The sequence below is a fragment of the Dreissena polymorpha genome, chromosome 9, assembly GCF_020536995.1.
Source record: "Dreissena polymorpha isolate Duluth1 chromosome 9, UMN_Dpol_1.0, whole genome shotgun sequence".
Classification (NCBI taxonomy): domain Eukaryota; kingdom Metazoa; phylum Mollusca; class Bivalvia; order Myida; family Dreissenidae; genus Dreissena; species Dreissena polymorpha.
The window spans coordinates 7,918,793-8,051,788 of record NC_068363.1 but is presented as its reverse complement, the minus strand read 5'-3'; the positions used below and the strand labels follow the sequence as shown (position 1 = coordinate 8,051,788).

The 132,996-nt window shown below is 36.6% G+C and overlaps 5 protein-coding genes and 2 long non-coding RNA genes across 12 annotated transcripts; 3 read left to right on the top strand and 4 right to left on the bottom strand.

The window, feature by feature from the left end:
* Window positions 1-19,826: 19,826 nt before the first annotated feature.
* On the bottom strand, window positions 19,827-20,736 carry LOC127843592 (heat shock 70 kDa protein 12A-like). Its single transcript, XM_052373273.1, has 2 exons — window positions 20,607-20,736; window positions 19,827-19,978 (listed from the first exon to the last, which is right to left on the bottom strand). The coding sequence occupies exons 1-2, from the start codon at window positions 20,727-20,729 to the stop codon at window positions 19,841-19,843; spliced, it is 261 nt and encodes an 86-aa protein (XP_052229233.1). The 5' UTR covers window positions 20,730-20,736; the 3' UTR covers window positions 19,827-19,840.
* An 11-nt stretch (window positions 20,737-20,747) lies between these two features.
* On the bottom strand, window positions 20,748-24,909 carry LOC127843591 (uncharacterized). Its single transcript, XR_008032223.1, has 4 exons — window positions 24,776-24,909; window positions 21,571-21,717; window positions 21,113-21,264; window positions 20,748-20,831 (listed from the first exon to the last, which is right to left on the bottom strand). It is a non-coding gene; the product is annotated as an uncharacterized LOC127843591 (long non-coding RNA).
* An 8,931-nt stretch (window positions 24,910-33,840) lies between these two features.
* LOC127844745 (uncharacterized) lies at window positions 33,841-34,581 on the bottom strand. The gene has a single exon (XM_052375206.1). The coding sequence runs from the start codon at window positions 34,579-34,581 to the stop codon at window positions 33,841-33,843; it is 741 nt and encodes a 246-aa protein (XP_052231166.1).
* An 801-nt stretch (window positions 34,582-35,382) lies between these two features.
* On the top strand, window positions 35,383-47,824 carry LOC127844963 (CKLF-like MARVEL transmembrane domain-containing protein 3). Its single transcript, XM_052375554.1, has 5 exons — window positions 35,383-35,466; window positions 38,220-38,394; window positions 39,974-40,135; window positions 41,608-41,706; window positions 44,129-47,824. Exons 2-5 carry the CDS (start codon window positions 38,224-38,226, stop codon window positions 44,282-44,284), a joined length of 588 nt encoding a protein of 195 aa, XP_052231514.1. The 5' UTR covers window positions 35,383-35,466; window positions 38,220-38,223; the 3' UTR covers window positions 44,285-47,824.
* A 5,096-nt stretch (window positions 47,825-52,920) lies between these two features.
* LOC127845529 (uncharacterized) lies at window positions 52,921-54,204 on the top strand. The gene is made up of 2 exons (XR_008033249.1): window positions 52,921-53,316; window positions 53,940-54,204. It is a non-coding gene; the product is annotated as an uncharacterized LOC127845529 (long non-coding RNA).
* LOC127845516 (zinc finger protein ZFAT-like) lies at window positions 53,940-122,551 on the bottom strand. Of its 6 annotated transcripts, none has more exons than XM_052376505.1 (26): window positions 122,426-122,551; window positions 114,169-114,410; window positions 112,195-112,289; window positions 111,586-111,706; window positions 107,938-108,036; window positions 106,080-106,214; window positions 105,198-105,389; window positions 90,223-90,353; window positions 89,442-89,629; window positions 88,935-89,083; window positions 87,914-88,120; window positions 86,776-87,010; window positions 85,953-86,175; window positions 83,111-83,210; window positions 79,790-80,119; window positions 77,066-77,308; window positions 73,179-73,392; window positions 71,527-71,630; window positions 70,620-70,774; window positions 69,527-69,654; window positions 66,064-66,198; window positions 65,164-65,368; window positions 59,861-59,942; window positions 58,438-58,601; window positions 57,732-57,869; window positions 53,940-54,661 (listed from the first exon to the last, which is right to left on the bottom strand). In XM_052376505.1, exons 2-26 carry the CDS (start codon window positions 114,386-114,388, stop codon window positions 54,500-54,502), a joined length of 4,155 nt encoding a protein of 1,384 aa, XP_052232465.1. In that variant the 5' UTR covers window positions 114,389-114,410; window positions 122,426-122,551; the 3' UTR covers window positions 53,940-54,499. The 6 variants fall into 6 exon arrangements, with proteins under 6 accessions (XP_052232465.1, XP_052232466.1, XP_052232464.1 ...); XM_052376506.1 differs by lacking the exon at window positions 122,426-122,551 and adding an exon at window positions 122,377-122,397; XM_052376504.1 differs by lacking the exon at window positions 122,426-122,551 and adding an exon at window positions 116,558-116,595.
* Window positions 121,575-126,135, top strand: LOC127845517 (linear primary-alkylsulfatase-like). Its single transcript, XM_052376509.1, has 4 exons — window positions 121,575-121,880; window positions 123,539-123,745; window positions 124,119-124,374; window positions 124,578-126,135. The coding sequence occupies exons 1-4, from the start codon at window positions 121,701-121,703 to the stop codon at window positions 125,699-125,701; spliced, it is 1,767 nt and encodes a 588-aa protein (XP_052232469.1). The 5' UTR covers window positions 121,575-121,700; the 3' UTR covers window positions 125,702-126,135.
* Window positions 126,136-132,996: the final 6,861 nt, after the last annotated feature.

Here is a 132,996-nt window from a genome sequence, read left to right as displayed (position 1 = left end):
GGCCAAAATCGCTCATCTTATGAGTACTTTTGCAATATTGAAGATAGCAACTTGATATTTGGCATGCATGTGTTTCTCATGGAGCTGCACATTTAAAGTGGTGAAAGGTCAAGGTCAAGGTCATCTTTTAAGGTCAGAGGTCAAATATATGTGGCCAAAATCGCTTATTTTATGAATACTTTTGCAATATTGAAGATAGCAACTTGATATTTGGCATGCATGTGTATCTCACGGAGCTGCTCATTTTGAGTGGTGAAAGGTCAAGGTCAAGGTCATCCTTCAAGGTCAAATATATGGGTCAAAATTGCACATGTAATGTCACTTCTGCAATAATGAAGCTAGCAATTGTATATTTGAAATGCATGTGTATCTCATGGAGCTGCACATTTTGAGTGGTGAAGGGTCAAGGTCAAGGTCATCCTTCAAGGTCAAAGGTCATATAGGGGGACATTGTGTTTCACAAACACATCTTGTTAGCATATACAGCACATGTGAATCGTATCGTATGACCGACCTTCTCGCATAATGCCCTACCTATTTATCTACCTACTCATAATGCTTTGTTTTGTTTTCTTTGCTTCCATTGCTTATTTTTCTGTTGTATTTCCTTGTAACTATCTACCCATAATCCTTTTCTTTGTTATCTTTATTTGCATTGTTTACTGTTCTGTGTTATTTCATGATGAAGGATTTGTTGATGCCCATTGGATTGTAGCAATTCGTGACAAGGAGCACTCACAGCTTGTATTGTTTAGTGATGGATACTTATAGTATTTTATCAAGATACACGTCAGTCGGATTGTTCTTTGCATCTTTAAATGTGCTAGTTCTTATGTCTATACATACAAATGAAATTGCTCTAGAGTCGTCTCTACGAAATATCAAAGGCCAATCTCAACTTTGGCGGTGTATCCGATGGCCATATACACGCGCCATAGTTGGTAAACGTTACATTTCTAACTCACTGTTCGTAATAAGATCCATTTTTGTCTTTATTACAGTCGTTTTAGTTACATGGATTTATGCTATCATGTTGCTTTCTGGGGATATCGAATTGAACCCAGGCCCTGTATCGATTAGCTCTCTTAATTCCAATATAACGGAGTACAATTCACTAAACTGCTTATTAGCAATGCCCAATAACCTTTCCTTCTCGCAATACAATGTTCAGAGTATACGGAACAAAATAGAAATTCTTACAGCAGAACTCTCAAATTTCGATATATTATCCTTTTCTGAGACGTGGCTTAACAACTCTATCGAAACTGATGAACTCCTTATTACTTCTTACCAATGTCCCGAACGCAAAGATTGAATACATGATAGCCATGGTGGGGTTATGCTTTATGTTAAAGATTGTATCCATTATAAACGCAGAGTTGACCTCGAACCGATTACGATGGAGTGCATTTGGATTGAGCTCCATTTGCTGAGTATGAAGCGTGTTTTATTTGGAATATTTTATAGACCACCAAACGCAGATGCATCATATACCAACTTAATTGACGCCTCTATTGGTTTGGCAATCAAAATTGGTATATCTGACATCATTATAACCGATGACTTCAATATGAATAATAGTCAACCAATACTAGTAAGAAAGCTTGACTCTTGGTGCCTAGAATACAATCTTGTTCAAGTTATCAATGAACCTACGCATTTTACGGAAAGATCCTCGTCAATTCTTGACCTTTTGCTATTAACAAACCCCAACAGCTTGGTATTGTCAGGTGTTGGTGATCCCTTTCTTGATCAACAACAACGCTATCATTGTCCTATATATGGTCTTTTTAAAATGCGAACGTATACGAGCGTCATATATGGAGCTATGAGGATGGTAACTACGATTTGCTACGTGACACGTTTTCTTCACTTAATTTGAATACAATTTCAAGTATGGATACTGACACATATTGTACTAATATCACCGACACTATCATTCGTAATGCCAAACTTTGTATCCCAAACAGGGTAATAAAAATCAAACCGCGTGATGCTCCATGGCTAAATACACAGATACGTCGAATGATTAGAAAACGCAAACGGGCTTACCGTATTGCAAAAACTAAAAAAAGTAATCATCATTGGTCCAAGAATCGAACAATTAGAAACCAGACAATATCTTTTATTCGCCAAGCGAAAAATCAGTACTACGACAGTCTAAGCGATAAACTTAAAGAAAATAATGACACACCTAAGAACTGGTGGAAAATACTTAAGTCCTTTATCAATAAACTTTATAATAACATGACTTCTCATATTATTAATCCATTGGACAACTCCACTGTTACTGACTGTTTTGAAAAGGGGAACATTTTAAATACATTCTTTCAAAGTCATTCAATTATTAACATTGATAACGTAGGTACACCAGAGCTCACTTATGCTCCAATTACTAACTCTTTAGAAACTTTTATTATTTCATCTTCTGACGTCCATGACATCCTTAAGTCTCTTTCAGTTGACAAAGCATCAGGACCTGACGGCATAAGTAACCATATTTTAAAGGAATGTCGAGCTGAATTGTCCACTCCTTTATGTGCTTTTTTTAACTTCTCACTTAACAAATGTATAATGACAAGCTGTTGGAAAGAAGCTAATGTCACTGCAGTACTTAAAAAAGGTGATCCTAAAGAAGTGAGTAACTACCGACCAATTTCTCTTCTTAACACGATGGAAAAAGTCTTTGAAAAAATAATTTTTAAACATGTGTACAATCATCTTGTAAGTAACACAATTCTTACCCCATTCCAGTCCGGATTTCTGCCGGGGGACTCAACCACCAACCAACTCACTTATATATATGATACGTTTTGCAAAGCCCTTGACAATGGATTAGAGGTCAAAGCTGTCTTCTTCGACATAAGCAAAGCCTTTGACAAAGTCTGGCACCAGAGTCTATTACTTAAACTCCATGCCATTGGTATCCGCGGTAAGCTGCTATCTTGGATTCAAAATTTTCTTAATGGTAGACGCCAACGAGTAGTCATTCCAGGCGCCGTCTCTAACTGGGTTTTACTAGAGGCCGGGGTTCCCCAGGGCTCTATACTTGTCCCCTCCTATTTTTAATCTTCATAAACGATATTGTAAATGATATCCAAAGTAGCATCCGTCTATTCGCTGACGACACATCCCTGTACATTATTATAGACGAGCCCAACCATTCAAATGCAATATTACAAAATGATATCAATAAAATGTCTAACTGGGCTTTAAAATGGCATGTTCTATTTAATCCATCTAGGCAGGTCAAACTTCCCCAAAATGGTGGTCAACCTAGAACTAATTGCAAAAGTTTTGAAAGTTGGTTTTTCTGTTACTGTTATGTGTCTAGAAAAACCCATAAAAAGTCCTGAACTTTTGCAGTTGCGGATTTTGAAATATTGACGTCACAAAACAAGAGGTACAAGGGGTTTCTTAAATATAAACAAAAGCCGTTGATTTGCCTGAACATCCATATTTATCTAAAATATTTAGTTTGCATTCATTGTATCACAACACATTTTGTACAAAATAATAAAAAGCATGTTTTTCAATCAATTTAAATGTTTTTATCACACGATAGTACTTACGACGACTGAATTTTGAGGTAATATTACCCCACCCACTAATGTCATACATATGTCATACAAGTACTTGTAAACAAATCAAATCATCAAAATCAAACTAATTGAAACCGTTTCGAATGTTTGATTTTCTGTAAGTAGTATGTGCCTGCAAGTAATTATCGAAATTCCTCGACTTTAACAGGTGCATATTTTGAAGTATTAGCACTATAATACAAGAGATATAGCTGTGATTTCTCTTTATATACAAAATCCTGTGACGAGACTGTACACACATATGCATTAAAGAAAATGAAGTTTGTTTTGCATGCTTCACAACAAATAATAATACAGTGGTTGAAAACATGCTGTTCAATCAATCTGAACAGTTTATTGCACTGTAAACTACTAATCCATACAAGTACTATAGGGGCAAAAATGTGCAACACTCAACATATTGCTATGACAAAAGCATTTATGTTAAGACAAAACAGAAATGAGCATTAACAAAAATGTTGCACTTAAAAATAACTTTTAAATAGACAGTGTCTTTCACCAGTTGATTGTGATAAAGAATTTATGATGGACCGACAACAGTAAAACGACAGCGCTTCATGAAAGCAATGATATTCATGCCGCACAAATCAAATTCTTCAATTATTCATACTTTAATATTAAAAATAGTGGAAAATAGTGGAAAACTCTAGATCTCATCATTTTCATGTTCTAGTATGTCAGAAAATCCAAGTGAATTTGAACAACAAAGCCCTTTACACTCTTTGCACGCACTGGAGCATTCAAGGCCATGTTTACGGCAAGAACACCTTTTAGAATCACAGTTTATTTTACAGCTGCATCTCACTACTTGAAGTAGTTTTTCAGGTGCTGGCGGCAATGTCATTTTCACAGGAAGAAGAACTTTATTCACAACATACCAGCCATAATCAAGAGGGTTGAGGCTTGTGATGCCCATCCAGACTTTGGCTTGGTAAAACACCCTCAGGCTGTGAAATGATGCTGCATCCGACGTCGCTGGTAATGATTGGACTTGAACTGCACTGCAGCTGGAAATTACCTCGGCCGTGAACCGTTTGTAACGCAATTCATTCAAGTTCGTACAATCTGACCCCTCATATATTGTTGCAATCAAGGATTCTCCGTTTCTTCGTATAGATTCATGGATAGATGATGCCAGAAAATCCTCACATGTTTTACGAAAGGAGGGTGTTTTTTGGAAAAGCTTAATAACAGCAGGTTTTCCAATTCCAAACATCCTTGATGTCGTATCACAGCCCGTTAACGCATGGAGCAAAGGTAGATAGTGGCAGAGTTCATCTCCTATACTTAATCGTGTTTTCTGAATATCCCACAGCTTAACAGCTGCTGATTTTGAATCTGACCTAAAATGAATTGGATGTAAATCAGATATACGATAGCGGTGTAACAGGAGAACAAGTAGGTCGGTGTCTTCGCCTATCAGGGTGACAGGGCTTTGTTCTGCAAGCTGGACGGCCGTCTGCACTATCATGATATCTGCATCCCCTTGCGCATGAATTACGTCTATGCATTCACTGGCAAAGCATTCACCTAACATTTCAATGAACTTCTGTTTGTTCTCTTTGTTGTTTAAAAGCACATCTTTCTTCGTGCGAAGAGTAGTTTCTGACGAAAACTTGACATGTGTGGCTACTTTTCCCTTTGTTCGACGAAAATGAGTTAAGTCTTTGGTATCTGGTCCATAAGAGTATCCATCAAAAACAACTGTGATGTGGTTTTCATACTTCTGTTTAAGATAAGAATAGTAACTGCGGCAGATATCGTTGAATGTCTCTCCAGCCTTCCAAGGAATACGGTGAATGAGAGAACCCCCATCAATGACAATCATGTGTGAAGGGTCAATTTTCACAGGCAAGGATGCTTCAAACTTGCATTGTTTCCATAACGCATCGGCTAATGAAGACTTTTGAGCTTCTCTAGGCATGCCATTATTGTCGAAAAGAGAGGATGGAATACTTGCTAGCTCAAACTGAAAGATTGAAGATGTATCATCAATGTACCTATCAGCAGCAGTTGTAAGGCGCTGAAACAAAAGTTGTGTATCAATTTGCAGACCTTCATCATCTAATTTTACAAAGGACTTTTCCTTCATTGGAACTGCTTGAAGCGGACGTTTGAAGGTAAATTTGTTTTGCGGTATTCCACACATGCCTTGCAATATACTTTTTCCGATTGCCAAGGCACATTCTGGATTCGCCGACTCATCAGCAGTAACACCACTTTCAATGTTTCTAAGTTTAGTTTCTGTTGAGTCAAAGTGGTTTCTATTTTGAAAAAATGACAATATAGTCTCCATATCTTTTGAATCCCTGCAAATCCTTGCTTTGGTTGTTTCCTTGTGCTGCTTACTTGTTTTATACATACTGTTACTAAACTCCTGCATTGCTGAGTTCATTTGCAGACAAATGGGCATGGACAGTAACCATTTAGTTCTCTGAGTTTCTGACAAACCTCTCCCTCTTGTCAGGCCTCCTGATGACTTCAATGACCTCATTTATACTTGTTCTATAACAAGGTCTGTTGAGAGACCGGCCAAATTATGCTCGCTCCGTTGTATCACATGTGCTCCAGCTTTGAAAGCTTCGTGCACGTCAGGATGCGTTTCATGCAAAGACAGCATATTTTGCAAGTAGATATAGGCACTTTTCAGGTACAGATTATGACCAGATGAAGCAAAGAATGGAAGCATCTTTTGCAAACTATCTAAATGCAAAGACCAGTCACCAGTTCTTTCGGCTCTTATGAATCGTTGTAACAACGAAACCATATCCATGTACTGGAGCCATAGACATGCTGTCCGATTAGAAGACATCTTTGACCTTTCATCTTCGCACAGACGAACAATGTTTTGCAGATTTCCGTTTGTGCTTACGTCATTGGCTGATTGAAGTCCATTATCCAGATCGTCATACAACAATGCCAAGTTTTTTAAATCAGCATTTTTCTGCAGATAAAATCCTGGTACTGGTTCATCATCGGATGAATGATCTAGATCTGAACTATCTTTGGAGCATGAAGGGATATTTTGATAGTCTGCAATATCATTCGTGCGAAGGAACGCGCTTTCTATAAGTAGGACTGTAAGGGCATTGTCGATAAGCATATGACCTCGTATTGCACGTTGTACAGCTTTCCCAGACAACATATGTACCACTGAATTCGTAGCATATATTGTTTGCATAACTTCATTTAGCCCTGACCCAGACATGAGATGACCAATACACCCTAGAAAGCTCATCTCTGTGTGAAACGCCCCAAGACGAAGAACTGTTTTCCTTAGTAAGCTGTGTGGGCTTTGTGATGCAATAATATCTGTGGCCTTTTGGAACAGGGGCTGGTCGAAAGTCAGAACCGGCGTTTTGGAATATTTCCTAGCTTCGCCACATACAAAGTCGAGTGTTGTATAGATACAGTTGACATCACTTGGGTTAAGATCAATCATGGGTAAGAAAGTTATAGTGGATTTTTTCTGAATTGTTCCACAATGTTGGTCAAATGTTTGCATAAAACCAGACCAACTTGGTCTATTTGAACGTAGTGGCCATATCACTTTGTAGAAAATATCCAATGGTCTCTGCAATTGTCGCAGAACGCTTATTTCATGGAGTTCACTGAACACGGAATCATTAGAGGACTCAGAGGATGGCACGTAGTACTTCACTGGTATCTTGCTTGTTTCTACAAGTTGATCAATAGAAAGTTCGCGTCTTGGTACACATAATGTAACCTCAGATCCTGGTGTAGACGAAGCTATGATGCCCATCCCATGAAATGTGCCATGGCCATCTATGGTTCCAGTGTTGTGGTCTACATTGTCTGCTACAAATTGTAGAAATGGTTGATTGTCTGTTTCTTGACAGGGTATACGTGTAGATAAGGCTGCCGCAGCATTTGATTCATAAAGTTGGACTTCGCTGTATGAGCAACAGAATCCGAGGCTATTAAGATGATCAATCAAAAATCTTGAGCCGAAGTGATGGTGAAGTTGGACACCAAGTCCAAGCTGAAGCGGAGCAATGATATTTCTGGGGCGACATGCTTGGATAATGCTCTGACCTATTGAGGCAACCTTAATGTCGTTTGACTGACCTATAACAGCTTTCAGAAACATTTGAAGACTGTCTGGCAAAAAGGCAACATTTTTTTGCTTAGAAGATATATGATTAAAATCTGGGTAATGATCTTTTGCCATATTAATTGAATTAATATCACATTTTAGCAATTTTGCAGCAGTTTCTAATATTTTTGTTTTCTTTTCCATCTCAGTTTTCCCCTGTGAGTCTTCATAGAACGAATGAATTATGGAAGCTGCATTTGTTTTCAAAGTAATAATGTCACGTCTTCCGTCAATGCTGCTTATTACAACACCATTACCAAAATGCTCAATAACTTTCTGCTTCATATGTTTTGTGGTATACGCTTTTTCACCACACACTCTTTGCATTTCAAACCCTAAATCATTTACTGTTAAAGTTTCACACGATGTATTTTCAAGAAATGTAATGACATTTTTAAATGCCTGTTTCTGTTCACTATCTTCTGGACGACCAGGACTTTTCAATGAGGATGTGACACTATCGCCTGTTTGATATGCCTTCGGAATACCTTTTCCTGTTCTAAAATTCACATTACATTGCTGATGGTAAATCGCATCAGCAGCTTGTAGATCGATCACATGGCTCAAACGCCTTTCTACATCCTGTGCCCATTGATCACCCCTCTGCTTACAATGTTTTACTAGAGTGCTTTGAAATTCTAAGCTTCTTACAGGGTATGTATCAAACGACCTTTTTCTGTTCGATACTCCACATTTAGCCAATGTATCACAAAATAAACACCTAGATTTAAAGTCAACAGTAGGTGCTAAAGATCGCAATTGTTTCTCAGGTTTATCTTCCAAACTCTTATAAGGGCCAGGTCTTGTAAAGTCTTTTCGGCATGAAACATGGACCATGTCACCTGGAGATACTGTCACATTGGTTGCATGGTGTTTACTCGCAAGGCGAATTCCTTTGCAACCTTTCTCACTAAGTTTAGAAAACGGCCTCTCATCCCCAATTGGCTCGTGGCACAATGGACAGCTCAACGTCGTATCCATCTGGAAAATAAAATGCATGTATTTACTGTTCCGATTCATGTTTTTCATAGTATTAATATATACAAATATGCATTTTTTTAATGTCAGGTACACAGAAATGAGTAATTAATGACTACATTACATATTCCTTTTACAAAAACATCAAACATAGATGGCAATTGTGAATATGAGAGTATGTTAATTTCACCATGCAAAAGGTTTTATTTATCATATTATGACCCAAATAGGCTTCCGTAGAATCAAAAAAATTTAAAACCCTTTATTCACCTATTAAATTCAGTAGTAGTTAATAACAAATAGGAGTATTCTGCGCATATTATTTGTATTTCATGACAAAAGATTGATGTTTCAACAATAGTTTGTGTGTTTTCTGAAAACATGGTTCAAACAGAAATCGCAAACCTAAATTCAAGCACTTTTCAAGGACTTTTTAAGGCCAAATTTTCATTTTCAAGGCCAAGAACAGTACGTTAGTTTCCTTTAAAAAAATGCATTTTCAAACCAGATTAACACATTAAATGTAATTTAATTGCTCAAACTCATTAAACTTATTCCATATTAACTCATACATGTTATTTAATTACATACAAATACATGTTTTTAATATCCATCCTTAACTCAATGAGTCTCACATATGTATTTACTTTTTAAAGTTATTACAAACAAACATATTGATTCTCAATTTCATGTTTTCTTGTGGCTTTTCAAAGCGCTTTCCCCCATCCCCCCGACATCAATGGTCTTCATACATTATCGACAATGTGCTTTTCGAATGTCATTTGTTTTCTGTACCCAGGAATATTCAGTTAACCACCCTGGTTTGAAACGACACTTCCCCATCACTGCGTTTTCACTCGCGAAAATTGATCACAACGAAGAACCTCTGACGTAGTACACATAATCTGTGACGTGTACACATAACATTTCGTACTCAATAGTGTACGAAGCTTATATTTCGTACTCAACTTTTTGCGCGAAGGAATTTATGATAAATTTTCATAATATTTCCCTTAAGAACGATTTAAGTTAATAATTAAAGCGATGATAAAAGTAATTTTGAGCAGAAATAGACATTTTTAAGGCTTTTTGTACATGAAATAAGCACTTTTCAAGCACTTTTTCAAGGCCAACCTTTGTTCAAGGGCTTTTCAAGCCTAGGACTCATTTTCAAGCACTTTTCAAGCCCTGTGCGAACCCTGGAAAATAAACTTGAATAAATTTACAATGACGTAAGCGTAAATATGTTGCTGCACTGCTGTCATTTACACGTAATTATTGAAATAGCTGGACCATATTTGTGATAAATACTTTACTTAAGTTTGTTTTTAATGTTGTTAAAAACAATCAACGGCAAATACTTACGTTTAATGGTCCCTACAGGCTTCTCTGTAACATGTTGACAGATCTATACGAGTTCCCGCATGGACGCCGCCATTACATATTTTGTGACGTCACATTTTAAAGCCAGTGACATCACATTTCTGGTGGTATGGTAGCAAAGATGGGCCATACATTCAGTTTGAAAAAATCCCAACTTTAACCATTAATATCTCTTTTATTACAAAAGCAAAATTTCAGGACTTTGTAGTACAAACATATGTTAGGTGGTACATTCGCATGTTATACTTACAAATTCTTTTGCAATTAGTTCTAGGTCAAATGCTTCGTTGACTGGCCTAATCTAAATCAGAATCACATACATTCTCAAGAAAGCAACAACCTAATCAATACAACTTCACAATGCTCGCTACACAAATACCTGATGTTAGTTCCCACAAGCATCTAGGAGTCTTCCTGTCGAAGGATTGCAAATGGCACATACATCTTAAATATATAACTAATAAAGCATGGGGTAATTAATATTATGCGCAAACTAAAATTTAAGCTTGACCGAAAATCTTTAGAAATCATGTATACGTCCTTTATTCGCCCACTTATCGAATATTCAGATGTTATCTGGGATAATTGCACACAAGAAGAAAAATATGAACTGGATAAAATTCAAAACGAAGCAGCTCGAATTGCCTGTGGAGCAACCAAATTAGTGTCCCTAAATGATTTGCAAAACGAAATTAACTGGGAACCGCTGCAAGATCGACGCGATAAACATAAACTCATATTATTTTACAAAATGCAAAACTCTCTAAGTCCTCAATACTTATCCGATCTGGTACCCCAACAGGTAGTATCTATTGCGAGGTATAATCTTCGAAATGCAAATGATTTACGCACTACCGAATGTAGATCAACTCTTTATTATAATTCATTCGTTCCCGCAGTAATACGAAAGTGGAACACATTACCAGACGAGGTTAAAAATAGTGAATCGCTAAACATCTTTAAATCCAAGTTTAACAGAACCTTAGTTAAAACTCCGGCGTATTATTATGTAGGTAAACGCTATCTCCAACTAACTCACACGCGGTTAAGAACCAAATCAAGTGCGCTAAATGATCACCTTTTTGCGAAAAACATTATCTCGTCGCCTCTTTGCTCTTTGGTGCTATTGAAACCACTAACCACTTGTTTTCTAATGTCCGAAATATAACCAAATTTGCACTGAACATCATAACCGGTATAACTAGTGATGTGGAACTCGATACACTTCTCTTTTGATGTTCTCACCTCGACGAAAAGGAAAATTCCAAAATATTTATATGTGTACAACAATATATTAAAGAATCCAGGCGCTTTTCATAACAATCCGATACTGACCCAGTCACAAATTGCTGCAACCTCATGTACAATCTCTTGCATAAACAGTCCTTCATCCCTATATTTCTCTTTCAACACTTTATTTTTCAGATTCATCGCATATAGCTCTTATTTCTGGCATATCCATTGCTAACTAGTCTTATAATACACCCATGTATTGCGTAACTATTACTTCAATGAGAGAAACTATATAAGATTTATTTCTTCCTTTTCAATCCTTTTCTTATACTGATTGTATTGTAAATTACTTGATGTACACTGTGTTTGCCAAAAGAAATAAATATGTTTAAACTAATTTTCTTTCAAAATTTATCGCAAGCTTGAAATGAACAAACGCCATTCAAATTTATAAAGAGTTTGTCATAACGCACGGGTCGAGATTTGTGTGCACATTTTAGCATCCTATTTATTTCATAGAGATAACTTAGACAAAATAACAACAACATGGCCCTTTTTTGACGTTCTGAAAGCATAGAAAGTATGATAAAAATGGTAGTGTGAGCTGAATATAAAGACAATCTGCAATCACCATCATATTAAAAGAAAATTGTTGGAATATCGAAAACCTATCTCACTAAGAATATAATTTCATGATGAAAATTCCCTGTACAAAACTTTTGAGTTTTGACACCATATACAAATTCAAAATACACAATTAGATCATTAATGAAAATACATATATAAAAAATAAATCTGCGAGAAATAGTTTTACTCACGAATTAGGTAGTCATCAAGCCCTGTTGACCCGTACATTGTTGTCTATGCATTACTTGTAATCCTAGCAGTTTACACGGTGTCAACAACTCTGACCTAAATATAGGTATAGAACAATAATGCGCTTTTTGGCGTAGCTGTGTTACTCAGCTTTTCATCTTTATGACTTTTACATAACGCCAGCAGACACGCATGAATATTTTCGAATATTTCATTTTGCTGATTGGAGATAAAACCTCTGAACTTTGGCTACATCAGTGTGTCTGTGCTCGGCGCAAAGGATGTAGCACTGTACAGTGTAAGGAATTTCGGACTACTCTCCGTATGTTCAAACGACACAAATTGTGGCTCAGTTACAATTACGCGTTAAAATCGATCTCGGAGAATTTCAGTTTTGCTTTCAAGATGAGAAAACAATCATTACCGAAATAGAATAGTGTCACGATAAGAGGAAAAGCGTTAAATTATCCAACCACAATGTTCGCCGTACCTGGTCAGCACGTCTGGAAATCGTTCCTGAACGCCTGGATAGGCTGCCTTTATTTACAAGTTTGCTATTTTTAATTCAATTTTGTATCGAAAAGCATTGTGCTAAAATGTGCCATTTATAATTCGCAATGAGATTTTTAATGACCCCCTTTATGCGAAAGTGGGTCTTATTCCATATGTGCCCATCACATATATAGCCCACTCAGCCAGCGCATCACTCAGTCTGGCCAGGAGATACATAATGAGACCATAACATATTGAGTGATTTTATAGCGAACAGCATCGCCTAAGACCTGACTGCGCAAATGCACATGAATGGTTGGTTTAAGAAACGCTGGCCGAAACGAATAAGAACCATTTTCGCATAACGCGGCTATGAAATTGGGATTTAAATGTGTCGAAAGAAAACTGCGTTTAAATCAAATATTAACATACGATATATTTCGATAGTGAAAAAATAAACTCATAATAAGGCATGTGAGGACACATATAATGTGCTATCCCGTAGTGTATTTTTTATCTACTTACACTAATGTGTGGTTTGACAATGATACACACACATTTCATGCGGTGAATATGCAACTTACACGTGAAAAAACCCACAAGAGTTAAACTTTTGTTTTCATTTTATTTATTTATTTATTTAGAAAATAAATTGCAAACTTTATTTCAAAGTCAGCGTTCATGCCATCTACATTTTTTAAAGATATTTCTTGTTATATTTAGTTGTTTCATGTTTTAGCGATTATAAAGCATTTTCGAGGTTGTCTTTAGTATACCTGTAGTAATCGGTGAACTCATGCCCAACGTTTTATAAATTGAGAATTGTGAATTTAAACAAGCCTAACCTTCTACTATTGTGTCGTTAGCACCCGTAAATACAAAAGAACGCGCTATCTGTTGAGAACAAAAGAACGTTTCCCAGAAATCCCCGCTGTAGACGCATGAACGAGGTTACGAAACATATCATTCGTGATATATTTAATTGTTTGTTATATTCCGTTTTAGCAATTATGAAGCATTTGTGTTGTTGTCTATCGTATCCCTGGAGTTATTGTTGAACTCATTTACTAACCTTATACTACTGCGTTGTTTTCCCGAATCTATTAATAGCCTCAGCTTATGAATGACCTGTACTACGTCTTTAAGACGCAGCAGAAAGTGGACTATTTAAATTATTCATAAACAATCTTTTCTGCGACACGTAAAATACAATCATTGTTTATTGATTTTTTCTATATAAGCTCCGTTCGTAAATATTCCATTTAACACGATATCACATAATGTTTCGATTTGTGAATGAATATAGTTTGAGAACTCAAACCTCTTGCATAAATTTTACAACTCTTTCTCGCGCGGATACGGCATGTGTGGCGGGTAGTAGGCTTTCTGTAGATAGCAGAGAACCGACTTGAAATTTTCAGCAAAAACATTAGCTACGCTACGCGAACAACTAAAAATTGACACGGATCTGCCAAAAACTGACCGCAGCGATCATCTACACATTCCGTTTATTCACCTGTTAAGTTTGAACGTCTCACAGTTTAAGAGGAGTTGATAACACACGTATTTTGGGAACATGCATTTATTATATAGCGTAATAAAGCAAGAAAAATGCAAAACTGGTCGCCCTTAACAATTATATCCTTACGATCATCTGCCTTTGAAGATTTATCCGCTGTAAATGTTTTAGCGAAATTTTGCAAGCGATTAGAGAGAAGTTGAGTAAACAACTTATGGGGCTTATATATTTTGTAGCTGAAAACATACAAAGGGCCATAATTATGCGAACACTTTTTGAAGCCAACATTCTGTCAGTTAAGATTATGTACACATTTAAGGCATTTAGCTGTTAAACTTTGAACGAAATCAAACAAACATTTAAAGAATAGTTCTGTGCAAAACTATATATGTTACAACGGAACAACATGCAAGTGGCCATAATTCAACCAAAACTGCTCCAAGCAAAAATTCATTTCTTTACGGTTATCTACACATTTATATCATTCAGTTGTGAAAATGTAAGCAGACTTTGAGTTGCAATGAAAGACGAATGGTCTACACCCAGTTACTGAGCTCATATAATACTCTAAAGTGGAAAGAAAACAATTGGTCATAATCTTGCAAAAACTGGTCAAAGCCGAACATTCATTATTTGACGATAATTTATACATTAAATTCATTAAGCTATAAAATGTTGAGTGAGCTCCACCAATCGATATGTTCGTACGAACAGAACAGTGCAATGCATAACGCCCCCAGGGAGATTTCCCACTTCATGGCGGCATAACACGTATTATATGGCTGAATGTTTAAATGTTGACGCAATTAAAACAAGTGAACTTAAAGGTGAAATTAAATAGCCAATAATTGTTTTCTCTTCAACAAGATTTAATTCACACACCATATAAAACATGTCAATAATGGCTATTAGAGTATCAAAAGCATAACGCAACGGCTCACAACATGGGTGTTTAAGCAGCAAGCATCCATTTATTCCTCAGTATCAGTCCAAACGCTAATTGACAAAGTTTAGTTAAGTTTATAAATTAAATGGATAATGAAACTCAAAGAATCACAACCCGAGAGAAAATCTTGTTAACACACAACAGTATTTAACAATAGTTAATTGCTTCAAGAGTAAATGACTCTGCATATAACGCATGATTAAAATAATATTAATATAAGCTGAATAAGAAATACCGGTAGTCCAAACACAAAGTATAGGGTAAAATGTATACTGGAATTAATCTAAAAACAGAAAAATAACAAAACATACAGGTGTAAATCAAGACACACAGGCAAACTAACTCATTAAGTACACTGTGTGTTTTAATATAAACTTAAACCAGCAAACAACGCTATGATAGTTTCAGAAAAACTATTTACCCCCAAATTTGTTGTACGACAAAGCATACACAGAGGGGGTAATCACGTAACAAACAAGTTGCGACGTCGATGCAGAGACAGATATTTTTCGCCGTTGTATACCATTCATATCTTTTGTTTAATTTTTAAATGACGCTCAATATCCAGCCATATAAGTATGAGAGTGATTAGCGTTTATTTCTTTTTTTCAATTCGCTTTTTATCTCGACTTGACTCGATTGATTTCAGAGGAGCCGTAATACAGTCATTCCGCTTAGAATTTGCTCAGCGAGTAGTCGAGTTTAGAGCGAATAATTAAATGAAATAAGCGCTTATCACTTTCTTGGGAGCTGAAAAAAGAAATAAACGCTAATCACTCTCATACTTATATGGCTGGATATTGAGCGTCATTTAAAAAATAAACAAAAGATATAAATGGTATACAACGGCGAAAAATATCTGTCTCTGCATCGACGTCGCAACTTGTTTGTTACATGATTACCCCCTCTGTGTATGCTTTGTCGTACAACATTCTTGGGATATGGCGGGAAAGTGAGAGGCAGAGAACAAAATAATTAAATTAGTAAAAAGTATACAACGGCGAAAAATATCTGTCTCGGCATCGACGTCGCCATCTTGTTTGTCTCGTGATTACCCCCTCTGATACACGCATGTAATCATGAACTAAACATTAATAATTATACATTAATACATACAATATGTTATGTTTACATCCTAGCACATATTCATTATATAAGTTTAACTGACATGTTAATGTATCATAATCATCCATACTGATCATGTTTAAGAAAACGTGGTTATTACCCGCAAGGCCAAAAGCAACTTTATACAAGATCATTACTCTTTTAAGTGTATTAGATGTAACATTTTATTTTTTATATATTCAAAAGGAACTATACGTTCGGCATGCTGTCTAATGATTGTAGGTATACAGATGGAATTTAGTGGTTGCCCGCGGCCAGTAGATTTTGGACTCATTTAGGACTTTTGAACCTTTTGGCATTATTTTCTGTGTAGAAAGTATTAAATACATATGACATGACCCGTGTGGGCGACCAATTGTAAAACGTTGTAAAACGTTAGTTTTCCTTTTCTGATGTGTTCATTACAGTTCCAGAGCAATAACCCAAAACAAGTCAACTTGTTTTGTCCACAAAAGGGCTGTTACAGTTGCAACCAAATGAAAAACGTCAATGTCAATTTCAGACGATTTATGAAGCAACCTCAAACGGGCTATTTCCTTCGTTTGAACTCGTTTGCAAATTGATATAATAAAAATCAACCTTTAACCATGCGAATGTGGATGTAATATTTAATGTTCTTGTCAGCAGGATTAACAGGACGGTTTGAATATCACTCGTACCTGTTTTTTTAAACAATCCAACTTGAAATGTATTATTAAACTGTGACGTTTCTTTTAATAACGTAATAACTATTATTCATATGTGTATGCTATTATTTATAGATACATAGTCATGTTAACATGAAAATTACATCGCAAAGAAACAAGTATGATAATAACAGGAAATTCAATAAAAACGTTTTATTTTAAAGAAAATTATTATTCGGGAAGATCAAACGTTGCGGTCGTTTCTTCACCGGTAGTTTCCAACACAACCTTAACTTCTATTTCTGTTCCACCAAAATAAGTGCTCAAATTTCCACCAGATACATTTCCTTTTCTGTCTTTACAGTTCACTTCAAATGAACCGATTTTAAAGCATCCTTTGTCATCAACGTATGATGGATTGATATCAGTTGATGCAAACAAACGAACATCGTACATACACCCTACCGAAGGTTTTATGAAGGATTTATCATCCGCTTTGTCATCAGTAGGAATGGATTGTCCAATCTCAATAATCTTTGCAAAAACTTTCTCAACGCTGCCTTTAAATGTGCCTGTCTTAATTTGCCTTTCAGCTGAATGAACCTGTGGGTCATATAATGGACAGATTTCAAAACCATAGGTAAATCTTGCCTCCCGGGACACAATCTGACGCTTATTGTGCCCAAACATTACCGCGCCTTTCATGACGACCAGTCCGGCGTCCTGTGGTATGGCCACATGCTTTCATGGAAAAGCTTTCTTCACCGCTTCCTGCAGCAATGGCGACTCCGAAAAAGCCACCAACCAATACAAAACGATCTATAGGTTTGCCACTGTATTTTGACAGTAACGTGGACAGGTGATCAACAATACATGTACCAGGTCCATCAAATAGCGATGTTACGAGATTTGCATCACACCTGAGCTTATCTTTTACTAGCTGCACATGGCTCTTGTGTGGCGACCTTTCAATCTGTTCTTGAAATGTTTTTCCTGTAACACTTTGAACTACGTCATTCAACGTTGCTGGAAATCTCAAAACAACGCTCCCAGACGATGACGGCTTGCACTCTCTCTTTTTGATTTCAAAAGTCCTCATAACGTCTATGAAATCGTCCATGTGTTTTTCTTTCAGGACATGCATAACACTACCACCTGAAAATATAACGTATAGTTTAGCCTAGCATCCGTTCCTAACATATTTGCTTCACTGCACATACAATCATCAGTTAGTGTACGTCTGTTATCCGAACTTATTAAAATAGTGTGCGTAGTAAATCATATATCTCTATTCCAATACCTGCCAACGTATCCATGAATTTCTTACACGCATCATTGACCTTAGTGCCTCCCCGTGCACCACCGCTGGCTTTTTCGATCTCTTTCAGTTTCATGTCTCGTGTAACTTCATGGACTGTAATGTCAACAGGTCCGCCTAGAAAAAGCCCGTGTGATGTGCAACGACAAGTGATTTCATTTACAGAGTTTTATATTTAGAACAAACATGATTTTGACATTGAAATAAAGATACACAATATTATTTTTATAGGTTAAAAGTGTATATTACTAGGATACGTTTGTATTATTTACAAAATATAAATGATTGAATCGATTACAATTTTGTTGAAGTTATAGTTTTATACTGTCATATAGTAATATGTTGAAATATGTACGAAAATATTTGAATTTGTTATATATTTAACCCTGTCCCATTCTATCTGTAACCGCCTTAGTTCGAAAGAAAAGCGATCATCACAACTAAGCACAAGAGATAGTTGTCTCATACACAAGACACCAATAAAACTAAACCCGTAGTTATAATCGAACATACAATCACAATTTTTCACTCAGATATTTTCAAGTAAAAACTAGCTGAGCGAAAAAATCGTTGTTAATTTTATATCTCAAGACATTTAGAAGCACTCAGTAAACCCAAGTCAGAAATTCCAAGCACCGAAGCAAATATAAAATATAGAGCATTTATAAAACAAGAAGTCATACAGTGAGTTTAAATAAAAGTCATACGGAATATCAATACCAACGAGAACATCGAAAGAAATAGCGCGCCAACAATCACTGATATCTGTTAACTCTATCAGTATAAATAACACGGTACTTTCTATATTCATACCCGAATAAGTTTTGCAAGTGTTAAAGAACATTTAAGGAAGCTGTTAAAGGAGAAGTTATTAAGTGCGATATTCCATCTCATGTATATCAAGTACGAAACTAAATTGTTTACTCGGTACTCTATATTTAAATATTCATGCGTAAATTGTATTAAACCGATATTTTCCGGATCATAGCAAAATTTTATAGTGCATACATGTATTAAATCGACATGTTACAAAAACATATGCAAATTAAAATAGAAACTTCGTTTGTTATGTTCACACTGAGATAGCTACATCTACTTTAACTGCGATTACGTGACGAAACGAGGCAATTAGGAACACTGATAATCAACCTGATTTATGCATTGCCTACATAGAATATGAACCACATTGTCGCATTACATCGGCACAAAAAAAAGATATTTATTGCAAAGATAAAACACTGTTTATGTGCGATATTTCTTAAACATCAATTACTGTTATTCATTAAGGTAAAAAATGTATTACATATTTTTACTAGATGCATTTGACTAGAAATGTATGCCTGTTGTTGAGAAAAAATATGGACAATTGTGCGTGGGAGTAACTGGGTGTGTTTTGATTTCAGCCCAAATTACAGGAGCATCGATAATCGATATTGAGTTTTATAATTATCATATGTATTAAACCGATATACCATGTTATCTAAAACCACCTACCCCCAGCATCACGAACCACGATATTGATTTTTTTAAATAATTATCATATGTAGTAAACTGATTGACCGTGTTATATAAAATCACCTACCTCAGCATCACAAACCATAAAATTGATTTTTTATAATTATCAAATAAATTAAACAGATTAACCGTGTCATCTAAAACGGCCTACCTTCAGCATCACAAACCAGTTACCTCGAGCCTGACTTGAGTGTCGAAATGTCCGCGCTGCTGGAGCCCGCAGTTCTTGACATTTTAACATGACGACAGTAAATGGATGCTGCTTCAGGCTCAAGTGCAAGGCTTAGTTGACCCATTTTAATTCCAGCCTGTAAAAAGGTTTATTGCGATTGAAGACATGACCAAGTCTTAAAGCGGGTATATACGATTTTTTATATGTGTTTAATTATAATATATTGATAAAATATGTAACAATAACATAAAATTGGCAAGAAAAATTATACATTAAAGACGAATTTCATAAAATGCAGCAAAGACAAATTAGCGCCCCGAGCCTATTGTGACGTAAATATTTTCCTACAATAACCGAAGCATTCGTCTTTGTATTAGGATCGGAGTTAGTGTTCGTGTGTCGTATGAATAGATATCGTTGCAGGAATTCAAATAAACCGTTACACTAAGTTTAGATTTACATCTTACATGTATGGTATACATGCTGGCGAATTAGGCTGTACAGCCGTTTTCAATTTCAGAATTAAATATCTGGCTTATTTCGCATTTTTCGACACATGTTCTTCTTAACTTTTATTTTAATTTATATTGAAATATATATATAATAAGTGTTTTACACATTTAATATAAATTCATAAATATTTGACAAAATCGTATATACCCGCTTTAAGAGTAGAGAAGTTGTTGTAGTATTAATGGTATTAGCAGCTGTATCCGTAATAGTTGTAGTTGTTGAATTTGTTGTCGTTGTAGTATTAGCATTACCTCTCTGGCTGCAGTCCTTATGAACTGTTTAGCATGTTCGTTCCATATGGCTGGCACGGTAAGAACCCAGTGGATGTCATTTTTGTCGACGCCGTTCTGTATTTGCTTGTTGAGAATGTCCATCAAATCGTCAATTAGATATTTTATTGTTAACGAGAATACGGTCAATGCCTTAAGTTTTTTGCCAGTTTCGTCCTCTAGCATCGTAGATTTTCCAATGGTTCCCTAAAATTATGATTGTTTATTAAGTTGTATAATTAAAAAGTCATACTCTACGAGAAGTGCGTTTTAAGATTTTGTTGTGTTATCAGGTGTTATCATGCTTTCATAAAATGTAATGCTAGTTTTAATTGAGCTTACAGGGCTAGGGAAACATACTACCAGTGATAAAAACACCGTTTTTATTTGATTTTAATTTATATACGCATTCCTATAACTTTCCACAAATAATAACAGAACAGAAATAACGGATAACACAATGAAGCATGGTGTGCATTCATGTATACCTCTTTATTGTACAGCGTCATCTTGAATGTTTGAAAGAAGTAAAAGTCCCTGTGTAATTGATCAGTAGCGAGCTCCGCATTTTTATTTTCTGCTTCGTAGCCGAATGCTTCAAGTGTTTTCCCATCTGCATTAATTAGTACGCAGGTCGGTGCTATATGTAATAATATTCAAAATACGTTGTCAAATAAAGAAAACCATAGTCAAATAAAATACACTTGTAATTACATTAAATACGAGATTATAATTGTTTTTAGTTATGCATACATTTAATATTACACTTGATTTTATTGTATTCCACATGGAAATAATTAATATATAGTTTATTGTCACATGTAATATTGTTATTAACCCTCATTCAATAACGTTACAAAGTCTAAGTGCTGAATCTTAAAACAAAGTACGTATGTATTAATATCTACATTTTTGTGTAAAACAAATAAAGCTAAGATCCAAAAACCTTTGCATGATATAAAAGTTCCGGAATTCCAATTTTTTGCTTTAACATCTGTAGGATCCTTTTGATGATCGTATATAAAGGAATGTGCCAATCCAGAAAAGGTTGTGCCAAAATCTATACTTCCCACAACCAGAGCCATTGTATCTACTGATAAAAGAAAATGTTCGTATTCAATGTATTTTGCATTAACAGTTTCAGTATCAATTTATAGGCAGAATCAGCAAATACTTGACTATGGCCATATACTTAACAAACATATAAAAAGACAATAACGCAAAGAAAATACCAAACAAGAACAATATCACATAAAAAGATAATTAATTTAATACATAAATAACCAATAACTGAATAACTTGGTTAACATTGTTAGTGTTATCAAGGAGCAACAAAGTAGCTAACTAGCAATGTTATCATTTCTTTATAACAGAGAACAGTAAATAAATTTTAAAATATTTGTTAATTGTCTAGTATTAGTACTGGATATCAAAGATGCGAACTTGTTGACAGTGTAAAATGGTTTGTAAACTTTATACTTAATATTAAATCACGATAGCGCGTACATAAACATAAGAAGTGATATTCTGATTCAACCATGTTTCTACTACACAGTTTGCATTTCATGTTTTCTCTCGCAATGTTATTGTACTGTATCTAATAGTTTCAATTTCAATAAACATCGTCAATATGTGTGCACCTATTTGATATGTTCAATTAAGATGTTTGCTCATGTCTTACCATATTTTAACATTAAATGCACATAATGTACATCTATGTTAATGCAAATGTGAAACATCGTACAGTTGTATCACTTAAACTAGTTTCAGTGGATTCAAGTTTCGTTTAGTATTTTCGTTTCTTGATTGTTAAGCTCACCTGAGCCTAACGTGCTGTTTGTTAGCTACTAGGATACCATGATGTCTGACGTCCGTATGTCCGTGCGCCGTCAGTCCGTCAACTTATAATTAAAAAAAACCATCTCCTCTGCTGGGCAGAATTGGGCAAAACTTGACAAGTTGGTTCGTGGGGTAGTCCTTTCATTATAGTGTTTTTTAATCATTTTGTCTTAAACTTAAAAAAGCTTCAATATTTTTTTTCCAAATTTGTCCCTATGGTCAAAAGTGGACTGGCCCTACGGGTTACCATTTTGACATTTACACTTTTATCGAGGAACATTTTTATAATTGTTTTGTGTGAAACCGCAGAACCCATAACTTTCATAAGTGGTATGTGGCATTTTCTAAACAATATGTTTAAATTATTTACGGGAGGTTATAACATGCCAGTCCACATGCATACCATTTTAGTTTCGACTTTATTATCAAATAACTTGCAATTTCTCTTAAAAGACGAGACACAAAGCTGTATTAGTTGGTTTGTATTTTTTTTTAAATTGTTCAAGGTAAAAATCTTGGTTCAAAATTGACAACATCCGTGTGGTTGGGATAAATGTTTTATATACACCTGCATAGCAACATATATACATATTATGAACCTGTCGTCATAATAAGATCCAAACAAGCGGTTTTGTGTATTGTGTCACTGATCTACAGTTTATCAGCAAATTATCCTGCAAGAATCCTTTAGGTCCTCATGTTTTAAGAAAAAATGATAATTATCACAGCATTAAGTATAGTTTAGCCCGTATGTATTATTAAGCGTTATGCTGTATAAATTTTACATAGTAATGCTTAAAGCCTTGAACGTGAGGAACAATGGAAACAATGTTGAAATCCGCTCCAAAAGTGTTATATATAATATAAGTCCTCATTCGATTTAGTAATATCTTAATTCCCAAAATTACTTCTCTTTGAACACAGAAACCTCGGACCATCTCATCAGGCGTGAAAAACAAATGCTGGTAGTTACATTCTATAAGGATCGAATAATTTCATTAGATCATTAAATATGCATACGGTATAAAATATTGTGAATACATGAATCGTGGCTACTAGTGGTTGTGAACATCAAGAAATATCAACGCCATTCAAACTAGCTAATACTTCTATTTATGACAAAACATGTACCTGTAAGTCAAGGAATAATTTACAAACGCTTACTTCAATTTTCCTCAAATTACATAACATGTTTAACTGTTGTATTTGTGATCAGCATCAGCCTTCACACAGATTTAAAAGACTTCTGACCAAACATGTTATGACATATTTTTTGGAAATAAGTTCAACACCGAAAGTGATTAAATTGAAAAGCATTTCATAAAAGCCCATAAACACTCAAAATCAACGAATATTTCGTACATTACTTCGAAAAATAAAGTTAACATATGACAAAGCAATGTTTCTTATAGTCATTGCCAAAATTTCAACGCTAGATGTGGTCTGGTAACATAGATTTAACAAGATACAAAATGCTTTTTGTGTGTGGGACAATATATATTTAACACATGTTCATATACCAAGTTATTGTTCGTTTGTCGTATAAATAGATATCGTTGCAGAGAATTTAAATGGAATACATTGTGCCAAATTTTTTGGCTATTTCTATAATGAACACTGATTTTTTATGGGTTAAATTCATTTTACGAAATAGTTTGCGATATATTCGTTGATTTTGAGTATTTATGTTTCTTTAAATTTCTGATAATTATCATAATGGACTTTCCTTGACAATGCTATCGTACAAACAAAGTAATGCATTTTAATTTGTCTTTTTCCATTTTTGTCACAACTGATCATTCGATCCCACACTTCGAAATAAGGAAATACGGTTAATTTACCACAACGTGATAACGTTCAGCTTCTAAGAAGTTGAGTATTTCTGTAGTTTTCACTTCCGTCCATATACGAAAAGCTTTTTTTCAGAAATCAGATGAACGCGTTTTAACTTTATCTGCCCTATTTTATATTTAATCCCTTATCTTACGTAAAATAATATAATGAATAACATACAAAATTAGCGACTATATTCGTTTTAAGACGATTAAGAATAAATAATGTTTTATCTTTACTTTCGATTACCGCTGGATTGTGCCGAGTCTCTTAATTAACGCAATGAACCTTTTTATAGTTATCTAAAGAAACAAACTTGAAATTCTACTGCATATTGGTTTATTCCAAAATATATTCTTTGTGTTTGTTTTACAAAATGAACAATAACTGCCTTATCAATATTGGAACACATATCTTAAACCATTTTTGCAGCAAAATATACTTTTAATGCCAAAAGATGTGTAAAATATTCTGTTTACCTGTTACTCTGTCCAACACCTTTACACAATGATAATACTTCCGCCCAGAGAGGCTAATAACGTAGAATCACGTGGGCTCGGAAAAAGAACTATTTTAATCAAGACATTTCTGTGGAATTAACCTTTTTTAAAAATTACTCCGCTTTTAGGTTGTTCGGATTACCACCTATGGGCATATTATAAATAAATATACAATTAGTAATATTGCCTTATACGTCTATGCCGTTTAATATTTTTGATTTGATATTAAATTACACAAATTATTCTCCTTTGGGATTATTTTATTGTTCTATAATAGTATAATACGTCAGTATACGTATTTTAACTTGAATACCTGCCAATAATATTGAAAGGGGATGACATGTCTTTTGATATTATAGCTTTTCGTGCTATAATTATGTTTGTTTCGATTTTTTTCAAATAATGACTTGTATTGATCCAATTAAGCGTGCTCGAGTGAGAGTAAATAGATCATAAATACACTAGCTCGTCAATATTAATAAATTAATTAATAGGAACCAGTTAACAAGTGTGTATGAATAAATATGAATCGTTCATACTCGGTTCTATCATACAAGGGTATGGAGAGATAAATATGTTTGAGAAGGTTCAACATTTTACTCTATCGGATAGGATTTTAAGTAGTGTTCATACTGGGAAATTGTTCTGCTATCCATATATATATATAGCTGGGGGGGGGGGGGGAATCAGCAGTAGGAAATTAAGACAGCCAGAACTACCTACAAAAGCGGTGCGAACAGAACAGTTACAGTGGGAAATGGGGACGATTGAACTTTACCGGTACGCAACACTTCACATCAAACAGCAGACAGACAGACAGACAGACAGTTTATTCAGACTTATACATAAGTACATCGTCTTCATACACAAATATATACATTGATTTCTGTCACGTAAATAGGTTAACAATATTACATTACATAACATAACATAAATGGTCATTTAAGAATACAAATATAATTAAACACAATCAATTACAAGAATACGTAAATTCCATCAAAGCGGTAATGAAATTTATTTTTTAAAAATAACATAACATAATAAGTCATTTACTTATACAAATGTAAATAAACACTATCAATTGCAAAAATACGTACATTCGCATACGCAAGGATACGTATATTCCATCAAAGCGGTAATGGATTTTTTTAAACTTAACATAACATAAATGGTCATTTGCGAATACAAAAATAAAGAAACACAATCAATTGCAAGAATACGTAAATCCCATCAAAGCGGTAATGAATTTGTTTAAACAACATTATTTAGAATTGTATTTCTTAAAGCAAGAGCTTCCTTCAAATATATACATACATTTGAAATAACTGATTTGTCACATGAAACTAATAACTGGTGGAATTTATATACGGATGGGTTTATATAAAATTTGCGGCTTATATATTTTTTCCTAAGATCAGTGTAACATCGGCATATACATATAAAATGGTATTCATCTTCTAAATCCAAGTCATTACAACATAAACAATAACGTTCATTTCGTGGTATGTTATTTTGGGCGTATCTCCCAGTTTGGATTCTAAAAGGATGTGCAGAGACTCTTAATCTTACAAAAAATAGTCGCAGTCGTCTAGGTAGTAAATCTAAATATGTTTCATATTCCAGACAGTTTTTAAAAACTTAATAATTATCTAATACAGTACTATTATTAATTTTACCGTACCATTCTTGTTTAAAATTGTCAACAAGTCTACATTTGAACTCGCTAATAAAACTATTGACATGTACAACGTTTGGATTTTCAAAAACATAACCAAATCCAAAATTATTTAACATGTTCTTGACATTTGAGACCCAGTTTGTAAAACCTTTATTACAGTCGCTCAAGGCTTGTTTGTACACAGTGTTCATTATGATATTATCATTGTTCAGAACTTTAAACCAATATTTAATAATTTTAACAAACCTGTTTACATACAATGGATATCTACCCAATTCTCCATAAACAGCAACATTACATGTATTTATTTTTACCTGAAGTAAGCGTTTGCAAAATTTTAAATGTATACGTTCTAAATCATCGGACTTCGTGAAACCCCATACTTCTGAAGCATAATTTAATATCGAACCCACAAAAGAGTCAAACAACTGGCAAAATATTTTCGGTTTTATGTCAAATTCGTTGCATTTAGACAATAATGTATTCATGGCCTTAAGGGCTTTACCAATCAAATGCTCATGGTTTAGTTTAAAACTTCCAGTATAATTCAACACTGTGCCTAGATAGTTAAAGTTATCAACAACTTCAATAGCATTACCATTATATACCCATTTTTCGTTTTCTTTTAATCCCCCTCTCTTCCGAAATACCATTATTTTCGTTTTTGCAGTGTTAACATTTAACCCCCAAGAATTGCAATATAAGTATAAATTATCTAAATGAGTTTGAACTTCAGCCGGGGACTTGCCTAAAATAGCCATGTCATCAGCAAATAATAATAAAATCAACACAATATCATCTATATTCAAACCAGAATTAATGCTATCTTGTAAGTAAAGTTCCAGGTCTTCAACAAATAAAGAAAACAAAATTGGCGACATTACCTCCCCTTGCCTCAATCCAACAGCATAACTAAAATAATCTGAATAAGATGAGCATGATTTGACACGTGACTTAACATTTGCATACATATCTTTTACTATTCTAAGCAATTTACCTTGTATACCAGACTTAAACATTTTCAACCATAATGCATTGCGATAAATACTATCAAAACATTTTAAATCATATCGACGTATATAACATACAAACGTTTGTTTTCATTTAAATAGTTTTGGACAATTGACATCAGTATAAAAATAGCATCAACAGTTGAATAACCTTTCCTAAATCCGAACTGCGCATCCGAAATAATAGTGTTTGCATTGCAAAATGTTTCAATACGTTTATTTAAAATAGTGGTAAATAATTTGGAAAAACAGCTTACTAATGTAATCCCTCTATAGTTATTGACATCATTAACTGCACCTTTTTTATGCAAAGGGATAATGACCCCTTCAGTCCATTTATCGGGGAAAAAGCCCGATACAAAAATACCGTTAAATACATCACATAAATGGGCAGACAAAATATCACTGCATTCAAGAAAATATTCATTTAAAATACAATCGCTACCCGATGATTTATTACGCTTTAAATGTTTTATTGCATTCTTAACTTCTTCAACTGATATAGGTACGTCAAGTTCAGGAAATGCAGAATTTTCTAAGTTAAAATCATTATTTAAACAAAAATCTTCTGCTTCAGTATTGCAAAAATCCGACATATTGCTACTAAGGTTTTCAAAAAACTTTGTAAATTCTTCTAAAGATATTTTATTTTTATTCACGTACGTTTTCGATTTGAAAAATCGCCAGAATTCCCTTGGTTTGTGTTTTCTTAAATTTTCAATATCCGACATTTTTTTCCTATAACAGCAGGCTTTCTTCTTACGAATTAAATCCTTATAATGCCTTTTACTTGTACATAGGTGTTCTCTATTTAGATATGTTTTACAAGAGTTAAAAATACGTAGAGCTTCGTGATATAAATTTCGTGCAGTAATGCACTCGTTATCAAACCATTCTGCGTTCCTTGTACAACTATCTACATTGAAACTAGGGTTTGTTTTATAAACACATGTTTTGGAAAATAACGGATCAGCAATACTGCGAATAGTTTCAGTAAATCTATTCAGCACGTTATTAATTGACGTTCTACATGAATAATCTACATTTTGTACAATGGTATTAAAAACAGGTAACAACGAAATAATTTGTGAGCGAAATTGCCCACGTAATGCATCGTCCCATTTATACTTGACATCAGTGAATGACTGGTAACCGGACGGGACATTACTACATAATAATAAAAAATGTAACGGGGCGTGATCGCTAAATTCGTTAAAATCATGCACGGTAAAATCAGATATACTAGAAAAGCTGTATTCGGTTGCCAACAAATAATCAATTACAGACGTACCGTTATTGGAATAAAATGTTTGCTTACAGCTATTGCCAACTCTACCATTAGCAATTCGTAAACAAGTAGATTTACATAAATCCAGTAATTTTACTCCGTGACTATTTATCGAGCTATCAACTGAGGCCCTCACAGAGGTGTTATCTGGACAGTAATCGGCGTCATCATAGACAGTATTAATTATATCGTGTACAATGTAATCGAATTTATTGCCAACTCTACTATTGAGATCACCAACAACAAAGATTTTACCGAATTCAGAAAAATAAGTTATATCGTTTTCTAAAATGTCAAACAAATCTACATTAAAAGTGTTATAAACTGGAGACTCATGCCCCCATACATATGTTGCGCATATATAAAAATCTTCTGATATATTAAAAAATAAGTGGTCAAGTTTCAACCAGATTATTGTATCGAAATGATTTTTTACAATTTTAATACCATCGGCTAATTCTTCTTTAATATATATAGCAATACCACCACTATTTCTACGCGCTTTTTTGTGTTGAAACTTTCTGAAGAAGTTAAAAGACACATATCCATTTAAATTGACATCACTGGAACTATTAGCCCAAGATTCATACAAAAAACATACATCATCACGGTGCCTATACCACGTGACTTTTTAAGATCTGTGTGGGGAGTAAAATATCAACAAAAGCGCGACAAAGGTAAGATTTTTAAGGATAACTTTTTTAATATGTCCCCATTTTTAATGGGATAAAGTGGAGAGCCCGCTCATTCATGAGAGTTTTCTATAGGTATCGTTATTTTATAAAACAAATAAGTATTTTTTCAGTAAAGTGCAACCGCGCGTTTGTACGGTTAGAAAAGGGTAGGATCAGTGTGGGGACATTATTTTTTTTACACAAAAACATCACCTCTGGTGAAATTAAGAAATAAATTTTATGGGCGGAGCTTACACTATATCATATTGCATCCATTTTCAGGTTTCTGTTATTTATTTACGAAACAAAATTCAAGAAAACTATTCTTACAGTAATATGATCTGTGTGGTATACGTTTTTCAACGGATCTGTGTGGTATACTGTTATTTTTAGTTTTTCAGTTCTATTTAGTTGTTTAAAAAAAATGCTTGTCAACAATGTATTTGAAACGGGTTTTTTAAATGCGCTAGCAAGTAAAACACATAATGGCTATACACTACGCTTGCACCGCTTGTTGAACTAATACATAATTATGATTTACAGGCATGCTGTACAATCCCCATTATAATATTAAAATATTACGCTGGAGCATCTTAAATCAATGACAAGTCCATGCTTACCTTAAATAAGTGTACACTTTATGTTATTGTATCAAATTCCATGTTTATTTTGGCGCCAAACACTACTGTCAGGTGAAGTAATGTATCGTATATTAGTTTTAATATTATATTTTATATAAGGTATGGCTCAATGCTCCGAATGCGGAAAAATGTCGAAGACCAGAGCTGGATTATTGCGCCACATTAGGGGACACGCTAACTCTGGAAACTATAACTGCTGTGGGAAAGCATTTCAGGTAAGATTAAATGCCTTAAAAATAATTACATTTTTATACAGTTATGCTAACAAACAGATGAACGGATTTTCTTGAAACAACACAAATATACAATATCTCTCAGGTTATCATATATTTTGAAATACACTTCAACACCGTTATTTCGAACACCGATAATCCGAAGTCACCGTTATTTCGAAGTATTTTTCGGGTCCCGATTGTGATTCTTCTTTGTTCAATGTAAAATTTCATTGTTAATCCGAACTTCGTTAAACCGAAGAAATCGTTAATTCGAAGTGATTATGTCGGTCCCATCACTATCATTCGCACCTTATTATCAATCTTTAATCCGAAGTCAAAACTGCAAAACACTGAGCGTAATATCACACCTATGTCGTCTGCGCGTTGTGCATCAAAGCCGATAATTACAACTTTGTCGCCTGCGCGTAGCATGTTAATTTTATAATGTCGTCAAAAGCCGACGACGAGGCCAACAACACATGAATGAACATGATATCTAATCAATGTGTGACCATATTCATCAACGACGTAAGGCAGTTCTGCGAGCAAAACACGGGCGGAAGCCAGTTCTTCAATTTCCATGACCAATTGGAGAAATATGTTACACGCGTCCAGTTAAGTGCTGCTAACGCCGGTTAGACATCGTGTCTTATTTAAAAAAAAGTGAATTCATTTCCGAAAATGTATTCATTTGTATTTACATGTATGATGCGCTATGCATTTTATTTTATATGTTCTGTAATTAGAGAAAAATAAAAAGAAGAAAAAGAATCGTTTTATTCCTCCGTTTGTTACAAGTAAAAATCTATTGCTATCTGACTAGTTTACGTTTTTAAGTAAAACAATTATTAAAAAAACAGTGTGACCGACCGAACCATGCGAATTCCACAATGTTGAATTTTTTCAGGATCAAAGAAGTCGTCTGTCAAATGTTTATTTCGAATAATCGTTAATCCGAAGTTTTTTTAACGGCCCCGACGACTTCGAAATAACGGTGTTGAAGTGTAACTCAATAATCGTCAAATCGTTTGTAATTTAAAACTAACGAACGCGTGTCCTCAGATACTAACATTTTTGAAAGAGCGTGTTTACGCATTGAAATGTCACGTGAATAAAATATGTTGTTTTTTTCTCAGGATGCCTACAATCTTAGAAGGCTTCAACGAACAAAAGGACCCCAATGTCACGTGTGTGTACAGAGCGACTGGAGCTTTGCGGACAAGTACCTACTCGTGGCTAGAGAGAAAAGTGCAAAAAAGAGGGATTGGTGAAATGTTACCAGTGTGGGTTGGCAGTTAGGAGTGAGAATGACCTCAGCGAGCACGTCAATACCCACATGCATGACAAGTGTTACAGTAGTGAGGACTGTTTCAAAACGTACAAACGCAAAACAAACCTTTCTTGATACGTGAGGACTTCACATAAATCCGTGAATACTGATTAAAATCATAATATTTTACAGTTTGTCTGTGTAACTTCATTATCGTTTTACGTTATTTTATTCGTTGTTTTACTTTTACTTTTCAAAATGATTCTAAAGTTATCCGAATTTGATTAATTTTTAATTTTCGTTTAGTTCGTTTATGTGCTTGAAATCATTCTCAACTAATTGTGCAATAATTTGGATTTACGTTATTCATTAATAAATCGCATCTGTGATTTGTATTATCGAATCTGTGATTCTTTTTTAATTATAACTTGATTAAAGTTTTGCGATGTTTTTTCGTTGGTTTCAATTTTAAATGCCGCTGTCACGAGCTAGTTCGATAATCATAAGCAGCCAGGGTTTCTAATACTAGGGATTTTCACGATTGCTTTACATAATTAACTGCCTGCTAATAATTACTCTAGGCCGTGGTAATTGACAGTAAACAATGTATGCAATGTGGTTGTGTATACAATACAATACTCCTTAATTCCAAATACGTCTTGACATTCTTCAGAGCTGCATCCATCCACAACACAAGAGGAGAATCGTACATATATAATCATATAATATAATATTTATTCATTTACTATTTATATTCTCTTCAAAATAATTAACGCTAAAGATAAGCATACGCTTGTTACACTGAATACAACGACATAATTTATAACATGACATTATCACCAACACATGGCGAATGATTGTCAATATCTATACTATGTTATAAGCTAATGCAACAATATGAATTCCATATATGAAATAAAACACACAAACACACACATATATATATGTTTCTACTATGACCAGTATTTTGTTTTTAATAAACATACCGTTTATCTTAAACTTTAAATAACAACAAAATGACAAACCAATACGTCTGGTGGATTCTGTTTTATCAGTTTGTATTCCAAATTTGATTTTAAAACATACGTATTACTCAGGAAAGAACATGCCTTTGCTTTTTGTCAACCTGTGTAATATTTGACACAACTTCTATTGCAGAATTTGTGTCAGAATTAAAATGTCCATTGTGTTCGTCTATCCGCATTCTTATTGTTGGCAACAGTTTGCTATCGTTTCGTCTCGCCCGCTCCCACCTTACTCCTAGTGTCCCCTTTTGTATAGCATTCCTGTCTCGTGAAACTGTTTCCTCTATTTTTTCTTCCCTTAACCCTTGTCCGCTCACTAGTGCCAAATACGTGATTACTGAAATGAATGAATTTTTAAATAATAATAATAGATCTACTACTACTACTATTACTACCAGTAGTAGTAATAGTTGTAGTAGTAGTAATAGTAGTAGTAGTAGTAGTAGTAGTAGTAGTAGTAGTAGTTGTTGTTGTTGTAGTAGTAGTAGTAGTAGTAGTAGTAGTAGTAGTAGTAGCAGTAGTAGTAGTAGTAGTAGTAGTAATAGTAGTAGTAGTAGTAGTAGTAGTAGTAGTAGTAGTAGTAGTAGTAGTAGTAGTAATTGTTGTATAGAAATAATTGAAATTAATTAAAAAAATATATATATAGTGTCGTTATTATCTCAATTTATCCGTAAATTGTAGAAACACGGATACCACACAGATCCTTCTAAACACGTATACCACACAGATCATATCACTGTTAGAATATTTTTCTTGATTTTGTTTTCATAAATATATGAAAGAAACCTGAAAAAAGAATGCAAAATGATATAGTGTAAGCTCCGCCCATAAAGTTTATTGCTTTATTTCACGAGAGGTGATGTTTCTGTGTCATAATAAAATAATGTCCCCCCACTGATCCTACCTTTTTCTAACCGTTCAAACGCGCGGTTGCACTTTACTGAAAAAATATTCATTTTTTTACAAAATCATGATACCTATAGAAAACTCTCATTAATGAGCGGGCTCTCCACTTTATCCCATTGAAAATGATGACATATTAAAAAAGTTATCCTTAAAAATCTTACCTTTGTCGTGCTTTTGTTGACATTTAACTCCCCACCCAGATCTTAAAAAGTCACGTGGTATAGGCACCGTGATCATGAGAACTTAAAATATTTACAAAATTGTGAGATGACTTCTTTACATCCGTAAGTCCGTTAACGTTCCACGACAGGATAGATATTTCACCACCGCCGTGCTCCTACGCGCGCACCGGGGTGCCGTCAATGTAAAGCGTGTCGTAGGCCAGGTAAGCCCGCTTACCCAGCCGCCTCGCCTCCTTCATTTTCGGCACTAGTTGACGCCTTTTCATCATGACTTCAGGAGGAAATTGTTCGAACACCCGGAACGCCGTGCCATCAAGCTCCTTCCACCTTTTTCTCACCATTTCTCTGTCCTTAAAGAACGAAAACTTAGCAACAATGTTTCTTATCTTGCCATGTGTCGGCGATCCCGGAGACCGGTGAACACGTTCGAATCTAATAGAGGTAGCTACTTCCTGTGAACGCTTGAAGGCGCTCACCAAATGCTGGCGTAACTTGACCTCCGTCATCTCCGGCGTCTCCATAACGTTTCCGGTTGCCTCTGGTATTGACGTGAAGATAAGGTTGTTTCGCATAGACTGCGATTGAAGGTAGCTTACGTCCTCCCGAAGGGTATCACGCTCCTTTACTAGCACCTGGACCCTCTCTGCGAGCTCTGCAGCATGGATATCTGCCCCATCTACCTTATCTTCCAGGCGTGATACACGCTCCTCCACCTTTTTAGCCCTCTCCTCATGAACCACCCACAGCTGCTTCATCTCCTTCTCGAAACTCTCCATCCGCTTCTCGATCGAGTCCATCACACTCATCTTTGCCTCTAAACACTGTAAACGAGATGAGACGGACTTCAGAAGAAGCATCACATCACGAATAGTGGGCTCCGCACTGCTGTCTGCCATGTTGTTATCGATACCACTTCCGGTTTCACTGATACCACTTGTACCACTGGTACTTCCACTACTTCAACTACCGCTAGAACAGCGTACCGTAACCCAAACCCTAACCCTTAACACCTAACACATAACAACTAACGCAACGCCTTATAATCCTTTTTATCCTATATATATTTCCTTAGTATCGGCCCCCAAACCCCCGCTTTGTCGATAGTGATAAACAACTGCTAACCGGTAAAGTTCAATCTAGCCGGGAAATGACCTGTGATTGTTTTGTTGTCAGAATCATAGATGGGCGTCATAAAGAGAAGCATGGTCCTGCTTTTCGGGGAAGAATCAATAGATCAACTTTAGTCTTTAGTAATTGGCGTAACTCTTTGGATCAAACATAATTTTCTTAGACAACGACCAAGGAAGCAGGGATACATGTTGCCGAATTTGGTTCAAACTTTGTCTGTTTTCCTGCCATATCACAGGGGCATATGCTAGAATGCCAGTGTAACACTGGCAGGTGAATTATAAAATACACTGAAAAAGCATGATCGGGTATTCTACTGTTATAAACGCGTTCATCTGAATATATGTTCAAACCAAAGATCTTTGTGTATTTTAGATCTTTTGTTTAAACATATACAGTAAGATCGTTTAATGTCAATTTTCCATGTTATGATCCATAATACAAATTTTTCAAAAACGATTTTGGTTCGTGTCGCATCCAGTTAGCTTCTGCCAGTCTTAACGTGTGTCTGATATGACCGAGTACCTTACCATTAGTTTGGGGCTGGATCGGTCCGTTTTTACTTGAGACCGGTTCTTCCTTTCATCTCAGGGGAAGTAATCTGATTTGTTTACATGTTCATTATAAGTTTCGATTTTATCTGCAATTATTTGGTAAATATAATTTTGATTAACGTTTTAAGTTCAATTAAAATTACTTATTTCATCCGAATTAAAAAGATAATACATTCAAGTTTGATATTCAAATAAAATTTTCTCATGGTAATGATTTGTTATTCCCTGACGAATTTAGAAGTTTGGATGCCAATCCTGGAAGGAACCATGACCCTCTATTTTTATAGCCACTTCTGCGAAATAAAGTGGTTTTATGACAGACCTTATTTAAATTTAAATTATCCATCATACCATCTGGAGAGGTAATGAAATAAAAAGAAGAAACACTAACATAGATTCATTTATTGTTTCATTTTATTAAATGCGCATGAACAATATCTTAAATATCAATATCTATGGAAAATTTTGCATCACCTATTGGTCCTTGACCAGTACAATAAGTCTTCCAGACTAAAAGGTTTGTATTTCTGTTTGAAACAAAAGACCTTGGGTTAATCACATCACCAAACGTAGCTTCATTTTAGGACTGTTCAATATATCATTAAGACACGGTCACGGTGTAGTTGCAATAATTCAACTCTCAGCTTTGTAACCCAAAGGGTTGCTGAGAGTTGCAATGCGCCATCTATTGTCCAGAGCCACTGCAAAGGCTAAGGAACACTGATACTGCAAAAACTTATCAATGATTACCTGTCTTAATCACAAAATCATGCAAATGGTACCATTAAAGCAAGAAATAATTGCTTTATATTCTTTGTTATTATTTCGTACGCTCTAGCCACCATATTTGGAAATGTTGTAATGTTGCCAACAAAAAGTGTCGCTATCGGTTAGGTCGCATTACACCAATATTTTCCAATTGTGATATTTAATGTTCCCCGTAGTCGATAACAATGTTTTGAGTCGTTGAATATTCATACTGTTCGAAATTTCAAAATGAAAATGACAGCAAGAATAGTGGTTTGAAATATCATCGTGTTTTTTAGGTTGCATGCAAAGGATAACGTCCGTAGGCTGCCATTCGTGTAAACTTAATGTGTTTATGAAGTTTATTCATCGCTTGCCTTAATTGGTAACGAACGGCGTCTGTTTAGTGATGCGCACTAAATATGTGCGCATATTTGCGATTGTGTTGAAGAAGGGGTGCATATGGACTTTCAGAGCTGCCATAGGAAAAATTATCAAAGCAGGGTTTTTTTTGGCCCGATTTTATAGGAAATTCGGCTATGTTCCCAATCCCAAATTGTATACTTTTTTTCCCAAAATGTGGCAAAAAATTCCCATTTCCAAAAAAAAAAATTTTTTTTTTTTTTTTTTAGAAAGAAGTGTCTAATGTGTATTTAATCACAAGTTTACTGCAATTAAATCTAACAAAGTAGTAAATGATTTTGTTCTTTTCATTTGAATGATTATAAAGAGTTATATCAAATTTAGTATTTCCCTAATCAGTGGACTTTTCGTTTGGAATAAAAAGGCTAATGAATTTATTTTCCCAATTTCATGAATTTGCCGATTAAAATTCCCAATTCCAAAGCCATGGGCTATCTTCCCAAAAAGTGGATAAAAAACCCTGATCAAAAGCTCTGGGAGTACGTTCATATGGACGAGGTCGCGGTGGTGTAGTGGATGAGGTGTCCGCATAGCGATCGGGAGATCGTGGGTTCGCTCCCTACTCTGGGATGATTCTCATTTTCTCCTCCATAGACACCATGTACTGGTTCTTCCCAGGAAACAGACTTGACAGTGCCCATTTTTGCCTAAAATAGGCCTTCCTGTAATAGTCAGGAATTTTCTGTAGGAAGTACGAAGTAGAAGTAGACACTTAAAAGAAATACTGTTGCCCTTTACGTACCCCTAGTGTAGCCCCCTGTTGTCTTATAAATGAAGTGATGCATATTCCCTGAAATATTACCCATAAAAATCAGCTTAATATTCTCAAAGAAAGAGCCCAATATATTTGTTATTCTAAGCACCTTGGGCTGTGCTATGAGTAGGTTTATATAATACAGCCCCTAGAATAATAAATTGCTACTGCATATTCTTGGATAATATGTTTGCTTCTTTTAAAGGTTTTATTTGTCTTTTTATGTCATCCAACCAAAATACCAAGCCACACTTTTTTTTAAATGAATTGCTCCCAAAGAAAACCCCTTTACTGGTAAAACATTCCCGTATAAGGCAACTTAAGAAGTGAAGACAATTTTTCCTTCACAAACGCATCTTGTTTAAATCCTAATGATAAAGAAGAAATATGGTAAAATGAGGGGTATACCAGAAAAATTGCTATTCAATTGCATATTCAGTTAAACATGGTATTGGACCTCTTTTTTGAATAATGTTGTGTCAACCTGGTATTTCAGCCACCTGCAAGTCAACTCTGATTTTAATCAATGATGAGGGGGGAAGTGACATGATTCATTTGACAGTGTAGTGTAATAACTCTTAAACGATTTATTTCACGGTGTATCATAAATTAATTACTCTTTTCTTAAGTTTTCGGACATTTACAATTATTTAAAAAAATTAATGTCCAAAAATTGTGATATTTACAAATGAAATGGTCCAGTTAGTTAGTGTTTACAAAGTTAGATACACCCTTAAAATATACATATTGGAACAACATTTGTATATTTCTGTCAATAATTTTACCAGCCAAAATAATAGCGGCTGCTGGTAAATACCAAGTTTAAAGTCTTAATTATTTAAGCCCCGACATAAATACATGTATTATATTCCTTTTTACACAAAAAAATCAGTAGTATCTGTTTATGTATGTTTTTTCCTGTCCACAGATAGATGACGTCACAGAGCATGCGTAACGTAGAGCTGGATGACGATGCATGGGATGAGGCTGCCTACCCGCCCCCGTACTCCTCCACCGTGGAGCAAGTGCCCCAGGACCGCACCATCGGCTTCCATAAACAGTACCTGTTCTCTGTGGAGGGCGCTCTCAAATGTATAGAAATTGTGAGTATTATGAGTATAGAGGCCTTGTTCTGAGATAACGGGGCATAATGCACATGCGTTAACTGTCTTCTCTGACTAATCAGGGATGAAACTTCCTGCGTTTATGGTATTTTTTGTGTAAATAAGTCTCTTCTTTGTGAAAAATCCCTTAAGGTGGAAAGTATTGACCCTGATAAGCCTCTGCAACTGAACATGCTGATCTGGCTTTCCCAGAGCAAGGCGCCATTACTATATTGATTTCAGTAGTTGTGCAACCTATTACTTTTTTCATGTGAAAGTTTTAAAGCATGGGTGTATTATTCCACGAGCCCGTTGGCTATGGCTGGTGAGCTTGTGATATCAAATGCTATTCAGACCATGAAAAAGTGTTATCCAATTGTTAATTAGAAAATGAATCTAAAAAAGTTAAACAAGGTCTACTCAACAGTATCCTTTATCCTTAAATAAACACTTGGAAAAAGATTATACAGACAATGCCAAAATAGAAAGGGTCTCTTATATCCAGGAGTGTCTATAGATCTATCCCTGAAAAGCACGAGTTTAGAAAAACCCACTAATCACCCCGGTACAAACAACGCTGGTCCATTAAATCAACCAATGAATGCTTGCTTTAAATTATAACGGTTGATACGGTGTGTGATTTTGAAAGGATTATAAATGGGTCATGTTTATTTGTACCAGCAGATTAGTGGGGTTTTCCAAAAAGTTGCTTTTTCTGGGATACATATATTGATAACTATCCAGATGTAACCAGGCAACAATGTGATGCACCAATTGTTAAACCAAAGTCAGCTTATGTACTTCCATCAAGCATTTTCCGGAAATATTTTAGAACAATGAATTTCAACCTTATAAATGTATGAAAACAGACTCTTCCTATTGTTGGAGAAGTAAAAGAATTATTTAAAAGGAAGTATGTTATTTTGTCAAAGACATTGTCTCACATGTTTGCTAGTGTAATTTGCATGTTATATTGTTCAAAACTAAGAAAAAATTACAGATAATATTAATTTAACATTAATATAAAAACTATTATGATTTTTGTACTTGAAAGTTAATGATGAAATGTTTTATTATGATTGCCTAACATTACATAACAGGTTTTTGTACGGGAAATACAGACAGGGCAAGTTAGGATTTGCAAATTGCAAATACTACAACTACTTAACAAGTTGCATTTTGGTGAATAGTAAAGCTGTATTATTGTTGGCTGAAAGCCATTCACTTGCCAATGAAAAACAAGAAGATACTTAACCAGGAGTTTAACCAGCCACGACTGCCAGTATTCTGGAAATATGTTCATGTTTTACTGATGTCAGTGGTTCAATGTGCTTACCAGGAGACTGATTGGAGCGGCATCATGCAAGAATGGGTCTTATGGGATATGCAGTCAGCTTATCTCCAGAACTGCCTGCACATGCACACAGACTGGTCATGAGCTACCCTGTCCACTTTAAAATGAGGCAAGTTTTTGTGGTCTCATTAGCAGACAGGGTAGCTCCTTACCTGACTGTGCTGATTCAGGCAGCATATGGCATAAGACCCATTTTCGCATGAAGCTGCTCATTTTTATGTACAGGTGCTGAGCTTGATAGGGTTCATTGCTATCATCGCTGGGTCGTGTGTGGGGTCAGGATTCATTGCCTGGGTTACCATATCTGCCTTCATCACCACCATACTGATCGTGATCCTGGTGTCCTTCAATGTCAACTCCAGAGTCCACGCATACTGGCCGGTGTATGTAAGTGTATCTTATCAATATCTTCTTTCAGTAGTCATTTGGTCTTACGTTTTACTTTCCAGTATATGAGCCTTGTCCTAGCATAAAAAAATACAAAATCAGCAGCATGCTGGGAAAATAGGGCTTAATTCATGTGCGTAAAGTGTAATCCCAGATATGTTTGTTCAGTCTGCACAGGCTTGTCAGGTTTGTCACTCTCCGTCTAAACTTGATATTTGTTTAGAAAAGAATTTTTTAAACCTATTTATTTTAGCTCAATTGCATTTTAAGTACTTACTACTTCAAAATGCCTTTAAGTCCCTTTCCTGGGTAGAACCAGTACTTGTTGTGTATGGAGGAGATGTAAAGAACACTCACAGTGGGGATATAGCCCATGACAGTCCCTAGGAGGACACCAGTGTTTTTTCCACCATTTTGGGAATTAAGCCGGGTCACTTGGATTTGACAAATTTGCAGCGTTTTATACAAAAATTGGAAAATTAGTGTTGTACATGTAGTTGATTTGCTAACAAATGCTTTAAAATTGACAATACTACTATTGGGAATATTTAGGTTCCATATGGGAAAAAAAAAATCCTATTCCATTGGGAATGGGTCAAAATACCGGCCCTGAATTTGAACGAAAAAACAACAACTGGACACCATATCCACTACCCCACAGCGACCTATAAAACATTTCTTAAATCTGACTCGCCAACATATGTATGTTTCTTATCAGAATTATACCAAGAGCTGTATTCATCATAATAAACTTGAACTCAAACTCTGTCTTTTGCCGCACATTTTATTGGATATTGATTGAAGGTTTCTTATTTTGTGTTTTTGTTTCAAGTGCTATTTCACTGTCCACTTTCAGTAACAATGGAAGATGGTGATAAATCAAGCTGCACTTTTTTTCAAGTCTTGAAATCATTATGTTTGAACTAAAATAGGAAGTCTAATGTAGAATTGAAATCTATTACAATGGCGGGAATATTAAAATAATAAGAAAAACACAAACAAAATGTTTAAAAATCAATCGTGACGCTTTTGGGATATATTCTTTGTCACAGAAAAGGTCCACTGTCACTACAGGTTTCTTCATGAATGTGATTCTTCAATGTATTTCTCCAGGAGTGTGTCTTCATCTTCTTATTAACAATCCTTTCTTTAAATGGCCTGTGTACTGGGAAAAGTGGGCTTAATGCATATGTGAAACATGTCATTCCAGATTAGCCTATGCTGTCTGCGTTTTGACATTTTTTCCTACACTTGATTTTATTTTATAAAAGACTGTCTTTAAAAAAAAAGGTTAATTCCGTAAAAGCAAAAAGTGGAGTCCCTGATTAGCCTGTGTGGATTTTATAGGCTTATCTTGGACAACATTTTACGATATGCATTAAGACCAGTTTTCCCAGAACAAGGCTCATTTGAAAAATCTTGTTTTTCTATTAACATTGCCCATCTTCACCGTTGGTTGAATATGTTTACAGGAGTTTATCTACCTGTTGGTGTACACTCTGAAGTACTTCATTGCCTCAATTATTGCTGCTGTAGGAATTCCATTTGGACCTGCTGTGGTCACCGCTTGTGTGAGTGTATAACTTTCATATTTAAATTTGTTTGTACAGACATACATGTAACAAAATTAGACTTTATTCAAGTCTTTCCCCTGCTTTATAAGGAAATTCCAGTGATTTAGAAACCAGTCAATCACTGATTCAAACATTGTGCAATAATTTCATTGTAAAATGAAGTCCTTTCAGGACTTTTTATGGCATTTTTATTCTTGCACAATTCTCTTATTTAACCCGTTTCAAATGTTGAAAAAGCATTGAATAAAAAAATGTTGATTTTGGTAGATAACTGATGTATATTCACTTGGTATCTTAGAAAATAAATAGTTTCACTTATGGCTGTGCCAGTCGTGAAAATATAAATTTCTATGTTTACTAAAAATTGATTAAAATTGATGATCTACCAAAACAAATACATATCCTCTATAATTTTTTTAATGATTTGTATCATCATGCAGAATAATTTTCGAAACAGAAATCTCCAAAGATGACTTGCCTTTAAAATCTGAATTCTTGTCTCAAACGTTTTGTTTTGATATATATGAGTCTTGTCGAGAAAAGTGGGTTTACTGCATGTGCGTGAAGTTTTGTCACAGATTGCCCTGAGCAGTTCACACCTGCTAATAAGGGATGTAAAGTTTTGTTTTTATGGATTTTTTTATTTAAAGGAAGTCTGTTTTAAATGAAAATCCAGTCTAGGCAGAAAGTGTTCCCCTAGATTAAATCTAACTTTATTTTTTACACACATGCATTTAGTCAGATTTTTCTTAGAGCTCAGATGAAATTCAAAAACCAGCTTTTTTATTTGTTCATGTTATTTCAATTGCTTAAAATGTCTAAGAATTAAATAAGAGGGTAAAGTAATAAGTGACATGACTATTGTTAGCAGTTAATAATTTTTAAACCAATGTTTTTTCTGATTTGTTATTTAGTTATATTACTTTTTTAGCTCACCTGATTGCTCATGTGAGCATTTGTGACCGGTCTTTGTCCATCGTCTGTCCGTCCGTCGTCCACATTTGGTTTGTATACACTCTAGAGGCCACATTTATTGTCCGATCTTCATGAAACTTTGTCAGAAGCTTTGTCCCAATGAAATCTCGGTCGAGTTCGAAACTGGGTCATGCCGGGTCAAAAACTAGGTCACTATATATGTTGGTTGAGTTAAAAGTGGTTCCGGTCCGTTGAAAAACATGGCCGCCAGTGGGTGGGGCAGTTTTCCTTATTTGGCTATAGAGAAACCTTGTAAACACTCTAGAAGTCACAATTTTTGCCCAATCATCATGAAGTTGGTCAAAACATTGGTTTTATTGATATCTCGGACGAGTTCAAAAATGGTCCAGATCGGAGAAAAAACATGGCCGCCAGTGGGCAGGGCATTTTTCTCTATATATATAAAGTGAAAACATGTGAACACTCTAGAAGTCACATTTTTGGCCCAATTTTCATGAAATTTGGTCAGAACATTTGTTTTCTTGATATGAGAGTTGAGTTTGAAAATGGTTCCGGTCAGTTGAATAACATGGCTGCTGGGGGGGGGGCAGTTTTCCTTATTTGGCTATAGAGAAACCTTGTAAACACTCTAGAAGTCACAATATTTGCCCAATCATCATGAAGCTAGTCAAAACATTGGTTTTATTGATATCTCAGACAAGTTCGAAAATGATCCAGATTGGTGAAAAAACATGGTCACCAGTGGGCGGGGCATTTTTCTCTATATGTATATAGTGAAAACATGTCAACACTCTAGAAGTCACATTTTTGGCCATATTTTCATGAAATTTGGTCAAAACATTTGTTTCCTTGATATGAGAGTTGAGTTCGAAAATGGTTCCGGTCAGTTGAATAACATGGCTGCCGGGGTGGGGGGGGGGGGCAGTTTTCTTATATTTATATAGTAAAAAAAGCTTGTGAACACTCTAGAAATCATATTTTTTGCCCAATCATCATGAAACTTAGTACAAAGATTGTTTATATATATATCACATAATTAATGCCATAATTACTGCCCTTAGATTGTCCAAATTTTCATTATATTATACAAAATCCATGTAAACACTCTAGAGGTCACAATTTTGTTTCAGATTTAATGAATCTTGTTCATAATATTTTTTTTTTGTTAGCAAAGTTTGATGTTTGGTAAGGGGGGGTCAACTCATAATATAGGTCACCAGGACAAATCTTACAAAAACAAAAACACTCCATATGCCAGAGTTTTGGTTCAATAATGATGAAACTTGACCAGGATGTTTGTCTGGACAATATCTAGGTCACGTTTGACGTTTGGTAAAGATTGAATGAACCGACTCTTCTCAGGTGAGCGAACTAGGGCCATCTTGGCCCTCTTGTCCATTAATAAACTAAGTCATCAATACAATGAAAACCAAGAAAATTGCCTTTTCACAGTTCAAAACAAAAAACTACATGATATTTTCAGGCCATATGTTTTATTGCGCTCATAGTCTTCGTCCTGGATTGTGTGATGGCCTACAGGAGGTTGAAAGCGTCACAGGAGGAACAGAAACATGCGCGTGCCTCGGGGGAGGGAGGGGCTAACAGGAGGACAGGGAACAGTTTCTGTATTATCTTCTGAACATGAAGATGCTTGCCAATGTTTGCAAGATGGTTTGTCTTTTGCATTGACCTCAGCTTTATTTTTACTCCTGGTTGAATGGAGATATGTTTTATCAGTGTCATGATTTCTCCTCCTTTTCAATGTCACGCTACTTCTCCAAAAAGTTATTAACTGTTATGGATCTATATACAAATGAAATGTTTGTTTGAACCCTGAGAAGGGGTATGGCCTTTTCCTCTCCCAAGGTTGTTTTTTAATCGCAACCCTGTCTATTGAAGGGTATTTGTACAAAAAGTATTTTTAGATGGTTATTTTTTTAGAAAAACATAATTTCTTTTAATAAATTATTTTTTGCCAAAAGATAGAGAATACATCTTTATATATATATATATATATAATATATATATATATATATATACTTTTTTGCTATTTATACTGAAAAATACTGCAATAAATTATGGACTGATAATAAGATCTCATTTATTTATTTTTTGGAATTATTATTTTTATATAACACTTTTTATTTTCATGAAACAAAGTCACATACCAATAAAAATTAGACAATAATGTTATGCAATTGTAGATGAAAAAGATGCATATGCTCACATTTAAAGTTATCTATATAATAGAAGTCAATGGCATCCACAGCATTTAGGTAAGACAAGTGAAAAAGTCTCTACCTTAACTATACAGATGTTAGAATGACTATAACATTTTACTAAGACTTTGAAGCTAATGCATAGTGTTGTTTGTTGTGTGAATGTTTGCTTTTAGTAGAACTTTGATATTAAGTCATCTACTGGTACATGTGAAAATTTCAGTATGTAATAGGCTGTTAATGTTATAGATATTACTTTTGTTAACATAAATGATTTGCAAGCAAGATAATATCCATGTGAGGAATTACATAACAGAATAGGATACGGAAAAGGATGTTTAATGTTAAAATACCTTCAAAGTTTACATAGGTAGTGTAAGAACGAAATGAAGGTTTTAAACTACAGGAAATTGTTGCATCATTGAATTAGGTAAGCACTTCACTTATAACACAGTTTCTTTTAATTTTGTGTTGGAAAAACACTTAAGAAATATAATAAAAAAGAATAATACATTTTCCAGTATGTATACACAATACAAGTATTATTTGTAATAGCAGATGGAAAAGGCAGAGACAAACAATGAACAAACAATAAAACAATTTATGCTACTCCCCAACCCACAATTTGCAAATGCCACAGTAAGTTTTGGTTACTGCAATATTTGCTTAAGGCAGATTTTTGTGTGTTTAGGTCAAGTTATTCTCAAATCTAATCATAGATTGGTAAAAACAGTCCCTGAACTTGCATTTTGCTGGATCTTAATTTGTTTTTATATGTACTGTTGAATTGTTTGTATTGAATATGATGTTTAATGTTATGATTGTTTTATTGAAACGTTGTTTTTGTTATGTCCATATTTTGTATTTTGATACAGGTCAAATTATGTTATATTTTCATCTAAGATGTGTGTATTTTGTTTGGCCATATTTTGTATTTTGATACAAATCAAATTATGTAATATTTTCATCTGAAATGTATGAATGTTTCATTCACATACGGTATCTCCTTTTATAACTTGTATATGTGTGGCTAAAAAGTACATAAAGATTGTTACATACAGCAGGGAAGATATAATTTGCCTAATTTTGTAGAAACCTGTGATGTTCCTTTTTATGCTCCCGGTAGGGTGGCATATAGCAGTTGAACTCTCCGTCTGTCCGTCCAAAAACTTTAAAATTGCCATAACTTTTGCAATATTGAAGATAAGAACTTGATATTTGGCATGCATGTGTATCTCATGAAGCTGCACATTTTGAGCAGTGAAGGGTCAAGGTCATCCTTCAAGGTCCAAAGTAAAAAAATACCATCGAAGGAAAGTAAAAGGCTTGAAAAGGGAGATAATTTTTAAACCTGCCAAATGATATATTGAAATTTTATTTCAAAGCGGCACAATAGGGGGCATTGTGTTTCTGACAAACACATATCTTGTTATAAATTTGTATGTTTTTCATAATAACTGAAATTGATCATTGTGTATGTGCCTTGTTTCTGTTAACTTTTAATAATAAAATTACTTTGTTGATAATAGAAATATTACTTTAGCCCGAATCTTGAAAAATGGGGCTTAATGCATGTGCATAAAATGCCATCTCTGATTTTGTCCGCAAAGGCTTATCAGTGTGGACACTTTTCGCCTAGACTAGATTTTCATTTAGAAGAGACTTATTTTTGATGTAGATTACTATTTCAGCGGAAAGTGTGGTCCCTGATTTTTGTATGCCTACTGCGCAGGCTTGTCTGGGACGACACTTTGTGCACACGCATAAAGCCCCAATTTTTACAAAATGATGCTCACTTGTTTTTGAAGCTCTGAGAAAGATAAAGCATCTTAATTGATTCTAATTTTTACAATAAATTCAGAGAAAATATTATGTGAAAACAATTTAAAGTTGTTTTGAACAACGATGCATTTTGTACATTATAAACACATGTGTTTTATTATACCTGCTTTAAAACTGTTGTATTCATAGGTGCAATATTCCTTATACTTGTAAATATTCAGTAAATCTATCCCTTTAGCAGTCTTCCAGTCGGACTTCGTTGATTTGCAGGGTTGTTGCTCAAAGGAATGAAACCTGTGTTTGCAATACGTTTCATCAATAATCTGGCAAAAACGTTTACTACCAATATAGGATTTTAGTTACAAATTTTATGTTAAAGGTTGCATGTTGTACCCTAATTGTAACAAGTCAGCTTTTGATTTTAGAGGTCCTGGGTTTAATCCCCATGGCAGGCACATTTTTTTTCCTTGTTACTATAGTTTGAATCCATCATTTCATTCCAGTACATTCAGGTGCATTTTCGATACATTTATCAATGTAATATCTTCGAGCAGCAATATATTTTTACTCAGAAAACATTAACTTGTGAACTTTTTAAACAATTTGATAAACTTTCTCCAGTAATATTCCAAATATTGTCTAATTTTTTTACCTGTCATGCGAAAATAGGTATTATGCCATATGCGTTAAGCGTATCTACCGGTCAGCCTGCGCATCTGCACAGTCTGTTATGGGGGTTATCTTGTCAGCTATTGAGACCTTACATGACTCTAGTAGACAGCGTAGTTCCTGGCCAGATGGTGCAGGCTGGTCTGATTCTATGCTAGCTGCATATGGCATTAAGATCCATTTTCGCATGATGCAGCTCATTTGTATTTGCACATGATATGCTGCTTCAAACTGCTGTGAACACATCATTCATGTTATATGTTTTATTTTGAATCATATGGTGATCTTTTTTATTAAACAACCCACAACATTTTAAATTGTAAAGCGTCCTAAATATACGATACTTTCAAACACTACCGGTATATCTACATTTTTTAACACTTTGTTTTAAGCTAGAAAACAATATTAAATGATCTGACTTGACTTAAGAGTAATGGCATGTTTTTTGTAGATCTTGTATGTATTTATGTTATTGCTTTTCATACTCAATATACAGCTTTTTCTACGAGTTTTCATGTATTTATAAACAAGTGTTTGAGAGATTGTTGGTAGTTATGTCCCAAGTGACTTGATCAAAGAGGCAGTTAGTAGTTTTCTGTAAGTCCCTGACCGAGTAGTTTTCTGTAAGTCCCTGACGGGGTTAGTAGATTTTACTGTTTTGTCTAGCTGCTAGCTCCAACACCACTTGCAATATCACATTCATACATACACGGTAGCTGCAAATGCCCATTCGCATCTAAGGGTTTCAATCAACATCACCTTGATCTAATGAGCCAGTCTCTGAGAGAACGGAACTTAATGCATGTGTGTTAAGGTGTCAGCCCAGATAAGTCTGATAAACACAGGCTAATCAGTGATGAGACTTTCTTGAGTTACAGTTTTTTTTTTTAAACGGAAGCCTCTTCTAAAGGTAAATCCAGTTTAGGGGAAAAGTGTTGTCCCTGATTAACATGAACGGATTGCTAATCTGTGACATTTTAAGCATTAAGTCCAGTTTTTATAGAAGCGGTTTACATAAATCAAATGGTATGAAAAGCATCAGGTTACAGCCACCAACAAGGACATGCGTGGTTTTCAAACACAACATCATCGATACTTACTTTAGATTTTCTTGTAATTTCAACATTATTATACTATTTCTCATGTGTCCATTTTACTGCAATACCTTTCTGTTATTGGAGGAAATCCAGTTTGCAAGCACATGATGTAAAATTAGCAAAGCAGTTCACTCTGCCCTTCAGGTCCAGTCAAAACTGAAATATCATAAGGTTTTAGAAATGTAATTTGTTTTGCCATATAGTCACTGACAAATGAATGCACTAGTCTCCAACTGAGCTACTGTCCTTATGATATAAATGCCCCACAAAAAGTTTTCCACACTTAAGACCAAGGAGTGCAAATCAACATGCTGGTAATTATGTTTGTTTCGTCAGGAGTTCAGCACGACACAAAAAGCATGCGACGGATGGTCAGAAAGACAAGGGGCAACACTTTTCTTTTTAATGGATTTTTTTGTGTTTAAAGGATTTATCTTCTCAACCAGAATCCAGTGTAGGCGGAAAGTGTTGTCCCTGATAACCTTGTGTGGACTTCCCAGCCAATCTGGGACGTCACTTTAAGCACATGAATTAAGCTCAGTGTTCCCAGAACATGCCTCAAATCTTATTACCAGAGCTACTTGGTGCCGTAGCGGTTGAAAAGTTACAGTACATACAACACAAAACATAATTGAAACTAACTTAGTCTTGGAGTGATGGCCAGCAGATGTAGACAATATTTACCTCTAGTACTATACAACATTATCATTAAACCAAGCGTGATGGCCAGCAGCTGTAAACAATATCTACCGTCTATACAACATTATCATTAAAACAAGCTTGATTGTCAGCAGATGTAGACAATATCTACCTACTACACAACATTATCATTAAACCAAGAGTGATGGCCAGTAGATGTAGACAATATCTACCTACTACACAACATTATCATTAAACCAAGAGTGATGGCAAGTAGATGTAGACAATATCTACCTACTATACAACATTATCATTAAAACAAGCTTGATTGTCAGCAGATGTAGACAATATCTACCTACTACACAACATTATCATTAAACCAAGAGTGATGGCCAGTAGATGTAGACAATATCTACCTACTATACAACATAATTATTAAAACAAGCTTGATTGTCAGCAGATGTAGACAATATCTACCTACTACACAACATTATCATTAAACCAAGAGTGATGGCCAGTAGATGTAGACAATATCTACCTACTATACAACATTATCATTAAACCAGTAGATGTAGACAATATCTACCTACTATACAACATTATCATTAAACCAAGAGTGATGGCCAGTAGATGTAGACAATATCTACCTACTATACAACATTATCATTAAACCAAGCGTGATGGCCAGCAGATGTAGACAATATCTACCTACTATACAACATTATCATTAAACCAAGAGTGATGGCCAGTAGATGTAGACAATATCTACTTACTATACAACATTATCATTAAACCAAGAGTGATGGCCAGTAGATGTAGACAATATCTACCTACTATACAACATTATCATTAAACCAAGAGTGATGGTCAGTAGATGTAGACAATATCTACCTACTATACAACATTATCATTAAAACAAGCTTGATTGTCAGCAGATGTAGACAATATCTACCTACTACACAACATTATCATTAAACCAAGAGTGATGGCCAGTAGATGTAGACAATATCTACCTACTACACAACATTATCATTAAACCAAGAGTGATGGCCAGTAGATGTAGACAATATCTACCTACTATACAACATTATAATTAAAACAAGCTTGATTGTCAGCAGATGTAGACAATATCTACCTACTACACAACATTATCATTAAACCAAGAGTGATGGCCAGTAGATGTAGACAATATCTACCTACTATACAACATTATCATTAAACCAGTAGATGTAGACAATATCTACCTTCTATACAACATTATCATTAAACCAAGAGTGATGGCCAGTAGATGTAGACAATATCTACCTACTATACAACATTATCATTAAACCAAGCGTGATGGCCAGCAGATGTAGACAATATCTACCTACTATACAACATTATCATTAAACCAAGAGTGATGGCCAGTAGATGTAGACAATATCATTAAACCAAGCGTGATGGCCAGTAGATGTAGACAATATCTACCTACTATACAACATTATCATTAAACCAAGAGTGATGGCCAGCAAATGTTAACAATATCTACCTACTATACAACATTATCATTAAACCAAACATGATGGCCAGATGTAGACAATATCTACCTACTATACAACATTATCATTAAACCAAGCTTGATTGTCAGCAGATGTAGACAATAACTTCCTACTACACAACATTATCATTAAACCAAGCGTGATGGCCAGCAGATGTAGACAATATCTACCTACTATACAACATTATCATTAAAACAAGAAAGATGGCCAGTAGATGAAGACAATATCTACCTACTATACAACATTATCATTAAAGCAAGCGTGATGGTCAGTAGTAGACAATATCTACCTACTATACAACATTATCATTAAACCAAGAGTGATGGCCAGCAGATGTAAACAATATCTTCCTACTATACAACATTATCATTTAACCAAGAGTGATGGCCAGCAGATGTAGACAATATCTACCTACTATACAACATTATCATTAAACCAAGAGTGATGGTCAGCAGATGTAGACAATTATCTACCTACTACACAACATTATCATTAAACCAAGAGTCATGGCCAGCAGATGAAGACAATATCTACCTACTATAGAACATTATCATTAAACCGAGCGTGATGGCCAGCAGATGTAGACAATATTTACCTACTATACAACATTATCATTAAACCAAGAGTGATGGCCAGCAGCTGTAGACAATATCTACATACTATACAACATTATCATTTAACCAAGAGTGATGGCAAGCAGCTGTACAAAATATCTTCCGTCTATACAACATTATCATTAAACCAAGAGTGATGGCCAGCAGATGTAGACAATATATACCTACTATACAACATTAACATTAAACCAAGCGTGATGGCCAGCAGATGTAGACAATATCTACCTACTATACAACATTATCATTAAACCAAGGGCCAGCAAATGTAAACAATATCTACCTACTATACAACATTATCATTAAACCAAGCGTGATGGCCAGCAGATGTAGACAATATCTACCTACTATACAACATTATCATTAAACCAAGAGTGATGGCCAGCAGATGAAGACAATATCTACCTACTATACAACATTATCATTAAACCAAAAGTGATGACCAGCAGATGTAGCCCATATCTACCTACTATACAACATTATCATTAAACTAAGCGTGATGGCCAGCAGATGTAGACAATATCTACCTAATATAAAACATTATCATTAAACCAAGCTTGATGGCCAGCAGATGTAGACAATATCTACCTACTATACAACATTATCATTAAACCAAGAGTGATGGCCAGCAGCTGTAGACAATATCGTCGCTGTCGTTCTCAAACCTCGTAGCTACAAAATGCCAACTTTTCAGGAGAGAGAAAAAAACGTCTCATTTTTTTATAACGATGTTTTAGAAATTGAAATTCTGTAAAAATACCAAACAAATGAAGCTGCAAAATACGGTATAAGCCGTAGATGCGTAAGTCATACTGATAAGTCATACTGACAGTTAGACATGGTAGCTACGATATTTTGTCACCACAGTTTTGTCATTTTTATGAGGTACGACAATTCATCCTGATAGGAAACCTCGTAGTTGCAAATTAAAAAAATTATAAAAACGTTTTTGTCAAATTTGTCCATACGAAACGACGTACCTATAGGTGAAATGGCATCGCTACGACTTCTCACCGGGAAAAAAGCCAACAATCATTCTACAACATGTCGTCACGTGGCTTTTTCGAGGGCTCTGATTGGCGTAGAGCTACGAGATATAGCACAAAACACGTGCCAGACTTCATATATTCGGAAAAGATGAAAAAAATATTTTGAAAATTTTGGAGCTACGAGGTTTGAGAACGACAGCGACGATATCTAACTACTATACATTATCATTAAACCAAGAGTGATGGCCAGCAGATGTAGACAATATCTACCTACTATACAACATTATCATTAAACCAAGCGTGATGACAAGTAGATGTAGACAATATCTATCTACTATACAACATTATCATTAAACCAAGCGTGATGGCCAGCAGCTGTAGACAATATCTACCTACTATACAACATTATCATTAAACCAAGCGTGATGGCCAGCAACTGTAGACAATATCTACCTACTATACAACATTATCATTAAACCAAGCGTGATAGCCAGCAGCTGTAGACAATATCTACCTACTATACACCATTATCATCCGGTTTGAACTTTTTTCCAATTTAAAAATTTGTGGGACATGCTGCAATATGTGTTATGAAAAACAACAGCACCATTGCAGATGTTTGATAACTAACATAAACAAACAAATTCACTACAATATTGTTTTAGTATTTATTTTTTATTAAATAACAAAAACAAATTAAATACAGTTTTGTTTCAGTCTTTAGTTTTTTTTTATGACAGATGTAATTCAATAGGTTTTATTGATGAAAACATGTCAGAGGTCCATGGCATAGAAAATACAACCCTCATAACAAAATTCAGCAACAGTTTAGAGTAAATACATCATACAAAATAACAGATTTCCAATTTAGGAATCATACATGAACCTGCAAGCACCTGAGTGTAGAAATAAATTAACTACTTACATATCAATCATGACTCGTATAAGATATACTTTCACATCATAAATAATACACATTCATTTTATTCTCCAGCTAAAAATTTGTTCACCATTTTAAAAAGTTGTATTCTGTGTGAGGATAGTCTTTGTCTAGCTTACGGGCTATGTATGTAGATGTGCAGAACCTATCTGCAGACTACCTCTAGTACATCACAAATAGTTTTATGGTGGACGAACCAGTTATCGAACACCTAAGAAATTACGTTAAATTACCTTAAAATTGAAACACTTAAAATGACAAAAACATTTTGTTTTAACAAATGACTAACAGTTCAATCATTGAATGATTTATCTGTAAAGTTTTTCAGCAAACTACCTTCAAGAATTCATAACAATGATTCCCTGATTATTGTCACCTCTAGCAGACAAAACAAAATGGCGGCCCATGTTAACATCACCTATTACCGACACTTCATAAATACTACTCCATTATATACAAAGTCACATGACTATCACGTGACGTGCACTCGGCGAAAAAATCTGCGTCTGCTGCAATCAAAATTGCAAACGGAAATATGCTTTTTGGTGTGTAAATGCACGTTTTGATAAATGCATTCAAAAAGTAATAGCAAAAAACACACAAAACGGTGTAAATAACAATAAATGCATTCCTTTAACCTGTTTTCGGCGCATTTGTTTCAAGCTAAGTAGGCAAGTAGGTCATGCACTTCATGTGCGACCATTTGTTTATCAATGTGACGTCATGCGCACTTTTGCGCATGTGCATACAGAACCAAAACTAAACGTCCGATAATAGGTGCTGTTCGATAACAGGTACTTACACGATAAGTGTTGGGACAGACTAAAACCAATGTTTATCAATTGATCCTTGTTACGGAAAACTGAGCTTAATTCATGCACGTAGTATTGGTCCGGATTAGCCTGTACAGTGTGCGCAAGTTATCAGTGAAATTTTCCCCTTTATGGAATTTTTTATTTAAAGGATGTATCTTCTAAACACAAATTCTTTCTTGGTGGAAAGTGTCAAACCTGATAAGCCTGTGCAGACTGCAGAGGCGTATCCATTATGACACTTCACGCACATGCATTCAGCCCAGTTTTCCCAGAAAGAGGGTGATGTATAATGGGGCTCAATTGTTTTCTAACAAAATTAAGACCCAACCACTTTCAAACCCCTATGACCAAATCCCCCATGATGAGAAAGTATTCAGCACAGAACACTAATAATACTGTTGGGAGTCATAACCAAATAAACGCTCAATTAACTACCATCAGCTTAGGCAAGCAATGTCACATGCAAGCTTGGTTGTCTTGCAGTATTGTTGTACCTAAAGCTGTGGGCATACACTATCCCTGCAAGTGCATCACTCAGCATGATGCAGGAACACATCAAGACATCACCTGTCCCTCTGTCAACACCTGTCCGTCCATGATTATCTGACCCTGTGTTGTGACATGGCCCTCTGCCAGTATCTGGTCATGCGTGGTCACATGGTCCTCTGTCATTACTTCCTCCTCAATGCTGTCCCCTTGCACTTCCACACAGCCATCCTGAAGAGCATGAGCCACATATAACATCGAAGATCAAGCTTTGACTATGACTAAATACTGTGTTTCAACATTAATGCAATGTCTACAAATAAATTCATGTCATGAACTGAGTTGACAATTACTCTGTTTAGTGTGAATGCAGCAAAAGCCTAAGCTTTATTAAGAAACTCTTGCGATTCTTTCCTGGGTGGAACAATTGATTGGCAATTTTCAGATAAAATCTTGAAAACGCTCATAGAGTGGGGATCAAAGCTCAGACCTGCTAAGTGAACACATATCCATTATGCAGGTCTGATGAACTAATAATATGATTTTACACTCAAAAAAACAATTTTTTGTCATAATGATGCATGCTTATTAAACACTAGAAATGTACGCCGGCATCTGAAAAAAACAAGAAGTATCGTTGAAAACGATGGATGCTCCCCAATGATGCGCTTCGTCAATCTATGTGTTAATAACCACCTAAAAAAATCTATTATTAGCCTCGGTGACCTTGACCCCAAATGACATCAAGCGTCATCAAACGGTAGAGGTCTATGCAAGGTACCTACATGCCAAATATCTAAGAGATTGGTAAAATATTGAAGGCGCTATGAGAAACTGTAACAAAAGTGTGACGGAAAAATATATTATTAGCCTTGGTGACCTTGACCCCAGTGACCTCAAACCTCATCAAAAGGTAGAGGTCAATGCAAGGTACCTACATGCAAAATATGAAAGAGATTGGTAAAGTATTGAATGCCCTATGAGAAACTGTAACAAAAGCATGACGGAAAATATATTATAGCCTCAGTGACCTTGACCCGAGTGACCTCAAACCTCATCAAAAGCTAGAGGTCCATGCAAGGTACCTACATTGCAAATATGTAAGAGATCGGTAAAGTATTGTGAAAAAGCGTGAAGGAAAATCTATTATTAGCCTCAGTGACCTTGACCCCAGTGACCTCAAACCTCATCAAAAGGTAGAGTTCCTGGAAGGAACCTACATGCCAAATATGAAATTGATCAGTAAAGTATTCAAGGCCCAATGAGAAACTGTAACAAAACTGGACAGAAAATATATTATTAGCATCGGTGACCTAGACCCTAGTGACCTCAAACCTCATCAAAAGTTAGAGGTCCATGCAAGGTACCTACATAGCAAATATGTAAGAGATCGGTAAAGTATTGAAGGCGCTATAAGAAACTGTAACAAGAGCCTGAAGGAAAATCTATTATTAGCCTCGGTGACCTTGAACCCAGTGACCTCAAACCTCATCAAAAGGTAGAGGTCCATGCAAGGTACCTACATGCAAATATGAAAGAGATTGGTAAAGTAATGAAGGCGCTATGAGAAACGTTATCAAAAGTGTGACGGAAGGAAGTAAGGAAGGAAGGACAAACTGGCAAATATATGCTCCGCCGAAATTTTATTTCGGGCAGCATAAAGACAGACTTAATGCATGTGCATATAGAATTGTCCCAGATCAGCCTGCACAGGCACCACTGCATGTGAGACATACTGGATCACATACTGGCCCACTCACCTCTGCTTGTGAGACATACTGGATCACATACTGGCCCACTCACCTCTGCTTATGAGACATACTGGATCACATACTGGCCCACTCGCCTCTGCTTGTGAGGCATACTGGATCGCATACTGGCCCACTCACCTCTGCTTGTGATACATACTGTATCACATACTGGCCCACTCACCTCTGCCTGTGAGACATACTGGATCACATACTGGCCCACTAACCTCTGCTTGTGAGACAAACTGGATCACATACTGGCCCACTCGCCTCTGCTTGTGAGACATACTGGATCACATACTGGCCCACTCACCCCTGCTTGTGAGACATACTGTATCAGATACTGACCCACTCACCTCTGCTTGTGAGACATACTGGCCCACTCACCTCTGCTTATGAGACATACTGGATCACATACTGGCCCACTCACCTCTGCTTGTGAGACATACTGGATCACATACTGACCCACTCACCTCTGCTTATGAGACATACTGGATCACATACTGGCCCACTCACCTCTGCTTGTGAGACATACTGTATCACATACTGACCCAGTCACCTCTGCTTGTGAGATATACTGTATCACATACTGACCCACTCACCTCTGTTTGTGAGACATACTGTATCGCATACTGGCCCACTCACCTGTTTGTGAGACATACTGGTCCACTCACCTCTGCTTGTGAGACATACTGGATCACATACTGGCCCACTCACCTCTGCTTATGAGCCATACTGTATCACATACTTACCCATTGAACTCTGCTTGTGAGACATACTGTATCACATACTGACCCACTCACCTCTGTTTGTGAGACATACTGTATCACATACTGGCCCACTCACCTCTGTTTGTGAGACATTCTGGCCCACTCACCTCTGCTTGTGAGACATACTGGATCACATACTGGCCCACTCACCTCTGTTTGTGAGACATACTGGCCCACTAACCTCTGCTTGTGAGACATACTGGATCACATACTGGCCCGCACGCCTCTGATGGTGAGACATACTGGATCACATACTGACCCACTCACCTCTGATGGTGAGACATACTGTATCACACACTGGCCTACTCACCTCTGCTTGTGAGACATACTGGATCACACACTGGCCCACTCACCACTGATGGTGAGACATACTGTATCACACACTGGCCCACTCACCTCTGCTTGTGAGACATACTGGATCACACACTGGCCCACTCATTTCTGCTTGTGAGACATACTGGATCACATACTGGCCCACTAACCTCTGCTTGTGAGACATACTGGATCACATACTGGCCCACTAACCTCTGCTTGTGAGACATACTGGATCACATACTGGCCCACACGCCTCTGATGGTGAGACATACTGGATCACACACTGGCCCACTCATTTCTGCTTGTGAGACATACTGGATCACATACTGGCCCACTCACCTCTGCTTGTGAGACATACTTGATCACATACTGGCCCACTCACCTCTGCTTGTGAGACATACTAGATCACATACTGGCCCACTCACCTTTGCTTGTGAGACATACTGTATCACATACTGGCCCACTCACCTCTGCTTGTGAGACATATTGTATCACATACTGGTGCCCGTCTATCTCTGTGGTTGCTGTGTTGCCAGACACGTGATACACTTGACTATCATCCAACCCTGTGGTCCCAGCATTCACATGGTATACGTGGCTACCATCCTGCAAATTACCATAGACCATCAGTCTGTTATAACCATGGCATTACGAATGTGTATGACTATGGGTCAGTATTAAATTGCTCATTAAAAGATAATTGATTGTTCAGTATATAGTAGGTATACCGGTACTCCATATATTATTTATCAAATAGAACAGAAATAATCAAGAGATGTGTTTGTCAGAAGCACAATACCCCATACTGCGCCGCATTGATTTATTTATATATTTTTTATTATTTGGCAGGTACAGAAAATTATATCCCTTTACAGCTTATATCTTTCTTTGGCTTGGATTTGTTTTTTTGACATTTGACCTTGAAGGATGACCTTGACCTTTCACCACTCAAAATGTGCAGCTCCATGAGATACACATCCATGCCAAATATCAAGTTCCTATAATCAATATTGCAAAAGTTATGACCAAAGTTAAAGTTTTGTTACACATACAATGACAGACAGACAGGCCAAAAACAATGTACCCCGTATCGAATGATATAAAAATCAAATTACATCCCTCCGACAGGACAAGAACCCAAAAATGAATCACCCCTTTATGTCTTTGCACTCACATTTTCTACAACAATATTTTCCTGGGTCACCACAACTCCTTGCTGGTGCTCATGCCCCTCTCCCTGACGCAGCCCTGCCCCCAGCCCAGCCCCTCCCTGCTGTAGACCCATGATCTGGTTCAGGATGCTTACAACAGACGCTGTCTTCTCATCAAGATTACCATCTGTAACATTGGACAAAGATATAACTATCTGTTTGTTGGGGTCTGATATTTAAGAGCTGGTTAAACACTTGACCCTGTACTTTATATATATATAGAGAGAGAGAGGGAGAGAAACATTATTATTTAACTGAAGCCATATTTAACAAGGTTTTGATAGAATTGCCTTTGTAAGTCCCATACTGTTAAATATAACTTAAAATATTATATCCATTAAACAGGTGTCCAATTCCATCATTGTAAGTCCCATACTGTTACAATATTATATCCATTAAACAGGTGTCCAATTCCATCATTGTAAGTCCCATACTGTTACAATATTATATCAATTAAACAGGTGTCCAATTCCATCATTGTAAGTCCCATACTGTTACAATATTATATCCATTAAACAGGTGTCCAATTCCATCATTGTAAGTCCCATACTGTTACAATATTATATCCATTAAACAGGTGTCCAATTCCATCATTGTAAGTCCCATACTGTTACAATATTATATCCATTAAACATGTGTCCAATTCCATCATTGTAAGTCCCATACTGTTACAATATTATATCCATTAAACAGGTGTCCAATTCCATCATTGTAAGTCCCATACTGTTACAATATTATATCCATTAAACAGGTGTCCAATTCCATCATTGTAAGTCCCATACTGTTACAATATTATATCCATTAAACAGGTGTCCTATTCCATAATTGTAAGTCCCATACTGTTACAATATTATATCCATTAAACAGGTGTCCAATTCCATCATTTTAAGTCCCATACTGTTAACATATTATATCAATTAAACAGGTGTCCAATTCCATCATTGTAAGTCTCATACTGTTAACATATTATATCAATTAAACAGTGTCCAACACCTTTACATATCCCTACACAAGTCTGAACACATGAAACCAATTCTAATCCAAAATCGTTTACTTAACATGTGATCTCTGGAGAAAAATTGTTGCACATTATAAATGATGCATGCATGGATGTTTGATGATCCTATACTTGTTTACCTTATTGCTTTGTTTATTTTTTACCATTAACCTTCTGAGAACTTTTTAGTTCATAATTTATCTGTCTTTGCCACTTTAAAACAGTGCAAGTTTCATTAGAGTATCAATTGATCCGGTTTTGCAGACAACCAGACAGATGCATTTAAATAAAGTTCCGGCATGTCTGGAGCAACTGTGTTCACATGAGGCTTGATGCAGCTTTTATTGGATTTCATGGTGGATGAGGGGGGGAGGGGTGTTCTCTCGTACCTGCAATCTGTGCCTGGTCCAGTTTGATCTCCATGATAGGGTACCCTTCCACCTGCTGAATCCCCTGCTCTCCTATCTGCACCTGGACCACACAAAGCATACAGTAGGCAAAGAAATACTTACGCCCCACTATGGGAAAATGGGGCTTAATGCATGTGCGCAGTGTCGCCCCAGATTAGCCTATGCACAAACTTAATAGGAACAACATTCTTCTCTTTTATGGAATTTTTCATTTAGATGCAGTCTCTTCTAAATCCAGTATAAGGGCAAAAGTGTCGTTTCTGGTAATCTGGACACTTTACCCACATGCATAAAGCTATGTTTTTCTCAGAGCATGGCTCATAAGGGAAACTGAAAAAGAACTGATATCTTCTTTATATCTATAGCTATTCTAAAGCAACAGTACACAGACAATAATTTGATGCATTTGGACATAATTGCACTTGTTCTTGGTACATTAAAAACAAGAGCACCGCATAACGGGTGCCACGCTCAGCTGCGAAAGCTTGTCAGAATTTTTTATTTTTTATATTTTTTTAGAGGTCATAGTGACCTTGACCTTTGACCTAGTGAACCAAAATAGGTGTGGCGTGTAGAACTCATCAAGGTGCATCTACATATAAAGTTTCAAAGTTGTAGGTGGAAGCACTTTGATTTTAGAGGCAATGTTAAGGTTTTTGTTAAAGTTTTTATATTAGAGGTCATAGTGACCTTGACCTTTGACCTAGTGACCGAAAAATGGGTGTGGCATGAAGAACTCATCAAGGTGCAACTACATATGAAGTTTCAAAGTTGTAAGTGGAAGCACTTTGATTTTAGAGCCTATGTTAAAGTTTGATATTAGAGGTCACAGTTACCTTGACCTTTGACCTAATGACCCAAAAATGGGTGTGGCGTGTAGAACTCATCAAGGTGCAACTACAAATGAAGTTGCAAAGTTGATGCTGGAAGCACTTTGATTTTAGAGCCAATGTTAAGGTTTTAGCACGACGCCTACGGCGGACGGCAGAGAAGGTGGCTATGACAATAGCTCGGGTTTTCTCCGAAAACAGTTTCGGTAACTAGGAAAATAACTTAAATTAATCATTCTGTCTGAAAATCATGAAAATATAATACTATTTAATTCAACTGGCTGAAAAAACACACACTGTTGACATATTATGAAAGTTCAAAACTCCCTCGATTAGCCATTTTAACATATTGGCAAACTTGTCATAAGACACCTTTTCATCTACTTATAACTCTCCAGCCGTTTCAAATCACCACGTGGGCAAAACTAAGCAATCATTATCACTTCTGGTGTCCCCAGGCTCACAAACAACAAGCTTACATAACAAGAGCTCCGCGGTTGGAGACAGATTAACCCCCAAACAGGGCCTCGACACCCATCACTCAATCCTTTGATGACACATCAAACGCAAACCAATTTAACACTTAATGTCACAGTGACCATTTCCTTTGAGCTAGTGACCCCAATGTCAATAGGGGCCATCTACTGTCAAAGGCCAATACAAATGTGAAGTATCAAGCCAATCGGTCAATTCGTTGACGAGTTATAGATCGGAAACGATTTTCACACTTATTGTGACAGTGACCTTGACCTTTGACCTAGTGACCTAGTTTAAATATGAGTCATCTACTGTCCAAGGCTACTGCACATGTAAAGTATCAAGCATATCGGTCAATTTGTTGACGAGTTATTAATCGGAAATGAACTGGTCTACTGACAGGCATCCAGCAAAACCATATACCCCCTCGTCTTCGAAGGAGGCATAATAAAGCTATGTATAGTGTGAAGGACTGAAGTGCAGCAGTAGTAAGGTATGCCTTCTCACTAAGAAGATCTGGGTCCAAACCCAATTTTACTGTGATATTTTTTCTAAGGTATTTTATATATTTATTTCCAATTGATTTTAATTCAATAAACTTATATGGATTTCAAAAATACTATATATAGTTACCTCTTTGTTTCATAAAAGATTTAAATTAAGTTCAGCACAAAAATAAATTATTCTTTCACCAAATGATCAGTCCTACTCTATTTTTAGATGAACTATTCCCAAATCATTGTTTTTACATACTTTATTTTGTATTATAATTATACTTCTATATTTTGTGTTATAATTATACTATTTAACGATTGTTAATTGACAGCAATTTATGAGTACTGTATTCCTGAGATTGCACACAAGTGCTAAGGCCGCATTTACGTTCCACTCTCTTTCTCTGAGGTAGAAGCTTTCAAAACAAGAGATGTGTTTGTCAGAAACACAATGCCCCCTTCTGCGCCGCTTTGAAGCCATATATTTGACCTTTGACCTTGAAGGATGACCTTGATCTTTCACCACTCAAAATAAGCAGCTCCATGAGATACACATGCATGCCAAATATCAAGTTGCTATCTGAAGCGTCATAGAAGTTATGAGCATTTTTCAAAACCTAAACGCCAAACCTTAACGCAAAGTGTGACGGAAGGACAAACAGACAGACAGACGGACGGTCCGATCACTATATGCCTTCCTTTGGGGGCATAAAAATGAGGTAAATCTTTAACTTAAAAGAGCTTGGGGCAAAATGGAACATATTCTTGACTGAACGCTTTGTACTTAGTGTTTTTTTTTAATTTGAAGCTGAGACATTTGAGCCTCTTTCTGGAAAAACAGGGCTTATAGTGTCGTCCCAGATAAGCCTTGACCAACTGCACAAGCTAAACAGGGCTTTATGCATGTGCTTTTAGTGTCATCCCAGATAAGCCTTTACCAACTTCACAAGCTAAACAGGGCTTTATGCATGTGCTTAGTGTCATCCCTGATAAGCCTTTACCAACTGCACAAGCTAAACAGGGCTTTATGCATGTGCTTATAGTGTCATCCTAGATAAGCCTTTACCAACTGCACAAGCTAAACAGGGCTTTATGCATGTGCTTATAGTGTCATCCTAGATAAGCCTTGACCAACTTCACAAGCTAAACAGGGCTTTATGCATGTGCTTATAGTGTCATCCCAGATAAGCCTTGACCAACTGCACAAGCTAAACAGGGCTTTATGCATGTGCTTATAGTGTCATCCCTGATAAGCCTTGACCAACTTCACAAGCTAAACAGGGCTTTATGCATGTGCTTATAGTGTCATCCCTGATAAGCCTTGACCAACTTCACAAGCTAAACAGGGCTTTATACATGTGCTTATAGTGTCATCCCTGATAAGCCTTGACCAACTTCACAAGCTAAACAGGGCTTTATGCATGTGCTTATAGTGTCATCCCTGATAAGCCTTGACCAACTGCACAAGCTAAACAGGGCTTTATGCATGTGCTTATAGTGTCGTCCTAGATAAGCCTTGACCAACTTCACAAGCTAAACAGGGCTTTATGCATGTGCTTATAGTGTCATCCTAGATAAGCCTTTACCAACTGCACAAGCTAAACAGGGCTTTATGCATGTGCTTATAGTGTCATCCCAGATAAGCCTTGACCAACTGCACAAGCTAAACAGGGCTTTATGCATGTGCTTTTAGTGTCATCCCAGATAAGCCTTTACCAACTGCACAAGCTAAACAGGGCTTTATGCATGTGCTTATAGTGTCATCCCTGATAAGCCTTTACCAACTGCACAAGCTAAACAGGGCTTTATGCATGTGCTTTTAGTGTCATCCCAGATAAGCCTTTACCAACTGCACAAGCTAAACAGGGCTTTATGCATGTGCTTATAGTGTCATCCTAGATAAGCCTTTACCAACTGCACAAGCTAAACAGGGCTTTATACATGTGCTTTTAGTGTCATCCTAGATAAGCCTTGACCAACTGCACAAGCTAAACAGGGCTTTATGCATGTGCTTATAGTGTCATCCTAGATAAGCCTTTACCAACTGCACAAGCTAAACAGGGCTTTATGCATGTGCTTTTAGTGTCGTCCTAGATAAGCCTTGACCAACTGCACAAGCTAAACAGGGCTTTATACATGTGCTTATAGTGTCATCCCTGATAAGCCTTGACCAAGGGAAAAACAGGGCTTTATGCATGTGCTTTTAGTGTCATCCCAGATAAGCCTTTACCAACTGCACAAGCTAAACAGGGCTTTATGCATGTGCTTATAGTGTCATCCCTGATAAGCCTTGACCAACTGCACAAGCTAAACAGGGCTTTATGCATGTGCTTATAGTGTCATCCCTGATAAGCCTTGACCAACTGCACAAGCTAAACAGGGCTTTATGCATGTGCTTATAGTGTCATCCCTGATAAGCCTTGACCAACTGCACAAGCTAAACAGGGCTTTATGCATGTGCTTATAGTGTCATCCCTGATAAGCCTTGACCAACTGCACAAGCTAAACAGGGCTTTATACATGTGCTTATAGTGTCATCCCTGATAAGCCTTGACCAACTGCACAAGCTAAACAGGGCTTTATACATGTGCTTATAGTGTCATCCCAGATAAGCCTTGACCAACTGCACAAGCTAAACAGGGCTTTATGCATGTGCTTATAGTGTCATCCTAGATAAGCCTTTACCAACTGCACAAGCTAAACAGGGCTTTATGCATGTGCTTTTAGTGTCGTCCTAGATAAGCCTTGACCAACTTCACAAGCTAAACAGGGCTTTATGCATGTGCTTATAGTGTCATCCCAGATAAGCCTTGACCAACTGCACAAGCTAAACAGGGCTTTATACATGTGCTTTTAGTGTCACCCCAGATAAGCCTTTACCAACTGCACAAGCTAAACAGGGCTTTATACATGTGCTTTTAGTGTCATCCCAGATAAGCCTTTACCAACTGCACAAGCTAAACAGGGCTTTATACATGTGCTTTTAGTGTCACCCCAGATAAGCCTTTACCAACTGCACAAGCTAAACAGGGCTTTATGCATGTGCTTATAGTGTCATCCCAGATAAGCCTTTACCAACTGCACAAGCTAAACAGGGCTTTATGCATGTGCTTTTAGTGTCATCCCAGATAAGCCTTTACCAACTTCACAAGCTAAACAGGGCTTTATGCATGTGCTTATAGTGTCATCCCTGATAAGCCTTTACCAACTGCACAAGCTAAACAGGGCTTTATGCATGTGCTTTTAGTGTCATCCCAGATAAGCCTTTACCAACTGCACAAGCTAATCAGAGATGGCACTCGTAGGTTTTTTTTGGCATTTTTAGCCTAAAGTCACTTCTCAGCTTAACCCAGTTGGCCTGAAAATGTAGTTGCTGATTTGCCTTTGTCAACTGCACAGGCTTATCTGGGAGGACACTTTACCAGCATGCATTTAGCCCAGTTACCCAAAAGCACGGCTAAATCACAAACTATTAGTTTACCTGCAGCTCATTGGAGCTCTCGTTCACAACCTGTGACAGATCATTGACATCGATCTGGTGACGAGATTTCAGGTGGCGCTTGAGGTCTGAGAGGTTTCCAAACAGGTAATCACAGCTGAGGCACTTGAAGCAGTTGTCTGCCTGCATACCAGTCACATCCTGGGCAATGACAGGAATATCTGTGGACTCCACAGACTTGTGAAACCTACAGGAGGATAAAAATGAGACATTTCGAGTCAAACTCTAAGCTTAGGCTTTATGCATGTTCATTTATGTATTTTTCTGTTTGCAGAAGTCTCTTCTAAACAAAAATCCAGTCTAGGTGTAACATGTTGTCCTGAACGAGCCTGTGCAAACTGTGCAGGCAAATTCAAGACCATACTTCATGCACATGCATTTAGCCCAGTAAAATTTATATTTGCCCTGTTTACATAAAAAAAATATAAAAAATAAGACTGAATGACTGACCAAGGTACAGTTGCAAAGCAATATACCCTCAATTCTTCTATCCGACCATAATGATAGTCTGACATTTCTGGTTTCCTTAAATAAAAGAATACTCTGTAGCTTTAACTCAATGCCAGGAACTAAATTTTAATGATTAATTTTAGCTCATCATTGACCATAATGCCTGTAAAAACTAGAAATAAGTCACAGAAACTGATGGTTCTACAATGCATGGTGTTTGGACATAGATAGATGCACTATGTATGCTACAGTAGACTAAATTACTAAGGGCCAAAACTTGACGAGTCTTAATTCCTTTCATATGGATCTTCTACATTCAGCCGTGAAAGCCTGAAGTATGTACAGACTAAACCGGGACAACAAAATAGCAATGATTTCAAGGAATTTCCTCTAAAAAAAAATTTACCTTGGGCTTGTCAACTGTGTACATACCTTGCATAGTGGACCTTTAGAAAGCCAAGGGTGTTGGCTGAATACTGGCAATCCTTACAGGCATAGCGTCGCTTAACACTGTGAGTCTCCATGTGGCGCTTGAGGTGACTGGCCTGAGTGGCCTCATATGGACACCTAAAGACATTCAAAGGAATAGACAATTTCTGAGTAGCCTGGTATGGACACCTAAAGACATTCCAAGGAATGGAGAATTTCTTAATAGCCTCGTATGGACACCTAAAGGCATTCAAAGGAATGGACAATTTCTTAATAGCCTGGTATGGACACCTAAAGGCATTCAAAGGAATGGACAATTTCTTAAAAGCCTGGTATTGACACCTAAAGATATTCAAAGGAATGGACAATTTCTTAGTAGCCTGGTATGGACACCAAAAGGCATTCCAAGGAATGGAGAATTTCTTAATAGCCTCGTATGGACACCTAAAGGCATTCAAAGGAATGGACAATTTCTTAATAGCCTGGTATGGACACCTTAAGGCATTCAAAGGAATGGACAATTTCTTAAAAGCCTGGTATTGACACCTAAAGACATTCAAAGGAATGGACAATTTCTTAGTAGCCTGGTATGGACACCAAAAGGCATTCAAAGGAATGGTAATTTTCTGAGTAACCTGATAAGGACACCTGAAGTCATTCAAAGGAATAGACAATTAATGATTGGCCTTATATGGACACCTCAAGTCATTCAAAGGAATAGACAATGTCTGAGTAGCCTGGTATGGACACCTGAAGTCATTCAAATGGAATAGACAATTAATAAGTAACCTGGTATGGACAACTGTAGTCATTCAAAGAAATAGACAATTAATAAGTAACATGGTATGGACAACTGTAGTCATTCAAAGGAATAGACAATTAATAAGTAACCTAGTATGGACGACTGTAGTCATTCAAAGGAATAGACAATTAATAAGTAACCTGGTATGGACACCTGAAGTCATTCAAATGGAATAGACAATTAATAAGTAACCTGGTATGGACAACTGTAGTCATTCAAAGGAATAGACAATTAATAAGTAACCTGGTATGGACAACTGTAGTCATTCAAAGGAATAGACAATTAATAAGTAACCTGGTATGGACAACTGTAGTCATTCAAAGGAATAGACAATTAATAAGTAACCTGGTATGGACAACTGTAGTCATTCAAAGGAATAGACAATTAATAAGTAACCTGGTATGGACGACTGTAGTCATTCAAATGAATAGACAATTAATAAGTAACCTGGTATGGACGACTGTAGTCATTCAAAGAAATAGACAATGAATGAGTAGCCTTTTATGGACACCTAAAGACATGCAAAGGAATTTGTTACTGTTATACACTGTTACAGAGCTCCAGATAAGGTTTTGTGAAATTCTTAACGTTACTACCATATTTTCAAAAAGAATTCTTAACTCTGAATTTTAAATCTTAATGTTACTGCTAAGTTTTGGAAAATAATTCTTAACTTTTCTAAATGACCTAAAAATAAATAATAATGGTTATTTTCATGCAAAAAATCAAAATAAACATACTAACAACTTTATTTATACAAGTTCAAAAGTGTCTATTCAGTATTATACAATTTTATTTTTCAAAAACCTTCATATGCCCAGACTTTGCTTAGATTGCATGACTTGGATTATTTGTTTTACATATTTCACAATAAAAACGGGTCTCCCCATCAATCTTTTTAACAATTAGCCACAGGAAATGTCCCTTCCACTCGTTCAAGGTTTTTGTTTGTTTAAATTTGGACCCATCGTGTCGCGTTTTTTTAAGCTTTTCTGACTGTGTCGGCAACTGAACATACAACATCATATAAGATATTTTCTATAATGTCTATCTTAACATTCAACTTCGGCTCACTTTGTGTACAATATGTTAAAAGAGTGTTTTTGCAGGCTTTGCAGTTTATTAGGACACTCTCTGGGCGCCGCAATTGTTTTTTGACAGATAGATTGTACACGCCGCTTTTATTGGAAAAAAATGCGCTTTGTTAAACAAACCCGATAATCATTCTATATAAGCACTGAAAAAATCTTTATTACGCGAAAAGAACTCAATAAAAATCGATACAAACCGATGTAAAAATAATATTCGTAACTTGAGTTTGTAATTTTTAATGGTACAACAAGATTTTAAAATAAATTCATAACGGACTTGAAAATAATTCGTAATTACGAAAATACGACCCTTATCTGGAGCTCTGCACTGTTATATGATAAGCTGGAGTAAAAGACAGTGATATCATATGACTGGATAAAATTGCCACTAAAATAAAAATCAAACACAATGAAATTAGTCTTGTTCTGAGAAAACTGGGCTTAATGCATGTGCCTAAAGTGTCATCCCAGATTAGCCTGTGCAGTCATCACAGGCTAATCAGGGACAACACTTTCCGCCTAAACTTGATTTTCGGTAAGGAGGTACTTCCTTGAAACTAAAAATACCATAAAAGCGGAAAGCGTTGTCCCTGATTAGCCTGTGTGGACTGCACAGGCTAATCTGGGACATGTTACGCACATGTATTGAGCCCAGTTTTCTCAGAACACGGCTCAAATATTGATCTCATATTGCTTACCTAAAAATGAGCCTCATTCTGGGTAAACTGGTGATAATGTATGTGTTTTATGTGAAAACTGGTGATTATGCATGTGTTTTAAGTGAAAACTGGTGATAATGCTATGTTTTAAGTGAAAACTGGTGATAATGCATGTGTTTTAAGTGAAAACTAGTGAAAATGCATGTGTTTTAAGTGAAAACTGGTGATAATGCACGTGTTTTAAGTGAAAACTGGTGATAATGTATGTGTTTTAAGTGAAAACTGGTGATAATGCATGTGTTTTAAGTGAAAACTAGTGAAAATGCATGTGTTTTAAGTGAAAACTGGTGATAATGCATGTGTTTTAAGTGAAAACTATTGAAAATGCATGTGTTTTGAGTGAAAACTGGTGATAATGCACATGTTTTAAGTGAAAACTGGTGATAATGTTTGTGTTTTAAGTGAAAACTGGTGATAATGTATGTGTTTTAAGTGTCTTACCAAATTAGCCTGCCAAGTCCAGATTAGCCTGTATTTTTTCATTTAAAGGAAGTCTCTTTTCAAAGAAAATCTAATACAGGCAGCAACTGTTGTCCCTGATTAGCATGTGCAGACCACACAGGCTTATCTGGAACAACACAATTCAAACATGCATTAAGCCTGGTTTTCCCAGAATGAAGCTCATATTAATGGATAAAGTTGCCAATTACAGAAAATAGAACACCATGCAATAATGATCTCATATTGCTTTTTAATTTTTTCTATCCGCTATACATATGATACAATTCACAGAAATGATTCAGCAGGAAACAATAATAATAAAGTAAGATAACATTTCACAAACAAAACCATTTGTGCTTAAAGGTGTAACACTAATTAACTGGCCCCAGATGTTACACAAGAGGACCACTTACTGATCACATTTGAAGAGTTTCCCAGCGTGTGCCCTAACATGCCATCGTAGTGCAGTCTTGGACTTGTACGCCTTGCCACAGTCCCCACAGTGGAATGGCTTGTCTTTGGAATGACGCAGCATGTGGGCCTATAAACAGAATGACACTGGCTGGTTTGTTTGGGATTTTACACTGGAATTTTTACTGTATCTCACTGTATTGAAAAGATGTTACAACATTCAATAAACCAACTCACTCTTTTCAGGAAAAGTGTAGTAGTTGTAGCTAATCTTAGTCATGTATTCAGGTTACAAAACATATGTGAAAGTGGCAACACTTGAAATATATGGACAAATACATATGTCTAGACAGTAAAATCATAGTAATACAAAACAAAATTGAAAGAAACCCAAAATAAATATATTTCAATACAGCAAAACTCATTTAAACTATTTTACGAGTCTATCTGTGTTTACCCCAATAATATTAAAGATATCTTTGAACAATTAAACACTAGAACGTTTGAAATATGAATAACAGCAACAACTACAGTTCTAAAACATGAGAATAAATAACTTCAAACACTTCATTAATTCAAACAAATCTGATTAGTCAGCTTAACCCATTTATGCCTAGCGTCCTGAAAAAAGGACATTGCAAACAGCGTAGACCCAGATGAGACGCCGCATAATGCGGCGTCTCATCTGGATCTGCGTTGTTTGCTTACAAGAATTTCTGTAAGAAATATTCTAAAAATAGAAATAAATATACCAGACATCCCGAATTTTGGAAATAAATTGATCCAATTTAGAAGAATGGGAAAGTCCACTAGGCATAAATGGGTTAAACAATGGGTGAATAATTCCAACTGCTCTACATAGTGACCTCAATCATTTGAAGATTTCTATGACACAAGAATTTCTTTCGTAGAGGTTCAAACACTATGTGAATATATGAGCCATGTTCTGGGAAAACTGGGCTAAATGCATGTACATAAAGTGTGGCCCCAGATAAGCCTGTGCAGACTGCACAGGCTGATAATGGAGGTCACTTTACGCACATGGATAAAGCCCAGTTTTTACAGAAAAAGGCACAAATTAAATGATTTTCTTACCTGAAGGTTGTTTTTGCTACGACAGGCATACGGACACAGTGGACACTTGAAAGGTTTGATGCCCTCGTGTATCCACATGTGTTTCTGCAGCTCGGAGCTGGCCCTCACAAACACCTTGTCACAGTGGGGACACTTGTAGGAGCGGCGACCTGAAACTTCCCATGTGTACCACAGGGGCTTACTAACATAATCTATAGGAGCTGTTGTTTTTATAAAACTGGGTTAAATGCACGTGTGTTGAGTGTTGTCCTATATAAGCCTGTGCAGTGTGCAAAGGCTTATGGCTTATCAGGGACAAAAAAAATGCTTTCTGCTTTTATTAAAATTTTGTTTCAAGATAGTGTTTTGTAAAGGAAAATTCTGTTCAGCCGCAAAGTGTCGTCCCTGATGATCATATTATGATGACTGCATAGGCTCATGTCCAACAACACTTTACGCACATCCAATAAGTCACGTTTTATAGGCTCATGTCCAACAACACTTTACGCACATCCAATAAGTCACGTTTTATAGGCTCATGTCCAACAACACTTTACGCACATCCAATAAGTCACGTTTTTCCAGACTGCAGGTCATATGCTAACATTTAGGTCAGTTAATGCTTAATAAGAGATGTTTGCTTATCATGTTTGCCGCCTAACGCATCAGTATATGCAATTGTTAAAAGATGTTTAACTATTGCATTAGCTGGTGACTTAATCTTGGCCTGCACTCTGGCAAACATATCTTTTATTAAAATCATTTTAGTAACTTGGTTTAGGACCAAGAACAACTGTGAAATTTCAATATTGGCTAATTGAATGTCATTAAAAGACACTAAACAGGTGCCTGTATTGCTGTTGTAGCCCAACAAATTTAATTAATAAACTCAGTTACAAACCAACTTGCCAAACTGCTTGATAGGTACCTATTTTTCCCTGCAACTTGTGTTTGTTAGAGATCAGTTTGTCCAGACCCTCTATGTTGGCATTGGGATGAATAGTGTCTGCATGCTCCTTCAGTTCAGACATACTGAAATGGGAAATGTGCAGTTAGAGATCAAACCAGTTGCGTTCTGGGAAAACAGGGTTTAATGAAAGAGCATAAACTGTTGTCCCAGATTAACATGTGCAGTCTGCACAGGCTAATTAGGGACAACACTTTCTGCTTTCATGGTATTTTTGATTGAAGGAAGTCTCTTATTAGCAAAAATCCAGTTTGGGCAGACTGCACAGGCTAATCTGGGATGACACTGACCTCATTTATGGAATTTTTAATTTAAATGAAGTATCTTTCACCCAAAATCCCGTCTTGGAAGAAAATGTCATCCTTAATTACCCTGTGCAGACTGCACTGTCTTATCTGGACGGCACTTAACGCACATGTATTTAGCCGAGTTTTCCCAGAGCCAACTCAACTAATAAGACAGCTTACACAACTAGGCACTCCAAGTCAGTCAATATTCACCACCATTTTCTATCATAACTGCATTCATATTAACATGAAACATGTATTTGCAACAAGCCTGAAAATCCACGATAGTAATACCAAAATACATGTAAACTGTCAAAATGGTGTAAAATAAAAAAAATAAAAGTTGAACTCTGTTGTTTCCATGAATATTTAGCAGAAAGTAGTACAGAGTTATTGTTTGATTTCTGCTGTTTTGAAAAGAATTTCAGTCATGCGTTGAGTTTGATTAACCTGTACATTTTATTTCCTAGGGTAGCTTTGGTGATCTTTCCACCTCTATACAATTACAACTAGTTCCAGTAACTGACAATTTCCCTATGAGAGGTAGGTGGGTAATAGGGGTAGAAATAAATTCATGACAAACCCCCACACAAGTTAAGACTGAGATAAGGAAGGAACTTGTGAACCCTATATTAACACTCATGCGCTCTATCAGCTAAGCTAGCTGGCCCTCAGGGCCCAGTATCAAGATTATAAAACTTTTGCTACTCTAAGATGATAACATTGAGTATCCACTCTAGCTGAGTATTGGTAATGTATGTCAGCTTATGAACAGTCTTAACCCTTTGCATGCTGGGAAATTTGTCGTCTGCTAAAATGTCTTCTGCTGAATTTCTAAAATTAGCATTTTCTTCGATTTTTTTCATATAATTCTATCAGAATAGCAAACAGTTTGGATCCTGATGAGACGCCACGTTCTGTGGCGTCTCATCTGGATCCAAACTGTTTGCAAAGGCCTTCACAATTCGGTTCCCGCACTGTAAGGGTTAAATCTCAGTAATAAGAATATGCAAATGTTCCTCTTCAAGCTCAGGGTTGTGCCAGACTTAAAAATAAATAAACTAGAGAGTGAACAAGGCAAATATTGACGACAAACAACAGACAAAAGGGAATCACAAAAGCTCACCATTGAGCACATTGTGCTCAGGTGAGCTAAAGTGTCTTTGAACACCAAACTGAGCATGACAGTCAATCTCATTTCAAAAATTGTTGTTTCATTAACCTGCAAATTGTGTGTGATACCCAGGCCCAGGTTTCTTAATAAACGCTAAGCTACATGTATAAATATATCTAAGCTAAAATGAATAGATTTAATCCCAAACCTACTTCTCAAACTGTTCCCTACAGGAAGGACACTCAAGCCCCTTCAGCCCCTTGTGTTTGAGGGCATGGTTCCAGAGTTGAGTGCGCGTGTACGCCACAAAGGCACACTCTCGGCATGGGTAGCTCACATTGTCATGCTCCTTGTCCATGTGGCGCCGCAGGTTATCCTTGGAGATGGAGCGAAAGTTACACTTGGTGCACAGGAACGGCTTGTCCCCTGGAGTTATTAACATATAATTTACACACTCTGAACTCACTTTAGCCATGCTCTGTGAAAAGGGGGTTTATTGCATGTGTGAAAAATGTCGTCTCAGATTAGCCTTTGCAGTCTGCACAGGCAAATCAGGAACAATACTTTCGGCATAAACTTGATTTTTGCTAAGAAGAGACTCTCTTGAAATGAAAGATATCATAAAAGTGTAAAGTGTCGTCCCTGAATAGCTTGTGTGGACTGCAAGGCCCATTAATATTTGTCAGCATGAAATTTTGAGGTTTAAAAAAAGACTTTTTCATGGACACGTAAATTCGTATACTGTAGTTCTGATTTTTTTTTATAGAGAGGAATTTATGTCAGTCATTTTCTGATGTTTGTGTTAACTTTGTTGAACAGTCAACCCACTTTATCAACAGCAATATATGTCCCATAAATAATAATGATTTTACAGTATTATTGTTTATCTGATGGAGGGGAAATTATACTTGGTGCTGAGGAACAGCGTGTCACCTGCAGCAGTTACCTTATAATTTACATATGAGCCTCTCTCTGGAAAAACTGGGCTATGCATAGTGTTGTTCCAGATTAGCCTATGCAGTCCCCACAGCCTAATATCGGATGACACTTTCCAACTTGAATAGATTTACATTTAGAGGAGACTTCAATAAAACCAACATTTGCATAAACAAAAAAGTGTCTCTCCACAGACTGCACAGACAAGACACCACTTACCGCTTTTAAAGAATATTTTTATTAAAGGTAGTCACTTCTTAAAACAAGGGCTGTTTGTAAAACATGCATGCCCCCTGATATGGGCTGTCAGTTGTAGTGGCAGCCATTGTGTGGATACATTTTTTGTCACTGTGACCTTGACCTTTGACCTAGTGACCTGAAAATCAATAGGCGTCATCTGCCAGTCATGATCAATGTACCTATGAAGTTTCATGAACCTAGGCCTAATTATTCTTGAGTTATCATCAGGAAACCATTTTACTGTTTCGAGTCACTGTGACCTTGACCTTTGACCTAGTGACCTGATAATTAATAGGGGTCATCTGCCAGTCATGATCAATGTACCTATGAAGTTTCATGATCCTAGGCGTAAGCATTCTTGAGTTATCATCCGGAAACCATTTTACTATTTCAAGTCACAGTGACCTTGACCTTTGACCTAGTGACCTGAAAATCAATAGGGGTCATCTGCCAGTCATGATCAATGTACCTATAGAGTTGCATGATGTACCTATAGAGTTGCATGATCCTAGGCGTAAGCATTCTTGAGTTATGATCCTGAAACCATTTTACTGTGTTACTGTGACCTTGACCTTTGACCTGAAATCTATAGGGGTCATCTGCCAGTCATGATCAATGTTCCTATGAATTTTCATGATCCTAAGTGTAAGCATTCATGAGTTATCATCTGGAAACCATTTTACTGTTTCGAGTCACTGTGACCTTGACCTTTGACCTAGTGATCTTAAAATCTGTAGGGGTCATCTGCCAGTCATGATCAATGTTCTTATTAAGTTTCATGATCCTAGGCGTAAGCATTCTTGAGTTATCATCCTGAAACCATTTTAATGTTTCAAGTAACTGTGACCTTGACCTTTGACCTAGTGACCTGAAAATCAAAAGGGGTCATCTGCCAGTCATGATCAATGTACCTATGAATTTTCATGATCCTAGGCGTAAGGTTACAATATACTAAATACTTTTGGTGTTCAATGCTATACCCTCTAAAAACAAAATCTTCATTTATTTGAAGACACGATTCTCTGTACCGGCACTTGCCAAGACTTTATTTTTGAATATTTCTGTGTTCATGTGGTAGGGAAAACATTGTTGTATACTACAAATTCACGGTTTTGCTTTTAGGTTGGAGACTACATGAGACTCTGACAGTTGGCGGGAAACCATCATCAACTGGAGAGATGCCGGTAAAAAGATGGCCATAAAACAGTGACCGCTGATTTGCATTGAGTTCTTTCTTACATACTGGATGACCTATCTTTTTAGTTGTTTAAATCATTGCAGCTTGGAATGCTCTTTAAGAAAAGTATGGTTATGGGGATGTCTTAGCGCAAAAGTTTAACTTTATTTCTTTATAAAGTTATTGCTTTTACATTGAATTTGTGTAGGTAATCTTTTGGTATGTTGTGACCATAAGCATTCATCCGGAAACCATTATACTGTTTCAAGTCATTGTGACCTTGACCTTTGACCTAGTGACCTGAAAATCAATATTTGTCATATGCCAGTCATGATCAATGTACCTATGAAGTTTCATGATCCTAGGCATAAGCATTCTTGAGTTATCCTCGGCAAACCATTTTTACTATTTAGAGTCACTGTGACCTTGACCTTTGACCTAGTGACCTGAAAATCAATAGGGGTCATCTGCAAGTCATGATCAATGTACCTATGAAATTTCATGATCCTAGGCTAAAGCATTCTTGAGTTATCATCCGGAATTTATTTTACTGTTTCAAGTCACTATGACCATGACCTTTGACCTAGTGACCTGAAAATCAATAAGGGTCATCTGCCAGTCATGATCAATGTATCTATGAAGTTTCATGATCCTAGGCCTAAGCGTTCTTAACTTATTATCCGGAAACTATCTAGTGGACGGAGCAACAGACAGACCGACTGACAGACCGACATGTGCAAAACAATATACCCCCTCTTCTTCGAAGGGGGGCATAAAAAAATTAGTCTAGGCAAGAAGTGTTGTCCCTGAGTAAGGCTCATATTATTGTTTATCTGTGAGAAAGCGAGAGGTATGATGTTCACATTGTCAAAACCAATAATTAAATTCATGCCAGTTAAGTTAAAATCTACCAAGCTATATAAGATGTATGAAGAAATGTGTTAATGAGAGACAAGATATTAGAATGTCAACCACAATGGCTTGCCCCTGATCTCAGTCTTTTTACAGCCCATGATTATCTTTTTTGTAAAAAGGTACAGAGCCATACTGTTGGTGGCAATTTGTGCTGATTATTCCACATTTTTCAAATCTCTTAATCTCCTTTAATCTATTTATCTCTAAGTATGACCTTGACCTTAGAGGAAGGGAGACAGAGGTGACAAACCGCATGTCATCTTATTTATTTCACAATTCATCAATATCTTGCAGAGTTATTTCTTAAACAGAATCTTTGAAAAGTTGCTATTTTCCTCCAACTGCTGGGGATTGGTGGGTAAATATGGCATAAAAACAGCCCACAAACCATTGCCGAAATTGTAATAAATTCATTCAAAATATATAAAATTGCAAGTCATTTCTTATTAATATTGCGTTTATTTGAACACACATTTCTGACAAATAAAAGCTGTTTTTTTAACATAAATCATCTCAACGATTAATTAATTTCATTAATTGGCCAAGTTAATTTTACCATGAGGACATTGTATTTTGATTCTGCGACATTGTTTCTTATCGTGATAGCCTCAGTCTCAAACATGAAGCAGGCGAAATCCCTGTGGCAGTAGATATGGTGTCTGCTTAGCAATCAGGAGGTTGCAAATCCCTGTGTGGGACTGTTCTTTAGATCTCCCCAAAAGACAACAAGTACTAGTTCTAACCAGAAAACAGACAATAAGCCTATGGCTTTTGCTACAATAAAGCAAAAATAAATTGGTTTACACTAAACACAAAGCAGCAGTCACAAACCTGTATGCGTGAGAACGTGAGGTTCATAGTCAGTGCGGCTGAAAAACAAGCGGCCGCAGTATTCACACTCCTCGGAGCCGAAGGTGTCCCTCATCTTCTGAAATATCTGCAGGCTCATTGGCTTGTATCCCAGCTTCTCTATGAGCCTGGCCACAGAGCCAGTCCGAGGCTTCACAGGTCCCAGCAAGTCTTCCTCCGTTAGGTCCGTCTCCTCCACAACGGCTGTGTCCTCATCAACGTCTTCTGTAAATATACAGGATATTCATGTTATCAAAATAGTTGTTTAATTGGTCGTTTATTAGCAAGATTTCAACTGCTCAAAAGTATCCTAACTGTGTTTACTGCCTTTACGTGTCAGGTGTTATGTGTAAAACTTAACTGTGTTTACTGCCTTTACGTGTCAGGTGTTACGTGTAAAATCATCTTATCCACATAGAATGATTTGAGCCTCCTTCTGGGATAACTGGGCTTAATGAATGTGCGTAGTGTCTACCAGATTAGCCTGTGCAGTCTGCCCAAGCTTATCTGGGACAACACTACCCACCTAGACTGCATAAAAGATACTTATTTTTAACAAAAAAGTCCATGAAAGCAGAATGTTTCGTACCTGATTAGCATGTGCTAACTGCTCATTGTTAAAAGTACTTTGAATTTTAGTTGGGATTGAAATATCAACAATTGTATTTCATATGGAACAACATCCACAAAGACAGAAATCTTGTGATTAAATACCTGGACTTAAATATTAATGGCTAGTAAATGCTTATTACAGTGGAAACCCTCTAAACCGGATCCTTTTTATACCGGAATCCTCTCCAAACCGGACAAATTGTCTGGTCCCATTTTTTTCCCTATAATACCATGCGTAAAATATCTCCTCGAGACCCTAATCCCCTCAATTCCGAATACCGGTCATTCTTTGGATCAAAATTGGGTCATTCCATACGTAATTGTACTCCTCTTAACCGCTCAGGGCCGGTTTATCGCACCTCAGACCTAGTGTTGAAAAGTTGTGAATTGCGGATTAAAGACGAGTGAAATTAATAAAGGTGGTCGAAAATTTGTAAACTGTAAAAATCGCAAACCAATTTAAAGATACTTGCCCTGTGATGTATTTATCGATCAATAGAGGTGATAATACTGATTATAATTACTGATAACAAACATAGCGTTCTTTAGTGTGTTTTGTTGTTGATGTAGGAAGCCGTGTTAAATTTTAATAATCTTAATGCTATTATATTTTGTGTAGTTTATTACAAATTCTCATTTAGTGTCATATAAAATGGTGAATTGCAGAGTTCTTGAAGCAGTTGCATTTAGATATTTATTTAGATTTTCAAATTGGTAATAAAGATAACTAAGACTAAAAATGTCCGAACCTCCTTCTTAGCGAAGGCGCGTAGAATTGTCTCTAGAAGACAAAATCAAATTGATAAAAGAATCAGAGATGTTCCCTAAACCAACACTCAAGATTCTGTCAGAGAAATAAAGGGTAGGAAAGTTGACGATCGGGGATATCGTGCGAAAAAAGTCTGCGTACATATCTCATTGGGAAAACTCTTCACCAAACAAAATTAGAAACATCAAGGAACTTGTATGGGACTGGTTCTGTATTGTAAGGGCTAAGTCATTGCCGATCTCTGGTCCGATCATACAGGAAAAGGCACGGAGCTTTGCTAAGGAACTAGGAATTAGTGACTTTAAAGCGTCTAATGGGTGGCTGTGTCGTTGGAAGATGTTTTTTCAGTGTAAAAAGAAACTAAATTCACCTAAAAATGCATACATGTGTAAAATTGTTTGTTTTTCAGGTTGCACTGTTTGTTTTATGTAGTGAATGATATTGCTTTCAAATCAATAGATTAAGTGACATGTGTTGTTCTTATGTGATGCAGTATCAATAAATGTTATATGTAAATAAACTATTAAATTTTGCTGAAAGTGTTTTTTCCACATCAGCTATGTAATTGAGCTTCTGAAAATAAAATAGACAATGTCCCCTCTAAACCGGAATCCTCTCTGAACCGGAATTTCCTCTTGGTCCTGGGGATGTCCGGTTTTGAGGGGTTCCACTGTATTCATTTCCCTTAAAATGTCTGACAAAAGCACAGTAGAAATGTTGCTTTCCTATCGGACCGAAGATTGTGAAAATTGAACATAAATCTTCTTACACCAAAGTCTGTCATGAAATGTTAAAGGCATTATAATAGCTCCATGTTTCAAGTGGGAACCTTAATGGAGCACTTTTACAAGGGAAGGGCATTGTTTGGTAATAAAAGCAAAACAAACGAGCAGCACCCTTGGAAAACAAGGTTTGATGCATGTGCATTAAGTGTCATCAAAGATTAGTCTATGCAGTCTATGTAGATTAGTCTATGACTTTATAATCAGGGATGACATTTTCCACTTATATGGTATTAATTGTTTATAGGAAGTACACTGTACAGGCTAATCTGGGATGACAAAATTGCATTAAGCCCCATATTCACAGAGCGCGGCTCCATTGTATTTTCATTTGATCATAATGGCAGTTTACTTGGGAAGTTAACAAGCCCAATTCTAACTTCAAAGACAGTCTGTGCAAAACAAACATTCATGTTTTCATAAACAGGGTCTTGATAAAGGAGAAGTCAAAGGTGAGGAAAATTCTGTCCAATTATTATGGATAACGGGACGTGCATAAGGGGATTTCCTTGTCCAGCAAAGAACAACAAACATGATGTTCACCTGAAGCTTGCTCCACATCCCTTGAATCACTCTCCATATTATCTTCCAATTCCATAGGCTCCTTGTTTTCTTTGTCTGTCACATCCCTCTGCTGTTCAACATTACTAGCATTACTTTCGATGTTCATATCACAAGAATTATTCTGAGCAACGTCGTCTGTATCAGGACAGTTTTCATCTGACCCTTCTTTTGTGGCTGACAGGTCATGGTCATTCTCAGACTCCTGGTTGTCATGGTTACTGAAGGTCACTTGGTTACCATGATTACTAGTATCCATGGATACAACTCCATCTTCCATAGCACTTTGTTCCAGACCCTCCACTGCCTCGGCTGAAATATAAACAAGGCTAATGCAAGAAGCTCAACACAAGACCAGACATCAGTTTAAATGCTTTTTTTTTTAAATAAGTAATTAACAATAAGTCAATTTGTTGAGAAAAACTGTTATACAACTAGAAATGTCACAGATGCTTTTGCTCCAACCACACATGCTTGGATGCAGAAAAAACAATTATATATTCTACATGTGACAAAAAGACAAAGGGCAATAATTCTGCTAAAACTCTTGGCAGAAATAATTCCATAAACTATTGCCTCAACATTAAGGTCATTCAGCCGTGAAAGTTTGAGCCATAAAAAAAACCAATACAGTTAGAGGAAATGAAGACGCAAAAATGGTAAATTTAATGAAACAAAACTTTTCCCCAAACTAGAAGTGATAAAAATCCTTTTCTTTATGATCATATGTAAATTAAGGTCATTCAATGTGTGCAAGGTTTAGTGAGATTCACTCAATAGTCAAAGAGGATTTAAAAACATATCCTTGTAGTACTAAATATATACTCTATAATAGAACAAGAGATGTGTTCGTCAGAAACACAATGCCCCCAATTGCACCGCTTTGGAAAAAAATATTTTTTTTGTTGTTTTTTTTTACCTTTGACCTTGAAGGATAAGCTTGACCTTGAACTTCCACCACTCAAAATGTGCAGCTTCATAAGAACGCTGCTTTGAAAAAAAAAAATCTGACCTTTAACCTTGAAGGATGACCTTGACCTTGAACTTCCACCACTCAAAATGTGCAGCTTCATGAGATACACATGCATGCCAAATATCAAGTTGCTATCTTCAATATTGAACAAGAGATGTGTTGGTCAGAAACACAATGCCCCCTATTGCGCCGCTTTGAATTTTTTTTTTTACCTTTGACCTTGAATAATGACCTTGACCTTGAACCTCCACCACTCAAAATGTGCAGCTTCATGAGAACGCCGATTTGATTTTTGTTGTTGTTGACCTTTGACCTTGAAAAATGACCTTGACCTCGAACTTCCACCACTCAAAATGTGCAGCTTCATAATAACGCCACTTTGAATGATTTTTTTTTACCTTTAACCTTGAAGGATGACTTTGACCTTAAAGGATGACCTTGACCTTCCACCACTCAAAATGTGCAGCTTCACGAGACGCCGCTTGGAAAAAAAATATTAATTTTTTTTTTACCTTGAAGGACGACCTTGACCTTGAAGGATGACCTTGACCTTGAACTTCCACTACTCAAAAAGTGCAGCTTCATGATACCGCCGCTTTGATTTTTTTTTTTTACCTTTGACCTTGAAGGATGACCTTGACCTTAAAGGATGACCTTGACCTTTCACCACTCAAAATGTGGAGCTTCATGAGAACGCCGCTTTGATTTCTTTTTTTTTTTACCTTTGACCTTGAAGGATGACCTCGACCTTGAACTTCCACCACTCAAAATGTGCAGCTTCATGAGATACACATGCATACCAAATATCAAGTTGCTATCTTCAATATTGAAAATGTTATGGCCAATGTTAAAGTTTTCGGACGGACAGACGCCATATATTTGACATTTGACCTTAAAGGATGACCTTGACCTTTCACCACTCAAAATGTTCAGCTCCATGAGATACACGTGCATGCCAAAAATAAAGTTGCTATCTTCAATAGTGAAAAAGTTATGGCCAATGTTAAAGTTTTTGGACGGACGGACATACGCCATATATTAGACATTTGGCCTTGAAGGATGACCTTGACCTTCACCACTCAAAATGTGCAGCTCCGTGAGAGGCACATGCATGCCAAATATCAAGTGGCTATCTTCAATAGTGAAAAAGTTATGGCCAATGTTAAAGTTTTTGGACAGACGGACAGATGCCATATATAAGACATTTGACCTTGAAGGATGACCTTCACCTTCACCTTTCACCACTGAAAATGTGCAGCTCCGTGAGATGCACATGCATGCCAATATCAAGTTGCTATCTTCAATATTGAAAAAGTTTTGGCCAATGTTAAAGTTTACGGACGGACAGACGCCATATATGTGACATTTTACCTTGAAGGATGACCTTGACCTTCACCTTTCACTACTCACAATGTTCAGCTCCATAAGATACACATGCATGCTAAATATTAAGTTGCTATCTTCAATAGTGAAAAAGTTATGGCCAATGTTAAAGTTTTTGGACAGCCGGACATACGCCATATATTAGACATTTGACCTTGAAGGATGCACATGCATGCCAAATATCAAGTTGCTATCTTCAATATTGAAAAAGTTATGGCCATTAAAGTTTTCAGACGGACGGACAGACTGACATACACACATATTGACATACTGACACACTGACGGACAGTTCTATTGCTATATGCCACCCTACCAGGGGCAAAAAAACAGACAATAATTCTGCCAAAGCTTGAGGCAACCAAAATTCCTGTCTTAACATTCATCTACACGTTGAGGTCATTCAAATGTGGACAATTGAGCAGACTTCTATTAGCATATATGTCATTGAAAATAAGAAGACACCATATTGTCATGGAAAATAAGGAGACTTCATGTTCTATTATTAGAATTATTTACATCATCACATTTAAAACAGCCAAACTTTTAGACCAAACATAGTGTTAGAGTAGTCTATTGTTTCAAATGAATGTTTTATTCTTATGAATTGCTTTATTTGCACCAAAACACATATACATGATACTCTTTGAACAACCTTTTAGCAAGCTAGTTTGAGCCTCACTTTGGCAAAATGGGGCGGAAGCATGTGTGTAAAGTTTTATCCCAGATAAGCATGTGCAATCCACTTAGGCTAATCAAGGATGAAATTTTACGCTCATATAGGTATTTTTTGTTTGAAGGCAGTCACTTCTAAGTGTGGACTGCACAGGCGAATCTGGGATTGAACTTAAACACATGCATTTAGCCCGGATTTCTTGTAGCGAGGCTAAATCAAATCCTTGCAATTAATTCAGGGTCTATGGTTGGGGTTGGGCTGGTCGCAGCCATACCTGATTCACTGGTGATTCCCGACTCCAAAGGGTCTATGTTAATGAATGCATCTGCATTGCACATTGGGAGGTAGTCCTCTCCAGTGTTCTGTAACCTCTCCTGGGTAGATAGAAGACTCAAGTTAGTAAAACTCTTAACCCTTTCCCACTCTGAAGCAAAGTAAAAATGGCTATGTGCAAAAAGCATAAAACCAGAACAGCCTGCGAGTAACTCGCAGTCTGGTCAGGTGTTAAGCTGTTTGCTGCTCACTGCCTGCTCAGTATCTAAGAATTTGAAATGAAGCCTTTAAAACTTGAATTTAGTACCGGTAAGACAGGTCTTTAGTTAAATAAAACTTCTAAGGCCTTAGGGACTACTTATGCGTCAAAACACGTATATAAGCGGTAAAGTGTTAAATCACCTGTATTCACAATCCCATTTTTAGGCTTATGAATAAACAGTAGTCTAAGACTTACCCAGTAATCAAAAATACCTCTGACTTTACATATATATATATATAGAGAATATTAAGTGAGTTTTGGATAAAGATCAAATTATCATGCGAGGCTTAGAACTGATGTAGCGCGAGGCTTGCAAAGCGCTAACATGGTTCGTGCCGAGCATGATAAACTTGATCTTTATCCAAAACTCACATAATATTCTATTTATCCTATTATTTCCTTACAATTTTCCATTAATAACTGTCAAATATGGCATTTTTTGACGATTTAGTTTTTCCGTAGTTGACAAATACAGATTCTCCAATTTTTGGAAAAACCCAAATCTGATCTAAAAATAACGATAGTATAAAGCTCATGTTTATACGATTGTTGTTATACTATCGATTTTCATCTGGTAATAGGATAAAAAGGCTAAAATTGATGCTTAAATCAACAATATATTGTCCTGGAAATAACATCATATTACTATAGATGTTAACTGCCATGCTAGAATTGACTTCAAAAGTAATTTATGAACATTACAGTTTTAAGAATATTCTTTATTTTTTGGCTTAAGTCTGGTGAATATGCGCCCACGATGACATCTGACTGACACTAAGGAAGCTCTGTTTTCAAAACCCTTGTTTCTCACCACAAAACTTTCAAATCACCGAACAAACTTTGAAAAAAATATTTAAAAACAAGAAATGTGTTTGTCAGAAACACTATGTCCCCTTCTGCACAGCTTTGATTTAGTTGTTTTTTTACCTTTGACCTTAAAGGATGACCTTGACCTTGACCTTTTACCACTCAAAATGTGCAGCTCCATGAAATACACATGCCTGCCAAATATTTGAAGTTGCTATCTTCATATTATAGCAAAAGTTATTGCAAAATCTTAAAGTTGGCACAAACCAACAGACAGACCAACAGACAGGGCAAAAACAATATGTTCCCCACTATAGTGGTGGGGGACATAAAAAAGAGTTTTGTTTCAATGTAAAAAAATAAAGAAAAACATGTTCATGCAGACATCAAAACAGCAGTTACTAGAGTAAACAAGTTGCTATCTTCAATATTGCAAAAGTATTCATTAAATGAGCGATTTTGGCCACATATATTTGACCTCTGACCTTGAAGGATGACCTTGACCTTTCACCACTCAAAATGTGCAGCTTCATGAGATACACATGCATGCCAAATATGTAGTTGCTATCTTCAATATAGCAAAAGTTATTGCAAAATGTTAAAGTTGGCGCAAACAGACCAACAGACTGACAGGGCAAAAACAATATGTCCCCCACTACTATGGTGACATAAAAATTTATATATGACAATGCCTTAACATCTTCAAACAATATTTAGAGAAATACTCTATAAACCACCAGAAAGCATAAAATCAATAGACTGTGCCATTAGTGGAAATATTATTTCTATGATTTCTCGTTAATCAAAATCGATATTCCACAGGATCCAATTTTTATTTTATTTATTTAATGCTAAAAATCATTATTTTTGTATTTTTGCTGAAATAATGATGTCGTAACATCATGAAAATGAAGTCATTTTACAGTATAACAGTGAAAATTATTGATAACTTCACTGTTAATTTTCACTGTTTGAAACAGTGAGTTACATGTATCAGTTTTAATTAATTGATATTTCTCTATAAACAACTTGAAAGCATAAAGTAATAATCTTAAGTTTGCAATAAAAACCTTATTAATAAAATATGCCCACAAGACATCAGCACTCTTTTGTCAAGTTAATCAGTCAGGCATTTTGTACACAGAGCTGTATCTTCATTTTCTGGTCTGCAGCAACCCTGTCCACTAATGAGACCAAGAAACCTTGTGTAAATTTACAACTGATAGGGTTACACCAGTCCAAACTGTGCCACTGTACAGGCTGGCCTGTAGCTGGCCGCATATGGCATAAGACCCATTTTCCCACAACGCTGCTTATTTATTAGCACAAGGTCCTTTATTCATTAAAGTAACCAGCTTTCCAGTCGCCAAAGAACAGATCTCTCCAACCAATTTATCTTTCAAAATATGCACATTCATTTACAAAGACTCTTTGCTTGTTTGACAAAATGGCCAAGATAAAGCAGTACCTGATCGGCAGATTAATGAGTTTGACTGACAGCTGGCGAATAGTAGATGGCAAAGCCAGCAAGCCAAAGTACAAAAGAAATAATAACACGCAAAAAAAAACTCATTTCCACAGGGGTAACAAAACACTCATTACCACTGGGGTTACAAAACATCACACTTCTACCAAGGGTGACACAACAATAATTTCCACTGGGATTACAAAACACTGATTTTTCCAATGGAGTTACTACCACTCATTTCCACTGGGGTTGCAAAACATCACATTTCCACCATGGTAACAATACACTGATTTCCACTGGGGTTACCTGACGAGTGATTGCGACCTCTGACAGCTCCTCCGGTAGATTGACAAAGGATTTCTCGTTGGAGGGCAGGTTGGTGTCTGGTTCGGGCAGGTAAAGGCTGGTGGCAATGCTTGCCTCAAACAGGGCCTCCCAGGTGGCAGGGTCGTCTGTGTCTGAGTGCAGAGAGGTGAGGTGCTCCACAAGGCGGCTGGAGCTCAGGAAGATCTGCTCACACTTGCAGCATCTGCAGGAACATAACATGGGGTAAATGATGTGGGTACTTGAGATAGGGACATTACATGGGGTAAATGACGTGGGTAATTTACCTCTTAATTGAGGCTTGTTTCATTCTTTATGGAATTTGTTTATTAAAGAGGTGTCTTCTCAAAAAAAAAATCCAGTGCATGCTGAAAGTATCGTCCCTGATTTGCCTGTGCAGACTGCACAGGTAAATATGGGAGGACATTTTAAGAACATGCATTAAGCCCAGTTTTCGCAGAACAAGGCTTAGTTTGTAGTCCTAGCATTCAGCACAACGAAAAGTGACCAAAAGTCAAGTACTTAATGGCTAATACTTTCTGGTAGGACTGTGCCTATAACCGAGTACAAAAGCTGATTGTAAAAGTTATTTGACTGACAAATGTTTATCTACCGCCATCCATCATGGTGTATCATATATACACCACTCTACTTAGTTAAGGAGGTTTGCAATAAATTTGGATAAACAACAAGGTATCCACAAATTTAGTGACTGAAATCAAAAAGGTAGTTATTTTTGCATTTTCAGAAGACTACATTCAAAGCACATCTTGATCACTGCTGGCACTATAAACCCTAACCTCACCTGTACAAACACCTGTGCTTCTGGAAGTGTTTCTCTAGGTATTTTGGTCTAGATGCAGAGTAACTACACAGTTGGCAATGCTGGATAATGGACATATCCTTGATATCATGAACAAACAGGTGCCTGTCTCGGTCCGTCTTTTTCTTGAACTTGCGGTTGCAGACGTGGCACTGGTGGATCACAGTCGTACCCCGCATGTCTCTACCCTGCATGAAGGTGGCCAGGTACTCCTTGCCTGCACATAGTAATACAGAAATTGTTCTTGCGTGGCATGCATCTCAAGATTAACAAGACTATTGCCAAGCAACATATGTACCCTACCGGCTCCACCATTGTCAGAAATTCCACCATTGTAAGAATTTTTTTCTTTTTTTATATTTGTTGCCATAGCAACCATAACTTTTGACATAGGAACAAAATGAAATGACATGCATAATGTCCATATTGCCATCTATCCATGTTACATGTTTCATGAAAAAATATTAAGAACTTTTAAAGTTATCGCAGGATCTAGAAAAAAACACCATTTTCAGCAGTATTCCTAGTCTATTTGTTGCCATGGCAACCAGAATTTTTGATGTAGGAACAAAATGAAATGACGTGCATAATGTCCATATTGCCATCTATCCATGTTTCAAGTTTCTTGAAAAAATATTAAGAACTTATAAAGTTATTGCAGGATCCAGAAAAGTGTGACAGACTGACTGATGGACGGACACACAGAGCGCAAACCATAAGTCCCCTCCGGTTTCACCGGTAGGGGACAAAAATATCATACCTAAAAAAGGAGCAAAAATCCTGGTTGTGTAAAAAACATTGTCACCGAAAAAAGGGATGCACAAAGTCACATGCCAGTTAATATGTTTGTTAAGTTTTGGCTCTTCAACAGCAATATTGTTTGTGTTTTTTATATCATTATTTTTTTTTTACAAAAAAGAGCAACAACTCTTGCTGTGTCAAAAATATCTTTTTATGGTGTACAATGATTGTGCCCTTCCATACCAAAAGATTGAGGTGCATAATTTAAAATGCTAGTTAAGTTTAATTTCAATCAATGGTCATTCACAGTCATTCATCGGTAGAGATAGTATTTTCAAGGACGTTCATTTCTCAAACAAAGGACTCATTTTCCACTGACCTTTGGCATTATCATGGTATTTCCTAATATGACTCATGAGTGACTTCTGAGTGTTGTAGAGCTTGTTGCAGATCTTGCAGCGCTGCTTGTCTGAGGTGTGGATCAGCTGGTGCTCCGCCAGGTGACTCTTGTTCACTGTCTGGAACTTGCAGTGGTCACAGTGGTAGTACTGACCAGTGTGCTTACGCATGTGTGTGTACAGGTTGCCTGTAATGGGCATAGCACTTTTATAATGAAGGAGTTATGGTCAACGTACACACCTTGGTGTTCACAATCTATTCAAGACAGTGCTTAAAAAATCAAGGATTTTTCCTCCTCAAAAATCAAGTACTATTTTGGCATGTTTTAAAAGCTAAACCTAATTTGAGTAATTTTCAAGAGCAATTTTTTTTATAAATTTCTTTTTAAGACTGGTGCAAACCCTGTACATGAGTAGGGATGCACATAAACAAGTCATGGTATTGACATACTTGAAGTTTCAGTTCAGTTGCCTGTTAGCATATTGCAATAATTTTCTCAATTCATAACAATTTTTGCAAACCATTCGACCTGACTTACTATATGAGGCGGAAAAATCACACCCCTAGACTATATGAGGGATAACCTGCTTGACGGAATTATTCCAATAACCCCTCTCTGAAACGGAGATTGTAGGTGTATAAATACAAACCAATTATTGGTCACCTTAAACCTTTTTTCGCAAGAATCTACATGCCACTTTTTAAAGAGTGATATATGTGTGAACAAGTAAGATTTGAACCTTGCTCTAGGAGGGACTTAATGCATTTGCGTGAAGTTCTATCTCAGATTAGCCTATGCAGTCCAAAAAGGTTAATCAGGTTCAGATTTTATGTAATTTTTTCTTTAAAGGATGTCTCTTCTAAACAAAAATTCAGTTTAGACGGAAAGAGTTGTCCTTCATTAGCCATTTGCAGACTGAATCTCGGATGATACTTTAGGCATTAAGCCCCATTTTCCCAGAGTGAGTCTCATATTATTGTATGATATGAACATAGTTCACCTCTGCAGTTAGAGTCGTAGTTGCACTTGAAGCACTTGTACGGGCGCAGGGTTGTGTGTGTGAGGACGTGGAATCTCATGTGAGACAGCGACTTGAACACCTTGTCACATGTGTTACAGGAGAATAAGGTCAACATTGTGTTACAGAACCTGAAAATGGTGAGACAGTTACAGGAAAATGCCATCAATATGTGTTATCAATACATGCCAATAAGTTGAATTTAATAAGCGTACAATTTATATTCTCTTACTTTTACAAACATTAGTATTTTAAATATTAATGTACACTTTAAAACAAAGAATAATACTGAAAACTTAGAAGTAATATTGCATGTTTCCAGATTCTAAATATAGACAGCTTTAGTGCTTGAGACTTTCAATAACTAGAGCATTTGTGTCATCTTTGTGAGACCTGAAGTTTAAGTTACTTTATATAATGATGCTAAGTACAATCCACCGAGTGGAGTCAGCAAGATATGGTAAATCACTTCTCAGCCCACAGACTGACCTGGACGGTTGTGCAATGTCCATATTGACCTCCTGCTTGATGCCGTGGGTCTGGAACATGTGGTCAATGCCGCTGAGGTCAACATTGAGACTCGCTTCAAACTTGGCCTTGTCTTCTTCACTAAGGAACATTGGAGTGGTGCCGACCATGTCTCGAACAGTGTCCTCAATGTCAGGGCCAGAGGACAGCTGTATGAAGAAGAAGAGAATAAGCTTCATTTAGGGAAAACTGGGCTTGATGCATGTGCATAATTGTGACTTGTTCTGAGAAAACTGGGCTTAATTCATGTGCGTAAAGTGTCGTCCCAGATTAGCCTGTGAAGTCCGCACAGGCTAAGCAGGGACGACACTTTTCGCTTTAATGGTATTTGTAGTTTCAAGGAAGTCCCTCCTTACTGAAAATCAGGTATAGGCGGAAAGTTTCCTCCCTGATTAGCCTGTGCGGACTGCACAGGCTAATCTGGGATGACACTTTACGCACATGAATTAAGCCCGGTTTTCTCAGAACAAGACACAATAAATCTGCTAATCATGACACTCATCGCTTTTATTGATTTTTTATGTTTAAATGTCTGTTCGCAACCAACAGCCAGTTTACGTGGTATTAGTTTCTATGCTTGAATATTGGCACAGAAGTTTTATTGTTTAAATGATACTTGTATACCCTCTGTGCTCCCTCAAACTGATTCTTAAAGCTTATAGGCAATATATAAATTGGAATTAACACAAGAAACACTTTCTTCAACAAATACGCATTCAAATACCAAATGATAACTATGCACCTGTACTGGTATTTCCTTAGCCTCTGAAGATTGCTGTACTTGCTGCCCCTCTGTGGATCCCTCATTTGAGCCCTGTTCTGCATAACGGGCCACTTGTTCCAGATCAACATCTTGGTTGTCTTCACTAGTACCTGAACAGAAAGGCAAGATAAAATAATAACTTCATATTACCAAATGAGCCTGATTTTGTTTTCACCTATTTGGTTTGGACACTTTCCACCTAAACTAGATTTTTGCTAAGAAGAAATTTCCAATAAACAAAAATATGATAACATTATAAAGTTTTGTCCCTGATTGGTCTGTGCAGAATGCCCTGGCCAATCTGGGACAACACTTAACACACATGAATTAAGGCCAGTTTTCTCAGTATGCAGCTCTAATATTAACAATTATTCCAAACCATATTACATAACTTTACGCTTACATGGCCACATATAACAATAAACATGCCTTGGATTGAACAATGATGGCAAATGTCTACACAAAGCACTGAAATTATGAGATTTTATTGAGCCTTAGCATAACAAATTTACTGTAAATAAAATTAAGAAACAAAACAAGAGGGCCATGATGGCCCTGAATCGCTCATCTGACTAACCAAATACAATCCCAACCCAGATTTCATCAAGATAAACATTCTGACCAAATTTCATAAAGATTAGATAAAAACTGTGACCTTTATTGTCTACACAAGGTTTTTCTATTTGACCTAGTGACCTAGTGTTTGACCCCAGGTGACCCAAATACAATCCCAACCCTGATTTCATCAAGATAAACATTCTGATCAAATTTTATAAAGATTGGATGAAAACTGCGACCTCTTCTGTCTTCACAAACAAATTGTTGACGGTTTTTCTATTATTTTACCTTGTGACCTAGTTTTTGACCTCAGATGACCCAAATACAATCCCAACCCAGATTTCATCAAGATAAACATTCTGACCAAATTTCATAAAGATTGGATGAAAACTGCGACCTCTATTGTCTACACAAGGTTTTTCTATTATTTGACCTAGTGACCTAGTTTTTGACCCCAGATGACCCAAATACAATCCCAACCCAGATTTTATCAAGATAAACATTCTGACCAAATTTCACAAAGATTGGATGAAAACCTAGACCTCTACTGTCTACTCAAGGTTTTTCTACTATTTGACCTAGTTTTTGACCTAGTGACCTAGTTTTTGACCCCAGATGCCCCAAATACAATCCCAACCCAGATTTCATCAAGATAAACATTCTGACCAAATTTTATAAAGAGTGGATGAAAACTGTGACCTCTACTGTCTACACAAACAAATTGTTGACGGACGCACACACGCACACACATACAGACGCCGGACATCACACGGTCACATAAGCTCACCATGTCACTTTGTCGCATTTCCCTTTTTGGTGGATTTTTTTACTTACTCTCTAATTATTACATTTGTACATGTTTGCACTATATGTATTCATTGCTTTTTTCATAATTATGTTTGACAAGATTAAATTAAAATTGAATTGAGATATAATAAGCATGGGACACATCAATGTATTAAAAAACAAGATATTTTAGAAGTTTTCACAAAATAATCAAATTATAAGCATATAATCTTCATATTTGTGACCCCCGGGTCAGGGCCAAATTTGACCCAAATGGCGTAAATTGAAGAAACTTGGTAGAGGACTATGAGATGTAACTGCATACTAAATTTAGTAGCCCTAGGCCCAATGGTTTTAGACAAGAAGATTTTAAATAGGCAGTTTTTAAGCATTTATTAAATTTTAAGACCCCTGGGGCAGGGTCAAAGTTGACCCCAGGGGCATAATTTGAAACAAGAGGACCAAGGGAATGGTAGACCCTATATACTCCAACATGTAAACATTAAAGTGAAGTATATATCTAATATAAAATGTCTAAATGATGATGCCAGATCTGCTCATTTTGAGCAATTTCTTCATTTATCACAATGATTTATAAAATACCAAAATCAATTCCTTCATTTTCCATTACAATTTAAGTCTTTTAATTTGGAAAGTCCAAAATGTGTCATTTGGTAAAGCATTAACCCTTTACCAAATGACACATTTTGAACTGTCCCAAATTGAAAGATGATGCAGACAACACTTAAAATTATAATGGAATATGAAGAAATAGCTTTGGAAGAGTATAAATAATTGTGATAAAAGGAGAAATTGCTCAATATGAGCAATTTCTCCTTTAATCACAATGATTTATACAGTCTTCTGCACCAAACCCATAAAATCCTGTTACCGTTTGGTAATGGGTTATTCCAACCAAAAATGTGGAAATGGATTATTCCATTACAAACAATAACAAGAATTTACTGGTTTATTGCAGACGACTCTAGAAATCATTTGTGATTAAAGGAGAAATTGCTTATTTTGAGCAATTTCTCCTTTTATCACAATGATTTCAACCCTACCAAAGCTATTTCTCACATTCCATTACAATGTTCTTTGTCATCTGCGACCTCTTTGAATTTGGGACAGTCCAAAAGTTGTCATTTGGTAAAGGGTTTATGGGTTCAACAGAAGTTGACCTTACATCTTCACAGGTGTTATGCAATGTAGGATTTCTTGAAGTACTGTTAGGGGAGTTACCCTTCTACCTCAGATGACTTAAGAAGACAAAAGAAGAAATTGCTCATAGCAAGCAAAATCTCCTTTAAACACAATGTTTTCTACCTATTTGGTTGAGGACTATAAGATTTCACCACATACCAAATTTGGTAGCCCTAGGCATTATGGTTATGGACAAGAAGATTTTCAAAGTTTTCACAAAATATGCAAAAACGTATAAACATGCAAAGTTCAAAGAGCTCCTTCGGCCATGTTTTTCAACGAAACAAATTTTCTTGAACAACTTTTTTAGGGGAGCCTTTAAGGATCATTCCTGTAAAAAAAATTGAAAATCCGACGAGCCGTTTCTGACGAGAAGATTTTTTAAGGTTTTGACCATATATGGGCATGGCGGCCAGCTGGGTTATGTGACCAAATTTTTTTTTTACAATATTTTTTTCCTGTGACGTAAGGATGCTCCACATGAAATTTGGTTGAAATTGGCTCAATGGTTTAGGAGGAAAATATGATCTGCTCAGGTACGCTAAAAAGTGGACTTAAACATTGAGATAAAAGGAATTTTTGCTTGTTTTGAAGAGATTCCTCTTTTTTCTCAAAATTGACAAGATATCATCCACTAAACAGGCAACCCATGTTCGCATAAGGAAAAGGGTAACTTGGAAAAAAATGGTATCCATTTAACCCTTTACCAATCAACATATTTTGGACTGAACAATTTCTCAATTTCCCACAATGATCCAACCCTACCAGAGCAATTTCCTAAGCAATAATCACCTCCCATTTTAAAAATGGTATCCATTTAACCCTTTACCAATCAACATATTTTGGACTGAACAATTTCTCGATTTTCCCACAATGATTCAACCCTACCAGAGCAATTTCCTAAGCAATAATCACCTCCCATTTTAAAGGAAAAATAATTTCTCATCAACAAAACTACAGCATTAATTGATTTCTGGTAGTTAACCCTTTTCCAAATCGAAAGAGGTTGCAGACGACAAATTAAATTATAATGGAATAAGAAGAAACTGATTTAATAGGGTAGGAAGCATTGTGATGAAAGGAGAAAATGCTAATTTCAGCAATTTCTCCTTTTATTTCAATGATTTCCACAGTCACAAACATTTGCAGAAAGAATTAACTGTTCTGGGTTAAGGGTTTATGTGGTCTGCAGCAAAGCCATCAGAAGAGAATCGTGTCAGAAAAACCTGGCCTGTAGCCAGCAAATCCTTTACTCTAATAGCACTATGAATTGGAAAAAAGAGTACACTATAATTATTTCTAAATCTGCCATCTCAAGGAGATAATTCTGGACTTAATGGTCCGATGTTGCTCATTTTCGACAGGGCTCGAGTTTTCATTGATATGAAGACACTGTGCAAGTTTGGAAAGAATTGGATGAAAAATTTGGACTTTATTGCATAAACACCATTTTCTCAATTCAAGTGGAGGTAATTCTGTACTTCATAGACCAATAATGCTCATTTTTTGTAGGGTTCGTGTCCTCATTGATATAAAGACACTCTGCAAATTTGGAAAGGATCGGACAAAAAATGTGGAAGATTTTTGAAAGTTTTCACAAAATAGGCAAAAACAAATAAACATGCAAAGTTCAACGAGCTCCTGCGGCCATGTTTTTTGACAAATCAAATTTCTTTGAACAACTTTTTCAGAGGAGCCTTCAAAGGTCATCCCTGTGAAATTTTTTGAAAATCTGATGAGCGATTTCTGACAAGAAGATTTTTTAAGGTTTTTACCATATATGGTCATGGCGGCCATCTTGGTTATGTGATCAAATTTTTTTTAACAATTCTTTTGTCCCATGACCTAGGGATGCTCCACATGAAGTTTAGTTGAAATTGGCTCAATGGTTTAGTAGAAGATGTTCACAAATTGTTTACAGACAGACAGACAGACAGACAGACGGACGCCGGATGGTGAGTGATCACAATAGCTCACCCCGAGCTATCGCTCAGGTGAGCTAAAAAACACTAGAGATTTGTCACAGACGTGACGAATACCCCCACATGCCGCATTGACACAGAATATTTTGCATGTTGTCTTCACAAAAAACAGCGGACACTATGCTAAATGTTTAAAACACACTAAGTGACCCCCTGTTCTGGTCTTAGACCCTGCATGACCCATGTTCGAACTTGACCTACACCTCATCTAGATACAACTTCTGACCAAGTGTGGTGAAGATCGGATGAAAACTACTTGAATTACAGAGCAGACACCATGCTGAATGTGTAAAACGTACTTAGTGACCCAGTGACCTAATTTTTGACCCAGCATGACCCATATTCAAACTTGACCTAGACATCATCTAGATACAACTTTTGACTAAGTTTGGTGAAGATCGGATGAAAACTACTTGAATTTCAGAGCGGACACCATGCTCAATGTTTAAAACGCACTAAGTGACCCAGTGACCTAGTTTTTGACCTGCCATGACCCATGTTCGAACTTGGCCTAGACATCATCTAGATACAACATCTGACCAAGTTTGGTGAAGCTCTGATGAAAACTACTTGAATTAGAGAGCGGAAAACATGCTGAATGTTTAAAACGCACTAAGTGACCCCGTGACCTTGTTTTTGACCCGGCAAGGCCCATGTTTGAACTTGGCCTAGACATCATGTAGATACAACTTCTGACCAAGTTTGGTGAAGATGGGATGAAAACTACTTGAATTAGAGAGCGGATACAGACCGACCGACCGACAAGCTCACTCCTATATACCCCCCTAAACTTTGTTTAGTGGGGGTATAATGAGTAAGCAAACTTCAGAAAAGAATGATAAGTAATCAAATGTGTGTATACTTCACATTCTAATAAAGTAAGTAAAAACAGCTAAGGCCAAAAAGAAAAATAGTTGTGTTTCCGGTCACCCGACCGACCCTATCTTTTTGGGGCCGACCCAAAAACTTATTATCCAATATTTGCCTTTTTTGTTAATTTTTCCCCGTCGAGTTCCGAGTTCGGCGATTTTTTTCCATCTCCGTCCGGTCGAATTCGGCGATTACCAGAATTATTGTATTGTCACCTGCAAAATAACATCCTGTCGCCGCGAACGCTTTATATTATACACATTGTGCAATCGGGGGACCAGCCTGTTTTTCCCGAAAAATCGATATCCGGCGTTCCGTTTGATTGTAAACATGGCGTCGTCCATTTTGTCCGTCAATTTGAACAAATGTTTTCATCATGCCGAAACAAAGTCTTTGAATTCTTATTCAAACTCCATGACTTTAAAGAATGTATGGCACAGATACCACCCAGCACAGTGGAAGCGATCGAAACTGGAAGTTCGTGGGTTTGCTGCTGAAGAAAAGCTGAGTTTTTTTGTCTTTTGGACATTCGAGCTTACAATGAGCCTTCCTTCGGGATTGGCCTGCTTCTGTCAACTAATTTGTAGCAACACGTAATTTAGAGATAAACAAAAACAATAATTTTATTTCTGACGAACAGCGAGGATTAATTTAAATGTAGTCAATGACCTTTATAGTATTTTCAAGTGTAAATCGGCGACAGTCGTCTTTCGTGTCATTAGTTTTCGCGAGAGGTATTAAAACTTGAGACTGAACAATGGGTTCCTAAATGTATAGCACAAAGAACGATGTATCTCTCTCTCGTGCACAATTTTGCCAATTGACCATAATTCATTCTGTTTTCCTTTGCAAACAGGACTTCCGGATCTTAAAATGTAGCTTGCCGTGGGTCAAAATCAACTGAATAACCATCTAGAGACAATAACTTGAGTGCAAATGCACAAACTAAATAACTTTGGTACAATATCCTACAGTATCTGACAAAAAAACTGTCTTCATACATATTTTATAAACCAAAAAATTAGCTTATATTAGTTTTTTTCGTTATTCGTTCATTTAACCGGAACCCCTGTCTTGTTCAAAAAAAGAAACTGCTTCTCAAAAGTACTACCTCCTTTTGCAACATTAATTTTTAGAACTATTTACATATAAAAGGTTTTTCACAATTTTAAAGAACTAAAAGTAGTCTGCAGCAAAATGAAAATTTTCACCTTCAGATGGTAAAGAGTTAACATTGTGTGAAATATCTAACAACAAATATTTGATATACTTGATCCAAACTGCTATATTTAGATCTTAGAACAGTGTTCAACACTTTACACTGATTTATGGAAAACATGAAAAATAAAAAGAATCTTAAATAATAATAAGTTTTTCCTACCTACCGACCCTACTTTTTTTCAGGAGGTGACCTGAAACACAACTATTTTTCTTTTTGGCCTAAACAGAATCTCTGAAACATGGTAGGAGTATTTTCCTTTTTTATTTGAACTTTTACACAGAATCCAGGCCAGTGATTTTGGAACCAACTCAGGAGTGGTACATACAGTTACAACACAGGTGTGTGATTTTGGAACCACCTCAGGAGTGGAAAATACACTTATAACACAGGTGTGTGATTTTGGAACCACCTCAGGAGTGGAAAATACACTATGAACACAGGTGTGTGCTTTTGGAACCACCTCAAGAGTGGAAAATACTGTCTAAGTGTATTTCCCACTCCTGAGGCTGTTTCAAAATCACACATCTGTGTTTTTATGCCCCCATAGGTGGTTCCAAAATCACTTGCCTGTGTTCCAAGTGTATTTTCCACTTCAGGGTTGGTTCCAAAATCACTTGCCTGTATTCTAAGTGTATAATACACTTGGAATACAGGCAAGTGATTTTGGAACCAACACAGAAGTGGAAAATACACTTGGAACACAGGCAAGTGATTTGGGAACCAACCCAGAAGTGGAAATTACACTTGGAACACAGGCAAGTGATTTTGGAACCAACCAAGAAGTGGAAAATACACTTGGAACACAGGCAAGTGATTTGGGAACCAACCCAGAAGTGGAAAATACACTTGGAACACAGGCAAGTGATTTTGGAACTACCTATGGGGGCATAAAAACACAGACGTGTGATTTTGAAACAGCCTCAGGAGTGGGAAATACACTTAAAGCACCGGTGTGTGATTTTGAAACAATCTCAGGAGTGGAAAATACACTTAGAATACAGGTGTATGTTTTTGAAACCACCTCAGGAGTGGAAAATACACTTAGAATACAGGCAAGTGATTTTGGAACCACCTCAGGAGTGGAAAATACACTTTGAACAAAGAGGTGTGAATTTTGGAACAACCTCAGGAATGAACAAGAGATGTGTTTGTCAGAAACACAATGCCCCCTAATGCGCCGCTTTTTTTTACCTTTGACCTTGAAGGATGACCTTGACCTTTCAACACTCAAAATGTGCAGCTCCATGAGATACACATGCATGCCAAATATCAATTGCTATGTTCAATATTTCAAAAGTTATTGCAAACCTTTAATGTATTAAATTTTAAAATTTTTGACCTTAGACCTTGAAGGATGACCTTGACCTTGACCCTTCACCACTCAAAATGTGCAGCTCCATGAGATACACATGCATGCCAAATATCAAGTTGCTATGTTCAATATTTCAAAAGTTATTGCAAACCTTTAATGTATTAAATTTTTAAATTTTTGACCTTAGACCTTGAAGGATGACCTTGACCTTTCACCACTCAAAATATGCAGCTCCAAGAGATACACATACATGCCAAATATCAAGTTGCTATGTTCAATATTTCAAAAGTTATTGCAAAACTTTACTGTAAGGTTCAAGTTTTGGGACAGAATGACAGAATGACAGACAGAAAGACAGACAGGCCAAAAACAATAAACCCCCGAACTATCTATCTGGGGGCATAAAAATATACACCATAGACCCAGGCGTATGATTTTGGAACCACCTCAGGAATAGAAAATACAGTTTCTCCCTTATTTGTGTTCAGGAAAACTTCTTACTTTAAAAAAAGATCCAACAAAGTGAAGAGCTATATGAGTCATGCTCTTGAAAAATGTGGCTTAATGCATGTGTGTAACATGTTGTTCTAGATTAGCCTGAGCAGTCTGTTTGTGGCTTAATGCATCTGTGTAACATGTTGTTCTAGATTAGCCTGTGCAGTCGATTTGTGGCTTAATGCATGTGTGTAACATGTTGTTCTAGATTAGCCTGTGCAGTCTGTTTGTGGCTTAATGCATCTGTGTAACATGTTGTTCTAGATTAGCCTGTGCAGTCGATTTGTGGCTTAATGCATGTGTGTAACATGTTGTTCTAGATGAGCCTGTGCAGTCGATTTGTGGCTTAATGCATGTGTGTAACATGTTGTTCTAGATTAGCCTGTGCAGTCTGCTTGTGGCTTAATGCATGTGTGTAACATGTTGCTCCAGATTAGCCTGTGCAGTCTGTTTGTGGCTTAATGCATGTGTGTAACATGTTGTTCTAGATAAGCCTGTGCAGTCTGCTTGTGGCTTAATGCATGTGTGTAACATGTTGTTCTAGATTAGCCTGTGCAGTCTGTTTGTGGCTTAATGCATCTGTATAACATGTTGTTCTAGATTAGCCTGTGTAGTCTGCTTGTGGCTTAATGCATGTGTGTTACATGTTGTTCTAGATAAGCCTGTGCAGTCTGCTTGTGGCTTAATGCATGTGTGTAACATGTTGTTCTAGATTAGCCTGTGCAGTCTGTTTGTGGCTTAATGCATCTGTGTAACATGTTGTTCTAGATTAGCCTGTGCAGTCTGCTTGTGGCTTAATGCATGCCTAACATGTTGTTCCAGATTAGCCTGTGCAGTCTGCTTGTGGCTTAATGCATGTGTGTAACATGTTGTTCCAGATTAGCCTGTGCAGTCTGCTTGTTGCCTAATGCATGTGTGTTACATGTTGTTCCAGATAAGCCTGTGCAGTCTGCTTGTGGCTTAATGCATGTGTTACATGTTGTTCCAGATTAGCCTGTGCAGTCTGCTTGTGGCTTTATGCATGTGTGTAATGTTGTTCCAGATAAGCCTGAGCAGTCTGCTTGTGGCTTAATGCATGTGTGTAACATGTTGTTCCAGATTAGCCTGTGCAGTCTGCTTGTGGCTTAATGCATGTGTGTAACATGTTGTTCCAGATAAGCCTGTGCAGTCTGCTTGTGGCTTAATGCATGTGTGTAACATGTTGTTCCAGATTAGCCTGTGCAGTCTGCTTGTGGCTTAATGCATGTGTGTTACATGTTGTTCTAGATTAGCCTGTGCAGTCTGCTTGTGGCTTAATGCATGTGTGTAACATGTTGTTCTAGATTAGCCTGTGCAGTCTGCTTGTGGCTTAATGCATGTGTGTAACATGTTGTTCTAGATTAGCCTGTGCAGTCTGCTTGTGGCTTAATGCATGTGTGTAACATGTTGTTCCAGATTAGCCTGTGCAGTCTGCTTGTGGCGTAATGCATGTGGGTAACATGTTGTTCCAGATTAGCCTGTGCAGTCTGCTTGTGGCTTAATGCATGTGTGTAACATGTTGTTCTAGATTAGCCTGTGCAGTCTGCTTGTGGCTTAATGCATGTGTGTAACATGTTGTTCTAGATTAGCCTGTGCAGTCTGCTTGTGGCTTAATGCATCTGTGTAACATGTTGTTCCAGATAAGCCTGAGCAGTCTGCTTGTGGCTTAATGCATGTGTGTAACATGTTGTTCCAGATTAGCCTGTGCAGTCTATTTGTGGCTTAATGCATGCGTAACATGTTGTTCCAGATAAGCCTGTGTAGTCTGCTTGTGGCTTAATGCATGTGCGTAACATGTTGTTCCAGAATAGCCTGTGCAGTCTGTTTGTGGCTTAATGCATATGTGTTTCATGTTGTTCCAGATTAGCCTGTGCAGTCTGCTTGTGGCTTAATGCATGCGTAACATGTTGTTCCAGATTAGCCTGTGCAGTCTGCTTGTGGCTTAATGCATGTGTGTAACATGTTGTTCCAGATTAGCCTGTGCAGTTTGCTTGTGGCTTAATGCATGTGTGTTACATGTTGTTCCAGATTAGCCTGTGCAGTCTGCTTGTGGCTTAATGCATGTGTGTTACATGTTGTTCCAGATTAGCCTGTGCAGTCTGCTTGTGGCTTCATGCATGTGTAACATGTTGTTCTAGATTAGCCTGTGCAGTCTGCTTGTGGCTTAATGCATGTGTGTTACATGTTGTTCTAGATTAGCCTGTGCAGTCTGCTTGTGGCTTAATGCATGTGTGTTACATGTTGTTCCAGATTAGCCTGTGCAGTCTGTTTGTGGCTTAATGCATGTGTGTAACATGTTGTTCCAGATTAGCCTGTGTAGTCTGCTTGTGGCTTAATGCATGTGTGTTACATGTTGTTCCAGATTAGCCTGTGTAGTCTGCTTGTGGCTTAATGCATGTGTGTTACATGTTGTTCCAGATTAGCCTGTGTAGTCTGCTTGTGGCTTAATGCATGTGTGTTACATGTTGTTCCAGATTAGCCTGTGTAGTCTGCTTGTGGCTTAATGCATGTGTGTTATATGTTGTTCAAGATAAGCCTGTGCAGTCTGCTTGTGGCTTAATGCATGTGTGTTACATGTTGTTCCAGATTAGCCTGTGCAGTCTGCTTGTGGCTTAATGCATGTGTGTAACATGTTGTTCCAGATAAGCCTGTGCAGTCTGCTTTTGGCTTAATGCATGTGTGTAACATGTTGTTCCAGATTAGCCTGTGCAGTCTGCTTTTGGCTTAATGCATGTGTGTAACATGTTGTTCCAGATTAGCCTGTGCAGTCTGCTTGTGGCTTAATGCATGTGTGTAACATGTTTTTCCAGATTAGCCTGTGCAGTCTGCTTGTGGCTTAATGCATCTGTGTAACATGTTGTTCCAGATAAGCCTGTGCAGTCTGCTTGTGGCTTAATGCATGTGTGTAACATGTTGTTCCAGATTAGCCTGTGCAGTCTATTTGTGGCTTAATGCATGCGTAACATGTTGTTCCAGATAAGCCTGTGTAGTCTGCTTGTGGCTTAATGCATGTGCGTAACATGTTGTTCCAGAATAGCCTGTGCAGTCTGTTTGTGGCTTAATGCATATGTGTTTCATGTTGTTCCAGATTAGCCTGTGCAGTCTGCTTGTGGCTTAATGCATGCGTAACATGTTGTTCCAGATTAGCCTGTGCAGTCTGCTTGTGGCTTAATGCATGTGTGTTACATGTTGTTCCAGATTAGCCTGTGCAGTCTGCTTGTGGCTTAATGCATGTGTGTTACATGTTGTTCCAGATTAGCCTGTGCAGTCTGCTTGTGGCTTCATGCATGTGTAACATATTGTTCTAGATTAGCCTGTGCAGTCTGCTTGTGGCTTAATGCATGTGTGTTACATGTTGTTCTAGATTAGCCTGTGCAGTCTGCTTGTGGCTTAATGCATGTGTGTTACATGTTGTTCCAGATTAGCCTGTGCAGTCTGTTTGTGGCTTAATGCATGTGTGTTACATGTTGTTCCAGATTAGCCTGTGTAGTCTGCTTGTGGCTTAATGCATGTGTGTTACATGTTGTTCAAGATAAGCCTGTGCAGTCTGCTTGTGGCTTAATGCATGTGTGTTACATGTTGTTCCAGATTAGCCTGTGCAGTCTGCTTGTGGCTTAATGCATGTGTGTAACATGTTGCTCCAGATAAGCCTGTGCAGTCTGCTTGTGGCTTAATGCATGTGTGTTACATGTTGTTCCAGATTAGCCTGTGCAGTCTGCTTTTGGCTTAATGCATGTGGGTAACATGTTGTTCCAGATTAGCCTTTGCAGTCTGTTTGTGGCTTAATGCATGTGTGTAACATGTTGTTCTAGATAAGCCTGTGCAGTCTGCTTGTGGCTTAATGCATGTGTGTAACATGTTGTTCCAGATTAGCCTGTGCAGTCTGCTTGTGGCTTAATGCATGTGTAACATGTTGTTCCAGATTAGCCTGTGCAGTCTGTTTGTGGCTTAATGCATGTGTGTTACATGTTGTTCCAGATTAGCCTGTGCAGTTTGCTTGTGGCTTAATGCATGTGTGTAACATGTTGTTCCAGATAAGCCTGTGCAGTCTGTTTGTGGCTTAATGCATGTGTGTTACATGTTGTTCCAGATTAGCCTGTGCAGTCTGCTTGTGGCTTCATGCATGTGTAACATGTTGTTCTAGATTAGCCTGTGCAGTCTGCTTGTGGCTGAATGCATGTGTGTAACATGTTCCAGATTAGCCTGTGCAGTCTGCTTGTGGCTTAATGCACGTGTGTTACATGTTGTTCCAGATAAGCCTGTGCAGTCTGCTTGTGGCTTAATGCATGTGTGTAACATGTTGTTCCAGATTAGCCTGTGCAGTCTGCTTGTGGCTTAATGCATGTGTGTAACATGTTGTTCCAGAATAGCCTGTGCAGTCTGCTTGTGGCTTAATGCATGGGTGTAACATGTTGTTCCAGATTAGCCTGTGCAGTCTGCTTGTGGCTTAATGCATGTGTGTAACATGTTGTTCCAGATTAGCCTGTGCAGTCTGCTTGTGGCCTAATGCATGTGTGTAATATGTTGTTCTAGATTAGCCTGTGCAGTCTGCTTGTGGCTTAATGCATGTGTTACATGTTGTTCCAGATTAGCCTGTGCAGTCTGTTTGTGGCTTAATGCATGTGTGTAACATGTTGCTCCAGATTAGCCTGTGCAGTCTGTTTGTGGCTTAATGCATGTGTGTAACATGTTGTTCCAGATTAGCCTGTGCAGTCTGTTTGTGGCTTAATGCATGTGTGTAACATGTTGTTCCAGATAAGCCTGTGCAGTCTGCTTGTGGCTTAATGCATGTGCGTAAAATGTTGTTCCAGATTAGCCTGTGCAGTCTGTTTGTGGCTTAATGCATGTGTGTTACATGTTGTTCCAGATAAGCCTGTGCAGTCTGCTTGTGGCTTAATGCATGTGTGTAACATGTTGTTCCAGATTAGCCTGTGCAGTTTGCTTGTGGCTTAATGCATGTGGGTAACATGTTGTTCCAGATTAGCCTGTGCAGTCTGCTTTTGGCTTAATGCATGTGTGTAACATGTTGTTCCAGATAAGCCTGTGCAGTCTGCTTGTGGCTTAATGCATGTGTGTTACATGTTTTTCCAGATTAGCCTGTGCAGTCTGCTTGTGGCTTAATGCATGTGTGTTACATGTTGTTCCAGATAAGCCTATGCAGTCTGCTTGTGGCTTAATGCATGTGCGTAACATGTTGTTCCAGATAAGCCTGTGCAGTCTGCTTGTGGCTTAATGCATGTGGGTAACATGTTGTTCCAGATTAGCCTGTGAAGTCTGCTTTTGGCTTAATGCATGTGGGTAACATGTTGTTCCAGATTAGCCTGTGCAATCTGCTTGTGGCTTAATGCATGTGGGTAACATGTTGCTCCAGATTAGCCTGTGCAGTCTGCTTGTGGCTTAATGCATGTGTAACATGTTGTTCTAGATTAGCCTGCGCAGTCTGTTTGTGGCTTAATGCATGTGTGTAACATGTTGTTCCAGATTAGCCTGTGCAGTCTGTTTGTGGCTTAATGCATGTGTAACATGTTGTTCCAGATTAGCCTGTGCAGTCTGTTTGTGGCTTAATGCATGCGTGTAACATGTTATTCCAGATTAGCCTGTGCAGTCTGCTTGTGGCTTAATGCATGTGTGTAACATGTTGTTCCAGATTAGCCTGTGCAGTCTGTTGTGGCTTAATGCATGTGTGTAACATGTTGTTCCAGATTAGCCTGTGCAGTCTGTTTGTGGCTTAATGCATGTGTGTAACATGTTGTTCCAGATTAGCCTGTGCAATCTGCTTGTGGCTTAATGCATGTGTGTAACATGTTGTTCCAGATTAGCCTGTGCAATCTGCTTGTGGCTTCATGCATGTGTGTAACATGTTGTTCCAGATTAGCCTGTGCAATCTGCTTGTGGCTTAATGCATGTGCGTAACATGTTGTTCCAGATTAGCCTGTGCAGTCTGCTTGTGGCTTAATGCATGTGTGTAACATGTTCCAGATTAGCCTGTGCAGTCTGCTTGTGGCTTAATGCATGTGTGTAACATGTTCCAAATTAGCCTGTGCAGTCTGCTTGTGGCTTTTATGGTATGTTTTAAGGAAGTCTCTATTTCAATAATTAAACAAGAACTGTCTCCATCAGAAAACAAATGCCCGCGAAAACTGCTTTTTCGAAACCTAAACGCAGATTTTGAAACGAACAAGGCCTTTCCATACGCACACAAATTTTGACCCCTTTGACCTTGAACTTAGGGTCCCCATCAATATAAGTTACGAGCATTTTTCGAAACCTAAATGCAAAAGTGTGACGGACAGACAGACGGACGGACAGTGCCACTGCTATATGCCACCCTACCGGGGGCATAAAAATCATGATTTGGCAGAACTGGAATGCACAAACTAATGGGGAACAACACTTTTCCGAAATGCAGTAAGCCCAATTTTCCTAGAATGTCTCATTGTAAAACTAATGTGCCATTCACATGGAGAAAAAAAAGTGAAAGGAGACACCAAATCCTAGAAAGTTTCACCTTCACTGTGACGTGAGCTGACAATCTTCCCGTTGATGACCCGTGTAGTGTACTCCACCTCAGTCCCAAGGCCGGGCCCTGCGCTGTCAGATTCAGTCTCCAGTTTAACATTGGCTGGTACCCTGTACTCAGCATCATCGTCCTCTAGGGCACCAGCATCTACAAGGTCATCCTGCGGAAGGTCGTTATCATCTGAAATAAATCAGCAGTGCTCTGGGAACCCTGGGCATAATGCATGTTGGTGTAAAGTGTTCTCTTTGATTAGCCTGTTTGGTTCACACATGCTGATAAGGGACAACACTTTCCATTTTTATTGAAGCGTTCATATAAAGGAATTCTCTTCTGAGTGAAAATCTAGTTTAGGCAGAAAGTGTTGTTCTAGACTAGCCTGTGCACAGGGTTCAATTTTATTACCAATCCCCTCAAAAGACATGTGGCTTGGCCAGTTACAAATTTGAAATCTTGGGATTTGCAATCCAGCACTCTACTTCTGGTTATACAAGTCTAGAAAATTATCTTTAGTAGTATTTTTTCTAAACTACAGTCAAATACAGACAAAACACTCATTTAAAAGAAATTTCTTCAGAATAAAAACTTATTTGGTAGCAACGATTTGTCTTTTCATCATTTTACATAAAAATTTGTGAATAAACTCAGAAAAATTGTCTTTAAAAATGTTATCGATCATGATTTATGGCCAATGCCTGTAACCATTAATATATATCTATAGGATGTTTGTCAAAACTTACTAACATATAAAATGTTGTTCTTAATATAAATGGCCAAACATTAAAATGAAATAAATTCTACTCTTCATGAAGTCTTAAAAAAACACCTTTGAAGTACATTCCTTTTCAAACTTTATTGCAGTTATGCACACACCTGGATCAATATTGGCTATATCCTTTGTGGTGAAGTCGACATACTCTGACATGGCAATACACTTGTGGGCGTTGAACACTCTCTCTCTGTTAAATACCTTCTTACACCTCTGGCACGTGAGCTTACCATCAGTACCTGAAAATCACAGTAGATTTTAATTGAGCCTCTTTCTGGGAACACTGAGCTTGATGTAAGTGCGTAAAAAGCAAGCTAATTAGGGACCACACCAGTCTAAATTTGATTTTTGCAAAGAACTAAAAACAGACTTCCTATAAAACACATAAAAACGGTCAGCACATACTTATCTGGGCATACACTTTATGCACATGCATCAAGCCCCATTTTCCAACAGCATCCTCAATTACCAACCTATTATATGCCTTTTTTTATTATTACTTATACACAGACAAAAGCAGGGGTTCTGAAATATGCTGTCCGAGTTGTCCGAGTAGTCAATTTACCCTTCCAGGCAAGCAGTTTTTGAAAGCTGGCTTGTCCGGGGACAAGTAAAATTTCCATGGTAAAATTTGTTTCGAGAACGAAACTTCAATATTTTTCGAAAATAAAAAACGAAGTTTATATAAATAGCTTATGATTAATCTGCGGACTAGCACACTTTTTTAACTGGAGGTATGTTATTTTCCGATAATAATAATTTAATGTGGTAAACCAGTCCACGAGTATATATAGCAACAGCCAATCACGCATAAGAAAACAATTTTAATCAGGGGCCTATGTCCCTGTTTTAATAGAGAAACCAGCACACATGTGTATAGCAACAGCCAATCACGCATAAGAATTTTAAGATAACACTTTTCGTACATTGCAAATGGCGGCATACATGTTCTAACGACCTGCATTAGATTTTTATATAATAAAACCACTTCAACGTCTAGCCATGACGCTCATCAGACCAATGATAAAATCAGTTCGGCGTCGGAAAAGAAGAGAAAAGCCAAGTATGAATATGATAAACACATGACGCCAAGCGGAAACAATAATTTTTTGAGTCTTGGCTAATTGATTTTCCTTGGCTTGAAACGTTGCTGATGTGTGTAAATGTAAACTTCGTAAGGAGTTTCCTTTATTAGCGGATAATTATATACTTATAATTAACAAAGATTATTTTATTTCAAGTGAATTGTCTAGTCATGTTGAGATTATTAAATATCCGAGATGGTATCATGTTAGTCGAACTTGTTGACGCTCTCAAATATTAAGCTATTTTTTATATTGGTAATATTTGGAGTTCCAAAGAATTTAGCCCACATAAAAAGTATCTCTAAATTCTTTGCGCGTCTTATAAATAAGACTAGTATCATGTGTGACTTAAACGTGATCTTATTATATGCACATTTTGCTTGTATTTTTTGTTCAATATCTAGTTAACTATGTTTTTTAATTTAAAATAGAAGTTAACAAAAGTGTATGCTTGTATTATATGCTTAATTAGTAATGACCTTTTCCTTTATCTATCTTAAAAGTACGGACAAGTACTTCTTTGGTACGGACAAGTGAATTTGTGGGTCCAACTTGTCCGTGGACAATTAGACTCTTAAAATATTTCAGAACCCCTGTAAAAGATGTTTCAATTCAACAAAACACATAGTGTTTGTAGGAATTTAATCAATATTTCATCTAAAGTGGCTATTTTCAAGATACTCAATAAAAAAATAACTCGGAATTGTAATCTTTCACCTGTTGAATAGAATTAAGTTATACACATCCAGCATCAAATAACTTTTACATTACTACAGTATTAGCATGCAATGCTTAATGTTTTATTGCATTGAACAAAAAGGCAACAAAAAAATCACCTTACAAGAAAACCAAACATATCCCTTTCAACCCTTCTTACCTATATCTGCAACTTTCTCTTTGGGTTCCTCTACTTTGATAGTTTCTTCTTTCTTTGTCTTCCTTGGACGACCACCTCGACCCTTCTTTTTATACAGACCTGAATTAGTCCATGAACAGACTCAAAGTTACAAGTCGATAAAAACAAATTGCATGCCAAAAGTTAAGCCTAAATTGTGATGGAGGGGGTGGGGGCCCGTTATTTTAGGAGAAAACATTTTTTATACCAATAGTTTAGTGTGTATTGTAATGGTGGGGTTGAGGGCTATTACTTTTTGAGGGACATGAAAAAGAAGAAACCAATAGTTGTTGGCTAGGGATGCAAGAGGTTACAAAAATCAGTAACCAGTTAACCTTTTGCCGTAACCGGTTATTAACCGGTTAACCAAAACGCTTTAGGTAGTTTCAATGTTAGAGTACATAAAAATGTCATACCGCTCGAACCGCTCTATAGAAATGAAAGTAATTTCTAATTTGAGATCGCTTGCGTCATTATTTTATTTTTCATTGGGCCGCTTATATTACGTTCGCATCATATCGCTCACAAAAAGGTGTGTTTCTGTGTTAATTATGTTTCCATTTTTAAAGCTCAAATTGACCTTATATTGACATGTTTTTTTCCTTTCTGGTTGACGTAAAGAGGGTCATGTGTTTCAACGAATCCGCATCTCTCTTTATTGGATAATTGCATATTTTCAATTATTTTGTTATTTGCATTTTAGAGTCTGTAGCCGAATTATTATCGTTTAATGTTCATTTTACATTTAAATGTGGGTAAAATAAGGAACACAAATTCAGATTCTGAGTTAATTTTTTATTCACAGTTTCTAGTTCTGTCTGCAGAATAAATCAGTGATACACTGCAAACAGTGAAAATCAATCGGACAGTTCAAACAAAACATCACATATACAAGTATTTGCACAACATGCAAAGCACAACATTGTTCATTTGGTCAAGAAAATGACCTTGTCAACAAGCTTGTGGCTGATGCGGTTGCGAGCCTTTGTAACCAGACGCCCTGTTTTGGAGAACACTCGCTCCGATGGCACGGATGTCAATGGCACGGACAACAGCTTCTGGGCGAAATGCGCTATTGTTGGGAAACGTTGTCTGTGTTCACACCACCACACCAACGGGTCGCCATCGGATTCACAATTCACCCGCATGTACGCATCCAACTCATCTTCATGGTTTGTAGCCTCTGTCGGGGATGGTATGGTATGAACCCGTAGTGGTACCTCCTCCATCATTCCTTCGAGTGCTGTACGCGTCTTATTCTTCAGTTCAGGTGTCAGGAAGTTAAGGCGCTTGTACCGGATATCAAGTAGGGATGTTACCACTGGTATGCTTGCGGCTGTCTCAGACTCGTAAGGCCGGAAACGGTGTTTCAACTCGTCCCGGAGTGTCTCCTTCACGCGACTTATCAACGCACTATCGTCACTCGAGCAGCCCAGGCTGTTAATGAGCAATCCACAAACAACGGGATATATCTCGGATGACGAGACACGCGTGTCGGAACACATGTTATTTGTTGCCTCTGTGAGATCTTGCAACGCAGACGCAACGTCTCCGGCAATCTCCCACTCAGCGTTGATCAGCAGGAGACCCCTGTCACGCTTCCCTGTTAGGCGTGGGTTGAGTAGGATGTCGGTAACAACACGACGCTGCTACACAAGGCGTTGCAACATCATCTGCGACGAATTCGAGCGCGTCGGAACATCCTGAATTAGGTCATGGTCAGGAAGTTGCATGACAACTCGTCGCGATCGCAGCTCTGCTGTCATGGTTGTGGAGTGCCTGAAGTGGTTGACGATCTTTCGTGCTCTCGACATCACGTCTGCTACTGACGGAATGTCCATGACCTGCTTCACGCACAACTGAAGGGTGTGCGCGAAACACGGGAGGTCCTGCCAGTCCGGACACAGACGGCCGGCTAAGTCCATATTTCTGGCATTGTCGTGAACACATGCTACAACACGTCCCTTCAGACCAAACTCGTCCACACAGTCCTTAAGGCGAATAGCAAGGTTTTTGCCGGTGTGTCGCTCTGGCATGGCGCGGGTCATTAGTATGCGCGACTCCATTGACCAGTCTTCTTTGATGTAGTGTGCGGTTACTGTGAGGTATGCCTCTGTGGCATTGGATGTCCAGGAGTCAGTTGTGAGAGCGACAGACGTGCTTCCTTGAAGACTGGACAGCAGAGACTTTTTTGCGTCATCATACTGCTGGTCTATGCGCGCCCTGACGGTTGTTCGAGAAGGCACCTCGTACTTCGGATTCAGAAGTTGCATCAGATGACGAAAACTCTCGTGTTCCACGATTTTCATGGGCATGTATGCCTGGACCACGAAATTTGCAAGGGCCTGGTTGATCATCACGCTCGACGAAGGACGGGGGGCAAAAACCTGGTGTAACGTCTGTTGCTTTGCCACATCCGGACTGGCCTTGTTGTTGTCAACGGACGGATGCTTAAATTTTATATGATTTCGCAGTTTGAGGTGCCGCCATGCAGTTGAATTGTTGCACTGCATAACAGACAAGATGCAGTGCTCTTGTCTGCCGATTTTCTGAAGTGTTTCCACACCTCGGACGGTAATGGTGGCATCATTGGTGACGTAAATTACAATAATGATAGTAATTTCGCAGAAGTAAATACGACGTTAACTCGACAAGATTTAAACTACAAATGCATTTCTTCAGAAAATTGTTTCTTATAAAACACGGTATTTTCGTGAGCAATCAGTGTTGGATATTGGTTAACAAAACATCAAAAAAGCCGTGCATTGTCTAAACTGTTTTTTATCGCGAGTTCGATAAACGTGTCAATTATGTCTTTGCTAATAGCCCCCACTCCCCGCAGTTCGCTAGTTAAATTTTCGTGAGTCAAACAAAACAATAGTGCCAATTATCAAAACGCACCCGTATTTGTTATCATAAAGGTATTGATTTATTGCTTTATTGCTGTGTTTGTTGACACGTTATTTATTACCGTCGACTGTGCGGCATGTTGTTTTAACTAGTCGCCAGCGCAATTTGGCAGTATGTCACGCGAAAAAGTAAAAACGATCAAGTTATTCGATGAAAAAAAACCAACATAATCAAATATATTTTTCAAGGTTAACCTTTTGCCGAAAATGTAACCGATTAACTGGTCGTTCGGTAGGTTAACCGGTTAACCTCTTGCATCCCTATTGTTGGCCCCTAATTTTTTAGCAGAGCTCAAACATATTTTTTTTTTACTAATAGAAGCACTCCTAGGATTGGGTTAATGCTAACTCTGAGATCTGGGAGGTCATGCGTTTGATTCTCACTAAGGGAGCATTCTTCAGATCTTTCCAAGACACCAAATACTGGTTCTATCAAGGAAACTCCAAGAAGCACTGACTGAACAAATAGAAATGTGATCAATTATGCCTTCTGGAAAAACTGGGCTTAATGCATTTGCACATGTATACAGTTTCATTCCAGATTAGCCTGTAAACATGTCAATCAGGGACGACACTTTCCACTGTAATGTCAATCCCGTTTAAAGGCAGTCTCTTCCAGTTGAATACCCAGTTAAGGCAGAAAGTGTTGACCTTTATTAGCCTCTGCAGACTGCATTTAGCCCAGTGTGTTTCCAGAATGGGACTCTTGGGTCTGTCATACTTGCAAGGTATTCGTTGTTGGGCTGCTCCTGTGAGACCTCTGCCAGGAACTGCCCTGCATTCTCCAGACTCAGATGAGGCATGTCTCCCTGCAGTATGATCACTGTCTGCATGTTCTCTCCCTGCAAACACACACATTGCTGGTATCATATAAAGCTACATGAGCAAATAAACTAGATGTAAGAAATGATCTCTTAGATTTTTGCTAATTGTAAAACGACTATCATTTGAAAGACATTAATTTTTGTAGATTTGGTGGTTTGAACATTCCCTGTGTAAATACCTAGGAGGTCGCAGTGGTGCAGTTGATATGGTGTTCGACTACCTATCGGGAGGTCACAGGTTCGATTCCCACTGTGGGATTGTTCTTTAGATTTTCACCCATAGACACCAAGTATTGGTTCTAGTCCCAAAAAACAGACTCAAGAGTGTTTCAAGCAAGCCTTAGACTTTCTATGCAATCAAGATAAAATAAATAGGTTTAAACAACTCACCTGAAGTCAAACCATACACTGGAAATAAGAAATCTGGCTTAAGCAGAAAGTGATACCTTTGGCCCATGGGACTAAGAAGGATTAAGGCTATTAAATCAGTCAAAGAAAGTACTGACCTGGAAGACCTGTCCAGTTCCGGTCAAGAGAGCCTCCTCTGCACCGCTAAAGGACACCACACGTGAGACACCATTGACACTGGACACCATGGAATCTGCAGCAAAGCAAAGCATTTGTTTGAGTTTCATCTTGAATTGATTTAAACAAGACTTTTGCCAAGCAATATAGTCCCCTACTGGCTCCACCATTGTCAGAAATTCCACCATTGTCAGATTTTTTTAATTTGTTGCCATAGAAACCAGAATTTTTGACGTAGGAAAAAAATTAAATGAAATGACGTGCATAATGTCCATATTGCCATCTATCCATGTTTCAAGTTTCATGAAAAAATATTAAGAACTTTTAAAGTTATTGCAGGATCCAGAAAACCACCATTTTCAGCAGTATTTCTAGTCTATTTGTTGCCATAGCAACCAGAATTTTTTTATGTAGGAACAAAATGAAATGACGTGCATAATTTCCATATTGCCATCTATCCATGTTTCAAGTTTCATGAAAAAATATTAAGAACTTTTAAAGTTATTGCAGGATCCAGAAAAGTGTGACTGACTGACAGACAGAGTGCAAACCATAAGTCCACTCCGGTGAAACCGGTAGGGAACAAAAACATGTGAGAGAAATCTTAAAAAACAAAACTGCAAAAATGTAGATGTTTTACAAATATGACACATATATTAACAATTGATAAAAATTCCTTTGTTATGAAAATATTAGTTAATTATTCTATTTGAATAGTTTCAGAGAGAACAAATGATAGATAATTATACTGACTGTAAATTTTATCAATCAATTTGAATCAACAAACATGGACAGCACAACAAGTTCTATCTCTCAACTAATAAGCAAACTCTTCACTGCACATGCTAACATGAACATCTTTATATAAATTCCAAGTAATTCTCTTCAATATAGCCTGGGCCCTTGTTTGGCCGTTTTGGGGGCCAAAATTAGCCCCCATTCCTCTCTTAAAATAGTCCCCCTTATTTCAGCTAAAAATTCCCCCTTCCAACAAAAACAATTTTTTTTTTTATACCTATGTTGCTAGCTGGTCTTTGATTAAATCTATATTTATGTAAATTACATTAAAATATAGTAATTTTAAGTGTTGAATGGTTGGTGAAAAGATCTTAAATTCCCCTTTTCGCCCAAAACGATGCAAAATTCCCTCTTTAAGAGACCCAGGCCCCATTTCCCTAAAGTGTAGCAAGGGCCCTGACAAAGCTCAACACAACTTCCATTAACAAAGGTATGTTAATATGTAAATAATTTGTGCTTAGATAAAGATTGGCAAAGTATCAACTGATATCGTATATTTGACTTTGACCATGAACTTTGGTCTTAATCTTAAACATTAGACCATTTCAATTGTGTGTGCCCCTTAGTCTCAATAAGTTGTTAACAATTACTCTAGTTTGACCTTGATTGTGACATTGACCTAGATCCTCAGTCACGCTTTCAAGACTATGTAGGGAAAGACCCAGCGCGAAATATCAGTTCTATTTGAAGCTCTGTCTCCATATTTGTATCACTTATACTGAGTTGTTTCAAAATGATTGCACACAGAAGACAGCGCCCTCACACTACTTTGGGAGAAGGGGTCCGCAGCCCTTAGGAGGGGGAATTTTTGCGGCATTTCCCTTTTGGGGGGATTTTTTTACTTACTCTCTCATTATTACATTTGTACATGTTTGCACTATATTCATTGCATTTTTCATAATTTAGTATGTTTGCAAAGATTAAATTGAAATAGAATTGAGATATAATAATCATGAGACACATCTTTCTATTAAAAAAATAAATAAATTCGTTGTTGTTTTTTTAGGGGGAATTTTTGCCCCCAAAAGGAGAAAAAAGTATACTTTTCAGGTGGGGGACACAGATTTAATAGATTGAGGGCCCTGGAAGACAAAGTCATTTCATGGAGTAAACCAATGTTCTTACTACCCAGTATCCTTTCAGCAATCAACACATACCCATGTCCAGTATCTCCGCAATCTGCTGCCCAGTGTCAACCCCAGGACTGTCCTCATGATTTTCGGTCTGCACATATTCTGAGTCGTCAGCGGATGCTGCTAACTGGGAACTCGACTCGTCAGTCTGCTGGCCACACAGACTGTTTTTGTGCAAGATGAACTGCTCAATGTCATTGAATGATCCCTGGCAGCTTCCACAGATGAAGGTGTCCAATGGCATGACTGATTACCACATAGAACAACTGAAACACAATTAACTTATGAGCTATTTGGTGCAAGAGGTTAAATTAAATTATAATGATTTTAATTATATTTAAAATACATTTAGCTATTCTAAATAATGTACAGTCCAACCGGATAACAGCGGTCAGTCAAGGGAAATGGTCAAGATGGCAGTTGTAGACAGGCGACTGCCGCTGTACTCAGGTAACCAATTTTTAGATGGTTGGTCAGTAAGTAGTATTGCCAGGGCTTTAACCCAGCTGATTGTTTGCACACAGTGTATTAGTATTGTATTGCCTGCTAATAACAACACTTGCTAGCTTGTTGTGTTGTAGTGTTGTTGTTGACAAGTGATCAAATAAAAACGTGCATGTGTTATATGTCAATCTATAGACTATAGTTTAATGTGTATTCTTGGACATAAAAACGAAAACTGCATTTTAATCAGAAAGGTTTTGACAAAATACTGGCTAGGCTTAGCTCCCTGTAGTAATTTGTTTCATGAACAATCGTCTCTTAGAATGGGCCCTTTTGATTGGTTGCTAAGATTTGTAACTTACTATGGGCATGTACTTAATCTAAAAAAAGTAGCTTAATGGAAAAACAAGACTCTTGCTCATGTTGTTCTTAAAATATTTTTACATTTTATCAAAAAATAAGCGGCATATAAAACATTTGATGAAGCTACTATTAATCCATCTACAAACTACCATAATTGTGTGTTAGGCAAATAAAAATCATAGCATCACCCTGAAATGAACATGACCTACTTTCCAACAAACACTGAAAATCAGAATGATTGTCGTAATATTCGTGCAGTGCTCCAGCTAGGATTTGAAAAGGGCAGGGGGCTTTTTTGTCAAAAGGGCACTTTCGACGCGCAGTATTTTGTCAAAAGGGCACTTTTGACGCGCAGGGCTTTTTTTCCTTCTTTATGAGTGGCCGTGGAAGGACATTTCACAATTTTGAAAAGGACAATTCACAAACCTAACATGGCCGTGAATTTTTACAAAATGGGCCGTTTTTCACAATTTTAATAATTTCACGACTCGGTTTTTCACAATTTTAAGAAGTTCGCGACTCAATTTTTCACAATTTTGAAAAGTTTGCGACTCAATTTGTCACAATTTTGAAAAGATTGCAACTCATTTTTTCACAATTTTGAAAAGTTCGCGACTCATTTTTTCACAAAGTAAGGGGGCCAGGGCCGCTTCACAAAGTCAGGAAAAAAAGCCCTGACGCGCAGTATATTGTAAAAAGGGCACGTTCAAGCGCGCAGGTGTTTCTGGAATGCTTCCTATTGCATGTTAATTTATATGTTAAGAGATTTATGAATTATCATATGTAAAAAAAAAATAAAAATGTTTTTTCTTTTTTTTAGGGGGGGGGGGGGGGGGGGCAGGGCGGAGGTTCGGGAGGGCAGGGCACGGCGCCCTTCGATTTAGGCCTAGCTGGAGCACTGTCGTGGATAACCAATTAACCATCAAATAAATTACAACTTCTAACAATAAACCATTAAGTTTCCAGAACTTCTTGAAGGTTTTTCATTAAAGGCACTATACTTTGAGGAGGACCAATACTGTGAGAGTAAGGGATACCTGTTTTTTCCTCATTTCAGCCGTGTTTTTATTTATTTTCAAGCCTGGTAATGTTATTTAAATAAAATACTCAAAGAGCTTGTGTGCGACGTCAGGAGCAAAGCCGGGTTCTTAATATAAATGCAAACAAAATGATCAATATCAGGTGATGCTTGATATCAGGGAATCGTCTAACAATATTTAACTGGCTGCACCTTTGGCTCTATGACTACAAAATAATGCAGCAAATGCAGGTTGAAAACACATGATGTCAATGCTTCTTTACATCCAAAGACATAAAAGTTAAGTTTAAAATTAACACATATTAATTTGCCTTTTAAAACATAGCAATACAACTATTATGAAATTTTATGTTCGAGTTAGACATGCAGCCGATTTTTATTTTCGGCCAGCTCAGTATGAAAATCGAGTCACTATACGCGTATTTTTATTACACTTTTTTATTATTAAGACATTTTAAATATAAATTATTATACGTTTTGGTAATAATATGAAGGGTTTAAGGGCAGGACACTGTAAACGAGTTTGTAAAACAATTCAAAATGATAAATTTTACACAAAATGGCTACCTTGCGCGTTGCGGATTTATCACGTGATTAGGCTACACACGACTAACATATCTGAAAGTGTACTCTGCGGGGCCTACCCGAATATGCTCGTTACGCGGCACAGGAGACGTGCGCTATTTAGTTATACGCACGAAGAGCGCATTTGGAGCTCTCAGTCACATGCATTTGTGCTCACATTATCACAGTCAAATTTTTTTTTCAATCATGGTTTTCGGAAAGAACAATGTTTTTTTGTAACTAAGTATTTATGGGTTTATAGCCCTCATCATAAATGTTACAACTGTGCGTGAACTTAGGTTTTTTATTATTGGTTAAAACGTTTTCTAACTGTTCGAATATGATAAATTGTTTTCCACAAATTAGATTCTGACAGAATTTAAAAGGCAATGCTAGGTGTACTGGCTGGCAGTAGTCCCGCAGCCATCATAAATAAAAAATTCAAGAGGACAATCGTTTTTTTTTAAATTCTAACTGGAGCGACTCGTTAGCGTCTTAATTACACTGGCCTGACCCCGGAAAGTGAGTCTCGCGATATGAATCTGGCGGTCCGGAGTTGATTTTGCTCCAGCTTTTGATATGAATAAGATTTAATATATGGATACCGACCTGCGTGATGATCTTTATATGTATAACTAGTATGCCGTTCAATGCGTTTTGTTGGGCATTGTTTGAAGTTTCCAATTAAAAACAAACATACAAATACACCGTTAGTAGAACTATTCTCGTTTCGGTTTGTTTTTGTCAATATATGAATACAACGAATTTTCCATGAAGGTGATGATTCAATATTGATTTTCTTGCTGGAGCAAATGATTTTCAAGTGGGTATTTGCCATAAGTTTGTTTGTGTTTGTAAATGGCCAAAGGCAAATGCTTTGCTGATTGCCAATAAACTGAAACTGAAAATATTAACTTTCCAATTTTCTGAGATTTGATTGTCTTTTTAGTCTAAGTTTGCAAGCAACCAATGGATGACAAGCAGGCGGACAGATGACTGAACGGGGTCAGGAATGTCCTTGATTGGCAAAGGGAGGCCAGAGGTCCAAGTTGCGTAGTCACTTGTTTATGTTGCTATTTAGTATAAGAACATCTTATGAAAGAGAAAATCATGATGGGCAGTGTCGAATACTTTCGAGGAATTCATTATGATTATCTTTCTGTGATCGTTTGTAATGTATATATAAAGGAATTCATTCTATCAGTCAAACGCTTTTAACTCCGTTCACATTAGTCGGTAATCAACTTAAGAAATGTTACGCGGATGTTAAGTAGCTACACATTTATAGAGGCGTAATCAAGTGACTATCAAGTTTGCAACGTCCACGCCAAAACATGTATTTTTGTCGTTGTTTATCCTTTATTGCGTTTGTTTAATTGTAAAAAGCCGCTCAGGCCACGACTTTTTTTTTTATTGGTTTACAAAAATTATTTTGAAAATGGTCCATCGGGCGGTCGAAAAAAAAAAAAAAAAAAAAAAACATCATTGGAAAAATAAGTTAATACTAATAACATCAGAACAAAGACATCATATCTTTTATAACCTTAACACAGAGACGAAAAATCTAATTATGCAATGAAACACATCTATATCTTCAAATGAAATGAGTCACCTAAAAGCACCTTTTGAAACATCAGGCAATTTTAAACACTCCATTAAATGACATGCGTTCTTCTCCCATTAAAACGAAAAACTGCGCTTCATTTCCGTAATTCGATGCGCACCATTACGCAATGCGATGCCCGTTGCATAAATCTTATACTAGTATAAGATAAACTACTCATACACAAAGTTTGTGTTTGCTCTTATTGGACTTATGACATCGTCCATGAAAAAAAATCGAGGTAGATCGATCCCCGCGTCGTCGCGGTAATGTTTGTTAAAGTTGTTGTTGTCGTGAAAACTCGTTGATTTACAACGCAACACGTCTTTTTTAAACTGACGCGAATTAATACAATCATATTTGTCAACTTGGCTTTTGCTTTATTTTGATAATTTAATCCAAAGTTTAATGTTAGCAAGTGTTTTTACTGGAATTGTAAACAAGGAGCCAGTTAAAGTCTTCTGAAAATGTGCAGTCTGTGTGAATTGACAGTTTGACGTCATCAAAGGAAAGCCGCTTGCTGTCTGAAGCAATAAAGCGACAAATTTCGCGCCGACAAAATTGGCTTCCTTTGTCTAGCAATCAACATGCCGAACCAATCGTGCGTTTGTTTCTCAATTGCAATCCTTCAATTTAATAATAGCACGTGCATAGCTCCGCCTTCGAATCTTTTGCAGAGAACGGAGGCGGAGTTTAACGGTTAATTGAGCTAGTATTTTTAATACGCAAGTTGAGTTCCGATTTGCCGAAATTACTCGGCCCTAAGCATTAAAACGACAAATACATTTATCAATGATTTTCCGAGATATACCGATTTGTTCCGATTTCCAAACTTTCTGTACAGTTCCTATAAACTATGGCGGACGTGTTTACAAAATTCCTAAACACATATATCGTAAATAATGGCAGTGTTTTATTGGATTATTTATACTAATTATCAAATTGCAAGGTAATACTTTTTTATCTACTATAATATCGGGTATGTTTAATATAATAAACATGTTAAACAATATAGTTGCGTCACAGACTCGGAAATAAATTTTGATGCGGTCGACATTTTACTGACGCTGATTTTCCTATTGTCTGTAATTAAATAAATTTTGAGAAGTGCCCATAAAAGGACTGGTACATACTGTGTCACATTGAAAAATATCCCGATCTCTGTAATATATGTGAACCAATCGTTGATTGTACTTACTTGATTTTATTCGCAACCGTACTCAAACCGGATCGTTTTTTTTCTCGTTTCGCTCGTTTTTCAGTGCGGTCGGGAATAAAATATATAAAAAAAAGACGATTTTCCGATTTTATTTTTTTTCCCATTTTCCAAAAATTAGGGTCGGCGGTTTTGTAAACCAAGAAATATAAAAGTCGTGGCCTTAGGACAGTGATTAGCGATTATTTCGTATTAATATTCGCTTTATATCTCGACTTTACTCGCTATGATTTTTCTTACAGGGAGCTGTACATTTGTGATCACGTGATTACCCACAACTGATTTGTGGAGCATATTAGAGAACACAATTTTATTACGTTACATATACAATGCATGAAACCGTTAATGGTAAAAAGCATCAAATGAAGTAAGATTTTGGGATGACACAGCCTAATTACATTTGAACGCGTTGAACATCACAATCCATTTGGGAAAATGACATATACCCCGGTAATACTGATTATGGTGTCCTTTTAAAACGATGGCATGTATTAATGTTGTTTACATGCCTTATAAAGAGCACCCGCCACTGTGTATGGGTAATACATTCATGTAACTATTCGCTGGTCTTTTATTTAGAAAATGTTATATATTGCCAATACATTACAGGACAATTACATACAACCTTGGAACGTTGGCAAAACATTTGGTGATCCTACTATCTTAAATGCACGTCTAATCACCCACCCGTTCATATTCACCAGGTCTGCGTGATACAAACATGCATGCTTTGTTTTTCGCACACAGTGATTCTCGAGTATCTGACAGTCATTAAAACTATGTATGCAGGTGGAAGCTTATAATGAAGTGCTCAAACATGGACATTAGCGCAAACGCGCTACACTGGCTGGTACGCTTCCAAACGTAATGGTGGAATGTATAGGCCAAGAAGATTAAACATCATCAAACTTTACACAATGCAAGACGCATTGCTGACAGAAAAAATACGAAGTTAAACGTAAATAATCCATAAACTTATGTTTTTAATTACATTATAATTACCTGGATTGCGAACTGGGTATTAACATAAACATTCTTACCAAATGGCTTGCAAGAACAGCAACGCATTGAACACATATGAATACACTTAATGAATTATAACAATCTGCTTTAAAGGAACCTTTTCACGTTTTGATTAATTCACAAAATTGACAAAGATGTTTCAGATTTGCAAATTTTCGTTCTAGTCATGTTGTTTTTTCAAAGAAACAATAATTATGAACATATACCATTCTCTAATATGTTGACGATTTTAAAACCTAAACATTATTAAGCGTAACAAACGCGAAACGATTGTAGGCCTATAATTTGGAAAGTTATGATGTTATTGTTATTTTTGTACACATTATGTTAGTTGTTGTACTTCGAAGCAAACATGAAGCAAATTCTTTAATGATATGCAATGTTAATATACTTTTCACTTGCTATTAAAACAGTCACAGTAACTATCACAACATACAGATATTAAAAAAACCCGTATTTCTCTGGGTATCTTAGTACATGTTAAAATGGACATTTCCACCGATTTGGCTTGTGTTGAAGTTTGTCATTAAATGCTTAACATTGATAAATATAAACATTGGAACTTAATATCTTAAGTATTAACCAAGAATTAAATTGAATAAAGAAACAAAATAATTCTTTACTGGTCTTGAACCACCGACCATCGGAGTATTAAAGTTCATTATTTACACCACTCGGCCACCTGCGCTCACATAGTGACTCGTGTATTTTATACTTTATATAAGCAATTATCGTAGTGTAACAAAATATAACGATAACAACAGAACTCACCAAATTATTCAATCGTTTCGCGTTTGTAGCACTTAACAATTTTCAGGCTTTTAAATCGTCAAAAGATGCCTATTATGGATATTTTAGAGCATGGTTAATGTTCAGTATTATTGTTTCCTCGAAAATATAATAGATAAAACGAAACTTTGCAAATCTGAAATAACTTTTTTTCAATTTTGTCAATATACCCAACCGTGAAAAGGTCCAATTATCAAGCCCGTAATTTTCTTGGTATAGTTGTGCGTGTTAAACAAGTCCGTATATGTTAAAACAGTATTATAACCGCAGATCAAACATTTTATGTTAATCATAAATCTTCGTGACATATCGATCCGAGTTCATGGTCAATCGGTATGTGTATACATTACAAATATTTCAAGTTCATCTTAAAAGACTTTGATATCAAATACATACTACTACATCTATCTTGTTAAGATAATATTTGTTATCACAGCCTACGATACAGGCTATGCATGTATTCGTCCATTTTACGCGTTTATAACCATACTTAGATGCTTCAAACTTGAAGACAGATGAACAAATTAGCTGTTTTCGTTGGTATAGTGTTGTTGGTGCTAGCAGTGTTTTATGGAAAGCATGAATGGACGAAGAATTCACGTGAGCTGTTTCGAAGGAAGTTGGAGACTGTTCACAACACACTAGATGACATAAAGGAGCATGCAAAGGAGTTTAACGTGAAGGAAATAGTGAAGGTTAGAACTGTGTATGCAATAAAATGAAAATCATTAACACAAAGACTTATGCAAAGATGTTCAGGATAACAAAGAAAATCAATTATGAGAATGTTAACTCATTCAACAAACAAATAGGATATTTAAAAAAGGTCTGTTTAAAAAATACGGACTGACAAATAAAATGCACTTATCAAAACACATAAAACATGCAAAATAAAACATTTAGATTCGGACCTTCTTAGATAATGGTTAATAGACAAGCAGCAGAAAAGCGATAGAGTTTACATTCCGATACGCATTTATTTCGACACGTGAATGTTTGCGCAAGTTATCTACACATTAAATATCAGTTACGCTCTGATAACACGGGGCTCATTGCATTGGCGATTTTATTGTATTTTTCATTTAAAGGAACTCTATTCTAAGCGAAAAACCAGTAAAGTTGGAAAGTGTCGTTCATGATTAGCATGTGCGGACAAGAGCGCGGCTCATATGATAGCTAAACAATACTTACTTGGCTCGTTACGACGATGCGGCCCTTATGATAGCTAAACAATACTTACTCGGCTCGTCACGACGATAAATGGTATTTCTTGTTGCACAGTTTTAGCACCAGGTAGCGTCGAATCGATGTATTTTTAATCATTTTCAATAGATATTGTAACATTGGTGTTCACGTTAAAATTAATTTATATATAAAGGATCTGGCACGAGTTGTCATATCATACTATATTTTATTAAACGAGTTCAGGAATTGTGTTAGTAAGCGAGCCTTTGGCGAGCTTACTAACGAATTTCCTGCACGAGTTTAATAAGATATGGTATGATATTACAACGAGTGTCAGATCTTTTTTATCACATGCTTTTAAATGAGCAAATCAAATAAACATAATGATAAATCCCGAATGTCGTTTACATTTCGTGACGTCATTTGACGTTGCAACGTCATTTCAGCAAAATAACAAAATGCGATTGGTCAATAAACGAAAACTAAGCCAATAAAAACGCTTAAAAATGTTGTATTACACATATGTAATATAAAAAATATGTAATGGCTGTATTACATGGGACACAGGGTATAGCATGTGATAAAAAGATTGACGTAGCACATGTTTGCATTCATATCAATGTTTCATTCATTAAACAGCAGTATTGTAAATATCTAGTTTAATATAAGAAAACGTATTCGTAATAACTTGGATCAAAAATATTGTTACTTAAATTATTTTGCGTACCCTGCTATGATGTCATGAAGATTAAATGGATTGATCGATATGATCAGAATTAATGTGGTCCCCGTGTCATCATTTATACATAACCATTACGTGAATGTGTTTTTGTTCGCATTTCTTGATACTGGGATAAAACAAGTAGCTAGCCCGATGGTTGAACCAAAATCTTGAACAGATAGCTATGTGATCGAGTAGGTAAAAAACGTTGAACGTAAGCACGTATAAACATGAGACACCGTTCAAACTGAGAGTCCTACGGAAATACTACGGTCTGACCAACAGGCATTACCCGGTAATCAATTTAAACCTCCAACTACCAATCAAGACCGACGGACGAACAGATATACCGACAGAAAGACGGACAAACACATAAAACAGACTCACATGTGTTCGCAATATCAAGCTGCACATTTTATACCTAATTACGGCGTATTTTTATTTCAGGTCTCAGACAGTATCTATATGGGAATAGGATTCGCTCTAGCAAATTCGATAATGATAATTGCTCCTGAGGGTGTGGTCATCGTGGATGTGACGGAAAGTTACGAAGCCGCTGCGGAAATTCTCACCGAGTTCCGGAAAATTACGAAGAAGCCAATCACTGACATCGTATACACGCACAGCCACCCAGATCACACATACGGAGCAAAAGTTATAATAATAATAAGGATACTGATAATAATAATAATAATAATAACAATAATAATAATTATAATAATAATATTAATAATTATTATAATTGTAATAATAATAATAATAATTCTTTTACCGAATTCGAATGATGATCATCAGTTAATTAACCAAGATTGTCTTAGTCAGGATTTTTTTTTTGTTTCTTTTTTAAACATTATTTGACCTTTTTTTTAAATCAATGACAGTTAATTTGAAAATCGTCATTTTATCAATTTTGTACAAGTTCTTAAATTTGCTTTAAATTCCAAATATATGCGGAGATAAGTGTACATACATGTACTCATATACGGATATGTATGGTTTATTTTGACCCTGGTCATGACATATGCAGGCATTTATCGAAGATCCCAGCAAGCCACCGCGAGTGTGGGCACATGAGTCCATCACGAAGGGCTTCGGGCAGTACTTTTATGGACCGAATCAGGCCCACTACGCCCGATCAATGCGGCAGTTCGGGGTGTTCCTGCCTGACCATCTGTCCTCTGGTATTGGGATCAGTCTTAGATATGGGGACGGATCTTCGACATTGGCCATTAAGTACCCAGACACGTTTATAAAAGGCGATTGGGAGGATGCCGTTCTAGCGGGTATACGTTCATTGAGATGTAGACATCCTCAAAATCATGTAAAAACTATTAAAATAAAAATAAATACATCAGTTATTGTCGATATTCTTGATCGCGCATATAAATTATGTTTGTAAAGGTATATTGAATAGTCATAAAATGAACGGATACTAATGTGTTGAGTAAGAATATGATTTTCTGAATATATGTATACATATTTGTAGGACTTCCATTGAGATTCGTTCATATCCCTGGGGAGACAGATGATCAGATTGGCGTATGGATACCCAGCGAGAAAGCATTCCTGTGCGCTGACGACCTGTACAAGGCCTTCCCCAACCTATATGCCATCCGCGGTACAACCAGCAGGGAATTAATGCAGTGGGTCCGGTCTATCGATAAGATTATTGATTTACAGCCCACCATGCTGGTGCCAAGTCATACCCGGGCAGTAATTGGGCACGCCGAGGTGGCGACATTGCTAACAGAGTACCGTGACGCTATCCAGTTTGTCCACGATCAGACAATACGGTTGATCAACTATGGATACACCGCTGATGAAATCGGAAATATGCTAAAGCTGCCTGCACAACTAGCAAAGAATCCATACCTTCGTGAGTTCTACGGCACCGTTAAATGGTCAGCAAAATCTGTGTTCACGTATTACGAAGGTTGGTTTAGCGGCGATCCTGTTGATTTAGATCCACTTACCCGGGGTGAACGCGCAGACCGGATGGTTGAACTTATAGACAAGGATGGCATTTTGGATGCAGCAAAGAAGGCTCTTAAAAATGAGGACTTTCAATGGGCATTGGAATTGGCATCTTTTGTGGCAAGGACAGATCCAGAGAACAAACAGGCGAATGACCTAAGAGTTGAGGCCTTAATCGAGCTTGGTTCGCGACAGTTGAGTAACAATGGGCGCAATTATTATCTTACTTCGGCTATGGAGATTGCTTCAGGTTTGAAATTGACTTCGCCTAGTGCCGCTAAATTGGCGCTTATTTCGGAATTCCCACTTGAATATCCGCTTTCCGCATTCCCAACTATATTTCGGGCCGATGAATGTGAAACACGAAACGAGACCGTTTATTTCAATTTTCAAGATCCTGTATCACACCACTACGTTCGGTTCAGAAATGGTGTTGTAATTATCCGCCACGAGGTGCCACATAATTGGGATATCAAAGTTTCTTCGAGTGTTTCATCTTGGAAGCAGATCCTGACAGGCGAATCTAGTGCTGTGGTGATGCTTGCAACGGGGGAAATCTCCATAGAAGGCGGAATTCTTGCTTTCAAGTCATTCATGGGATGCTTTGACAGGGATATAAAGTACACAAACTTTTAATTGTTTCTTAGAATGCGATAACAGACAATGTACGCCACAGGTACTTATTTTTTTTTCAAGAGTACTCTTATTAATATATATATAAGGACCACAATTTGTTCAAGTACCTGTGATGTACGCTATTAAGACGCTTGTAAGACCTGTCTCACTATGTCGGTTATTTACTGGTGACTGAGGATTTATTTAAAGTTTTGTTAGAACTCTACATCCTTTTAATGCCCGTCTTGTAGAGCGCAACCTAACGCAAGTAAGAGCTTCCAATTTAAGAAGCTTGTCGAAACCACAATAATAAACTATATACCTTTTAGAAACAAGGTATTGTTTATCTAAAAGTAATACATGCATCGATATAACATGCAAAAACCAGTTATTGACGAAAAAATGCTTTTGTATTGTGTTTTATTTAACCTTAATTAAATTCTTATATATATATATATCATTATGCCCTGATGAGCTATGCGAAACGCGTTGGCTAAATCAATATATATTTAAAATCCCAGACACGTGTTTTTACTTTTATTATATATATATATATATATATATATATATATATATATATATATATATATATATATGATCACTAAAGAATTCTTCTAACATTCGTTCAAAGAATAAAAACATAAAATAAAATCACATGTGTTTTATTATTATCTTATACACCAATTGAAAATGTTATTGAAAAGATTTGAGCATCTTTCTGGTAAAACGGGGCCTTTTTCATGTGCGTTAAGTGTCGTTACAGATTAGCCTGTGTTATCCGAACAGGCGAATGAGAAATGAAGCCTTCTGCCTTAAATGAAAAGGGTCGTCCCTGAGTGGACTGTGGAGTGACTGAAAACCATATACACAAGATTACATTTTATACTACTATGAAAGCGATGTAATGCGTAGTTTTTGCAAAGACAATCAATTACATTAATTCAAAGCTTAAACAAAACCAGTAGATTTATTAACGATATGCTTTATAAAGATAACGAAAATTTCGATCAATAAATGAACAGTTTTTCTCAGAGCACTTGCCTTAAATAAATCTTATTCGTCAAGTATTGATGATGCCTGTCTAGATTCACGCCTTATTATTAGTTAGAATAACGGTCAAACTAGTCTTTGTCACAAACGTGATAATTTTAATTGTGTGATTGTTAATTTTTCCTTTTGAAATTGGAATATATTTCGAAGAGACCTTCCTACGATATATATGTTTCAGTGTTAGTCCGCTATGCACGATTATGTGAAGGAGTAAATGATTTAAAACAAGAAGCCTTTCTCGAAATTTTGCATTATTAAAAGAAGGGTATTTATTTCAATGACTCATGGTTAAAAATATTATTATCGTAACTGATTAATTGGATTTCACACTGGCCCTTTTGTAGTAAAGTTGTTAGACAATTGCGTTAATGTGAGAAAACCTATATGGAAGCTAAAGGTTGCTTATAAACTGCTACATTAATATCTCTCGAAAAGGTATGTTTTTTGTAAAACTTAATAATACTCGCCTATCAGTTAATTATATAGATTTCCTTTTATCTGTTGATGATGTTTATATACTTGTTGGGTAAACAGCTCATAGTAAGATAACAAATGAACAGACAGCTTTCTATTTATTCGCTTTTGTAAGAAGTCATTGTGTTGTATGAACAGACCTGCAAACTGTGTTAGGAAAGTACAAATAATATATGCTGTTTTGCGACAGCCTGATCGTGGTTTAGAATATCTCTTCTCATTAAGTATTGATTTTTTTACAGGTTCTATTTTGATATAATTATTATGAATAGATCTACAGGGATTAAGCATTTCCATCCAAACTACACTAATGGACATGCCAAACCCGGTTTCACTACTTCTTCCTGTGATGGATTGCGATGGTCGGGACTTTGTACAATAGTGTAATAGAAGACGATGTGTTCTGTAATAATGCACACAAAGAAGGACATAAATTGATTCTGGTACTTATTTCATTTTACAGTGCCTCAAAAATGTATAACTATGCTGCTCTGGGTATTTTTATACAATTAAATCAATTTTTTTTCGCGTTTAATGCTTTAAGTTTATGTTAGAAACTATGATGTTAGCTTCAATGACTCTTTTAAGTTCACTTATACTGTAAACAAAGTGCAACCCCAGTTGCATCAGCAGGAGAACATTCTTATCATTACTCGAAGCTCCTATTATTTATACAAGTGACCAATAGCCTTCATTTAGACACAGAACAAAACACAGGACAGAAATACCAACACATATAACCAGGGTAAACGCATTAAAACCATTAATTAAAAGCAAAGCAATTGTGTAAATAAAATGTAACTTCTTCGAAGCATCCCAATTCAAACCATGCTGCAATAAAATATAACAAACGAAAGTACGCTATTATTTATTTCCTATTTAAATCCCGAATATTCGCAAGGTTACCAGGCAGATCCTCAGAACTGTAACTTCCCCAAGCACGTATCTATCGTATTGCATGTTTTGTTTTCTTTGTTTATAAGCAATTGGCCATTTCTTTTTGGTAATGTAAGTTTCGTAATATGCAATTCATTTGATGGATTTTCCAATGAACACCTGTTTATGATTTTGGAATATGTTTCATCTTTTATGTGACAGGTCATTATTGTATAGTTATCCAATAGCAAGTGTTATTGCGTTTTCAGGAGTTTCCAGTTTGAGTACTTTATTATGGCTTTCATGTGCACAGGTATGCTACTTATTTATAGGTTCTCGAGAGACAGAGGAATGCCAGTAAAGAGAACACTCGCAACAACTTCAAACATATATGATTTGTGTGTTCAACCTGGTTTGAAGAGTCTTAAATTATTCCATATTATACATTTTAGTCAGTAATATCTTTTTATATTGGGTAGGAAATATATTTCTCGTAATGCCGGTATTAATAAAAGACATAAATTTGCATTGTTTCCCCTTTTTTTCATATTTTTCGATAAGGTATAGCAAAGAATAGACTCCATCAGTCTTGGTAGTTGTTCAAAATCGCAATTTTAACACTTCAACAAAACTAGTTATTGACCAAATGTATTCTAACTGAGTCTAATCTTTTTTGTCTGAATTTTTATTTCATGCATTGTTAATGCTGAATAACACTTGAGTACGTTGCCTTTTATTTATAAAATAAATCTATATTAATAAAGCCATAGTCTTGTGTCGGGTTGGGCGGCTTTGCAAAACTTCTAATCAGTGGGGCATGTTTTATGGTTGCTCGTGTTACATAGATTATACTAGAAAAACATATTTCACATTCGGTAAAAATATTGCGTATGCATTGGTTTTCGGTTGATGCAATTGAAATCTTCTTTTTAGCATGTAAAAAAATACATTTTTTAGTTTTGATAAATTATTATTCCAAGCGTACATGTTTTATGTGTGTATATAAACATCACGCAAAGATCTATCAAATGGTTACGCAACTTTTAATTATCCGAATAGTGACAATGGTAAAAACAAATAATTTATTAAAGTGATATTATAGGCATATAACAGTTTATAGGTGTCTATCGCAACCGTTGTTTATTTTTTGTTGGTTTCACTTCATATACACTTATATGTTTATGCAGCATCAACATACTAAAACAATAGCCCGGAAAGACAAAAATAATGCATTCGAATATCAATCGTACTTTCGTTTTGACAACTGACGACAGAAATGATTCGATTTTACGATGTGTATCTTAATCTAGTTTTGGTGCAGATTTATTCATACGACACAAAGATACTATTTTGTTTTACGGATCATTTCGGCTTAGAGGACTCACCAGTCATGTAAAATAACGAATATAATTTATATTTTTTTTATAAAAAACTGGTAGCAAGGTGAGTTGCAGATAATTGGTCAGTTACCACATTTTAACTAACTCTTTTGACCTGTTTATTCTTTACAGCTCAATTCAACAGTGAAAAATGCCCATAATATCACTTTAAGCTTTAATTTTATTTCTGAACTTATTTAATTCAATCTTTACAACATGTCAATTCATCATGGTGTATGTACAAGCCACCAACGGTTTCACAATTTAGTAAATGTGTAAAAACAAATTCCATGCTCAGCATATATTGTCACATAACCTGTTTGAGACATTATTATTGCGATGGATTCTTACAGTTACGAGCATATACCTTATGGGGGTTCCGTCTGTCTGCCATGGTAAAAACTGTTGAACCCAGTTTATAATTTATCTCAATTTTAAGTTGCAACGAAATTCAAGGACATAACACTTCACTGTGTTGTAAGTGATTCGAACAATAAATACCGATAAACTATTAACCGTCTAAAGCCGTTCATACATTTACAACAAAATTAACTTTGTCACATAAATGAACTTTTGTGTGCAATTATACTACTAAGACTCAGCTTTACCTTAACCCTTTGCATGCTGGGTAATTTGTCTTCTGCTAAAATGTCGTCTGCTGAATTTCTAAAATAAGCATTTTCTTCATTTTTTTTCAAAGAATACTATCAGAATAGCAAACAGTTTGGATCCAGATGAGACGCCACGTTCTGTGGCGTCTCATCTGGATCCAAACTGTTTGCAAAGGCCTTTAAAATTCGGCTCCAGCGCTTTAAGGGTTAAAGTTAGTGTTTTTCAATCATTCCACGTGAATATTACCAGGTAAGACCAACATGCATAGGCTCGATGTTGTGCCGTTTTCAAACTGTGAAAGATTCGCTTGATACGGCACAGATTTCCATAAGTTGTTGCTTACGTGCTCTAGATATATGAACTATTTTACCACGTGTCTTCTTTAAGTGTTAGATAATGCCTAAATAGCACAATGGGCTTGTGTGATGTATACGCTAGTGTAATAATCAAATTATGTATGCGTATCATCCTGAATTTATATGTGTGAGTTACAGACAATTCTTGAAATTTAATACCTATGGTGGATAACAATTAATTTTATTACAAACCTAACAAGGTATTTTAAATATCGTATCATAAGGCAATACTATAAGCGCAATAAATAAAAGCAAAAGTACAGTTTGTTTTCTATCTATAAGTTATTTAACACAAAATCATTGGCGGTTTCACTAAATTGACCACTATTTTATGCAAGTTGTCACTGGTTGTTTACTTACTACAGTACGGAAGCAATTTGTATCTAATTAGCTATCAAAAATTGGTAGTTAGGTCTCTTTATTTATCTATTTCGTTCCATCTAAGTGATATGCTAATACGGACAATTTGTCTTCTATGTTACATTTATATTCAAAGGTAAAGTATTCAAATTCTTGCACGTGACAAAAATAACAACACATAACTATATTATGATGAGTTATATCTCGCATAAACGTTAACTAGTTGAAATTATAAATTAAAGATCTGCAATATACGGTCATATTTACAGTGCTTTGATTTAAAGCGCTTAAACGGTGTTATGCCAAGCATTAAAAAGGGGGCCTTTTCACGTTTTGGTAAATTAACAAAATTGAAAAAAGTTTCATATTCGAACATTTTCCTTAAAGTTATGATATTTGTGAGGAAACCGTAATTACTGAACATTTATCATTCTCTAAAATAGCCTTTATATTTATATTTTGATTATTTAAAAACCAGAAAATAATAATGCGTTGTAACGCGAAACAATTGAATAATTTGGAGAGTTCTGTTGTTGTCGTTATATTTTGTGAAACTATGACGATCGCGTATATAAAGTATAAAATACCTCATCTTGTATTAGGAAGAATGGCCGAGTGGTCTTATGCGCATACTTTTTACTCAAGGACTCCAGGGGTCAGTGGTTCGAGTCCTGCTGAGGGTTACCTTTTTTTTCTTTTTTAAATTTTATTCTTGATATTCTACTGGAGCTTTTAAGATCCAATGTTTACATTTATTAATATAAAGCATTCAATGACAAACTTCAAAACAAGCCAAAATATGTGAAAAGGCCCCTTTAAAAATACTGACTTCATTCTCAGCAGCGTATTGATGCCGTATTCTGCTTATTCTATTCTCATTCTACTGTAAGTTTTTTGGACATCCCATTTTTATGCCAATTAATTAAAATTTGAACCCCTTATTGTTCGGACACCAAGATTTTATCCTAATAATAAATACATTTTGGACTGTTGCATTTCATCGAAATTCTTACTATTTGCCTTGATCCTTTGATATATTGCATAAATGTTTTCAACCGAATGAGGGTCATTAAATTGGGTTCTTATGCGTGTGTTCGTGGTATACGGTATAGCTAATGTTTCACCCGCGAGCTTAATGTGGTTATTCAGTTGCAATGATCCTTGTAAAGCATCAGGTTGTGTTTGATATGTTCACAGTTTTCTTAGTATCACCTCGGCAATAACTGCCAAATATGATCTTACTGATTGCTGTTGGAGGGTCATACTACAGACACTATTAAATGCTATAACATTATAAAATTGTAAAGCGTTGCAACGCGTACTGATTGAATAATTTGGACAGCTCTGTTGTTATCATTTTATTTTGTGACACAACGATGATTGCTTATATAAAGTATAAAATGCATCACTCATTGTATAAGCACGGATGACCGAGTGGTCTAAGCGTTAGACTTTACTCCAAGGGTTATGTTTACATTTATCAATATAAAGCATTTAATTACAAACTTCAATACACGCCAAAATCTGTGAAAATGTCTCTTTAAAGATTAATCATAGGGTAGCTTTCTGTTAAACAGCACCAATAATATGAAATGCCTTTAAGTGGTGTTGCTGCAGATTTGCTGATTTTCCATCTAATAAATTTTGTCCAAAATGTATATTTAAGATATATATACAAATACTTTTTGAAAAATGAAATAAAAACATAGGGTCACCGGCCTTGTTTTGATTTTATTCACCATTATATAACATGTACTTTTCAATAAAACTGAAAAATTTCTTATTGCGTAAAAATAAATAATAACCTATGAAATTGACAACATGTATATATTATATAAGCTAAGATACATCGTATACCATTTAATTCAACCACACACTACCAATTAAATGGAGCACACCAGTTAAATTTTAAGAAATTTATTTTTTATAATTTTTCTGTCACCCAAAAAACGTCATTTTTTACTATTGTAACCACATAAATGGATATTTTTCTGTCAAATAGAATTCCGAGAAACTGCTCAAATATGTTCATCTACGTATTGTCATCGTAAAACACAAATAAAAAAGGAGGTCACCGCACTTTTAAAAGAGATTTTTTTGTTTTAACCATCCCGACCGTCTACGTCAAATTTCATAAAATACAGCAATTAGGCAAAACCCAAGTACCGGTACATAGGTTGTTAGAAATATGCATCAACATTAGAAATTG

Bases quoted from the DNA above. Each gene is read 5' to 3' on its own strand.
- LOC127845516 (XM_052376505.1), bottom strand. From the start codon at position 114,388: ATGCCATTGGACACCTTCATCTGTGGAAGCTGCCAGGGATCATTCAAT. The intron at 106,215-107,937 runs GTAAGAAGGGTT...TGTGATTTTCAG, and splicing joins AGAGAAAGTTGCAGATATAG to GTACTGATGGTAAGCTCACG. The intron at 66,199-69,526 runs GTAAGTGGTCCT...GAATGTCTTTAG, and splicing joins AAACTCTTCAAATGTGATCA to GTGTCCATATGAGGCCACTC.
- LOC127845517 (XM_052376509.1), top strand. From the start codon at position 121,701: ATGAACAAATTAGCTGTTTTCGTTGGTATAGTGTTGTTGGTGCTAGCA. The intron at 121,881-123,538 runs GTTAGAACTGTG...TTTTTATTTCAG, and splicing joins ACGTGAAGGAAATAGTGAAG to GTCTCAGACAGTATCTATAT. The intron at 123,746-124,118 runs GTTATAATAATA...TGACATATGCAG, and splicing joins ATCACACATACGGAGCAAAA to GCATTTATCGAAGATCCCAG.
- LOC127844963 (XM_052375554.1), top strand. From the start codon at position 38,224: ATGACGTCACAGAGCATGCGTAACGTAGAGCTGGATGACGATGCATGG. The intron at 38,395-39,973 runs GTGAGTATTATG...TTTTATGTACAG, and splicing joins CTCTCAAATGTATAGAAATT to GTGCTGAGCTTGATAGGGTT. The intron at 41,707-44,128 runs GTGAGTGTATAA...TGATATTTTCAG, and splicing joins CTGCTGTGGTCACCGCTTGT to GCCATATGTTTTATTGCGCT.
- LOC127844745 (XM_052375206.1), bottom strand. From the start codon at position 34,581: ATGGCAGACAGCAGTGCGGAGCCCACTATTCGTGATGTGATGCTTCTT.
- LOC127843592 (XM_052373273.1), bottom strand. From the start codon at position 20,729: ATGGACATTCTCAACAAGCAAATACAGAACGGCGTCGACAAAAATGAC. The intron at 19,979-20,606 runs GTAATGCTAATA...ACCTTTTTACAG, and splicing joins TAAGGACTGCAGCCAGAGAG to GCTGGAATTAAAATGGGTCA.